Raw genomic sequence first — 143,208 nt, forward strand, 5'->3', positions numbered from 1 at the left:
CACATTTTCTATCCTCCTTTATAATATGAAACATTTTTAAAATGTATTGATAGTAATTTTCTATCCATGTAAAATCCTTTTCCAAGTAGCTAAATGCATTTCAAATAAATATGTGCTCCTCCTGGGGAGGACAGCTATACTGGTATGTTCCCTGCTATGGTTCCTCAACCTATATATAACTGTTCTTACTAATTGTTCATATAAATCCATAGTTCACTTCAATGACTTTAAGCAAACATTTTCCTTGAATACCAGCTGTGTGGAAGAAAGTGAAGATTTTTTGTTCATCCATTTTATTTCCGAACAGTGTTTTCTATATGTGTTCTAAATTCTTAGCTTACATGGTTTTGATTCTGTCTAAAGAACTCCTTTCAACAATTTGCATAATTCAGATACTGGTGACACATTCTGTGAATTTTAAAATATTTTTTGTCTTCTGACTGTATAATTTCAATCATTTTCATGTTGATTCTTTGTTCTTCTAGTCCACCATTGAGCACCTACAGTGATGGTTTGATTGAACTTGGTGTATGTTCATCTTCATAATTTCTATATAATGCTTTTGATCATTTCTTAGTGTGTACTATCTCCTTTGTACATAGTATTTTCACTTTGCTGTTTCTTCAACATGCTTGCCTAAAACACTTTGATTCTCCTTTAGACACTTCCATGAGAAGTTTTGTGAAGTGAATGCATGCCTGAGATTTTTCAGAAATCAATATTCTCCTGAAAATAGAATTTTGGACCCAAGACCCACACTCCTCAGATTCCACATTCCAGATCCAGGCAACCACCATTAAATGTCAAATGAAGAACTATGGTGAATACAGGGAAAGGAGAATTAGTAAAGGGCTAGGGATATGCTGTGGGAAGAGGCAGAGTAGGTATTCAGCTCATCTTCAGCCATCTGCAGGCTACAGACATGAGATAATGATTTAAATAGACAAAAAAGTGGGGCTGGGACAAAAGACATGCATAGTTAAATGGTTCCAGTCACAGATGTGGTCTATTTGGTATTAACTCAGCTGTTGTTTTGGGAGGGATTCTGGCATTGTTATCTGGAGGATGGTCCATCCAAAGGAGGGTTTCTGTTGGGGGCAGTTTTGGTTCCACATCATGAAGATATTATCTGTCTTGTCCTCCCTAGATTCCAAGGGGGATGCAAGATGACTGAAGAGTGAATGGCTCAGAGCAAAGACAGATTCAAAATGGAGAGATGCCATGTTTTTCCTGCATTTAGTTAATTTGTGTGCTGGGTAAGGAGACCATGCTTTTCAGCAAAAGCAGTTTGAGGAACTCTTTCATTTTTTTTCATTGACAATCCATAGTTCTCCATCTCTTCATATTTGTTCTTATTTATACCTTGTGTGTAGACAGTGGAGAAGAAATTATTTTCTTCATACATAGTTTTTCCAGTTTCCTGTTTCTTCCCCATGTTTGCTTACAACCCTTTTATTCTTCTTTAGGCTATTTCAAAAAGCTGTTGTGAAATGTGTCCACTGCCTGAGATATTTTAGAAATCCATGTTCTCATTCTTTTCTATTGACAACCCACATTTCTCATCTCTTAGGATTTATTTCATTATTGAGAGAGGACTTGTTAATACTAGAAAGACTGATATCACAACATGCAATTCTTTTTATCTAGTGTTGAGATGGTTGTACTAAAGTGTGTATGTCACCTCCTCATGTACTTTTGACTGTAGTAATTTCTAAGGTGATGTCTTTGGGGACTATATTCTTAGCCAAGACAGAACTTCTACAAAATTAGGCAATTTCCAAATGGATATATGAGTGTGGAATCCCCAGTATCAAAACAGACAGGGATTCTTCTCTGAATGTCACTGAGAAATCCTGGTAGGGTTTCCTGAAATCCTAAGGCCAGTTCCCTGGGTATTTTGTCTCTCAAACTTGATTACTTTCAGAATTTCTGCAGGGACACTTTGATTTTTGTGACCTTTCTTCTGGATTTCTTGTGAGGGAAGTTAATGCTTCTCTGGAGTGCCTCTATTCTCTTCAGTTTAAACACAATACAATGATTTTCATCTTAATTCTCTAAATGTGAAAAATTGCTAACTTTAAGTTTCTTGCCCTTTTTATATCCTCCATTTAGGAATCTGAAGTACATATATGTGCTTCTATTTTGTCATAATAATGAGCATATGTAACATTCAGTGGTCCTTTTCTGCTTGCACAATATGGAGAGAAGCCTACCAAAGGCTAGGAGCTCCCAAGAGACTCTGATCACCACCTCTGCTCCATTGCTTCCCTGCTAAGCTCCATAGGCAGCTGTTTTCCTTGCTGGCTTAAGATACTTGCTCCCTGCATGAGTAGCCTGTTCCCTGACCCTATAGTTGTGTGAAGAATATGTCTTTGAATGTCCTTTTACTTCTTATGCCCTATCACCATTAGTTTAAACTTCACATCCCAATCTCTGCAGGTGACCTGAACAATGTGCACTGTTAGCAGCATACTAGTATTCACCTTCTATATCTGTGTTTTCTTACAAAGTCTTAAAAATGTCTTCTCCTGCCTGATTGCCAGCCTATAGTTTGACTTCTGTTGAGTGGGTGTTGGGGTATGTAATACTGTGATCAGTGTTGCTTTCTTTTTCACTATCTGATCTGTGAATATGACTCACATTGCAACATACAAGTGAGAGTTAACAGAGAAACTGCTGTTTCCATCACAAGCTTATTTTTGTGCACATTGTCCATGAGGAAGTATTTTGTAAAGGAATAGATAGAACATTTTTGGTAAGACTCAGCTATAAGAAGAGAAATTCAAAGTTATGAGCAAGAAGCCACCTTTCAAGAGAAGAAAGAGAGGAAAAACATAGGGAATGAAGAAAGAGGTGACAGGAATCTAGCTGGGACAGAAACACAAAAAAATTAAAAGTTTCTCAAGTAGTAGTCTCCAGTTGGAACTCCTGTTCCCTGGTGAGAAGAGAACCTGAAACTGCAAGTACAATGGTTATCCTGGTAGAAAAGGGTGGCCCAATGCCTGTAATATCTGAATGTGCTCATACAGTGGAATAATGCATAGCTTCTTTGTACAAAACCATTTAGGGATGCCCATTTCTCTCAGAACAAACTATTCAAGTTGACTTCATGGTATGGAAAGTACTTGCCTCCTACCAGTCTGCTTTTATGTTCTAGAACTTCTTCATAAGCCTCTTTCAGCTGACTGGGGCTCACTAGACAGTCACAAAACATAGCATATCTCTGTGAGCCTGAATCTTTGCAGTTTCTATGTCTTCTACCTAGAATTCTTTCATCCACATGACTGGTTCACCTGAATCAGAATTGTATAACTTTAAATATTACTTCAGATATCACCATCCCTTGATGCTGTCTCTATGACCACCCAGTCATACCTGTATACAAAATATCTTCCCAAATTGAACCATGTGAAGCTTAGACTAGAAAATCGCATGGAACTACAACACTGCTGACTGTTAACACTTATAGTATTTCCATATCAAATAACCATAGATTCATAATTTTTGGCTGCCTGAGGAAATAAGAGGCCAAGATCATACAAGAATGTAGGAGGGAATGTTTGACAGATTGGCAAGGTTGATTGAAGGTGCAGCTTATTATCTGGGGGACACTGAAGAACAAGAAGCATTTCTCCAACCATGTTTCAACAGCAGTTCTACCAGTCAAGAGCTTGAGCAAATCTATGCAGGTGTGCTGAGGATGGAGAGAAGAAACTTTCAAAATGTGCACTGAAGGCAGGAACCGGTGGCTCACACCTGCAATCCTAGCTACTTGGAGGCAGAGATCAGGAGGTTCACAGCTGAAAGCCAGCCCAGGCAAATAGTTCCCAAGACCACATCAGCACTAACCAGGGTTGAAGCAGTGGCTCAACTGATAGAATGCCTACCTAGGAAGTATGAAGCCCTGAGCTCAAACCCCAGTACCACTAAAAACTATTAGGACTGAAGCTACACTGTAAAGGGCCTGGCAAGCCACACAGATTGATTAGTTATACACCAGAGCCAGCCAGGGAAAAGACTGGGTGTCTGGCACATAGAAAGTACTTTGTGGTTGGAATAAGTGGCCTGTGTCATTCTATGACACTAATTTCCTTGAAGGTGAATATTGGCTTTGGTATGGATTTGTGGGGGTTTGATAAAATTTACCTCCTGAATGTTCAATAGTGTGTTTCCTTTTCTCAGGAGAAATCTGGAGAAAACCTGAGAGAGGGCAGATAATCTGTCAGTCAATGAATAATAAGCTCCATTGACTTACCTTTATTGACGCTTCTGGTACTTGGAGGCCAGAGACTGGAAGGACTGAGAAATCTACTGGAGAAATGGTCTGATGGACTACATTCATCAGCTCTGCTCTTATTCAGGGAAGTACTTCTTTTTGGGTCCACCCTACAGGTGTAATTCTAGTGTCAAAGGTTGGGCGTCCAGACACCATCTTCAGAACTATGGCTGCTACTGGTTTCCCTGTCTCTTCCCCTTTCTGAGAAGAGATAATACAACATGAAGAAGAAGGAATATTGTTTTCTTGCCATTATCTAGCTTTATCAACCCGAACTTTTCTCAACAAACCCAGACTCTACTCTCTGGAAACATGATTCAAAAGAGAATCCTGCCATCACGTCACATCTCAGAGTGGTCATGTCGTGAACCTCACTCACCTTCCAGACAGAGAAAGTGAGGCTCAGAGCAAAGAAATAATCTGAGAGAATTTCCATAATAGGTCTTCACTGTCCCATTAATGACCTTGGCATCACATGTGATTTTCTAAAACATGGTTGCCTCTTTTCCTGCCTATGTGATACAGTCTGCTTTTCTGTATTTAATACTGCACGTGTGGAGACAGCTTGGTCAGTCAGACAACTATTACCATTTTATTGCTCCTCAGTGTTTGCTTTGGAAAACAATCAGTATTCAATGACATCATTTAGTGCATGTAGCACACTTGTCACATGTGATGGTCTTGGTCAGTCAAGTGACTCCTTTCCACTCCCTTGTACTTTCTGATCATCTTCTCTTTCCAGCATTCACCTGTTCATTTACTCCTTCCTTCATTCATCGACTTATTCCATATACAATTTCTTTATGAGGCTATCAGAGCAGAGGAAGGTGAAACAAGTGGGGCTGGTTCCTTTCCCTATGTACAAAAATACACAAATACATGAAGAAAATTTCTGAGGGGCTATGCATATAAAGCCACATGTAGGTAATCTCCTGGCAAAGGGACTTACAGATTTGATACTGTCCTTATGTCACTGGTTTAAAGTGACTAGTGGGAGATGGTCTTTCTGATGAATATTAAGCTCTGATTTGAGAAAGGATTCTCATAGGGAGAGGAGCTAAAAGAGATTAATGGGATCCCTGAGATAAATCCTTTGGCTTCCTTGATCATACAGTACATGGTTGTGTTCCATTGTTGGTCTGTTTTACTTCCTTGACTGAAAAATGAATAGATTGAAATTTAATGTGTGAGCAATCATTTCCCTTAATGCAAACGCCTAAGTGAGGACATTTGCTCTCCATCTACTTCCTGTGTCAGGTCCTGCCCTAGTCTCCACTCCTTTCCTGAGTTTTCACCATCCAACATTGAATCTGGAAGTTTCTGGGCACACTTGTCTCATTTCCAGGAGGATTAAGTAAGGTCCCACTAAGGATGATAAGAAGCAGGTGCCAGGTTTTTAGGGCCAGGAAAAGTATGGAAATTTTTTACCAGCCTGGACCATGTCAGTCATACTGGAAGAAGCCTGTGCTAAGAAGGGCTGTTGCTGAATTCTGTCACTTACAGTCACATAAAGGATCCTCTTCAGTCATCCAAACCTTGGGGCCAGGCCTTGTATCATTAGGCAATCCGAGAGTCTGTTTCATATCAACACAAACTGTCTAATGAGGAGGACCACTGGTACAAGTTCCAGGCTACTTACTGTGTTCTTGGGGCTGTTCATGATTTTTCTCTAGTGTCCACTGCTGAGCGAGGTCTCCATTGTGTCAGCTGTGGCACCTGAGTGATTCCAACTGATTTCAGAAACTCAGGGTGGATGCCTGGATTCACAGTAGGAGGAACTGATGAGAGGGAAGCTGGAGTCATGGGAGGAAGGCCTTTGGAACAGGAAGTTTTAGTAGCAGTACCTGGGCCCCCAATTCCATCCAGAGTCTCTACATGATTTCACAGTTGGTGGTGCTCAGCCCTTGGTCCCTTGTGGCCTGAAACTTAGGAGGAACCTAATTTGTCATAAGCATTAAGTTCAGTGTGACACTTTGGTTTGAAAGTGTACATCTGACAGGACATGCTAGTCCCAATGAAGAAAGCTGTTGCATTTGCTCCCCTACCGTGAACTGCTATGATATGTAGCCATAAAGAGATTTTTTGTTTGTTTGTTTAAGAGTGAGCTACTTTAGAGATCCTAAAACAGAACCACCACAATTCAGACTGCCTGAGCCCTAAAATCTGGGATCATGACAATAGCAAGAGAAGAATGAGGAGGAAAAATGTCAGAGATCCAAGAGATGTAAAATTATCAAGGAGCTTGCACTGTTGAGGGCAAGTGGTCAGTTAATTGGCCCTCACTGTAGAGAAGCAAGACCCACCCTTTGAGGATTATTGTGGGGGCTCCATGCTCAGTGCCTAAGGCTGGCAGAATCCTTGGTTTAGGAATCTTCTTCCCTTTAGTGTGTGGGGTGCTGTGGGCTTGAGCTGAGACCTCTGAGTGCAGGTCTGATGAATCACTGTTCCATAGCTTCCTTGTGCCTTGGTTTATTTATCAGAGGCAGGTAGATTGTTTTATTGCTGTAGTTCTCACTTCTAATGCAGAACTCACTACTCTGTTTGTTCCCCTGCCTTTCCAATGTACTCTGGGATACTTCATTGACTGGAAATTTCCTTTGGTGGAACCTGACTTTGAAATCCAGGCCTCACGTTTGCTAGGGAGGCACCCTAGCACTTGAGCCACACTCCCAGCCCTGAAGTTAAAAAAATGTTTACACTCTCTCTTACAGCATTTGAGTATTCTGAATGTGACTAAAATTTACCTTTACTCACTGGGATTAATGCTCTCACATTTTCATGCCATGTTAAGATTATTTTAATTGTAAGAATAGTTACCATTTTATTTATGGATGTTCCCACAGTGATGAGCATCTTTATCTTTTGTATGCAAGCCCTGAACCAGGAACTGAAAGAGTAGCTTATGTCATAGGTCAGGGAGTTGGAAAGAGAAAGTTGGCTTCATGGTCTAGACTTCTTGACTCTTCATTACACAGTCTACTCATTTTCAGCCAAGTGAATTAAAATGTGCCAACACAGGGAATGCATTAATTACATACATGCAGAAATAGGAGTTACATGCCAGCAATATTTTGCAAGCAATAAAGATGGACTAAAACCAGACCTTTATCTAGCTCAGAAAAACAGAGTAGTTAAAAATGCCCATTTTTAAGTCTACAATAAAATGCCCATTTGAAGGCAAAACACAGTCCATAGCTTTGCACAGCCTACTTGGATGCACCCAACTGAGGATGCACTCAACTCTCTGTGTTGAGTTAGGCTCAGGTGAGGATTTAGCTTGGGAGTTTTTCATGCCCTGGTGCCCTTCCTTCAGGAACTGAAACAATCTCTCCTTCAACACCTTAGTATTTTCCACAAGCGATCTCTCACCTGGAGTCATTTTAAGGTTCTGACCTGAACAAACTGCCAAAATCCTGAGCCCTTTGTCCAGGAAACTGCCCAAATCTTTGTCTAAGCCTGTTCTTCAGAGATTTTAATCATAGAAATGTTACAGTGTGATTCCAACATCTCTATGCATGGAAAAACAAATACTGATGAGAAAGCAGCCCGAGACAGGGCAAGTTTCAACCTCAGAGAGAGCAGCACCCCCATGTGTGTCCCTGTGTGTGTCTCCTGCTTTCCAGTGAATGCTCTGCAGCTCTTCACTGTCACAACTCCTCCTAAGCTGTTTTCAGTAATGTGAGCCCATCTGGAAAGGAGAACAACTGTGCAGAAACCAAAAGGGAACTTTTTTGCCCTCATTTTGTAGGCTCAAGTTTGACCTCAGAGCAGAGTCACTGGCCTCACCATTCTACTCTCTACTGCAGGTTACTCATGGACATCACACCACTATTGATAATGTAATCACATTTATGAGTGAAGAACCAGCAGTCTCTGATGCATCCTTCAGGTATACATACAGCACAAAAGAAAAGTAGTGAGATACTTCATATTGACTTAAGAAACTTGCAAATAATTATTCCTTCGAGAAGACAGACATGGCAGGACTGTACTATTTTCAACTTGGCATATCTTAGGGAAGACAGCAAATCAAATATTGCCCTGCTTCATTGGTTTCCTTACCTTCACTGTTCATGACTGTCACCACATGGTCTGTCCCTGGGTATTTCAATATCATCTTTATCCATTTGAAACTACTCCCATGGATGGTTCCAGTCATTTCAGTAGCTAGTACAAAGATGCATATAATGTTTTTCCTTTTAAAAGACACATAATTTTCAACTGGCGAAATCACCAAAGGCTCTCTCATGCCTCCTGGTTTAAATTCTTCATTTGAAGAAGAGTCTGGAGGCTCTTCTTATTCAGAAAGCAGATAAGCAATGGGAGAAGTTGCTATGCTGATGATTTTGAGATCCCAGAGAAAGAGAGAAAGTGATGACTCAGAGGCTGTTGAAGAACTCATGGAATGAAAAACATGTTAAAATTACTTCTAAATAGATCTTACCAAGTTTGAAACTGTGTATTTGTTGGCTTTCACTCTGTAACAAATTCACCAGTTAGTGAAGGTATAAAGGTTAAAATTGTTGTTTGGTTCCCAGTTATGGAGGTCCCCGCCCATGATCAAATGGCTGTGCTGGATTTGGACATGGGGCCTGGCAGCACATACAATGATTCACACTATGGTAGGGAACAGAAGAGCAGAAGTAGAGGAGAGTCCAGTGAGCTCCCTTGAGGTCTTGTCTCCAAAGATCTGAAAACTTCTACTTGCTACAACTCTTACATACGTGAAAATCATCCAATAGTCCCAAGCAAGGCACAGATCCCCCACACCTTGGCTGTGGGTGACATTGCCTCAAATAGGACTAGATAGGAGGGAACGGGGAGTGGTTTGTCAACAGGTAGTAAGTTACAGTAACAATCAGGGGTAGTACTTTCTGCATGTGTAGATGTGTTTGACATTCTACGCCGTCCAAGATTATAACACTGTACCTTTATCTAGGCAGCATTGGTTGGGCATGCCCAGAGTTGGTAGGGTCAGAGTGTCATTTCTGTATGTACCCAAAGTCTGTGAAAGTCAAGCTTAGAGAAAGATTCATGGAAGCAGCCTCATGAAGAATGAGTTTAAGAATATGACAGTTTACCTTTATCAGGACTTTAAAGTATCTCCATGTCACTTTCCCTCTGTTGACTATTAAGGTCAACATTGAATGACGGAGCATTATTACCATGTGAGGAAAAGGGGAAAGCAGGCAGGCTGAGTCCCCGGAGTTAAATCCTTAAGTGTCCCTGCTGCAGCACCAGGGACTATTGCTCTGTGGGGCCCATTTCAGTTTTCAGTGTGGTCTTCAAGCTTGGGAATATGCTGTAGCTTCTGAATGTGGGTTTTCATAGAGTTTATTTCATTTCCATTTTATTTATAATATTTAGTTTATTTATTTATTTATCTATTTATTTATTTATTTTGCAGTGCTGGAGATGGAAACTATAGCTTTTCTCTTGCTGGGAAATTGAACTACCAATGAGGTATTCATTTCTTTTCTCAAAGATTCACCTATTTTCATATTTGAATGTTGTTGGTGAAGGGCAAATAGTTCATGAGAGCTCATCTCCAAAAATAACCAGAGCAAAATGGACGGCAGGTGTGACCCAAAAGGTAGGGAACTTATTTTGCAAGCATGACATCCTGAATTCAAAGCCCAGTCCCACCAAAGTAAAAGAAAAATGCATAAAATAGTGATTTATAACTCAACATGCTCATCAGCCAACAGGATGCAATTGTTACCGAATTCATTAGTCAAAACCTGTGGAAAAACATTTTTGGGGGGAAGATAATGAATAAGCTGAAGATTCACTACATTCTAAGCTATAAGATTCACTTTAAATAATGAAAGTGTATAGAACTCAGCAAATTCTTGTATTCCTTGAGCAGCAGTGTTGCCTCTATGAGGCTGCATAGTACTTGAAATCAGGGGAGCCACAGGTAAACGCTGGTGGAGGTTTGCTCCTATCTGAGGGTATAACTCTGGTTGTCACGTGACCATTTTCTGTGCAGTGTTTTATTTTGGCAGGGATAGCAATCCTAGGTTCACACTTATCTATGTACACATGAAGGAAATCTGTGAAAGTCAGTCTCTGGGAAAGCCACATTTTGGTAGTTTTCTTGTGAAAGCATTTGCACTTGACAGTTTCCTTTGATTAGAACCTTAAAGTGACTGAAGGAGATGGTCTTTCTGAGGAAAAAAAGGTCTGTAAGCCTAGGGATTTCTCAGTAGGGGATGGCAATCACAGTACACAATGTTCTCCTAGAGTTATGTCACCAGGTTTCCTTGATGATCACTGGGAACTTATGCCCTGCAGGGCCCCATTTTAGTGCTGTGTGCTCTTTACCATTGGAGTTGTGTGGAAACATGGGAGTATGGGTTTTCCTCATGGTCTTGTGTATAATTTGTTTCCATTTAATGCCACCTTCTCTTGACATTAAATAGTTTAAATCTGTTTCTGGTACATTTTCATGTTCATGACTGAAAATGGACAAAAAAATAAGGTCTGAAGAAGCATTGGCCCTCTGCCTCATTCTAAATTCCTGATTTTGGACATTAGTCCTCAATCCACATGCAGTATTCTTGCCTGACTTTCAAACGCCTCCTTCTCTGATGTCATGGTATCTCTGTGGGACTCTGTACATGGAATTCCCTGAGTACACTTGTCCCACTTTCAGGAGGAATAGCATGAAGGGCACAGATGTTGATACAAAGCTTCTGACTTTTCTGGAAGCCCAGGACAAGTTTTGAGAAATGAGGACATCTGAGCATTTTCTGTTGCTGGTTACTGTCTTATACATCTCCATGGCAAGGAAAGCATCCTGTTCCTGTCACTAGTGCTGTGAGGTTCTTTGTCTGAATCACTGGCCAATCAGAGAGGCTGTTTCAACCTTTTAGGAACCAATAATGAGCAACAATGTAGGTGGTCCATGGTGCACAATGGGGCATTAAGCCATCTGCCATGTTGTCCACTGTCCACTGATTAAAGACTTCCCAGGCACATCAACTTTCACAGCTGCGTGATTTACACTGACTGCAGAATGTCACAAGACACCTGGTTTCATGACCAGTGTGAAAAGAAGACAGTGCAGCCAGGACCTGCAGTTGGGTAAGAGGGGAAGGTCACAGACATGCTCGTGGCATTACTTGGGTCACAGTTATCTTCTCAATGTGTGAATTGATCCAACTTTTCATGCCACTCATTCTTTGGTCTCCTGAAACCTTCACAATGGAGTAGGGTAGGGAATCAGGAGCTCTTTGTCCTTTCCTGCCTTGTCCATGTGAGGTGAATTCATCATGGCCCACAGTACTTGCTGGACAGCTCCACACCCAAACCTGAGGCTCCTTGTCTGTGTGGTGATGACAACATATCCATTGGGCACTCTTGGCTTATTTATGGAGTTTGTGTGGGAAAGGAGCATTGGATTGCCATGTACCCTCTCTCTCCTTTCTCTAAGATCAGTTCTGAGTCTCCTATGAGACTTTCAGATTCAGGGTAAACAGGGATTAAATCCCTGTCCTCTGAGGCCCCTCCTTCTTAGTGCTGCCAGTAACTCCCTGAATTTCCATGTATCCTCCTCCTTGCCAGAACCATTGCAAATGGGCATCCACATGCATACATGTTCCTCTTAGAGTGGAGGAACAACTTATTCCCCTCTCTCACATGCCTCTTAAGGTCCTCAGACTGTTTCTCATTGTTTAGTAGTGAAATCATGATTAACACAAGACATGATTTCAGTTCATGTAGTACACTAGAGGGTATGCCCAAAAGTAAGGTATGCAGGCATCCCGGTGGTTAGGCAGAGGAGCTTTGCTTTAAAAGGGAGGAGAAAACAACAGTTCAAAGAAATTCTGGGGCCTGGTGGAGTGGCTGAAGTGATAGAGTGCCTGCCTAGGAAGTTGAGGCTTTGAGCTCAAGCCTCAGTACCACACTGCCTCAACCCCCAGGAAAAGAAAAAACAAAACCTAAGAAATTTGAAGAGGAAAGATGACAAGGGTCACAAAATCAGCTTATACTGTAGGGAACAGTTTTTGCTTGAATCATCCTGTTCTGAAGGTGACAGTAAAGTGCACTTTGTTAGCCAGCTCAGTCTGAAGGTGGGTCAGTGTGTGAATGCACAGGACTGAAGGAAAGGGAGAAAATTTATAAATGCTTGCTTTATGGGTGGTTTGTTTGCAGTGATTAATTCATGTAACCATTGTTGAGGCAAATTTATGAGCATTTGGGAAAGTGTAGGAGCTTGTCAGAGGTTATGAAGGGTGGGTGGATGAGGTAAGTATAATATGAAGATTATTTGCTCTATTCTTTACAGAAAATGGGTTGGGAAATCAGCGTTCTTTTCCTCCATTTTCTTTTGCAATACTGGTATTTGAACTCAGGGCTTACACCTTGAACCACTCTACCAGTCATTTTTGGGAAGGGTATTTTTGAGATAGGGTCTCACAAACTATTTCCTTTGAGCCACATTTCTCCTAATCTCTGTGTCCTGATTAGCTAGGATTACAGGCATGAGCAACCAGCAGCTGGCTTTATTTTTTTTAATGAGGTCATGGTCTTCAATCACATATTTACCAGAATTTCAGGAATTGGGTAAAATAATCATTTAATTCCTGTCATTTGGCTGTCACATGGTTGTTGAAAGAAGTTGTATCTGAAAAAAATGGAGAAAGTCTGAATTGTACAATCAGACTGAAAAATATGATTGGGTTCTTCCTACAGGAGAAATGGTTTGTGTGTTTGAAAGAAGATGTGGGTGTGTAGTATCATTTTTACAATTTGGTTATTGTGTCAGTTTCTGGCACAAACCTGTGCAATAGCCTGAGTATCAGAGAGTCCACTTGTGTCTCTAAAGATCCTTTCAGACAATGTCTGAATATATGTCAACGAGCTATCTCAGGATGCCACCACTCTAGCACTTCAGAAAGGGGACTTATGCCCCCATTATGGACACAATTATCTAGCATAAGCAAAACCGTAAGTTCCATCCATAACACCAGAAAATTCAAAGAAGAAATCAGAAGATGGAAAGATCTCCCATACACATGGATCCGTAGAATCAGCATTGTGAAAATTACCAAACTACTAAAAGCAATCTACATGTTCAGTTCAATATCTATCAAAATTTTCATGACATGCTGCACAGAAATAGAAAAATCAATCCCTAAATACATATGGAAACATGAAACACCTCGAATAGCTCAAGCAATTGTGAGCAGAAAATTTCATGCTGGAGGCATCACAATACCTGACTTCAAACTATGCTATAGAGCTATACCAATAAAAACAGTATGGTATTGGCATGAAAACAGACAGGAAGACCACTGGCTCAGAATAGAAGACCCAGACATAACATGCATCTACAGCTAACTGATCTTCTTCAAAGGAACCCAAAATACACAATGGAGAAAAAGCCTCTTTAACAAATGTTGCTGGGAAAACTGGATTTCCATGTATAGATTGAAATTCTATCCCTGTGTTTGTCACCTTATACCAAAATCAACTCTAAGTGGATCAAAGACCTTGATATAAGGCCTGAAACTTTGAAACAACTCAGGTATTACAAAATACACTGGAACAAACAGGTATAGTAGAACACAAAAGGCTCAGCATCCAAGGTAAAAAATGAAGAAATGGGACTGCATGAAACAAAAGAGCATTTGAACAGCATGAGAAACAGTTACTAGACTCAAGACACAGCCCACAGAATGGTAGAAAATCTTTGCCAGATACTCTTCCAATAAGGGACTAGTATCCAGAATCTACAGGGAACTCAAAAAACTCAACCCCCAAAGAATCAACACCCCATTGAAGAAATGGACATATGAGTTAAACAGGGAATTCTCAAAGGAAGAGGTAAAAATGGCCAGTAAATACTTGAAGAAAGTTCAATTTCCCTGGTTATAAAAGCTATGCAAATTAAAACAACACTTAGATATCATCTTACTCCAGTTAGAATGGCCATAATCAAGGGCAAAAAAACCAACAAATGCTGGTGAGGATATGGAAAAAAGGGAACATTTCTATACTGTTGGTGGGACTGCAAATGAGTGCAACCAGTATGGGAAGCAGTATGGAGCTTCTGCAAAAAGCTAAAAATAGAACTGCCATATGATCCAGTGAAACCACTCCTGGGCATCTATCCAAAGGAAGGTAAGATAGGATACAATAGAGACACCCATATTCCAGTGTTCATTGCAACACTTCACTATAGCCAAGCTTTGGAAACAACCCTAGTACACTATTGTGTGGGTAAGGGGCATTGGTCTGTACTGTACACCACTTCTCCATTCTGTAATGTGGAACCCAACTTTCCTGTGAGGCTTTCAGATTCAATAGAACCAGGGTTTAAATTCAAAACCATTCCCTCAGGCAAATGCTGCTTAACATTGCCCCAAATCTCTGAATTTCTACAGATCCTCCACATTGCAAGATTCACTGGAAATGGGATGCATGGCACACGATTGTTGTAGTGGAAGGTAGACATGTTATTCTCTGTGACATAACTGTTACTGCCCTTAGACTGTTTCTACACATTGCTCTATGATGAAATGCTCATTGCTGTAGGATATAATTTTGTCTTATGGCATTATTGTACTGTGTTGGTAGCCATAGATGTGAGGAATGCAGGTGTCCCAATAGTTAGGCAGAAAAGAGCTTTGTTTTCCAAGAGAGGGAAGGACAAGAAAGAGTGGAAAGAACATGGGAGATAATGGATGATGACAGTTGGCAAAATCAGCTTTCACTGCAGGGAACTTCTTCCCTGTGATTATCCTGCTCTGAGGGTGACAGTAAAGAGGGCTTTTCTGTTGATTCAGGCTCAGGATGGGTAACAGTGAACAGTAGTGGAGGAAGAACAGAAAATTTACAAATGTTTGCTTCATAGGTGTTTTGTTTGCTCTTGACTTTTCTAGGTAGCTTTTTTTGTTACCAAAAAAATGGACATTGAGAATGTGTGTGAGGCTGTTGGAGTTTATAATGTGTAGGTGGATCATGTAGCTCTAGAAGGAAGAGATTTTGTTCTTTGTTGCTTTTCCACAATAAAAATGATTGACTGGTCAGTGTTCATTAATCACAGATATTTACCAGAATGTGGGAATGAAATTCACCCATTTCATTTTGCCTTCATGTCTTTGGTGAGACAGTAATTTATACCTTCTAAGAATGTCTGAGAGGCAGAATCTAAGAGAAAGACAACTTTGGGTTCTTTCTGCTAGAGGAAATCTTTTGTGTGTTTGAGAGATGAGGGTGTGCAGTCAAATTTTTACAGTTTGGTTATATGTCAGTTTCTGACATACAGACGAGTACAACTTTTAAGACATTTGGAACTTGATTAAGTTACGAAACATGAATTTTTCACATTAAATGTGATATACAACAACACAGAAAAGACATAGGAAACTATTTTGTGAAATAAACTCAAGATAACTCCCAAATACATGGAAAGATCTAACCATCTCAGGCACAGGAGGGATCTAGATGCCCTGATAGGCATGAATAAAGAAGGGTCTGTACGCATGTTAAAAATGTTGCATCAAAAACTGTAGAATGTATATTCATAGCGGCCTATGAAACACTCTCCAAAACAGATCACATGTTGGGATAAAGGATGGCTTAGCAAATTATAAAAAAATAAAACAAGGCCTTGTATCTTATCAGACCATAATGGAACAAAACTGGAAGTGTGTACTCAAAAAAACTACAGAAAATCAAAAAGAAAATTATATAGATTGAACAATACGGTTTTGAATGATCAGTGGGCCATTTAAGAAATAAGAAGAAATGGTGAAAATACCTAAAGTTGAATGAAAATGAGAACACAATTTACCAAACACTCTGGTAAAGATTCAAGGTGGATAAAAGTGAGAAGTTGCTAGGTAAGAGTGCTTATATTAACAATTTGAATGATCTAAATTAAATATCCTTGTAAGTAGAACATACAAACCAAAAATGAATGGAAGGAGAGACATATATCAAGGGGGCTGTGCACTGGTGTGTCCCACCCATATCCCTACCTCCTTGGGATACTGACATCATAAGGATGGCATTTCCCATTCTGTCCATAGCAAAAAAAAAAAAGAGAGAGAGAGGGACCTCATCATTACCAGAAAAAACAAAAACAAACAAACAAAACTAAATGGAGCAACATGTCTGTCATTCCAGGGAGACTCTGTCACGCAAATAACCAGAGCAAAAAGGGCTGAAGGGGAGGCTTAAGTGGTAGAGCACCTTAGAAGCATGCTTGAATGTATGAGTTCAAACCCAGTATCACCAAATCATTAAAATAATAAAAATGTACCCATAGAAATCAGAGGTGAAATGAATGAAATGGTGACCAAAAATTTTGAAAAGGTAGAAAAGCTTTGCAGTATTTTCATAACACTCTGAGAATGTTCAAGTTTCCTAAGTGGAACTCATGCTGTGCTTATGGTCCCCAGGTAGTCTGACTCATCCTTTTCATGTCCCATAGATGACTACTATGCTAGTCCTTTCCCTGCATTTTCCACCTTATCCAATAAATGGTGCTCATGCTTTTCTGACCATTTGGAACTTTGCCCAATGGATTACAGCCATCCATATAAAAGCCCTCTGGGTGCTGTGTTTGATGTCGTTTCAGAAAGGCTCACATGTGATACTGAACTAAATTATTTTCACATTACTTTCAGTGGTCATGTTGTTTGGGTCTTTTCAAGATGACTTCTCCAGGCTGTGAAAAATAGTTCTGGTTAACAGACATAATACATTCCGTGGGTATTAGAAATATTACATGGCTGCAGATTGCTTCACAATTAGAATTACAGAAATGTCATTGGAGACTGTATCAATTGTCACTCCATTGAAGCATTTGCTTTGCTTATATACTTGGAGTTTTGGCCCATATTTCCTTAGCTAATGGCTGCATTAGGGACATGGATCTTGATTTGTACATGGTGGTTATGTTCAATTGATATTCTCATTTTTCAATCATGTTCTCATTCATTAGTGCATTCTGGATACTAATCCTTTTGTTTGGCTTCTATTGCAGATATTTATCCTCACCATTTGTCTTTTGCTCTCTTTAATATTAATACATTAACATTCCACATTCATTTTTTATATTCTTTTGGTAATAACTTTCAAAATGCTCTACTTTTGGTGTTACTTTGAGACAGAGACTTCATACATAGGTCTTGAACTACATATGTATCCATGGGTCATCCGGAACCAAAGCATTTAGGTAATGTGAAAAAGGTTTCACTCAAGCAAATAACCTTCAGACACATAGAAGACCTCACACACAAGTGAAACCTTTGGATGTAAGCAATGTAGAAACTCCCTCATTTCAGTCACCTTCGAAGACATGGAAGAACTGGAGAGAAACCCTGTAGATGTAAACAATGTGGGAAAGAATTCATCTGGACCAGTACCCTTAAAAGGCATGACAGAACTCAACCTAGAAAGAAAGTGTTAGGAAAAACACCACTCACAAAGAAAGCTCAGGAGAAAAGTCTCACATCCACAGAGCAAAATTTAATGGCAGGCCCAAACTGCCAGGCTGGCCAGGGAAAGATGGCACAGCAGCAATTCTGGGCCAGGCATGGCTTTTTTAGAAGGGGGAGGTTAAGGAAGTTAGCGCATGTGTGGTTCTCTGGTAGGGGTGGGGCTGTCTTAGAGCACAGGAATTTCTGTTCAAGGACAGCGCTGTCCTTGGAAGTTTCTCAAATGAGGTCTGAGGATAAAATGGCTGCTGATTTACAAATGGTGACGTTATTGTTCTATCAGAAAGCCTATGTATAAGCAACTTCCAGTGACCTGAGAAACAAGGATGAACTCACACTCCAGAGAAAGTATGAGTGTCAAAATGGGGGACAACTTTCACTCTATCCAGTACCCTTCATACTCATCAAAGAATTCACACAGGAGAGAAACCAAATTGATACAAGCAATGTGAAAGCCTCCATTACTTCTAGTAACCTGCAAGCGCCTGAAAGAACTCATGGTGTAAATAAACACTGGGAATGTGACAAATGTGGTAAAGCATTCACATATCCCAGTCTTCTTGAAAAACATGAATGAACTCAGAAACCCTATCAATGTAAGCTATGTGGGAATTGCCTTCACTCTTTCTAGTGAACAGTCTTTGACATTACAGCGTTCACATTGGTGCACAACCATATGCAAGTATACAATGGGCAAAGCCTTCATACGTTCCAGTGCTCTTCAAAAACATTCATAATTCACAATGAAAAATGCCTGTATTAGGAAAGCAATGTGGAAAGTTTTTAGAGAGAAAATCTATAGGTGAAGCCTAGTGAAGCTGTCTGTATCTATTCCATTCATCTTCAAACAAATGAAATAATACAATCTGTGATAAACATTACAGATGTAAGATATATGGGAAAGTCTCTCTTTCCCATTACCAGAAAATACATGCAAGATATGCCACTGGACAGAAACTTAATGTCTTGAAGTAATGAGGGAAAGCCTTCACTTATCCTGCTTCCTTTTAGTAATATGACAGAACTCCATTCTCAGGCAGATGAGAGGACACAGTGCATTGACCTTTTATTAGTGCAAACATGCCATGTCACATGTATGTAGCTTGGTTTCCTCCACAGATTGTATGGAGAGAAAACTTGACTTATGGATTTGTGCTCTTATAGAATATATTCTACCTCCTGAGTCACACACCCAGTCCAGTCTGTTTTGCACTAGTTATTTTGGATTCAGGGCCTGTGAACAATTTGCCAAAGCTGGCCTCTAACCCTGATCCTCCTGATCTCACCCTCCCAAGTACTAGGATTACAGGCATGAGCCACTGGCACCTGGCTTGTTTCTTACAGATCTGTGGGTAGGTATTTCTAAATTTTACTCTGAAAATAAACTTTATGCTTCTTATTCTGCTGGATGCCTATAAAGACAACTGCATGGGATCCTGCATTAATAGGCTTGCTAAAGGCCTGGGAGGAGTCGCTTAAGTGTGTCTTTGTTTGTTTGACTGGTATTTGAATTCGGGGCCTTGTACTTCCTATGCACGTATTCTACCAATTTACCTACCCTGTCAGCCCTTTGTGTGTCTTTTTTCATTGTGACTTTCAACATGTTCTACATTTTATGTTTCCTTGAGACTGCAACTTTGAACATAGCTCTTTCACTCGATATGTATCCCAGGCTGACATTGAACATAGGATGTATCAACCTCAGTCTTCCAAATGCTGGGATTAAAGGCATGTGAAATGATACCTGTGAGTGTTCAGTTTTTTCTTTCTTGTTTTCCAATGCAATTTGAATATTGTCCAACACATAGGGGAGCATAGAATGCATGTTTTCAACTACAGCCTCAATTTGTCCTTGTCATATTTGCTAACAAGATTGTGCTTTTGGCCATCTGTGTATGATGCTGTTCTGTCAAGAATTTACTTCATCTTTACATTAAACCCAGTGAATAATTATTTGCCTTCTATTGAGATCTATTCATTAATCTCTTTATTATAATATAGCATGTTTAATAATACAGTTTCAACATTGCTTATTAATACTAGAATCTAGGTTACTTTTTATTCTCTTAATTCTCTCTCCCTTTCATCCTTTCTTTTCATTCTTTCCTTTTTCAGAGAAGTTTGAAGTTCTTGCTATATAGACCCTTCCAACCATTAACCCATAATCCTTCTGGGGGAATTACAAATGTGGGCCTTATTATTATGTGACTAAAAGGATCAGTTTCTTTCCTTCTGTTTTTTTTCCTGGGCCTGAGGCCTGAACTCAGGACTTTTGCAATCTAGGAAGAATGTACCACATGAGCCACTTCAGCAGTCCTTTTTTGTCTTAGGGATTTTCAAGATAGGTTCCCTCAAACTATTTCCCCAAGCCAGCTTTGAAATGTGATCCTCCTGATTGCTGCCTCTTTAGGATTAAGATATTTGTGCCTAGGTGTGGGGATCACTTTCTTATTCCGATGATTTGAAATGCTTTAAGGCATTTATTCTATCTACTATACTTTTATTTTATCTACTATACTTTGTAAAGTGGATTTTGTTCCACAATTTAAGTGTGTTGTTGGAAGTAGAGAATTGTACACATCCAGTTAGATGTTATCATTTATTCAACCCAATCTGTTTAGGTTTATTTTGGACTTACTGTCATTTGAACTCAGAGCGTTATATTTGCTGGGCAGGCACTCTACCATTTGAGCTACTCTGCTAGGCCTGTTGTGCACTGGTGATATTTGAGATAGGGCTTAGTATTGCTTTAAACCATGATCCTAGTGATCTTTGCCTCCTGACTAGCTAGAATTACAGGTATGAGGCAGTTGCATCTGGAGGGGGAGCTGTTTCTTGCACTCCCTCCATTGTTGGAGAGAGCTTTCTCTTTTGCTTCTTTGTTATTAACTAACCTGGGGGTGACTGGAGATTCAGGAAAGACACAGGACAGACAAAAGCGGGGTCAGTTGTGTTGAGCACTCAGGTGGAGATGCACAACCCTCATTGCTTCTTTTCTCTATCTTGATTCTTTAAGTCTTTACTCCTTGCAGTTCTTTAAAACCTTGTTTCTAAAGTCTTCTTTAAAACCTTGCTTAAAACCTCTTTTCTTAGACTGTTCTTAGCTTATCTTTAGTTTAATTGCTCTTGAAGTCTTTTTCCCCTAGGCTTGCACTGTCCCATCCCTCTTTAGCTCTCTCAAATCCTTGGTGCTTAAACTTGCAAACAGCCAGGCATACAACCTGCATATGCATAACTTAACTCTTGGTCCTTAGACTCGCACTGTGCACTGTCCCATGTTCTCTTTGGCTTTTCTTTAGCTTAGCTTTCCTAAGGCCTGCATATGAAGTTCTTTCATAGCTTTTCCTTCTAAAGCCTGTGCTAAAGATCTCAGTGCAGACTTTCCATCAACCTCTCTAAGAATTCCCCTTTGGAAATCTTTTTCCCTTCAGCAATCTTTTCCCTTCCCAAAGCTTCCCACACCAAAAAGCCCAAAGCAAAAGCCAAAGCCAAAATCCCCTCTTTCTCCTTCAAGAGTCCTCTTATAACCCAGTGGCAAACAGGGTGGGGCCGTGGCCCTTATGTAGGGAATGACATCGCAACAGGAGAAACCTGGATTCCTGCTTCTCTGAATGCAAACAATTTAGGAGAAATAGCTGTTCTGCCTCTGGGGCTGTCCCAATCTCGGAAAAGCAGGAGAGCCGCATCTCGCCTTGCTTATGTCCAAGTTGTCATAGGCTTTGATCTGCTCTCCACAGGCACCCATTAAATGGATCTGTTTTTAAGGACATACACTACACTTCATGATTAAGTATGGTCTGTTATGCTAAAGAAAAACTGTAATTTTGTCTGACCTGTGTTTCATTGGTTTTATTTAGTTTCAAATTTGTGATGGTCTGATGTAACCAGGTAGAAACTTACTAATGTTTTCTCTTGGTACATTCACAGAGGAGGAGCTCTATTCATTTTCACTCAAGAAAGAACTCACACTGGAGACAAACATTCTGGATGTGGGAAATGTGGAAAAGCATCCACAGATTCCTGCTGACATTGAAAAATAAAAGGACTGATACAGGAGAGAACTCCTATAGATACAAGTAATGTGGGAAAGACTTTTTAACTGTCAGTGACCTTAAGAAATCTGAACAAACACACATTAGAGTGTAGGAAAGCTAGGTGGGAATGCCTTCACTCATTCCACTACCATCAAACCATGAAGTCCACACTGCAGATAAAACCTATAGGTGTTAGCTTAGTGAAGGTGCCTGTACCCATTTCATTCACCTTCACACAAAAGAAATGACTCACAATCACAACCTTATATATATAATCCATGTTGATATGTATTTATTCATTCCATCAGTGACAAATTCATGAAAGATATCACACTGGACAGAAACTCTTATGTTTAGAAGCAGTGAGGGAAAGCCTTCACTCATCCCACTTCCCTTTAGCAGCATGAAGAGACTCCATTCTGGTACTCATGAGAGTGCACAATTTATAGAACTTTTATTACTCAAAGCATGCATTATCACCTTGTAAGAAAAATGATCTTTTCTGTCAAAGTATATGTTACCCTCTTAGATTACTTAAAAATTCCCCAGGTCACTTGCATGTTTAAAGAGTTCTTGCTTCTTCTTCCAGATTCCTGTGTAACTCCATTGCCCACCAAACTGCATGTCCTCACCCATCCCCTAAGCCTTTTAGCCAATCAGGAAATATTGTGAACCTTCGACCTGGACAAATCCCAGGTGAGGGGCAGGTACAACTGTGTCAGGGATGTAAGGAGGAGCCACTGTCAGCCATGTTGTGCTTGCATCGTTGCTCAGCTGGAGTGAGCACATGCTCAACAACAAAACAAAAGTCTTCAATAAATTTAAAGGACTATATCACAGGAAATTGTGGCCAAAAGCAAGGAAAAGTCTCAGCTCATGGTGTGTCCTGTCTGAACTCAAGATCACAAGTCACATGCCATAACACTCAACTATTGCAAAATGATAATAATTCCAACAACCTGTATATTGCTTGTTTTACTCCACAGGTGTTGGATCTCACTTACCCCTATTTATACTGCTTTTCCCTATACATATCTATAATATATTAGAAATTACGCACTTTGAGAGATTAGATTCAACACCTAATGGTGAAAATAACTATTATACCAACAGATTGTAAGTGTTTGTGACTTGGTTCTCTCTCTGTATATCATATTATATGTACTCACCCTTATTCATCATTCACGACATAACATCATGCAACACTCAGGTGATGAACTGAAGTGAGGAAAATGATGGTATAGGATGCCAGATTTTGTGACATTACTCAGAATGGAACAGTCATAACTTGACAATTGTGAATGTTTATTTCTGGAATTTTCTATTTAATACTTTCAGGTCCATGTTAAGGTAAAACAGTAGAATGCAAACCTTTGCTTATGGGGGTTTTTGTATTTGTAAAAGAAACATGTCTCTGAATTGGGATGCTGACAACAGCCTAAAGAAGGATGTCAACATGTCCATGCTGATGTGTCATTGAGTTTATTAGGGGTTACTTAGACAGGGTTGGCCAACTCAAGGTTTCTCTGTACAGTATAGACCTTGCACATCATTTTGCAATAGTTGAGTGTTATGGCACTCCAGTCCTTTGAAATGTATGCTGACTAGCTTTCCTTCTTTCCAACAGAAAGCTTTAGACCTGGGGGCATTTTGTGATGCCTTTACACTGAGAAACTCTGTGAATTAGATTGACCTTCATTCGATGTGGGATGGCCTGCCAAGGGGACCTTTGATTTGCCTACAGCCTATCGGGTGGAACGGGTCATCATGGGACAGCCCGGTGACCCTGACCAGATTCCTTACATCCTGACCTGGATTGAAGTCTTATGTGAAAAGCCTTCTTGGCTACAGAAGTGCATAAAGAAAAGCATAGCCTGCTCAAAGGTCCTCCTATCCACTAAGCCCCCCAAACTATCATCATCTACACGTTCAGAAATAAAAAGGTTGTCCTACAGGATGCCTCACTGGATGATGATTTTCCCTCACCACCTCCATACCCCCCCCACCAACTTGCAGGACCCAAGCCAAGTTTTGAGTCTGCCACACACCAGGAATGGGTCTTCATACCAGCCCCCAGAGCCAAGACCCTTGGCAGAGGGCCCCCCATCTGATCCCTCAGCTCCTGTTCTCCCATTATGACAGACTCCCGGAGATGGGGCTCCTTTTATGATCTATGTGCTCTTTTCAACCACTGATCTCTATAACTGGAAATAACAAAATCTGTCTTTTTCTGACAAGCCCCAGGGGCTAATCTCTCTTCTTGAGACTGTGTTTTTCACTCACCAGCCTACCTGGGATGATTGCCAACAGCTCTTACAGACCTCTCTTCACAGCTGAAAAGTGAGACCACATTCAGTGGGAAGCCAGAAAAGATGTCCTGGGCCCGGATGGGACTCCTACCAGGAATCAGGACATTCTGGGGACTGTTTTTCCCTTGGTCCATCCTAACTGGGATCTAAACTCTCATGCAGGTAAGGAGGCTCTTGCCAACTATCGCCAGCTCCTTCTTATGGGAGTCCAAGCTGCAGCCTGGAAACCCACCAATTTGTCTAAGGTAAGTGAGGTTCTACAAGGCAAAGATGAGTCCCCTGCAGCCTTCCTGGAGGCATATAGGACATACATGCCTATAAACCCAGAGGCAGCAGAGACTAGAAGGGCAATAAATATTGCTTTCACTTCCCAGTTAGCCCTAGACATTAGAAAGAAATTACAAAAGCAGGAGGGACTTGAAGGAAAATTATTATCAGAACTAATAGAAATAGCACAATGTGTCTATAATAATAGAGACATGCCAGAAGATAGGCCAAAAGGCTTTCAAAGGTGATGGTGGCAGCTCTGCAAACTCCCACCTCCAGGTCCTGAAGAATTTCTGGTCCTCCTGCCAACCAGCAACTTGCAAGAAACCCAGAACCCCACTGGAAAAAGACCAATGTGCTTATAGTAAAGAACTGGGACACTGGAAAAATGAATGCCCTAAGAGAAAAGGGGGAACCAAAAGGTCCTCTAACTGGAGTGATGGGGCCGGGCTCCCTGCCATCACCCCCTCCGGAGCCCATGCTTACCCTTCAACTGGGGGGCAAATCAGTCAAATTCTTATGTCATACTGGTGCAGCCTATTCAGTTATTTAAAAACCAGAGGGCCCCTTATCTAAAGGAAAATTGTCTATTCAAGGGGCCACAGGAACTCAACAAGACTACAACTGGTCAGAAGGCCAAATTACTAACCTAGGAGGAGGGACTATAACCCATTCTTTTCTGGTGATTCCTGACTGTCCCTACCCCTTGCTGGGCTGAGACCTCCTACACAAGTTACAAGCCACCATCTCCTTCCAGGAAGAGGGAACTTATCTGGACACCCAAGGCCAACCTCCTATCAAATTGTTGACCTGTCCCTTAAGTGAGGAATATCTTCTGTCTATGACAGAACAAAAGCCTCAATGACCCCCTATCTGTCTGAACTCAGAAAAAGGATGCCCCATGTGTGGGCAGAATCTAACCCACTGGGACTAACTAATCACCATGCCCCAATAGTGGTCCAACTTACTTCATAGGCAATGCCCATTGCAGTTAAACAGCACCCTATTAATGTGGAGGCAAAAAGAGACATTGCTGTCCACATTAAGATGCTAAAGGAAGTGGGAATTTTGGTTCCATGTCACTCACCATGGAACACACCTCTCCTACATATCATAAGCCAGGTACTAATGACTATTGTCCTGTCCAAGATCTAAGAGAAATAAACAAGAGAGTAGAAACAATCCATTCCATGGTCCCCAATCCTTATACTCTCCTCAGCCTCTTGCCTCCTAGCCACCAAGTGTACACAGTCTTGGACCTAAAGGATGCCTTCTTCAGTCTCCCGCTGGCAGAGGTGAGTCAACCCATTTTTGCCCTTGAGTGGACTGATCCAGAGGAGGGACTTTCTGGCCAATTAACCTGGACAAGATTGCCACAGGGGTTCAAGAACTCCCCTACCTTGTTTGATGAAGCCCTCAGCCAGGATCTTTTAGCATTCAGAGCAGAACACCCAGGAATAGTCCTGTTACAATATGTAGATGATCTCTTACGGGCGGCTGAAACCAAAACTGACTGTAGGGAGGCCACCGAGGACCTACTTAAAGGTTTGGGAGACAAAGAGTACCGTGTCTCAGCTAAAAAGGCCCAGTTTTGTACCCCATGGCTACTTGATTTGACCCAGGAAAAATGGACTCTCAGCAAGGGACGTAGTGAAGCTATCCTCAAAATTCTGCCACCAAGAACTAAAAGACAAGTGCGGGAATTTTTGGGAGCTGTTGGATACTGCTGGCTTTGGATTCCTGGCTTCTCAGAGATAGCTAAGCCCTTATACACAAGCACTAGAGGGGAAAATGCCCCCCCTAGAATGGACAGAGACAGAACAACAAGTTTTGAAAAGCTAAAACAGGCATTGGTGTCTGGATATCTTGCTTTGCCAGATATCCAAAAACCCTTTTACCTATATGTAGCTGAAGTAAGGGGCATAGCAAAGGGCATGCTTGCTCAGACCTTAGGGCCATGGAAAAGACTGATTGCATACCTCTCAAAGAGACTGGACCTAGTCACAGCAGGATGGCCAATATGCCTGGGAGCCATCGCCACCATGGCCATACTGGTAAAAGAGGCCAATAAGCTAACTCTGGGACAAGAGCTCCACCTAGTGGCCCCCCATGCAGTGGACGCCCTTTTAAAAGCCTTGCCACACAGATGGATGACAAATGCTCCTGTAATTCAATATTAAGCTCTGTTGATAGATCAAAACAGAGTAAAGTTTTTAAAGACTGCAGCTTTTAACCCCGCTACCCTTCTTCTGGATAATGACCCCGAGGAACCAATTCATGACTGCCTAGAAACCCTCAAAAACACCCAGAGCCTTTGATCGGACCTGACTGATGTTCCCTGGGATGAGCCAGATGAGGTACTGTTCAACAATGGCTCCAGTTTTGTGACCAATGGAATAAGGTATGCAGGGACAGCAGTAGTCACCCTGGACTGGACCATCTGGGCCCAGGCACTTGGACATGGAACCTCAGCCCAAAAGGATGAACTAATTACCCTGATCCAAGGTCTAAGGTACGGGAGAGATAAAATTATCAATGTACACACAGACAGCCGAAATGCATTTGCGATGGCCCAATATGGAGCCCTATACAGGGAGAGAGGCTTCCTTACCTCTAAGGGTAAAAATATTAAAAATGCCCAGGAAATTCTAGCCCTCTTAGAGGCCCTCTGGCTTCCTAAAAATGTGGCCATTATTCACTGCTGTGGTCATCAAAGAGAGGACCACCCTGAAGCAAGGGGAAACCAGCCAGCTGATCAAGCTGCAAGAACAGTCACCACAAAAGCAGTGGGTCCTCTAGAAATCTTACTGACACACACCTCAGCTCTGACCTCACGACCAAATTACACAGAACAGGACCTACAATTAGAAGGGACCCTCCAGCTAAAAACAAGCCCCTCTGGATGGAAAACATTGCCAGATGGATGAATATTTCTCCCCTGGTCTCTGGGACACATGCTCATAAAAGACTTTCATGACACCACTCACTTGGGATCCACAAAATTAACTTAACTTTTAAGAAAATGGTTCTTTATCCAGAACTTAGAATACATGGCACAAAATTTCATTACAAAGTGCAATGTATAACAACAGGTTAACCAAAAAAGGACCACTCTTGGTTGAGCCAGGAATAAGAATGCGAGGTTCCTTCCCTGCAGAACAATGGGAGATTGATTTCACTGAAATCAGGCCAGACTTATATGGGTACAAATATTTACTGGTAATGGTTGATACGCTCTCTAGAAGGACTGAGGCTTTCTCCATGAAAACTGAAACAGCTCAGATTACTGTAAAGAAACTCCTACAAGAAATAGTTCTGTGATTTGGCCTCCCTTTAATATGGGGTCTGACAATGGCCCAGCTTTCACAGCTAAAATATCTAAATTAATAGCCAAAGCACTACAGATCAAATGGAAATTATACTGAGCTTATAGTCCCCAGAGTTCAGGACAGGTAGAAAGGATGAACTGTACTCTAAAAGAGCTGGTTACTAAGCTCTCCTTGGAGATGGGCGGTGGCTGGGTGAACATCCTTCCTGCAGCCCTATTGAGTAAGATGTACCCCTTATAGACAGGGTTTCACTCCATTTGAGATCCTCTAGGGGTGACCACCTCCCTTAATCCCCAGATTGGGGGAGGAAACCCTGACTAAAATTTCTAATCATGATCGTCTCCAGTCTCTCCAGGCTCTTCAGCAGACTCTCAAATTCACTCAGCTGTCCGGCAGGCCCAAGGAGCAGCAATACCTGACAGCCCCCTTGGGACTCCTTATGAGCTGGGAGACCTAGTGTGGGTAAAAAGACACCACCCTGACAACCTTGAGCCCCACTGGCAAGCTCCCTACACTGTGATCCTGTCCACACCCACGGCCATCAGGGTAGCTGGAAAATGCCCTTGGATTCATCATACTTGGCTTAAGAGAGCCTTCACAGAGAACTCTGACCAGCGTTGGACAGTCATCAGACCTGAGGCTAATCAGGACCCCCTCAAGATAAGACTTAAACATGTCCCCAATTGATTGTCCTTTTCTGTTCCTCAAAGATGTTATTCCTGTATCTGTTTTTAATGAGCCTGCCCTTAAACTTGCTTATTGCCTCTAACCCTCATGCACACCCCACCCCCACCAGCCCTGAAATGTCATATGGGAACTTCTAGATTCTGTCACAGGACAATACAAAGGCTCATAACCTCAGGCCAGCCCACCTTCTCCAAGGATATATGTGATCTATTTGGGAAAAGCTGAAATTCATACAGGAAAAATGGGAAATTGATATGGATGTGATCACTACAATTTAGAAGAAGGGCTACGGACTAAACAATATTATGTTTGTCCAGCCAATACCCCTGGCTGCCAGGGCTCAGGCCAATACCACTGTGCCAGTTGGAGCTGTGTAACTGAAGCCACCTGAACACATAATGACCTCTTTATCTCCTTCACAGATTCCCGAAGAAGCACTCCCAGCAAGACATGTGGAAGGGGAAATTGCAACCCTTTAAAGATAACCTTGAAGTCCTGGCAACCCTGGTCAAAGTCCATGTGGGAAACTGGAAGAACAGGGAGCTTTCGATTATACGTGACTGGTAGAGATCCGGGGACAGAGTTGACCATCTGAAAAAAGGAAAAGAGGTCCCTATCGGCCCAAATGCCTACAACCCCTACCCAGACTCTTCCTGGTTCACTTGCCCCTGGAGGCCCCCCTGCCCAAATTCCTCCCACGTCGAGACTTACTCACAGAGGCCTCTTCAGGACTACAGATGCAGTTTTTAGAGCTTTCAATGCCACTAACCCTAATCTAACACAAGATTGTTGGCTCCGCTTAAATCCTGAGCCGCCCTACTATGTAGGTATTGGGGTAGATGCCATCTTAGGCTCCGAAGAACAAGATATTCAGAATCGGACACAAACTGAAATCACCAAAAGTAAATCTGTCTGTCCATAAGGCTTTAACCCCAAACTCACCCTTGGGGATCTCCCAGGATGAGGTCTCTGTAATAGGACTCCTGGCTATAATCTTAAACTATCCCCTTATCAAAATTTGTGTGCCCAAGAAATCATCCTCTCAGATCTGGGCGATGCCCTCGCCTTCCTTGTGCCCCCTCCTGGCATTTGGTTTGTCTGCACTATGGGAGTAACTCCTTGCATTAATTCCCACACCTTTACAGGACAAAATTATGAGGAACTCTGTGTGTTAACCCATATCATTCCCCAGGTTTACCTATACGAAGGGGAAGCAGGCAGACAACACTTACAAATTCCCCCTCCTTTTCCTAATCACAGTGCTAGGCGAGCAGCCCCTACCCTGGTACCTGTCCTGACAGGACTAGGCATAGCTGGATTGGCTGCCATAGGAGCTTCTGCATTGATAACTGGAGATGTAAACTTCAAAACCCTAAGTAAACAGATAGCTCAAGATCTTCATGAGTTAGAACAACCTATCACCAATTTAGAGAGTTCATTAGATTCCCTAGCTGAAATGGTGTTACAAAACTGAAGGAGTCTAGACCTTCTATTTTTTAAAACAAGGAAGACTATGTGGGGCTCTGGGAGAAACCTGTTGTTTTTATACAAACCATTCAGGGGTGATTAAGGATAACATGACATTGGTAAGAAAGTTTATAGGACAGGGAAGAACCTCGTAAATCATCAGGAAACGTATCAAAATTTATTCTCTTGGTTCCCCTGGCTAATACTCTAATAATGGCAATCTCAGGGCCTCTAATCTTGGGACTTATCTTGGGACTAATAGTGGGGCCCAGTATTCTTAATGCCTTAATTAAATTTTTCCACCAACACATTTCTTCCATAAAACTGATGGCCTTGAGAACTAAATATGATTCTATCCAGTCAGAAGAGTATAACATTTTACTCTGTAACTAAAAGCAGAGGGGAATGAAATGGCTAATAACTTAGCCAGAGGGGAGCCATTAATCAGGTGCCATTCACTTAGCCAGAGGGAAGCCATTAATCAGGTGCCATTTTAGCTTTCAAGCTGAAGGAGGTTCATGAGGGGGTCTGGTTCCCATAAAATTAGAACAGAAGAAACCAAACTAGGATATGGCCAAATGATTGTGTTCACTTATGTTTATAGATAGCAGCTAATGTCTCACTCCTGTACCGTAGCTAACAGCCATTGTCTCACTTCTGTACCTAGGCTAGCTTGCTTCGCAAAGATTGCCAGACAGGATATAGTTTTTGCATTTATAAACCCTGCAAAAGTTTAGAGAAGGGCTGCTCTCCAGCTGGCTAATAAAGACTCTCCCTTAAAGTCTTTCTTGGGTGGTCATGCCTTGTTTTACCTTATAACAGTTTGAAGAAGGATGGCAAGTAATTTGAGTGAAATTATTTGTGTCTTATGACATGATGAAATAAAACTGCACTGTAGTGTGCTATATTTGGCAGAAAAGTATATCAAAATGAGAAAATTTGAGGGATACCTGGCTTCTCCTAACAGCTTAAGTAGTAAATACAAATAGGGAAATATATGTGTAATGAAAAGTAAACAGAATTTAAACATATGGAAAACATTCATTCTTTCCTTGGAAAGAATCAACCTTTATGTTTGGGAATAATACCGTGACGTGACTTAAAATTTGGGCTTATGTCTGACAGAGTAGATCAAGTTGCAAAGTGTCTGCCTATCAAGACTGAGGCCCTAAATTCAAATACTAATACCCAAAAAATTTTTGGTTGAAAATACAAGGAACAGAATTTCTACTCATCAGGGACTGGAGGAATGAATATGAGTACATTGTGAACATGAGTACAGAACTGAGTATCGCATTACAGACCAAAGTTTCAGTAACATGTGGTCACAAGAATTTAATTGGGGGTGGGGAGACAGCACACCCATAGTATGTTAAGGGTAAGTTATCAACTAAACTAAAGTGCACATCCTATTAGTTCTCTAGGTCCACAAAGTAGAAGAACTGGGAATTGTGGCATTCTCCCACATCCACTGCAAAAAGTATCACATGGAATTCCTTGGCCCAGGTAGAAACCTACCACAGAGTTTGAGCCATCAGACAGACCCCACTAGGGCAAAGTTCAGGGGATATGCTGGGTTGGGATTGCTGTAGGAAAGTTGTTTTGATGTCAATGGGGTCCACAGAAGTGCAACCACTGCTTAGACACCCAGATCTACCATGGGTATGTGACATCTCAAGCATATGAGGTAAGTGCATGTGATATGAAGCATAAGTCAGCCAGAAAATCTATGGCGGCAAGGATACATAGATTTGTGGGCACAAACCTTGCCTCAGTATGTCTAGGAAGGAGAGTGTTGGATCAACAATGATTGCAGCAGGGAATCCAGTCCTCTCAATCCCACCAAGAGTAATTCCATCTTTCACAAAGCCAACATGAGGCTCTCCTGCGTATTGAGGCTATGTGCCAGACTGAAGAGAATAGAAGACATCTGGGCTAAGGATGGGACTCAAGAGGAAGAGTGTCTGCCAAGCCAGTGGAAGGCCTGAATTATAATACATTCCTGCCAAATAAAGTCAGTCTTTCCACAGTGTGAAAATGTTTGCTGAGACCAGTAGCATTCACTATAACATTTCTACAGTGTAAAAATGTTTGTTGGGCAGTTTAAACTCATGGGTTCAAATTCCATGAGACTTTATGATAGGATGTTTGCATGGGTCTTCTTGACAGGTGGATTTGGTCACAAAGATTTGGCACTAAGAACATCCTTTAGAGACAACTCTCTCCTATCTTTGTGTGTCTGTTTCTTTAAGATGTGTGTTGCCATGCCCACACTTGGGTGTTATTTCAAGGTGACTCCCTTCTCTATTGTCTAAAAGATGGTTGTGCTGTGATGCCCTTTTCTGGCTAGCCTTTGATCTTTGCTTCCTCAGTCCCCACTATGATTATCCTAGGCTACCTCCTGTCACTAGGTGAGACATATCACAACATGTGGTTCTCTGTATCTAGTGTGAGGTAGTGATATTAGAGTACATTTGCCACTTTCCCTTGAAGTTTTGGTTGCAGAAATTTCAACAGTGATGACTTGGGGACGTAATTATTCTCCAAGACAATACTTGTGCAAAAACTTAAAATTTCAAAATGGATAATCCACCCCAGCAAACAACCAGTATAAAAGTTGGAATGTCATCAGGACATCCTGGTAGAGCTTTTGTAGGTAAAACTAACAAATTTGTAGATTCTGCTAAAGTCAGCCCCATGGAGATTCTGGCTTTCAAAACTGACTACTCTCTGCCTTCAGCCTTTCTTCACCGACACTTTAGTTTTCTGGCCTATGTTCTTATGGATTTCTGGTGAAGGAAGTTAGTGCATTTCTGGAGTGCCTCTTTTGCTTTGACTTCAGACACAATGTATGTCCATTCATCATGGACAATGCACTGTGGCTTGTGCATTGTGAAGGCTGGAAGTGTTGATATTAAGTTTCTTACCTTTTTTCTTCTGTTTGAGGATGTCTCCCTCTACACCCTTCTAGGCAGAAATCTGCAGAAGTATGTGACTCAATTTTGGTCACAATGATGATTATGTATTACCCTCACTGCCCCTTCCCTTAAAAAAACTGAAGAGCAGCCGCTCAAAGACTATGAACACCCTGAGAGTCAACCTGATGACACCTCTGTCCTGGAAACAAATTTTCACCATATCTTCCTCTTAAGCTCAGTATAGCACCCAGGGCAGTCTATTTTTCTTGCTGCCTTAAGATATTTGCTACCTTCATGAGTGATCTAAACTGGTCTCTAAAATGTTTTTTGGGCAGTTTAAACCCAACAAACAACAATTCATTTATAAAAGAATATGCTTTTAAGTGTCCTTTTAATTTTTTATTGCTCTATTGGTTATCAGGATATGTTAAGTGTGAAAATGATATTCAGAGAACAAAATCTAGGTCAATGTCAGATGTCATGCCTCAGTGTGCAGTTGTTTCTCTCTGTTAATCTAGTCAGAAGGGAAGGAAGGAGTCGTATGTGAGTTAAGTAAACTTAAATTGAAAATATATTCCTTCTTTTAAAGTGAATGAAAGGAAACATAATTCATTCCTATGTCACCAAATTTACATGCAACTCATTTATGATATCAAACTGTATTTAAGAAGTTAATAATTTCAAAGAATAGCACAAGTTAGCCTTCATTTGTTCAGGTCTCCCTGACTTCTGTATGCCTTTTAAAATGTTTACACACTCAGTGTAAGAGAAGGGGCAAAGCATTACCAAAGCAAATGTGCCAAAACCTTTTAAGCCCACACTAAAAATTTATTGGAGAACCTATGTAAAAAGACAGTAACTCAGTTACAGACCAAAAATGAGAGTAGTCTCACTTTGTATTTCATTGGATAGCAAAGAGGATGGAATCACGGGTGCTGTGGTGAGACTGTCTTGGCTAAGAAGCAGGAAGTCTCCAATGAAGAGCTAATACTAACAAATACCTGTGATACAGCAGGGTCTTGCTGACCTGAAACCCTGGGACCCTCAGCCTCACCATCCAAGCCAAACTGTCCTCCAACCCAGCATCTAGGACATTTTGATGACCTGAGGAAAATTTTTTTTTTTTTTTTTGCATACTGGGATTTGAACTTCTGGCCCCAGGAACTAATTGTCCTGGCTGGCTCGAAACTGCAATCATCCTGATCTCTGCTTCCTGAGTACGTATGATTAACTGGGAAAAAAGGCATGTTGGACTGAAATGCATGCAGAGATTGATGAGGAGACAGAGACACTAGCACATGCTTTATTGGGAGAAGAATCCCAATCCAGCAAGAGAGCTGGAGCCCACAGCTGCTTGCAGACTAGGGATAGACATTCTCCTTATATGTCCTTTTTCTCGTGTACATGTGTGACCACATGTGCTGTTTGCTGAAGTCATTCTTCCATATTCCTCTTAGCAGTTTTTGATATTTTAATTAAGCACTTTTATTAAAGAAAACAATATGGCTACTTTGTTGTCCTATTTCTGGTGTATGCCTATCAAGGGGAAGTAGTAGTTTGTGTGCATAACTGACTGTGTTTACTCTGAGTTGTCCCAGTTCTCATGAATATTTGCAATTCTCTAATTCCAGCAACATAGTGTAAACTATGGAGCAAAATCTACTTTACAAAGTATACTAGGTAGAATAAATACCTTAGGGCATTTGAATTCAGTAGAAAAAGAAGGCAATCCCCAGACCTGGCACCAACAGCTCACAACTTAATCCTAGCTGGTGAAGAGGAGCAATCAGGAGGATTATGTTTGAAGCTGGCTTGGGCAAATACTTTGAGGGACCCTATCTTAAAAATACTTAATGTACACAAAAAGGGTGCTGGGATGGCTCATATGGTACACTATCTGTGCAGCTAGCCAAAAGGCCTCAGTTCAAATCCCAGGGCTGGCAAAAAAACAAAAACAAAAAAACAAAAAACACCCTCAAAAACCCCAAAAGACAAAAACTGATCCTTTTGCCTCACAATAAGGCCCAAATTTGTAGTTCCTTTAGTACAAGAAAGAGGCCCAAAGGTTATGGATTAAACACAAAGGTTATGGATTAAAGTTTGCAGGGGTCTACACAGCAATAATCTTGAAAAAAACAATGAAATGAAAAGAAGAAAGGGCAAGAGAAAGAAGAGAATACAAAGTGACCTATAGTCTAATATTAATAAGCAATCTTGAAAAAACAATGAAATTAAAGGATGAGAGAAAGAAGAGAATACAAAATGACCTATAGTCTATTATTAATAAGCAATCTTGAAGCTATATTTTAAAATGTGCTATATTATAATAAAGAAATTACCAAATAGATCTCTGTGGGAAACAAATTAAGTCTTCACTGGATTTCAATGTAAAGAGAAAATTGATTCTTGACAGAAGAGTTATCATACATTGGTGGCCAAAACAACAAACACTTTAAAATGAGACAAGGACAAATCCAGGTTCTACTTGAAAACATGCTTTCTATTCTCATCTATATCTTGGACAATATGACATTTGAAATGGGAAACAGGAGAGATAAAATCTGAACACTTTCACAAGTATCATTTCACATGTTTTTCATCTCAGCATTTGGAAAACAGAGGTTGGAATATCCTAAGCTCAAAGTCAGCCTATTATACATATCCAGTTAAAGAAGTCCCTGTCTCAATATAAAATGTACAGCATTTTATATATGTTGAAAGTCACAATGAAAAAGACACACAAAGAGCTGGCAAAGTGACTGAAGTGGTAGAAAATCTGGGTAACAAGCATGGGTCCAAATTCCAGTCCCACATAAAAGAAATACTTAACTTAAGCCACCCCTTCCAGCACTTAAGCAAGTCTATTGATGTGGCTGTCAGGCACTAGAATAAGAAGCATAAAAAATGCTTCTAGAGAAAAAATTTAGACATATATATCCCACAGATCTCTAAGAATGTATAAGCCAATTGTCAGTGGATTGGGCCTAGAATCCTAGTACTTGAGAGGGTGAGACAGGAGGATCATGGCTGGAGGTCAGCCTGTGCAAATAGTTCACAGACCCTTGCTCTGAAATAAATAGGAGAAAAAGGACTGGATGCTTGGAGGTAGAGGTCCTTCCCTGCAAGCAATAAGCCATGAGTCAAGTTTTCTCTTCATACCATCTTTGATCATATCTCTGGAAGGAAGCAGGTGATATGGCATGCTTTTGCTAACAAAAGTTATATAAACTGGACAGTGTCATAAGTGCGAGAATGGAGTTCCTTCAAGTTGCTAAGTTAGCAGGATATGTGAAAGCTTTCCATTATTATTTCAATACACAGAATTCCACTCCAGTGTGATATTTCACATGTATTTTTTGGTAATGAGAATGAGAGAAGATATTCCCATACATATTGCTTCTGTAAAGTTAATAATTTGCTTGATGGTGAATGGAATGAAAACAGACAGCTTCATTGTGCTTACACCTATAGATTTTCTCTCCAGTGTGAGGACTTTCATGCTTGAGGTCATGGAAATTAGTGACCACTTTCCACATTGCTTTCCTAATACAATTATTCTCCATTTTAATTTTCTGTTTTGAAGGAGCACTGGAATGTGCGAAGGCTTAGCCACCATTACACACATGTATAGCATTATGCTACAATGTGAATTGCATCATGTCAGCATCATGTCAAAGAAAACTACTGCAAAAGGTGAAGGCATTCCTACCTTATTTACATTGATAGTGTTTGAGTTCATTCAGACTGATGAAGAAGACTAGGATATATGAATGTTTTATCCTACTTGACATGACACTCATGTTTTTTTTACTCCATGAGTTCTTTCAGGTGCATGAAGTGTACTAGAACTAAGGAAAGCTTTCCACATTGCTTAAATCCACTGGGTTTCTTTTTTGCATTTTTGATGGGTATGAAGGATAATGGATAGAAGGTAGGTTGTCTCTCATTCCTTAAATTCATACAGTTTCTGTGCAGAGTGAGTTCACATTTGCTAATGTCACTGGAAATTGCTCATATCCATAGCTTTTCTCTCTAGAGTAAGTACCTTTACGTCTTTTAAGGGTAGTAGAGCATGTGAACACTTTTGCCACATTGGTTACACCCATAAGGTTTGTCTTCAGTGTGAGTTCTTTCAGGGCATCAAAGGTAACTGGAATGACTGAAGGCTTTCTCACATTGCATATATCCATAAGGTTTCACTTTCGTGTGAGTTCTTCTATGTGCTTGAAGGTGAGCACGTTGAGTGAATGCTTTCCCACACTGCTTACATACATAGGGTTTTTCTCCAGTGTGAGTTCTTTCATGAATACGAAGGGTACTGGAATCTGCATAGGCTTTTCCACATTGGTTACATGCATAGGGTTTTTCTCCAGTGTGAGTTCTTTCATGAATACGAAGGTTATTGGAATCCGCATAGGCTTTTCCACATTGCTTACATTCATAGGGTTTCTCTCCAGTATGAGTTCTTTCATGTCTCTGAAGGTGACTGGCTCGATTAAAGACTTTCCCACACTGCTTACATCCATAAGGTTTCTCTCCAGTGTGAGTTCTTTCATGTATTTGAAGGTTACTGGAATGAGTGTAGGCTTTCCCACATTGCTTACATTCATAAGCTTTTTTTCCACTGTGAGTTCTTTCATGAATATGAAGGTTACTGGCTTTAGTGAAGGCTTTCCCACATTGCTTACATTCATAGGGTTTTTCTCCACTGTGCGTTCTTTCATGTATTTGAAGGTGAATGGCTTGATTAAAGGCTTTCCCACATTGCTTACATCCATAGGGTTTTTCTCCACTGTGAGTTCTTTCATGATATCGAAGGTAACATGCATGAGTGAAGAATTTCCCACATTTCTTACATCCATAGGGTTTCTGTCCAGTGTGAGTTCTTTCATGAATTCGAAGGTAAGTAGCTTGAGTGAAAACTTTCCCACATTGCTTACATTCATACGGTTTTTCTCCACTGTGAGTTCTTTCATGTATTTGAAGGTGAATGGCTTGATTAAAGGCTTTCCCACATTGCTTACATCCATAGGGTTTTTCTCCACTGTGAGTTCTTTCATGATATCGAAGGTAACACGCATGAGTGAAGAATTTCCCACATTTGTTACATCCATAGGGTTTCTCTCCAGTGTGAGTTCTTTCATGAGTTTGAAGGTAACTGGCTTGAGCGAAAACTTTGCCACATTGCTTACATCCATAGGGTTTTTCTCCACTGTGAGTTCTTTCATGATATAGCAGGTAGCACGCATGAGTGAAGACTTTCCCACATTTGTTACATCCATAGGGTTTCTCTCCAGTGTGAGTTCTTTCATGAATTCGAAGGTAACTGGCTCGAATAAAAACTTTCCCACATTGCTTACATCCATAGGGTTTTTCTCCACTGTGAGTTCTTTCATGATATCGAAGGTAACACGCATGAGTGAAGAATTTCCCACATTGCTTACATCCATAGGGTTTTTCTCCACTGTGAGTTCTTTCGTGATAACGAAGGTAACATGCATGAGTAAACACTTTCCCACATTGCTTACATCCATAGGGTTTTTCCCCAGTGTGAGTTCTTTCATGAATATGAAGGTTACTGGAATGAGTGTTGGCTTTCCCCCATTGTTTACATTCATAGGGTTTATCACTAATGTGAGAAGTTTCATGAATGTGAAAGGTACCAGATGGAGTAAAGGCTTTTCCACCTTGTTTCCATCCATGAGACTTCACTACATTGTGTATCCTTTCATGGATTAGAAGAGCCTTGCCATCAGTGAAGTTTTTCCCATAAGCATCATATATATTGCTTTTACATGGTGTTGTTCTAAGCAGAGTTTCCTTAATTACAATGTTCTCTGGAGTGTGTTGAAAGGATTCTCCACGTTGAATACATTGTTTATGTTCATCCAGTCTCTCTAACACTTCACAGCTGTAAAACAAACAAAGATTACCAGTGTTATCATATTAATGATTCATTAAGAGAAGTTGTGGTGTTTGTTACCATAAGGATTTATGAACATAAGTGTACTACAATGTCTGCAGCAGGGCCTAAGAACATCTGTTACCAAAACACTGGTGTTCATATATGTTTGCATAATATTATTTCTATGTAGATGTTTGACAACACTGAATGAGTTTTACTACACTGAAATACACTGAAAGTACTTATTGAGATGCCTTGAATCAGAAGCATGTTGGATTGTGAAATACAAGAATGAACATGAGGAGATAGGGTGAAAAACTTGCCAGTCTACGGAAAAGCACAGGATATTCCCACTGTGATGGAATTTGACATAATATAGTTAAGTAAGTTTGTGCCAAGAGTGGGGTTATTTTTGTATATTGAGCAATTGGACAGTGTCTCTTCTGACTTCTTGGAACAAAACATGTTATGAATAATGGCACATGTCAGATTTTTGAATTTTCTGATTCTGGATTGTTTACTTATTTTTCCAATGTTAAAGAAAATTTCCACTGATTTCAGCAATTTAGAACTGGAAGTTGGGATCTCATTTCTTTCTTTTTCAAACTTCTTGTCATGCCACATCTGATGTTCATTGTTTTGATTATGAGTAGAAATTACCTCATATTTCTTCTGGGATTGCTGAAGTCCTCTTCAATATTTACACTTTCTTCTTTTGTTTGTGAGATATAGACAGAGAAAAATCATTAGTATTTAATCAAAATTAAAAAAAAACTATTTGAGACCTCAGCTATTTTCATAGAATATGATCTTGTATGTATATGAACCATTACTGTCCCTTTTTAAACACTCGACGAGGCAACAGCAATCAGCCAGAACAGTAGTGCATATTTGAATAAGGTAATGATGCCATATTTACCTATGTAGGACAGGTTGCTGTAGGTTTCCAGCATCACTTCCATGTAGAGCTTCTTTTGGGAAGGATCCAAACAGCCCCATTCTTCTAGGGTGAAGATCACAGCAACATCCTCAAAGGTCAGGGGTTCCTAATATGTCCAACACACATTTGTGAGAAGAATTGTGAGTGTCACAGTAGTGGAAAAAGACAATCTCTGTGTAATAATTTACATGCAGATGTGGTCTCCACATATTCAATGCATTTTGTTTTTATCACACTCTCATTCTCCATCTATACTTACAGGCACTTCATGGTAATTCTGACATCTCACCAGACCTATTTCTTAAATTCAAAGCAGAACATGGTCACAAAAATAACACTTTATACACTGATATTGTAGCAATCTACTGCCAAGTTCCTTCTTATTTCCCATTACAGTAATATAAGGTGAAAACAGACTGCAGGAATAATGCTTTTAATACATGAGTGAAAGTTTCATGTCTACTGGCATTGCAGAACAGTTAATGGGATGAACCTCACCAAACCAAATATAAAGTGTAAAAATGGGAGAGTGTTCTGAAGCAATTTATTCCAATAATATCCTATTGTGTATATATACAGAAGGAGTCTGTAGTAAGAGAACCCACAATGGACTCATGGTTATGAATAGAAAGTTGGTATGACAAATAGTATTTAATATCTCTTTCCCAAAAAAATTTTTTTTTGGAATTGATCACTTCCTTTGTGCTCAAGAGAGAACATTTGGAAGCTTGGTTCTCAAGAAAGAACATTTGGAAGCTTCTACCTGATTTAGAACAGACCAGCCCAAATTTAAGGCTAAATAAGACTCATGAAGGACCAGTCAGATAAAGTTACAGTTTTTGCTTCAGCATGCAAAAACACAATATAGGCAGGAGAAATGTGGCATGTGTCCCTAGAAATAGATGGATTTTAACAAGTCATCACATCAAATTAATTGTATACAATTTTGCAATTTCTAAAGATTCACCTTTAAAAGTCATGAACAAAACTACTTTTCAAAGTATACTCAGTGTCATAAATTGCAAACAGCAATTTATGGATAAGGAATTGATCCCTTAACCCACTTATGGAGGCCTAATCTTGGAATTCCACCAGAACAATCACAGGCTAAATACTGGAGTGATCTACATAGCAAGAACCACTGTCAAAACAAGGAAGAATAATAATGAAGAAAAATGGGACAGAGCAAGGGAAAGAACACAAAGTGTGCTATTGTCTAATATTAATAAATAATGTTCAAACTACATTATCAAGGACACTATACTATAAGAAAGAGATTAACAAATAGGCCTCAGAGGAAAGGGAACCAGTCTTCACTTGACTTTAAAGTAAGAGAAAATTGATTCATGACAGAAGACACATCATACAATGGTAGCTAAAAGCACAAAATCTGGAACTGAATTTTCTCCTTGGAAACACACATTGTATTCTTCAATGTCATGGACAATGATCCAATTGCATTGGAAATAACAAAGATAAAATCTGAATACTTTTGAAGCCATGGTGTCACATGCCTGTCTTCCCAGCATTTGCAAAACTAAGGTAGGACTAGCATATGTTCAATGTGATCCTGGGATGCATCTTCAGTTCAAGAGCTATGTATGAAGTCTGTGTGTGAAAGTAACACAAGAAGAAGAGCATTTTGAAAGTCATTACCCCAGGAACATACAAAATGAATGTGGATGTTAATATATTAGAGTGGCAAAAGACAAACAATAAGGATAAATATCTGCAATGCAAGCAAAACAACTGAATTAGTGGACTGCATACACTAATGAATGAGAACATGATTGAGAAATGTAACATAAGACATCATGTATGAATCAAGATCTATGTCCCTGATTTAGAAATTAGCTGAGTAAAATAAGTGTTCAAGATCCAAATATATAAGAAAAGTTTAATGCTTGAATTGAGTGGCAGTTGACGCAAACTCCACTGACATTTCTTTAATTCTAATTAGGAAATAAGAGTCCTGAAATTGTTCCTAACACCCACTGTACATATTATGAATGTTAATCAGAACTATTTTTCACACCCTGGAGAAGACTTCTAGAAAAGATCTCAAAATAATGACCACTGAAACAAAAGTGAAAATAGTGTAGTGCAATATCACACGTGATTGAGTTTGTGAAATACACTCAAAGACAGCATCCAGAAGGCTTTTACATGGAATAGGTCTAATACTTTTTCTAATTCCAAAAGGCCAAAAGTAAAAAAACACTGTTTAATGGATAAGATGGAAAAAGTAGGGCAAGGATTAAGGTGGTAGCCATCTACTGTAGTAATGTGTGTGCAGACACTTTTTATTCACATCTACCAGGGCATCTAGATACCTTGTGTGTATGCACGTGCAGATCTTTCCATGTATTTCAGAATTACCCTGAGATTATTTCACTGAATAGTTTCTTATGTCTTTTGTCTGTTGTTGTACATCATGTTTAAGGTCAACAATTTATATGTTTGGTCATTTAATCAAGTTTCAAAGGTCTTAAAAGTTGTGGTCATCCGTATGCCAGAAACTCACACAATAACCAAATAGTAAAAATTTTACTGAATACCCACATCTCTCAAATGCACAAAAGCATTCCAGTAGCAGAAGAATGTAAAATTGTCTCTCTGTTAGACTCTGCCTCTCAGATTTTCACAGTTTGTACAAAATAGGGTAAAGAAAATGCTTATGAAGCAAATATTTTAAAGTTTACGGTTCTTCCTCCAGTCATGCTCACTGTTAACCACCCTGAATCATCAGAAAAGCCCTCTTTATTGTCAACCACAGAAAAGAATTATCACAGGGAATAATTTACCAGCACTGAAAGTTGATTTAGCCACCTCTCATCATCAGTTATCTCCCAAGTTCTTCCCCTTTCTTGGAAACCAAAGATCTTTTCTGTCTAGCAGTTGGGCCATCTGCATTCCTTAATTTTGGGACTACCCACATAATGCAATAATTCCATAAAACCTTCACAGGTGAAGAGCACACTCAGTACTGAAAAGGAGGCATGCAAGGCATAAGTTTCTATTGATCATCACAGAAACATGAGGATATAACTCTGGGAGCCCATGATGTCCTTTTACTCCCATCTCCTAGTGAGAAAACTCTAGACTTCTACACTTATATTTCTCATACAGAACATCACAGTTCAGTCACTTGTAGTTTCTACTAACATAAAAAATGTCAAATGCAAAAACTCAGTCTCTATGAGACTACCAAAATGTAGCTATCTTTGACTCTGACCCTCACAGATATTCTTCATGTGTTCACAGAGAAGTGTAAATCCAGAATAACTAGACACATCAAAGTCAAAAACTGAAGAGAAAATGGCCCCATGATAGCCACAGTTATACGTTTAGAAAGAAAAGAACACCCACCAGCATTTACCTGTGCTCACCTGACTTCAAGTACTATGTAGCTTCACAAAGGCAACACACCTTCTCAGAGAAAACCAGACTCTGTTCAGTTTTATAGTTGTACATTACTCTTTGGGAAAAATTCATTGTATTCATAAAAATATTTTTATTTGTTATTAATGAATTCTGTAACACTTGCATACAGTTGGCTGATGAGCATGCTGAGTTATCCATCATTTTCTGTATTTTTCTCCTTTTTTATTTTTTGGTTGGACAAGGCTTTGAATTTAGGTCCCTTTGTTTGCAAAGGAGATTCTCAGCTGCTTGAGCTACACTTCTAGTCTTTTTGTTCTGGTTATTTTTGGAGATGGGAGCTCATGAAATACTTGCACTTCACCAAAAATATTGAAATATGAAAATAAGTGAATCCTTGAGAAAAGAAATGAATAGCTTGGTGGTAGGAAAATTTCTGAGCATGAGCAAGGCCATAGGTTCTGTCCCAAGCACTGGAAAAAACTAAACAAAATGATAGAAACAAAAAAGAAATAACAAAAGACATTCAAGTGTTAATTAAAACTATAAAAGTAGGATTACCTGTATTATTTTTATTGGTTTCTTCCTAGTGTTATCTTCCTACTTCAAACCAACTAATCCACAACTTTCCAAAAATGGCTATTTCAATTTCCAAAGTAAAAGATTATAATACACAAAACAAAGGGAAGAATTTGTTGGACCCTGGTGGCTCACACAAGCATCCTAACTACTTGGGAGCCTGAAAGCAGTAGGATCATGGTTTGAGGTCACCCTGTTCATCTGGGATGGTACCATGTATCACCCCACTAGCATATATTCAGAAAGCACATAAGGGGCAAAGGATAACAACCAAAGTTGTTCCTATTGGTCAAGATATTTTAAGACTTCTAGTAATTCTGTGCCAGAACCTGTGATGAAGAGCAAATGCAGTTTTCTAAATATATCACCCCAAAAAAATAACCTCTCAAGTGAGTAACTCCTTTCTTTCAGCTGGAGATCCTAAAGGTCTCTGACTTACCCATGATACATCACAGCTTCCACAATTGCCACAAATTACATTGTGACCAGAAAAATTCTATGAATGAAAATGCAAACAACAGAAAACTTACCCAAGCAAAGTAATATTGGTAACACTAGTAGTTAAGACCACCACCCCACCATTCTTTATATTCCCATTACATTTAGATGTCCAACAAGGGAAGCATACACTTTTGATTCTTCCATGTTCCATCTCATATTCATCATCTTACTTGATCAGCTGAAAAAGAACCCTTACTATACAAAGTATCCTAATGAAGTTCTCTGCTCTTTCCAGCCAGCCTCTGCCTCACCCTCAGCTTGAGCCACTATATCAACCTGTCCTTTATTGTCACATGAAACACAGTCTCAAGGCTAAGGATCTCTGATGCAGGATCTAATTTGGGCCCTCAGGTTCTTTTTAGTACTTTTTGCTCCTATTTACTACTCTTGAAAAAACAGACCTTCTTTGCCTTGCCTTCAGGCACCTGCACACTCTGTTGTTGGGGTTGTCCTGCCACTGAGACCCTAACATCATGCTTTGCCTCAATCTGCATTTCATTTTTGGAAAATGCTGTCTAGACACAGGCCAAAGAGAACATCAATTATGTTCATAAACCTATGATAAGTTTTCAATCTCAACTCTCCCATTTGAAACCCAACTGCAAGGGCACCACCATTGCAGTGAGCTGTGCAATGTAAATTTAGGAATTTGTTAGAACCCTAAGTAGCACATGTCTGGGATCTGGTTGTGCATTCACGATCCTGCTTCTACATTTTTACATAATTCAAGACCATCAATTTTACTGTGAGAAGATTGGAAAGAGCAGGGACACCAAGGATCACAGCTTCTGCTGCTGGGAAGCTACTACCTCCTACCATCACCTCATCTGAGTGGAGAATCAAGGGCTCCAGGATGGGTCAGGTTACTCACAGGTAGAGACCAGCATGACAGGGTCCTGTGCCATCTTTGCAGATCCACATGCAATGGAGAGGATGGAGGGCCACAAGGCACTGCAGACAACTAAGGCCCCAGACTCCAGTGCTGTGCTGGGGAAGCCAAGGTCTCTCACCACTGCTTCAAGCAGGTCCAACTTCCTCATCCTCCTGAGACTGGGGACACTGGTCACAAACTCTACTTCTGCCTGTTATGTTGATTGTGATTCTTCCCTCTAAGCCAGCTGAGCTCACACATAACAGGGGACTGAGACTGAGTCCAACAGTGTCCATATCAGAAGAAATCTCAGTGATTCAGAAAATGATGGGAACCAGAAAGTCATTTCCCAAGGATTAGAAGGTAGTCCCTCCTCCCATCACAATCTGATTGGTGAGTCTATACAGTTCTTTCTCTCCAGCAGTTTTCATTGTGTACTGAACCTGGGACCTGGGACCTTAGATCTGTGTGACAGGAGAAGTGATACCACACCTGGTAGAGTGCCAGGGCCAATAAGTGATTCCAGGCACAGACCTTAGCAGACCAGGCCTCCTCCCTGGACCTCATATTCACTAGTGTGGGAATGCACTGTACTTGGCTTTTCCAAAAGAACTCTATTTCTTTCACATGGAAATGGAGGCAGGTGTCTGCTGAGAATACTCCAAACTCAGCATGTAAGGATATAGCCACTGATTTCACAGAAGGAGAAATTTGTAGGACAGGGCAAGTGTGACTTCAATACAATAGGACAAAAGGCCTAGTGTTGTCACAGTATGTTGGTATCAGTCACTAGTCTTTATGGACAAGGATTTCTCACACATGTTCCTTCAATGTACTCATTATCACCCCAGCAAGTAAGAACAAGCTGGGCACCAGTGGCTCACACCTGTAATCCTAGCTACTCGGGAGGCAACATGAGGAGCATCGTGTTTTGAACCAGACCAGGCAAATGGATTGTGAGATCATAACTTAAAAAAATCCTTCACAAAAAAAGGGACAGGAGAGTGACTCAAGGAGTAGAACCTTACTTTAAGCCACAGTTCTAAAGAAAAAGAAAGAAAGAATATACCAATAAATGAGCCCAATTATTAAATGGAAGAGAAGTTGTCCATACACTCAAGAAACCCTCAAGCTAATAAAAACCCGTAATTGAGCAGACAGAACCAAATGTGTCTTGTTTTTCCACTGTATTTACAGGCTTTTTCAATTGTTACAAGGTACATTCTGACAAGATCAACTCCTTTAATGAAATTGCAAACAACTTGCTGGTGCAGAGGCTCAAGTGGTACAGGGCCTACCTAGCAAATGTGAGACACTCAATTCAAACCACAGTACCACAAAGAAAGAAAATAGTAACAGTTGAAATATTACCAAGGCAAAGGAATCCTAGAAAACACACATGATTAAATAACACCATCTTTAGTGTTCCCATTACACTTACATGTCTTTCCTCAGTAAACCTAAAACAAGGTAAGGCTCACACTTCAGATATTCCCATTTTCTGCCTCAAAAACTTTACCTTAATTGGTCAGAAGAAACAGAACAGCTAATAAGCAAACTTTCCTGAACCTTGTCTCCTTTTTGACACTCCTGAATTCTATGACACACCCTCAACCTGAAGCACCTCAACAAATGATTTTTATAGTCACCTGAAGACAATCTCAGCTCAGGGGAAAGGACATCTGGTCCAGGAGCTGATCATGCTCACTCTGTTGTCCTTCCTCTCCCATAGTTGTCCACTATAGTATGCTCCTCCCTAGAAGGCACAGCACTGCAATACCTCACCCTTGAGATGCTGCAGACCTCCGAGTTGGTGCTGTCCTGCTACTGTGACTTCAATATGGTCAGACCATTCTCCATCTGAAAATAAAGTTTGAACATACTATCTAGACAACTCATGTCAGAGGTTGCAAAACCCTCAAACCTTCAACACCTTCCCAACATGTCCCCTTTGTCATGAACCTCACATGCACATGCAGAGCCATTGTCGTGAGCTGGGCAATGCAAAGACAGCTTCAGGTTAGGAATTTATGACAGCCCTAAGAAGAACTGGGCTGCAGACCTGGCTCTAGTCTGAGATCAGCTTCTAAACACTTAGCTAATTCTGGGCAATCACTGATGCCCCAAGGATAATGGAGGAAGCCCAAATCTCCCACTCACTGAAGGCTGGGGTGACCTAGAGCTCAGATGCTGAGGAGTCCTAACAGAGCTCTGGGCCAGGGCTATGTCACTGCACATAGAGGACAGGATGCCAGAGTTTCCCCATCTGAACAGGCCCACCCCAGGACAGAGAAGAAATAGTGCAAAGCTGCACAATCAGCGACTGAGGACACAAAATGCAGTGATGTACTTGGGAGGACCATGTTTGTACCAATCTTTTCAGGCCATCTTACCTCCTCATCCTCCTACGGTGTGGGATGCCAGTTACAAACAACATTTCAGGCTTCTTTGGTGAGTTAAGTTCTGCTCACTCACCTGGGACCATGCGCAGGTCACAGTAGGAAAGAGACTGAATTACATAGAATTCAGCAGCACAATGTGATCCAGAAAATGACAGAGACTGGAAGGCATTTCCTGTATTAAGCAGAGGGTCCTCCTTAGACCAGTCTGTGACTCACGAGTTCTCCAGCACTTCTCACTGGCTAGGGATCCAGAACCCACCCCTTGAGATCAGAGTAACACAAGAAGTGATCCCCTAACAAGGAGAGTGCAAAAATCAAATAATTGAATCCAGGAATACCCCTCAGCAGTTCAGGCCTCCTCCCTGGTGCCTACCCAGTCCAGCCTGGGGACTCACTGTAGTGAAGTAGAACCTGCTTTTCAGAATGGACCCTTCTTCTTCCACTGGGAAACGGGGCCTGGAATATGCCAAGAAAATTTGGCATTCATTTTCCCATAGGGACACCCTGTAATCGTGGAAAAGTTGTGGTTCTAGGTGAGGCCAGGAAAATGGAAAAACAGTGCATAAAGATAATATCATATCCACTCTTCGCACACAAGGAACAAATAACAACAAAAGTGAAGAGATGGAGAAAATGTGGATCCTCTGTCAAAAAGCATTGTAGGAGTTCCTCAAACTACTTTTGCTAAAACACATGAACTCCATGCTCAGCCCATGAATTAACCAAAAGCAGGAAAAAACATGGCATCTCTCCATTTTCAGTCTTTTCTCTGAGCCATTCCCTGCAGTCACCTTGCAACCCCCTTGGAATTTAGGAAGGAGAAGATAGATATTTTCTTCATGACTTGAAACCAAATCTACCCCCAACAGTAGATCCTTCTTGGATGGGCCAAGCTCCGGATAACAACTCCAGAACCTCTCCCAAACCTACAACTGAGTTATAACTAGACCACATCTGTGACTGGAACTGTTTAACTATGCAAATCTTTGGTCCCTGCCCCAGTTCCTTGCCTATTTAAATCTATACTCATGTCTGTACCCTGAAGATGGTGAACATGAGCTCAGTGCTTATGCTGCCTCTTCCCACAGCACATCTCCTAGCTGTGTAATAGTTCTCCTTTCCCTGCCTTCACCATGCTTCTTTATTTGAAATTGAAGGGTAATTAGCTGGATCTAGAATGTGGAATCTGAGGAGCTTTGGCACTGGTCCAAAATTCTATTTTCAGAATGAGAATGTTGACTGCTGAAAATCTCAGACAGTGGACTCATTTCACAAAGCTTTTCCTCAGATTGTCTAAAGTAGAATCAAAGGATTGTAGTCAAGCACATCGAAGAAAGAGCAAAGTGGAAATACTATGTACAAAAAAGTTAAAATCATCAAAGGACTGTATAGAAAAAGTATGAAGATGGATATACAACTTCAATGAAACCATCACTATAGGTGCTCAACAGAAAACAAGAACAAGAACAAAGAATCAACGTGAAAGTGATTGCAATCATGTAGCCAGAAGAGAAAGAAAATGCTTTAACATTCACAGAATGTGTTATCAATATCTGAATTTTGTAAATTGTTACAAGTTCTCTAGAGAGAAACAAAAACACTTAAGCTAAGAACTTAGATTACATGAAGAAAAACAGTGTTAGGAAATTAAGAAATGAGTGAAAATTCGTTACTTTCTTCCGCACTTCTGGTATTCAAGGAAAACCTTTGCTTAAAGCCATTGCAAGTGAACTATGGGCTAGGTGATACATTGTAATAGGAACAATTAGTAAGAACAGTCATATATGGGTTATATGTGGGAACAGTTATACATGGGTTGAAGAACAATAGTGGGGAACATGCCAATATGCCTGCCCTGTCCATGAAGCAGCACATCTTTAGCTGAAATGCATGTAGCTAAAATCCTTACAAAAGGATTTTACATGTTCAGGAAATTACTATCAATACATTTTACACATACTTGATATCATAAAGGGGAACAGAAAATGTGATAATATATTTAATAATGGATCTCATCTGTCAGACTGGCTGAAGTGGTGTAGTGCTTGCCTTAGTGATCACAACATCCTGAGTAAAAAATAAGTAAATAAATAGGTACATAAAGGATATCAGCAAGATTGTACTACACCAGCTAAATGCACAGCACATCATTTTGCTGTATTCATAATAACCATCCGAACTTCACATTAATAGAACACCATTTACAAGAACAAAAGAACAGCAAAAGAACATTGACAGGAAGAGAGAAAGGGGTGAGATGGGGGTGAGAGTAACATGAAGGAACAAGTAGGAAAAATGCTCAACACCACAGGTCATCAGTATATTACAAGCATCAGTATACAAAGAAGCTGTTTAATCCTAAATGGATTACTGTAATAAATTAGAACATTACACATATTGGCAAATCACAGAATAAGGAAATATCCATAAAAGTTCAGGTAAATTCATACGTTATCAAAACTCCCTAGTAAATTTAAATTATCCATACTCTACAGAGCACCAATCCCAAAACCCCCACCCTAAAGGAATATTCTGCTAACAGTGTACAACACTAGGGCAACTTTACAAAATGAAAATGAACAAAAGCTTCTGGGTCAACCTCACCACAAGGGACATGGTTTGTGGGCTTGATTCTTTGTGAAAGATCTATTGCTCCAAAAACTGTTTTCATGCACCCATTTAAGGTGAGGGAAATACTCAGAGTCATCTTCTGACATCCTATGACCTTACTGACCTCTCTTAATCTTTGTCAATGTACACTGAGATGTATTAATTGCAATGTTTATTTTCAGAAACCTTCTGATCTCTTCCACCATTTTAGGTTTGCTTAGTGTATCCACATGGTTTATGCCTAATTTCTACTTATGAAGTCTGTTCAATGTGTACTCTTTCCTTCATGAACCATGCTTCATTTATGCTCAACTCCAGTGCCTTGCTGTAATTCAACTCATATAAAACATAAGTGCCAAGATTGGACACTCAGGTAATATTGCCAAACATTCCCCCCAAAGACCCCAAATGTTATGACTTGTGCTGTATTTCTTCGCCATCACTTCTGATAACAAATATGTGGTGTTACCAACACCAACCAAATTTCAAACACCAACTAATTGTCTTTCAATTCAAATCTGACACCATCCAGACTTAGCACAGTCCCTCCAACTTCTGGGGAGTGTGAAACAGACACCAAACCATAGAACATATTTGCTATGTCTTGTCACACCAGTCACCTTTCTAAAGTCATAGAGAGGTACCACCTTGAGACAAGTCATGAGAATAAATGCAAACATTGCCTCAATGGGGCTTAGGAAAACAACCAAATACATTCTTATTGCCTCAGAAAGTTCAAGGATTTCAGAATCTCTTTGCTACAAAGTAACACAAAGATCAAAACTTTTAATTTATACTGCACACCTACACCAACTTCCAAATTCACCAACTTTTGCCCCATCAGGGAAAATATAAAGATGTCTTTCTCTAAGCCTGGGCCTCCCAGGATTGTCTTCATTGGCACAAATTACACTCTGTCTAACCATTTATCTCAACACAAAAGGAAAGTGGTGGAATGATTTATTTTGAATGTTGTAACCCTCATAAATATCTGCAAGTAACTCACACTTCCAATCATTTCTGCACTACAAAAGCACAGAACCAACATTCTTCCCATTAGCCCCTCTGCAAACTCAGACATTCCCTCACACACTTCCCAAATGCCCTATTTTTAACATCAAAAATGACTATGAAGTAATCATTGCAAATATCTTCAAAATGATTTGTAAATTGTTGTAAGGTGAATTTGGCAAATCTGATCCTGAGTCATCAAACAAATCACACATTTGTGTCACCATAAGTTCATGAAGAACCCTGGTCCCTGTAGATCCTGCCTGTAATCCTAGCTCCTCAGGAGACAGAGACCAGGAGGATCTTGGTTCAAAGCCCTTGCTAGCAAAAAGTTCTTAAGCCCCTATCTTGAAAACACCCATCAGAAGAAAAGGCTAGTGGAGTCACTCAAGTGGTAAGAGCACATGCTTAGCAATTATGAAGACCAAACTCAAATCCCAGTGCAATCAAAAAAACAAAAAAAGACCACAAAGATCCTAGCATTGGTAGCTCCTCCCTGTAAACCTACATACTGGGGAGACTGACTTCAGGATGACAGTCAAAATCAGCTTAGAAAAATTGCTTACCAGACCCCATTTCCAAAATAACCAAAGCAAAATAGACTGGAGATATGGTTCAAGTGGTTGACCTCTGCTCTGTAAATGCTAAGCTATGAGTTCAAACTTCAGTCCCCAAAATAAAACAGGACCAAGACAATTACAGAAGAAAACTGATTTTGCCAATCTCCATGTCTGTCCACTCCCAATTTAATTCATCTACTGTTTTCTCCTCTCTTTGAGAGCAATTTGCCTTTCTGCCTTGACATGCCTACATGCCTTACTTTTGGGGCTTTCCACCTAGAGTAATTCTCTTAAAGTCGGGGTATAAGTTAATCAGCATTCCATTATAAAACCATATTCTAGATACCACCTGTGGAAAAAGAAGAGTTAAGTCAGGAAGAGCACAGTGTCCCCTCCACTCAGAAGCCACCACGTGCACAAGGGATTCACATTTCCAATAATCTGGCAATGTGTGGGAACCGTGCAAATTTAGGGACTTGTTGCCAGCACTAGAGGCATTGCATCCAGGGGACAGGACATACAGTTTAGCCTAGGCTTCCCTTGAATCTGATGGACTCAAAGGGAAGCCAGGTCCCAGTGAGGAGTTAGGAGGACACTGCACAGGAGGGCATTGGCCCAGCACAAACTGCATAAGTACACGGTGGTATCCCCAGCCACTTCAGTTGGCCAGATAGGGATTTGCAGGCAGAAACTCCCAGCAGGGCTGTGAGCTGGGATGAAGTTGCCTTATAGGGACATAGGACTGGGTTCAAGGAAACCAGACCACTGCCACCCACCAGGTGGCAGCAGACCTACGCCCCAACAGTGTGATCAAGGTCCCATCTCCAGAACCCACCAGACAGGGCCCAGTCAAAACCACCAGTGCTTCTGGTTCTCACAGTCCCTCCACCCAGCATGGCATATCTCCAGCCACCCTCTCACCATTTCCCTCTTCTGACTCTTCCAGGTGACCTCCCTATGGTCCTGCAGTCACAAGATTTTACGGCTGTGTAGCCTGACAACATGGCAACTATGGGGATAATGTGGTAGGCAACATAGACCTCCTACCATTGTCTCCAGAATAGCTAAGATTACAGGTGGGAACCTCCAGCCCCTGGGTTAAGTTTTTCTTTAATTGCGCTTTCCCTGTATTCCATTTTGTTTTCACTATTAGGATATCAAATATATATTTTTTACTATTTATTAATTTGTTTTATGTTTTCAACTTTGCAATGTATATTTGCAGTTTATGTTAATGCAGTTTGTTTCTTTGTGTGTGTGTGTGTGTGTGTGTCTATTACTATGGGTTTAGACCAAAACCTTTTAATTGCTAGGCAGGCTTTCTAGTGGAGAGCTACATCCCTATGTATTTTTATTTTAGGACACAATCTCACTAAATAACTGTGACTGGCATCCAACAGATAATCTTTGTGCAATATCCTCCCCGGGGGATCAGATTTTAACTGTGCTGCAACACAACTGAGACTTTCATCCACATTTTTGTGATTCTGACATTTGAACTTTGGCCTAGCACTTCCTCAGCAGGCACATCAAAGGCCTGCACTACACTGTCCAATAACATTACACAGTTTCAGGGTCAATGCAGGTATCATGGAATGCTCCAGGGTCTTCCCTTCCATGCCCATACTAATTTCTCAAATCTTCTCAGCAACTGTAATTACCCAATACTTACATTTATATATGATAACAACTGTGAATAATGATTTTGCAGACTGGAGGCATGGCTCAAGTGTTAGATCCTGTGCCTAGCAAATGTGAATCCCTAACTTTAAACCCCAGTATGCCCAAGGGAGAGAAAGGATTTAGTGTATCTACATTTAACTGTTTTCAGTACAATTTCTTTCTGAAATCTTTATTTCTAACCACATTTTCCTTCTCACCAAAAACACATTGCAACTTTTGCAATACTAGAGTACATGGGATATACTCTGTAAGTATTAGTCAATTTTCATTCTCTCATTCAGAATGAATAATTTCAATTGCTTTAGAAAGAGGTAAGCGACCATAGAGAACTGCTGAAAGAGAAGATTCTCAAAATCCAAGTCATCTCCTAAATTCGAGGAGGAGGAGGTGTGGCTTATGAAGTAGAACACCTGCTTTACAAGTGCAAAGCCTTGAGTTCAAAACACAATTCCACCAAAAAATGTGAAATACATCTTTGTTGATAGCATTAAAGAAGATAATGAAAATTATCAATAATGAGATAATTTTGTAAATAATGGTGAAAATGAAGTGCCTGAAATCACAGTATCAGATGCAATGATAAAAAGGGGGGAAGTTTGTTTTTGTGAACTTTGATGATTGTGACACCAAGGATAAAACTGTAATTCAGAAATATCCTAGTGAAGAGTGTAGTCAGAGAGGAGGTCTAAGAGATGGAGATGGGGCCAGCTGGGAACTGGGATGCTGTGGAGCTTATGGATCGTTGTGGAGACTCTAAAAGAGATGAAAAAATGAGAGGACGTTGCACAGTGGAAAAGCATGATCATGAAACACCCCACACTGAAATCCAGCCTCCCTGCCCTTCTTTCTCCATTCCATCCCAAACTTCCCACTCAGATAAGCAAGGACCTCTAAATCTGGGAGATACTTCATTTATAAAATCTTAGTTAATTCTCAATTGACTGAACACTGATGACTGCTCCCATCTTTCTGACATTCTCCTTTTTCAATGTTTCTCTGGTTTTCCTCCAATGCCTGGAAAGTATTCTCTGGTCTATGAAGTTTCCTGTGGACTATGCCACCTGTATTTTTTAGCTAGTCCCTGTAGGTGACTACCACTAACTACCACTTATGTTTCAGGGGCTCACAGAGCTTTTTCCAGCTCGTCTCTCCTATAGCAGACCAGTATTTTCAACCATCCACTGGAGAATCCTCAAGTCTTTTCATGCCCCAAACTGAAAGCAACATGTCACTAAATGCCCCAGTCATAAATAAAGTGAGGCCTTTAGTCCTAAAAACTACTCCCATAACTTTTGATTTATTGTAAAATAATTTCATGCAGCATTTTATTATTATACAGATTTAAAAATTCTAAAAAAAAAAAAATATCCTAGTGTGTGCTGGTTTGTGGTGGCTGATACCTGGCAACTCATCTACTCAGGAGACAAAGACTGGTAGGATCATGATTTGAGACCAACCTGGGCAAAAAGTTAATGCAACATCATCTCAGATAATAACTCTGTAAGGTGGTATATGCAAATAATTCCACCGACATTATCAGTGGAAGGATTATAGTATGAGGCAACCTTAGTCAAAATGGGAGACCCTACAGGAAAAATAACTAAAATAGTACTAAAGAACTTGGGAGCCTGGCTTGATATCCAAATGCCCATGTCCATGGTCAAATATGTGTGACAGAGCCTGTCAGGAAAGAGCAAAATAGGGAAGGATGCTGTCCTTGGGACCTTGTCACAGACTTCAGCTACTGGTGGGCAGTTGGGTGGGTGCAGTGGAGCGGACATATGGGGAGGAGTAGAGGTTTGCCTGGAAGAACCTCAGGGGTTTTTGTGCTTGTCACAGTGCTCCAGGTCAGTCAGTGAGCAAGGGGTGCAATCAGCTATGTTTCTGAGCACTCCCCTCCTTGACTAAGGAGAAATCAAAGGAACATGGATTCTACCTGCTCTGTCATCAACAATGATCAAACTGCATTGGGAAATAGAAAAGACAACAAAAACAATAACAAGAAAATAACCATACCTTAAAATGTTCATCATCAGGGCTAATGAACACAAACAAGATATAATCAAAACATAAATCCTGTTAAATACTAGACAAATTAAATGATGTTTGTCACAGCAACATTTGACAAACAACTCAATAAATGAGCACATATCCATGACATACCAAGTGATAAATTCATATACCATTAAATTTTCTGAACTAAATTTTATTTCATCCAAGTATCCATAAAAGAATTTTCCCCAATTCTGTACAAAATTTATGAAACTTTCATGCTAAGGCATCATTTCATCATTAAAATTTTACATGAAAATGCAGAAAAAATTTCTAACTGCTTAAGTAAACATCAATTTCACAGAAAAAGAAAAGATTCTAAACAGGAAAAAGTGAAGTCACTCAAGAATGCAGCCTGTTTATCCTACACTACATGAGGAGAAGGTTGTAAACATTTTTAAACGTAGAGACCACTGTCTCTGTGCAGATGCAGCCCATGGTGTTTCACTTCAAGGAAGGGAATGAGGAACCTAGAAAACCAAGAAATGTCACTCTATGACCTCCACACACACTATTTTTCCCATTTCCATGATGAAATGGCTCACTCTGACACAGGCTCAAAGGGAAAGGTGTCAAATTCTCATCCAGAGCCAATTCATTGTCCAGAGCTGTGCTGTCTTTTCCTGGCATTGCAAAACTCAAATGAATTCCCAACACCAATGGACATCCCATATTGTAATTCTGAGGACAGTCTGCAATGCAGAGTGGTAGATATGTGATAAATTTAGCACTGAATCCCACCACACTGGCACCACTGTAGTTTCCAATGCCATATGTATTTGCTCTGTATCATCACCATTCACCATCGTTTTTTTGTGGTACTGTGGTTTGAATCCAGGTCCTCACACTTGCTAGGTAGGTGCTCTATCATGTGAGCCAATACAGGTCCTCACATTTGCTAGGTAGGTGCTCTATCATGTGAACCACTCCACCAGCCCTTTCTTGTGTTCAGTATTTTTGAGATAGGTTCTTGCAAATGATTTGCTCTGGGCTGGCTTCAAACCATGATCTTCCTGATCTCTGCTTTCAAGAAGATAGGATTGTAGGTGTGAGTCACTGGTGCAGAGCACCATTTCCTATCTTGAAGTTATCTGGTTGATGGTACTGTGCACCAGCTTACTAGTACCATACAGACATCATGTAAAAAGACCAAGAATAAACTACCAAAGATACTCGTATTGCTCAGGACATTCTGAGTTTACTAACTCCATAGCAGAATCTGGGACCAAGAGCAACACAAGTAAACTCTGAACTTGATAAGCCATTTTATCCAGCAGGCACATCCCAAAGGTATCTCATTTTCCACTGTCCGTGACATGCATTCTCAGCTGTCACAAACTACATTGTGAGAACAGCTAGAATACCCAAGTAATCCTGCTGAACACTAGTGATTAAAGACCACCACCCCACCACATTTCCTATTCTCATTTAAGGAAGGACATCTAAGTGTCCTTCCTTTTAAAATCTATAAAAAGGTAAGCACAAACTTTTAATTTCCACACTTTATGCATCAAAATCACTAGCTTAATTGATGACAAGAAACAGAACACTTACTAAGCAAACTGCCCTGCATGTTCTCTGCTTCCTCCAGGTCTGTGATCTCTGACCATGTCCAATAAGAACCAGCAAATGACACCTCCTTTACTGACACTCTAAGGACTGGCTGGCCTCAGAGAAAGATGTTCTGCTATAGGAGCAGATGGTGTCCTTCCATCACCTTCATCTCCAACTTTATTTCTGCTCCTGTTTGCTCCTCCCTGTAAAACACAGACCTGCTCTGGTTCATTCTTAAGACCTTGTGGGTCTTTGTAAGAAAAACGATCTTTACTATCAAAGTGTTTGTTCCCCTCTGAGATTACTTAAAAATTCCTCAGGTTGCCAGCTTAGGTGACTTGCACAGTTAAAGGGTCCTTCCTTCTTCCAGATTCCTTTATGACACTATTGCCTGCCAAACAAATCCCCCAAGCCTTTTAGCCAATCGGGAAAGACTGTGAACCTTTGACCTGGACAAATCTCAGGTGAGGGGCAGGTACAACTGTGTCAGGGATATAAAGAGGAATCACTGTTAGTCATTTTGTGCTTCCGTGTTTGCTTAGCTGGAGTGAGCACATGCTTGCACACTCTTGATCAAGAGAAATTGCCTTGCCAAGATTTTCTGTCTCTTGCATGTCTGTTTTCGGCACCTGGGGGTCATCCAACACTCTTGCAGTTGGTCTTATTCCAACACTGTGACCTCCTTTCACTATGTTCATATCCTACTTCAATCTGCATCTTATTTGTGAAAATACTGTGTAGACATAGGCCAAGGTCAACATAATTATATCAGAGACGGCAACAATCTCAGACTCTACACACATCCCTAAATCTAGTCTTCACCTTGAATACCAAATGCATATGCAGTCCCTTTTTAGTGAGTTGGGCAAGAGAGGAGTAACTGTAAGTTTAGGGATTTATTATATCCATAAAAAGTACTTCGTTGTGGGAATGACCCTGGATTTGAGACTTGAAACATTTATATTACTCAAGTTTTGAAACATTTATACTAGTCAGGTCAATAATATGTACCTAGAGATTGGCAGGAGCAGGGAACCCAAGGGCCACAGATCATCCTGCACAGGAACCCATGACCTTCTGCCATTTCCACAGTCTGGAGAGGCATGAGTTCTAATGCAGAGCTCCCTGACAGTGTTCTGGGTCTCTGGAACCTCTCACAGAGAGGTGGCTAACAGCTACCAGCCCTAGAAAAGAGAAGACCAAGTGACAAGCGAAATGAGCAGTGCCTTGATCTACAGGTTTCAGGGCTGTGATGGAGAGGCCCAATTCCATCTCTGCCACTAAGGCCAGTGTCAATCCCCAGATCCTGCTCAGTTTGTAATGGAAGTCAGAAACTCACCATTGAGTTCTTGCACATCACCAGTCACAAAAGCAATGCACAGTGAGAAATTGAGTCACAGAAGTCAATCTCAGAGGCACAGAGTGACCTGGAAAATCAGGCACCAGGAAATGCATTTTTTGTTAAGCAGTGGGGCCTCTTTCTGCTGGCCTCTGATTGGTCTTTCCCTACAGTTTGATCCTTGCAGCACTTCTCCTTGGCTTCTGATTCAGAACCACTAAGGGGAGAAGGGATCTTTTCTTGGCAGTGGGCCAGGGTCAAATACCTGTTTCCAGCTATAGCCCTTAGCAGGCTAAGACTGGTCCCTACACAGCCCAGCATGGGATTCGTTATAAAAGACAAAACTTTCTCCTGAATTTTCAGTGTGGAAACCGCTTCTTCCACTTAGCAATTGGGCCAGGAGTCTGTAGAGGGAATTCCACCATTAGTGTCTAAGGATCTAGCACCTGATCTCACAGAAAGAGCACTAGGTACACCAGAGCAAACACTCTTCCTATTAGAACTGTATGATCCACCCACCCTTTACGACTTAACGTGCCCCACATCTTCCCAGTGTCGTGATATTGCTTCAGTAATGGTTACCTACCTGAATTAACCAGTGCAAACAAAACAACTCTAAAGCAAGTGGATTTATTGGAAGTGGTGGTACTAGGGCACCTAGCAGGTACACCTGCTAGGCTGGCACTCTACCACTGAAGCCACTCCACAAGCCCTCCCAACTTCTTTGGACTATTTTCTCCTCCCTTCAAAAGCAAAGCTCTTCTGTGTAACAACTGGGATGCCTGCATACTTTACTTTTGGGGAAATCCTCTAGTGTAATACTTAAACCAAAATCATGCCCTGCATTAGTCATGATGTCATTATAAAATGAGAAACAGTCTGAGGACAGTAACAGGTATGTGAGAGAGGGGAATGAGTCTCCACTGCAAGGGCAACAACGTTTACATGTGGTTGCTTGTTTCCAATGGGTCTGGCAATGTGGGGGATACACAGACATTCAGGGATTAGTGGCGGCACTAAGAATCCTGGGCCTCAGAGGACAGTCTGATTTTAAGTCCTGTTTACCCTAAACCTGGAAGTCTCATACAAACTCAGAAACTCAACCTAGAGAATGAGCAGAGAGTATTCACTGCATCGCAGTGCTCCTTCCCCACCCAAACTAAACAAGCCCAGAGTGCCCAATGAATACCCTGCCAACACCACACAGAATGGGAACCTCATGTTTGGTGCGGAGGGGTCCAGTGAGGACTGTGAGCAAGGAAGAATCAGCCCACAGGAACAGTTCATAGAGTTCATGACTCCCTGCCTGGCCCTGCCCTGCAGGCTTCTAGGCCCAAAGACTGAGTGGCATCAAAAGTGGGATCATTCCATCCATTAACATGACTGTGGCCCTCTTTGCCCAAATGCAGAGTGTGGCCAGGCTGTCACCATTTGCAGCTGCTGTTGCACTCAAGTGTCCTCTAAGGTTCTGCACTCAGTGTAAATCACTCAGCTGCCAAACTGATGGTTCTGAGAAGACTCTCATCAGTGGACACTGGGCAACATGGCACATAGCTTGCTGCTCCATTGTGCATCATGGATCATTTACATTGGTGCTCACTACTGGTACACAAAGGGTAGAAACAGCCTCTCTGATTGGCTAATGATTTAGGGCAAGAACCTCAAGGCACTAGAGACAGGATCAGTGTGCTATTCCTGGCTGTGCTGATCTATATGACAGTAACCTCCAACAGCCAATGCTCAAGCTTCATCATTTCTAGAAAGTTGTCATGGCTCCACAGAACAGTCACCTTCTTTATATTATACATCTGTGCCCTTCATGCTTATTCCTCCTGAAAATGGGACATGTGTACCCAGGGAATTCCATGTACAGAGTCCCATGGAGATATCATAACATCAGAGAAGGAGGGGTAAGAATGTCAGGCAAGGATACTGCAAGATAAAAGGCATATAGGAAGAGTGTTGGAGATTTCTGGTGCCACATCTTGGTAAAAGAATTCACCAAGAAAAGAAAATAGGGTAAGCAAGAAGTTTATTTGGGAAGCAGTGGGCAAGTCAACACAGGGTGGTCCTGCTGCTGCTCTGATATGAGAGTTGGGCAGGTTTGTTTATGTGATGCAAAGCAAAAGAAAATCAAAGGCGCACCTTATAGCAGGAGGGTGGGAAGACTCAATTAGGTATATTGCACTGGGGGTCCTGAGAACTCAAGCTTTTCTTGTAGTCTGTACAGATGGAGATGGTCATTCCTGGAAAACTGGTTGATGTGTCATTAACTCTCTCAGTGTGAGCTAGATGCTGGGGGCTCAAGCCTGTAATCCTAACTGTTAGGGTGAGTATAGGGCAGCCACACTTCATCACAGGTGGCTTACTGAAAACTCTACACCCAGCTCTAAAAAATAACAAACATTTACCTTTAGCCATTTACTAGAAGTCTCCCATCCAGCCTCAAAGAAAGACCCCATTATCTCTGGAGTGGCAGAGGGCTGATGGAGGATATTCCTGTCCAGTGACCTTCCAGGGAGTTCTCTCTGGGACTTCCTTGTTCCATGGACTTCTACCACTAACTTCCTATATCTATCCATAGTCAGCAAGCAGCTGTGGACTCCAGCTCTCTTGCTGGGGATGGCCTCCAAAGAATTCTTCTCCCAATAAAGCATGTGCTGACGTATTGAGCTGTCCCCGTGCTGCTTACAGTCTAACATCGCTGTCTCCTCATTGATCTCTGCAAGCGTTTCAGTCCAACATACTTTTTTTCCAGTTAAAAATAGGTACTCAGGAAGCAGAGATCAGGATGACTACAGATTGAAGCCTGCCTGGGCAATTAATACATGAGACACCCATCATGAAACACCAAACACAAAACAGGGCTGGTGGACTGGCTCAATTTGAACAGCACCTGCCTAAGCATAATGCCCAAATTCAAATCCCATTAGGCCAAAAAAACCTCTCATAAAATTGCTTCATGTCATCAACTTATCCTAGATCCTGGGTTGGGGGAGATTTTCACCTTGGGTGGTCAGGCAGAGGCTGTTGCTTTTGGTGGGCTCCCAGGGATTCAAGTCAATAAAACACTGCTGTATGTCACAGGGTAGTATTATTTGTGAGTATTAACTGTTTAGTCTAGGACATAATTCCTTAGCAACAGACAAGACATGGTTCTCAGCCATCAGGTTTCCCAAATCCTTGATTAGTCCTCATCAAAGACTTCCTGCTTTTTAGCCAAGAAAGTCTCACCACATCAGCCATGATTCATTCCATCCTCTTTGCTATGCAATGAAATGCAAGGTGAGACTTCTCTCATTTTTAGTAACTGAGTTGCTGCTTTTTCACATGGGTTCTCCAATTTTAAAGGGCACACATAAATAAGTCAGGGAGACTGAGGAAATGAGGAGAAAAGCTAACTCATGCAGGTACTTGAAATTATTAACTTCTTAAAAATGTTTATGGTATCATAAATGAGTTGGGTATAAATTTGGTGACATAGTAATGAATTACATGTTTCCATTTATTCAACAGGAACAGAAGGAATATGTTTTCAACTTATGTTTATTTAACTCACATACTTCTTCCTTCTCTTCTGACTTGATTAATATAAGAGAAATAACTGTGTACATTAAAACAAGACATCTAACATTGACTTTGATTTCATTTGTTCTCTGAATACCATATTCACACCTAAGGTATCCTGATACCAACAGAGCAATAAAAAATGAAAAGGGCACTGAAAGGCATATTCTTTATATAACTGAAGGGTCACAGAGACTCATGAAGGTAGCAATTATCTTAAGGCAGCAAGGGACATAGACTGCCCAGGAAGCTATATGAAGGTTCATGGGGAAGCTATGGTGAAAATTTTCTCCCAGGGCAGAGGTGTGGTCAGGCTGACTCTCTGGGCTCCTCATAGCCTTTGATAGGCTGCTTTCCACATTGTTCATGAAGGGAAGGGGCAGTGAGGGGAACACATGTTCATTATGACCAAGATTGAGTCACATACTTCTTCAGATTTCTCCATAGAAGGACACAGAGGGAGATATCCCAAACTTAAAATCAACAGTTCCTGACTCCAAGAATTATGATGAATGGACAGTGCATTGTGTCTGAACTCAAGGCACTCTATATAAGCATTAATGTCCTTCACCAGAAATCCATAAAAACAAAGGTCAGAAAACTAAAGTGTCAGTGAAGAAAGGTTGAAGGCAGAGTGTAGTTAAATTTGAAAGCCAAAATGGCTTTGGGGCTGGCTTTAGCAGAATTTACAAATTTGTTAATTTCACCTACAAAAATCCTACCAGTATGTTCCAATGACATTCAGAGACAAGTCGTTCCAACTTTTGATACTGGTTGTTTGGTGGGGTGGATTATCCATTTTGAAATCTTAAATTTTCGCTCAGGTACTGTCTTGGAAAAAAAATCTACTGCCCCAATCCATCACTGTGGACCTTTTTACAACCAAAACTTCCAGGGGAAGTGGGAAATGTTCTCTATTATCACTACCACAACTCTAGGTAAAGAGAACCACATGTTGTGATATGTCTCACCTAGTGACAGAAGTTAGCCTGGGATACCCAGGGAGGGGACTGAAAAAGCACAGATCAAAGCTAGCCAGAACAGGGCATCACAACACAAACATATTTTAGAGATAATAAAGAAGGGAGTCACCTTGAAAAAACACCCAAGGGCAGGTAGGGCAACACACATCTTTAAGAAACAGATACAGAGAGGTAGGAGAGAGTTGCCTCTAAAGGATGTCCTCAGTGCCAAATCTCTGTGACCAAACCCACCTAAGAGATTTTTTTCCAAAATCAACCTGTCAAGAACACTGATGCAAACATTCAACTATCAGAAAGACTCATGGAACTTCAATTCCTCAAAGTGCCCAAGTAGCATAAATTCCCCTAACCAGCTCACCAGCTATGTCTTGGATCACTTTATTCTGTTCCCTCCCTTGTAGAGTCTTGACCCTTTCATTCCTTAATACAGACCTGTGAGTTTGCATCTACTCACTGTTGAGGCAGTCATTCTTTAATTTTGAACAAGAACTCAGTTCATACCTGACACAAGTATCACTAGGGTTGACAGGTCCATTCTTCCCAAACAATGATAAGAAATCACAAGAAATAGGGAGAGACTGAGAAACATGGCTCTTCAATAGAGAATATCAATTTGTGAAAAATCTCAGGCAGTGCATTCATTTTACAAAGACCTTCTGGAAAATGTCTACGGTAGAATCAAAAAGTTGCAGGAAACTATGACATACAAACAGGGAAAATGTGAAAACAATGCGTGAAGAAGATAGTATCTATAAAGACTTAGCAATCATCAAAAGGAATATATAGATTTTATGAAGATGTGCCTGGCGCTAGTGGCTCATGCCTCCAATTATAGCTACTCAGGAAGCAGCGATCAGGAGGACATGGTTTGAACCCATCCAGGGCAGACAGTTCAGCAGACCCGATCTCTAAAGTACCTAACATAAAAATGGCTAATGGAGTGGCTGAAGATGTACACCCTGAGTACCACAAAAAGAAAAAGAAATTATAAACATGTATGTAAAACAAGTTCAATGAAACCATCACTATAGGTACTCAATTGTGGACTGGAGAAAGAAGACAAAGAATCAACATGAAGAAAAGTTGATTAAAATTATGCACCATGAAGAGAAAGAAAACAGTGTAAAATTTACCAAATATGTCACCAGTGTATAAACTGTTAACCAGAGTTCTGTAGTGAAGAGAAAAAAGAAGCTATGAACTTAGATTACATAAAGAAAACAGTGGTAGATAATTGCAAAATGGATGTGGTAGAAATGAAAGAATGACATGGAATGGATAGGCAGGGATATTTCTCTAATACTAGCACAAGGTTTATGGTGGACAAAAGCCTGGATCCTCTGGAAAACAAAAGTGAGAAAGTGTTCAAAGAGGGCAAGGTCCCAATAGGGTAGCAGCAGAAGAGGTGGGGGAGAAGAGAACAGAAGCCTTTCACTTCTTGGCATTAACCTTATAATGAGATTTATCCTTAAGATGTATAAACACATACATATGCAGGAAAGTTTTAAATTAGGCATGCCATAAATGTTAATTTAACCATGCCTAGAGCTCAAGAACATGTGAAAATTAACTAAGTGGCCACAAGTACAATGATCAGTTATTTTTAAATTTTTAGGAGCAAATTGAGAGGTGTCCCATGATCTTCTTTTAGGATTCATTTTGGGCACCTTGATAGCTAAAGCAAGAGTCAATTCTAGGAAAGTGTTTTGAGTCAGACTCCAATAAGACTGTTGCCATAGCTATCACATTTTTGTATCTAATAGGTTAATCATACAACAAACATACAGAAAATTCACCCAATGGCACACAAAACAATTACATTATTTCTGAGTATACTCAAAGCTATTGAAGGCTTTACATTTATGACTTCAGGATGTTTTAATAATCTCTAATAGTAGTTTACCTTGGGCTACAGTAACTTTGTTAGTAGGCAAATCTTTAAAGTAAATTTAGGGAGCCTAGTCTTGTCTAGGGTTGGCATCTCATATACTTGCAAGGACAAAGGATATAGGATGCATAAATCCACCTCCTTATTTCATAGTAAAATTTTTTAAATTAGAATTTGTATGACAGGCTGAAAAAGGGGCAGACAGTTGTGGTAAAAAGGATTACATCTGCATTGAAACTGGTGCTAGGAAGCATGGAAAAGGTAGAATGAATTAAGTCCTGAAGAGTTAATCTTAGGTAAGGGGCCCGGTAAAAAAAATCCCAATGCCTTATTGAATCTATAGCAGAACTCAGGAAAGTTGTCCTTTTGCCTTTTAGCAAATGCCATAACCTAGAAAACTGAGATTTTAAATTCAAATACACGGGGCATTTTTAAGACATAGAATTGAAATTCTGTCTTTGGTCCCTCCAGCCTGTGTGCAAGTGAGGCTGAGGGCGTGGGTCCATAATCCAGACCACATGGTACCTTGGCAAGGAGAATGAACAGACCACCCCAGGTCACCACCTGCAGCAACCTGCATATGGCCTGTTACCACTTCTGGTCTTGACACATCTGCAGTGGTAAATCAGCCCTTCTCCAAAGCAAGGCTTACAGGAGAAAAACTGTTAAAGTGTTTAGGCACATTCAGAGGCTTAGGGTTAGTTGGAAGACCTGGAGATCAGGACAGAAAAGTAGCTCCAATCATCAGCCATATATCATTTAGATTTGCAATTGTTTTCACGTTGCAGTGCTGGGATCATGTGAGTCACTCATGAGGCCAGAGAAATGACAGTGTGACTTGACCAGGATTTTCTTTCCATTTCTCCTTGGCATTTCTTTCTGTTGTCCTCACACAGATGGCCAGTCTGGGAGAGGAGACAGGAGCAGGCTATAGAGTAGGAGAGGTAAAAATAACCTCCATCATTTCTTTGACAGATTTAGAGAGAAGAGTTTCAAAGTTAAACACTTTTAATATCTTGTGAGATGAGGAAAGAGAAAAGGATGACATAGGGTCCACTGAAGTCAGAGAAGGTGGTTTTCAATGGAAGATAAACGTGGGGAGAAAAATATGGGGAGGGGGGAGTATTTTTCTTTAGGAGGAGAACAAGAGGAAGGGGAGACTGGAGCATAGATAAACAGAGACCTTGATATAGGGAAACCTCAGACCATGTCACATAGCATCTGAAGTTTTTAAGATTGTGATGAATTTGGAATTAGAAAGGGGCCTGTTTGGGCCCATGGTTATTATTGTCTAATTTATATAGGGGCCAAATCATCTTACAATATAAAATTAGCCTTTGGGTTTAATGGTCTTCGTGTACTCCAGAGTCTGAAGGTTTTGAGGACACATGCCAATGGACTGCCCCTTAGGGCCTTGGATGATTTTGAGCCATTTTGTGGATTGGAAATTGAGGAATGGAAATTGAGACAGTTCCAGTGGGTCCAAAGATCTAAATTGAGACAATTTCCATGGGACTTAAGGTCCAACATGGAGATAATTCCTGTGGGACACAGACTGATATCGAAAGGTGGTGGGTTGAAATGACCCAAGCATTGTATGCATGTATGAATAATAAAACAATAAAAATTAATTAAAAAAAAAAAAAAAAGGTGGTGGGTAAACCCACAGTGGCCCTACTTGGTAGGATAGATGTACCAGAGATCAGGAGCATCCCCACTGCCAACTGCTAGCCTATCTGGGCATGCACATAGATATTTTCTAGGTGTCCCCAGAAAACAGCAAGTGAATCCATCCAGTTGGTGGATGGAGGGAGTCTCTCCCCCTGCTAGAGCTTTGTCATGGTCCACAACAGGATGTCCAGGGTACAACAGGATGTCCAGGGTAGGACAGCAGAGACACCTGAATGGGGGGGACAACTCACCAAAATTGAAGTTTGGTGTTGGGCAGAGGTTCATCAACTTGGGAGATGGCCTGTGGAGGAGACATGAAAGAGAGAAAGGGTGGGAGAGCAGCGAAAGAAAAGGGGGAGAGACAGCCGGGATGAGGAAGACTTGAACCTCTACTGAGGATCCAAGAGTGAACCTGGAAAAAGCTGCTGCTCGCCACTACTTTCCAAGTTGTGAGAGTGGAGACATGGGAGTTGAACCCACACAACTGCCTCAGGTTTCAACACCATATGTTAGAAACGAAAGAACAGTATGGAATGGATAGGTGGGAGATGACTCAAATGCCAGCACAGGGTTTATTGTGGAGAAGTGGCCCTGTGGAGAGGGATCCCAGCAAGAGAGCTGAAGCCCACTGCAGCTTACAGACTGAGGGCAGATAAAGGAGGTGGGTAGAGAAGACTCAAGAAGGTCACTGGATGATCCTCAATGACCCCTGACCCTCCTGACATAATGGCTTATGGGCAGGTCATGGCTTAAGGTGGATGTCTTTTTTTCTTTAGGGCTGGGTAGAGAGTTTTGCATAGTCATCTGCAAGGGGGAATGGGTCCAGTTACAACCTGACTTCCTTTGTTCATCTTAACAGGATGTACAGAAAATCTTTACTTTCTTCATCCCTATTGGCATCCACAGAAAACATTGACTCAAGTCATTGTAATGTCAGCTATACACCAGATGATCATAGCTTATGAAAAATTTTAAAGACTTACATATGGGGTGTGGATAAAGAGAAGGGAACATACATAATGTACCTGCACTGCCATGAGCAGCACATTGTTATTTGAAATGCATTTAGCTTACTTGTGAAAGGATTTTAGTATGTTCAAGAAATAACCATACATTTGAAAAACACTTGCTATCCTGTGTGGAGAGAAAATGTGATAACATAATGAACTACTTGAATAAAGGACTGCACGTGGCAGAGTGTCTCAAATGGTATAATGCTTGCCTAGTAACCACAAGGCTGTGTTCACTCCCACTGTACCAACAAAAATAAATGAATACGTAAGTAAAGAAAGGATTTCAGCATGACTGTAGAAACACAGCTTAATATACAATACTTCATTTTGCTAAATTTATTATGAGCAAGTGGTCTTCAAATGAAAAAGAGAACACTAGTTATATAGAACAATGAAACACTAAAGAAGGAAGACAGGCAGGGCAGGAGGGGTGAGTTAGGGTGTGAGAGAAGGATGGAGGTCCAATTTAAATAACATGAAGAAACAAGTAGGAAAAACAACACCAGATGTCATCAGTAAGGGCATGTGACAGAACACAAAGAAGCTGTTTAATGCTAAAAGGACAAGTGTAATAAATTAGAACATTCCAAGTATTGGCAAAAAACACAATAAGCAAACACTTATGAAACTTCAGATGACAAATCCATACACCATCAAAACTTCCTACTAAATTTAAACTATCCATAATTTACAGAGCAGCAATCCTCCATTACCCCCTTAAAAGAAAATTCTGCTGAGAGTGGAACAAAGATAGTGTAACTTTATATAATTAAAATGTACAAAAGATTTTCTGTCCTCCCCATCATTAGGGATATGGTTTATGGGCTTGAGCATTTTTTGTTTCTTTCTTTCTTTCTTTTTGGTGGTACTGGGGCTTGAAATCAGGGCCATCACCTTAAGCCACTTCATCAGACCTACTGTTGTGAAGGACTATTGGAGAAAGGGTCTCATGAACTATTTGCCTGGGCTGGCTTCAAAGCGCAATCCTCCTGACCTCTGCCTCTTGAATAGCAAGGATTACCAGCATGAGCCACTGGTGCCAGGCTCTTGAGCATTTTTAAAGTATATATCTGTTGCTCCAGAAACAGTTGTCATACACCGTTGTCATCCCCCCATCTTAAAGTGAGGGGGATACTCAAAATCATCTGGTGACATCTTGGGACCTTGGTAGAGTACTTCAATCTTTGTTCAATGTGAGTTGGGAAGTTTTAATTACACTGTGTGTTTTCAGAAACCTTGTGATCTCTTCCTCCATGTTAGGTTTGCTTTGTATATTCAGTGGTTACTGCCTAACTGTTACCTAGGAAATCTATCCAAAATGTATTCTTTCCTTGATGAACTTTGCCTCACTCTCACTCTACTTCTGTGTCTTCCCTGAGCTCATCTTACACAAGACCTAGGCACCAAGAATGGACACTCTGGTAACACTGCCAAACATTCAACAAAGAACCTCAATGTTATAACCAGTGTTGTATTTCTTTGCTATCACTTCTGACAACAAATATATGGTGTTGTTAATAACAACCAGCATTCAAATACCAACTGGGTTTCATAAAATTCAATTCTGATACCACTAATTCTTAGTTCACTCCCTACAACTTCTGAGCATTTGTTCAAAAAAGATAACAGGCCATACCATATGGTTGCTCTCTGGTCACCAGTCACCTTCCTGAAGTCATACAGAGGTAGCACCCTCATTAGACTAAATTAAACAGAGCCTGAATGGGGTTTATCAAACACAACTACATATACTCAGAATTCCCTACATGGTGTCCTATGGAAAACTCTTGACAGAAAAGAAGGAGGAGTGAAAAAGAATGGCAAATCTACCAGAAGTGGATTGATATCCAAAATTAGGAGTTTGGTAGGAGGCAGACGACCAAAGTAGGATTGCAGATCATGTTGCAATACAACAGGAAATCAACAGCAAAGGCGTAGTTGGAAAACCTCCAAGAGAGGTTAAATCTCCAACAGAGATTAAAATACACATTTTTAAGTCGCAGATGCATCTCAACAGACATTTAAATACTTCAAAATACATGAAAACTGCTACTACAACCCGTTTCCATACGGTCAGGTCCTACCTACATCTGCAATTAAGTTTTGAACATATGGTCTACACACAGGCCAGGACACCAAAATTATGTCAGAGAGGACAAAAACCTCAAACCCTCCATACATTCCCAATATTTCACCTTCTTCATAAACTTCAAATGCATTTGCATTGCCTTTCCCATGAGTTGGGCAATGTGAAGATAGCTGTAAATTTAGGGATTTATAATAGCCCTAAAAGACAAGGTGTAGGAGCCCTTGATTTGAGAGCCCATTTTCAAACATTTAGGCAATTCAGGGCAATCACCTCTCCCCTGTGGATATTAGAGGAAGTGAGAACCTCAAAGGACCATAGGTCCTCCCATGCAGGAACTCACAACCTCTGCCTACTGTCTGTTGGGAAATCATGGCACTTGTGTGCAGGGTGCCCTGACAGGGCTCTGGGTCTGGAGCAAGTCACCTGCACACAGAGGACAGGATGCCAGAGTTCACCCATCTGCCATTCCCCCTCTCTATAGGAGTGCAAAGCTGCAGCAATGCTCACAGACTCCAGAGGTGCAGAGGGGAGGCCTGTGGTCTATAGCAACTATTTCTGGATGGTTGTAACCTTCTCATCTTCCCAGGGCTGGGGACACCATTCAAAAACTCACCATTTCAGGCTTCTGTGGTGTTCACCACTCTCCTGGTGCCACCTACAAGTCACAATAGGAGACTGAGTCATGTAGAATTGCTCTCAACAACACAGCATGATTTAGAAAATGGCAGAGCCAGGAAGGCATTTCCTGTGTTAATTAACTTATAAAGTCTCTGATTCATCAGTTCTTACAGTTCCTTCCATCCAATCTGACATGGGCTCCATACCATGAGATCTGAGTTATAGGAAAAGTGCTCCCCTATTTGGCATAGGGCCAGGACCAAATACCAGATTCCAGCCACAGCCCTCAGTAGTCCAGGCCTCCTCCATGGTCCTTACCCAGCCCGGTCTTGATATTCATTATAGTTAAGTAGAACCTGCTCTTCAGACTGGACACTGCTTCTTTCACTGGGAGCTGGGGCCAGGAATATCCTGAGATAATTCCATGCTCATATTTCCAAAGGGATAGACTGTGATCTCAGAGGAGTGGTTCCTAGGCCAGGTTAGGGGAGGACTAGGAGGAAAGTCCTGGTGTTGCAATCTTGTATGTTCCCTGGTAGTAAGACAACCAGATTCTTTGAGTCATGTGAAACATTCCAGACAGAACACATGGATGTATTAAAGAATTTTATATGTGAGTGAGGGAACCCCAGTGTGTACTGTAATCTCTGCCACATGCAGTTGAATAGTAGTGAGCAGGGGACAATTAGATTGAGCTTTGTGTTTCAAGACTTTTCCGGCTATGGTGGGGAAGGGGGTCAGTAATAGAGTTTGAACTCAGAGCCTCATGCTTTCCAGGTAGTTGATCTACCACTGCAATCATTCCATCAGCCCTTTCCTCCATCAGATATTTCAGAGATTTTGTCCCATGAACTAACCACATCCTCCCAATCTCTTCCTCCTGAGTAGCAAGGATAACAGGAGTGATCCACTGGTATGAGGCAAAGACTTTTAAGCACTTGGTAACCTGTGGGAGGGGAAAGACTTGGCTAGTTTCTGATGGCCAATGGTGCATGAGGAGGGATTAGTGTGGTCTCCAGGTCTAGGGTGGTGGCTCAGGCTCAGGCAAGAACAATCTGTGCACACTTGCCATCAAAAGGAGCCTTGCTCTTGAAGTCATGGCCAAAGTTAATCAGCATTTAATTCTAAACAGTGTCTAGAAACAACCTGTGGAAAACTGACAGTTAAGTCAGGAAGGGCAAAATTATCCCCTTCACTCAAAACCCAACCACATGCAGATGTGAATCCATACTTCCAATGTTCTGACAATGTGCTGGATTCATGGAAATTCAAGGATTTATAGACAGTGCAGAGAAGCATTTCCTGAGGGGACAGGTCATAGACTATAGCCCATGCTTCCCTTGAACCTCAAGGATCCCAAGGGAAACAAGGTCCAAGTAAAGAGAAAGGAGACATGAGGACAGATTGGCAGCACCCCAAACTCTAAAACTGTACAGTCAGGAGCTTCCCACGGCCACCACACTATCAACTCAGTCTGGGAGACATGGGTTTGGGGAAGAACCTCCCAGCAAGGACTGCAAGGTAGAATGAAGCCACATCACAGGACCGAGGGCTCTAACAGGGTTCCCAGCTCATGGCCCAGGCCCATCCTGCAAGCAACAGGAGAGCACAGACCCCAATAGTGAATTCAGGTCACAGACTCTAGAGCAAAAGGGACCACACAGCTACTGGAGCTCAGTAGTCTAAGAACTCTCTACGTAGCAGACAAGAGACAAATATGGCCAGACTGTGATGCAACCATGATAGAAAGTGGACCTCATACCACTAGCCCTCTCACTGGAGGGCTGCTCCAGACAAGCAACAGCCACGCTGAATGGCTCATGGATATAGGGCTGGATCCCCAAGGCCTGAGTGACAGGAAGAGGATCTTCCATTTGACTAAGTGAATTCAAAAATGACAGAATCCAGGGGTAGCCTTTGCCAGAATCAGACTTCCTTCCCTGGAGATCTGTGTCAATCTGTGGGATAACTGCATTCAGCTTATTTTGTCCTGGTCCTCCAGTCCTGGCACCTGCATCTGATCATACTCCTGGGATCTTCTTGCATATTCCTCCTGAAAATGGTAGACAGGTATACTCAAAGAATGCCACACACAATGTCTCATGGAGAAAATTCCTCATGTCAGTTAAGGAGGGGAAACTCAGAAAGGCTAAGACAGAGGAAGTCAATGTAGGGTCAATGTTCATACATTAGATTTTGGAATGAGGTAGATGGTCAGGTATTTCTCACAGCTCATGTTTCAATCTAGTATTTTAAATCAAGGAAATAAAAATACAATACCAAAAACATAAGAGTTATGTCTTGTAGGGGTAAAATGGATTTATATGGCAATTATGTTCCAGAAAAGATTCAGGCGAATGAAAAGGAATATTTACTCCAGCAGTAATAGCATGTTTGTTTTGAAAGAAGGAAAGAGTTAAAACCTCACCCCAAGCCACCTCCCCCCAAAAAAAACCAAAAGTGTGGGTGGAGTGACTCAAGTAGTAGAAAGCCTGCCTATCAAGCATGTGCCCTTGAGTTGAATCCACAGTACTGCCAGTTAAAAAAAGAAAGAAAAAGAATGAAAAGTTACAAGTGGCCACCCTTGAGACCTTGTAGACCTCTTGAGTTGGTGCTGTTCTGATAACTGTGACTTCAATAAGCTCAGGTCCTGTCTCCATCTGAAATTAAATTTTGAACATACTATCCAGACAACTCCAATTATGTCAGAGATTGCAAAAACCTCAAACCTTCAACACCTTCCCAACATCTCCCCTTTGAACCTCATATGCATACGCACAGCCTATGCAGTGAGCTGGGCAATGTGAAGAAAGCTTCAGTTTAGGAATTTATGACAGCCCTATGAAGAATTGGACTGTGGAGTGGGCACTCATGTGACACTGGCCTCTAAACACTTGCTTTAATTCAGGGCAGTCACCAATGCCCCAAGAATAAGGAATGAAGCCACAACCTCCCACCAACTGAAGTCTTGGGGAGGCCTAGAGCTCAGTGCTGAGAAGTCCTAATAGGGCCTGGGCCTGGGCCAGGTCACTGCACATAATGGGTGGGATGCAAGAGTTCACCCATCTGAACAGTCCACCTCAGGGCGAGGAAGGAAAAGTGCAAAGCTGCACAAGCAGAGACTCAGACCACACACTGAGGTGCTGTACTTGGGAGGCCCGGGTCTGTATCAACCTTTTCAGGCCCTTTCTAACATCCTCATCCTCCTAGGGTACAGGATGGTATTTGCAAAAAGCATTTCAGGCTTCTTTGGTGAGTTAAGTTCTGCTCACTACCATGGCACACTCATTTTCCCATTGGGACACCCTGCGATCTCATAAAAGTTGTAGTTCTAGGCCAGGCCAGGTAAATATTCACTTGACCAGGAGGAAAGGCCTGATGTTGTCACATTTCAGGAACTGGGATCATACACTTCTCTTCATGGACAAGCATTTCTTACACCTGAAATCTCAACCTAAACTGTACTACCCAAAGTAAGAACATGTGAACAAAGGACCACAGCTAATAAGTACAAGGAGAAAGTGAAGCTTTCTCACCAGAACTGTACAAAGAATACAAGAGTGAAGACTAAAAAAAAAAAACAATTAAAACAAATAAAAACACTCTGGAGGTAGAGGGTGTTCAGTCTCTGGCCTGATAAGAGTATTCTAGCTTTTCGGACCACAGACCTTTGCTGCAAACATGCTCCGCCAGATCGTCAGCCAGGCTAAGAAATCCCCCTCTTCGTGTTTATTGGCGCTGGAGGTACAGGAGCAGCACAGTATATGATGCGTCTGGCATTGTTCAATCCAGATGTCAGTTGGGACAGGAAGAATAACCCAGAACCCTGGAACAAAGTGGGTCCCAATGATCAATACAAGTTCTACTCAGTGAATGTGGACTACAGCAAACTGAAGAAAGAAGGCCCAGACTTCTAAGTCAAATGCCTCACTATAAAGCTGCTTAAAATGAAGGTCTTTCAGAAGCCATCGCACAATTTTCCACAGAAACAGGAAATATTTCTCCTCTGAATGCATGATATCATGTTCATTTGTTGGATTTATTACACTGAATAATAAATCTCTGAAACTTGAAAAAAAAAAAGACCACTCTGGAGTAGTTAGACAAGAGGTCTGTTTGACCCCAAGTTGCCATGAAGACCCACATTCAGAAGGTACAGCATATTCCCAAGCTTCAATACCAGGTTGAGCACTGGACTGGTTCCTCACAGTGCAACAATACCAGGTGCTGCAGCAGGCACACCTAAGGATTTAAGTCTGGGAGCTTCAACATGCCTGCTATCCCCTCTTCCTTACATGGTAATGATGCCCCCTCCTTCAATGATGACCTTAAACAGAGGAGAAAAATCACAGGGAGATACTTTAGCATTCTGATAAAAAGAAACTGACATATTCATAAACTCATTCATGCGCCTGCTTCCACAAGTTTCTTTAAGCTTAATTTCATAGACTCTGTAAAATGATAGTCTGACCCCACCACTTCTATGCATTCCTGCATAAAGGTCCAATCTTGGAATGAATATATTGTCAAACACACCTGCATGTACAGAAAGCATGACACCTTATTGTTGTTGTAACTTACTACTTATTGACAAATCATTCCCCATTGCCTCCTACCTGGTGTTGTTTGAACCAATATCATCCAAAGGCAAATAAGTGAGGGGTTTGTCCCTTGCTTGGGACTACTGGAAGGTTTTCAAGCCTATAAGAGTTGGGGCCAAGTATGGTCTTCAGATCATTGGGACAAGCCATCAAGGAAGTTCAAAAGACACTACTCTACTTCTGCTCTTCTGCTCACTGCCATGGTGTTCATGGTTTTGTTCCATCACATGCTCCTCATCCTATGTGCTGCCAGGCTCCATGTCTAAATCCCACAGAAACAGTTCATCATGGATGGGACCTCCATAACTAGGAACCAAAAAACATTAACCCTTATAGCTTCACTACCACAAGAATTTGTTACAGGGTGAAAGCTGACTAATATACTCTCCCAGAACCTGGAATCTGCCTTTTCAAACTTGGTAAGATCAACTTAGAAGTAATTTTCAACACCTTTTTCATTTCATGTGTTATTCACAGCCTCTGAGACATCATCTTGCCTCTTTCCCTGAAGATCTCAAAATTGTCAGCAGTAGCACCTTCTCCTTTGGCTTTTCTATTTTCTGAATAAAAGCCTCCAGGCCCATCAGGTGTAGCCACCATTTTTTCCATTTTCTGGGTCCTGGTAATACCTTGCAAAATCTATTATTCATGTGGAGTTATCATTATCTTCATTTTCCTATATGTCCCTGTCTAGCAAGGTACTTGCTAATAAATGTCCTCCTTCAAATCCAGGAAGACTAAATACCAAGGCTTTTTTTTTTTTTTTTTTTTCTACCACAAACCCTTTTTTTTAAATAGATTCTGGATAGGACTGAATATACAACCTGCTTGTGTTAGGCCAATTTCTCTTGCTAATAGTAAAATACACCAGTCTCAGAAAGGTATAGAGTTCATATTTTAGTTTTTGTCTTGTTTGGGTTGTGGAATTTTGGTTTGAGCTAATGGCTTGGTGCTTCTAAACCAGGTGCTGTCTTACAGCCCATTTTGTTCTGATTAATTTGAAGATGGGGGCACTTCTTCACCAAGACTACCCTTCAACACAATCTTCACAATCTCAGCTTTGTAAGTAACTAGCCTTTACATATGATCCACAGGTGCCAAGCAAAATTAGTACTTTTGTGAGTATCAAGATCAAGGGCCAATGAGATGTACCAGGTCAAGGGCTTTCTGCTCACCATTTTTTCTTATGTAGTATGGTACAAAGATATTTATTCTGTGAATTTTTCAAATAGGAACATTTATTTATCTTATACATTTATATGGAGTATTCGTGTTTATACAAAAAAATTCTATATTTTTATGTATTTTTCAAAAATTTTTTACATGTATCTATAAAGTTTACATTAATATCTTTCAAAGTGTATGTTATCAGAATAGTTTTATATTTGAAGTATCTATATATAAAGACATGTGCAAACAATTCTATGTAGGAAGAGTTTTTCTGTGACATATGAGTATTTTAAAAGACATGAAAGTAGAAGGGACTATTTGAGGAAAGGAAGAGGATAAGCAGGAGGTGTGTAGAAGAGTGTTTCTGATCAAAGTACACCACATAGATGTATGAAAAGGCCATACTGAACCAGGCACCAATGGCCATTGCCTGTAATCTGAGGTACTTGGGAGGATGAGATGAGGAAAATTGGATCCAGGCCAGTCCAGCTCAAAAAAAAAAAAAAACAAAAACAAAAAATGGGAAACACCTGCTCTCAAAAAATAGCCAAACAAACAAGGTCTAGAGGTGTTACTCAAGTAGTACAGTACCTTCCATGTAAGTGCAAAGCCCTGAGATACATTAATTTGCATAATTAATATGTGCTAATAAGATCTCACTGATTTTCATTCCTTTTCTAACAGTACATGAAGAGTTCAATCATTGAATAAGAAAATAAATTGAACAGGTAAATACTTCTTCTATGAGGTGGTATTGCTAGGCAATAAAATCAACCAAAACTGTGCTTTGAGCAATTATGCACAAACAGAAAGACCATGAAACTCTGCCTTTAGGTGAGGATAGCACTAAAACCCACTCGTCCTTATTCAAGTATGGATTCCTCAGGCTTGTACTGTCACCCTGCATTTATCAAAGCTGATGATCTGGTTAGAATATTCTGTGTGTGTGTCCTCCTTAAGGAGGTAGTGAAACAGCTTACAGACGACAAAAGCAAAAATTATACAAAGTAACCCTAAAATGGCATGAAAATGTTATTAATCTTACCAGATAAAAGTAAATCTTAGTCATATTTAGAATACTCTAGTGCTGTAAGGCAGCATTAATTTTTTAACTTCAGGGCTGGTAGAGTGGCTCAAGTCGTAGAATGCCTGCCTAGCAAGTGTGAGGTCCTGTTTTCAAACCAGAGTACTACCAAAATTTTTTTTAACTTCAGTAAGAAACAAACATTAAAACCAAATGAATGCATACTATTTCTTAATGAATATTAAGTATACAGAGATGTAAAGTGTGACCATAATAATATCAAATGTGGAGTGGGAAGGAAAAAAAAGTAAATTATCTTTTATTCAACAAAGCTAAGTTTTGTTTGCTAAATTTTGAATAGCCATAATATATTTTATGTAACTGTTTTGTTAACTAGGGAGAAAATATATATATATATATATATATATATATATATATATATTGGCAGTACTGGGGTTTAAACTCCTAGCTGCATGCTTGCTAGGCAGGTGTCTATCATGTCAGCAATTCCACCAGGGAAAAAATGATTTCTAACAGAGACACAACAAGAAAAACAAGTGAAACTATGTATCAATAACACATAAAACACAGAGCATGTAAATATGACTGAAGGGAACGATTAGTATCTGTACAAGTCATTAATAAATGTGAAGATGGTGGACTGGACTAGTGCATCAGTGAATTATTAGCACCTCTGAGGCATACAGACAGAAAGATGGTGAAACATAATCTTTCAAATTGGGCAATGAGGGGAAGGCACTATAGGTTCAGTAGTGGACAGCACCCTATACAAAGTATACAATTGAGGATTAGGAGAGAGGGAGAGAAAAAAAAAATAGCCAAAGCTTGTGGCATCTACAGGCTCAGGGAGCAGACTGAAGTAACAGAAAGCAAGAGCCTCACAACATATGCAGTGCAGTTCCATGGAAAATAGACAGAAATACAGGAACCTCATAATATGAACATAATGCACACTGGGAGAAAAAGAGAGCCTCAATGTGTCGCAAAGAGCACAAGCTGAAATGAAAGAAAAATAAGAATCAAGAACCACAATGAACACTGTCAGTATAGAGTCTAAAGACATCTGGACTCCTCATCACATGCTGGCACAAGGAAAGTTCTCTCTTCTTCTAGGCATTCAGCCAAGGTGCAGTGGTGGCAGGCTATATTGATAAGCTCCTGAATCTGGAACTTAGGTCCCTGCGTTGTCCTATCTCTGGGAACTCCCAACAAGGGTCAGTTGCTGATCCAGTGACTGCTGCCATTAGTGGTGATCTAGCTATATGGGAAAGGCCTTAAGTGAGATCAGGGCAGAGCTCCATGTGGTGGGAAACTGGTCAGATAAGCAGGAGACAGAGGAAATCTCTTTCCATTTGGGTCATTGGTGGGGAAACATATTAAGGAAAAATTCTCAAATGTTGCATCAAATTAATGCCTGGTGGAAAATTTTGAAAAACGTATTTGAATTCACTCATAAATCCAACACAGATTTAAATCAAAGAAGAAACACCTTACTGAAGCGGGTGCTGTTTCTCACAAGGTTTTCTCTCTCCTTCTTGGTTATTACTGGAGCTAACTGGGCTTAACTGGGGGAGACTGGAGATTTCAGAAAAGATACAGGATAGACAGACAGACAGTGGGGCCAGGTGTGTTGAGTGCTCAGGTGGAGATGCAAAGCCCTCATTGCTTCTTTTCTGTATCTTGATTCTTTAAGGCTTTACTCCTTGCAGTTCTTTGAAACCTTGCTTAATACCTCTTTCCTAAGGCTTGCACTGTCCCATGTTTGTTCTTAGCTTATATTTAGCTTAATTGCTCCTGAAGTCTTTTTCCCCCATGCTTGCACTGTCCCATCCCTCTTCAGCTCTCTCAAAGCTTTAGTGCTCAAACTCACAAACAGCCAGGCCCAGAACCTGCATGTGAATAACTTAAGTCTTGGTCCTTAGACTCGCACTCTGCACTGTCCCATGTTCTCTTTGGCTTTTCTTTAGCTTAGCTTTCCTAAGGCCTATATATGAAGTTCTTTCTTAGCTTTGCTTTCTAAGGCCTATATTAAAGATCTCACTGCACACTTTCTATCAATTCCTCTTTTTCCATTCTTTTACCTTCAGCAATTTCCCTTGTGTAACTCTTTTCCCTTCAATAATTCTTTCCTCTTCCAAAAGCTTCCCATACCAAAAAGCCCAAAGTAAAAGCCTCTTCCTCAAAGCAAAAACAAAAAGCCAAGCAAAAGCCCCTCTTCCTCCTTCAGGTCTCTTTTATAAACAGCAGTAAACAGGGCTGAGCAGGGAGGGGTGTGACATTGCAACAGGAGAAACCTGCCTTCTTGCTTCTCTGAATGCAGCTTAGGAGACACAGGTGTTCTGCCTTTCCCTGTTTCATGGCAGGGTTCTGAGACTGTCGGCTTACAGATAAAAGCAATTAATTGCATCTCACCTTGCTTGCATCTCACTAGGCTTTAATCTGCTCCCCACACCTTCTCAAATGATCTGATCTGAACAAAACAGTATCATGTTCTCTTAAGCAGCACATAGACTGAAAATGGAATGGAACAGACAAGATTAACATGGTCACGCACAAAGATGACATGCAAATTCCTGAAGTGTTACATATTTTCTTAAAAAGACAGTATCCATGAAACTCAAATATAATTAACAGAGTTATATCTAAACCAAGCCAAAGACAAGTGGCAACACATTCGAAAAAGTCATTGGCTCCTACCCCATCCCACACCATCTACAAGAATTGTGAAAATTGTACCAGTTGACAAAGAGACTGTGCAAGAAAGTCACATGATGATGAGATCCAACAAATTCTTCAGTTCAGAGTTATCACGATCTCATTCTCCATCTACATTCACAAATCACACAGTACTTCTGACACCTCACTGGAACTATTTTTAAATCTAGAGTAGAACATAAACACCTATTTGGTAGCTGGTCCCAACAACTGCATGTTGTACACTGGGATTCTAGCACTTCCCATTATAAATTCCTACTACTTGTTCCCATAAAACTAACACCAAGTGTCCTAAGACTGAATAGTGTTATAAAGTCAAGAGAAAAGGTCCATGTCTACTGGTATATAGGAACCATTATTGGGATGAACTTCAGTAATTTAATTGTAAAAAGAAGAGACTGTTCTGAAGCAATTTACACCAACAACATCCTACTATAGGTAATGAATTTGCTTCCATTACAAAAATTATTATTTACCATTTCTACAATGTTCATGACAGGAAGCCTACAGGATGGTAAACTAAAATACACCCCCTGTGAAAACTATGATTATTTCCTTGTTTCTGCTATGATCTTCAGAGGGATCCTATGGTATGAGAGCCCAAAAACATGGCAATGCTCACATGGTAAAAACAGCACATAATATGCTGAACTTTTGTAATAAAATAAAAATATACAATTTGTGGAGAGCTAGCATTTCTTTAACATAAGTTGGGCAGAGTCATGGGGGAAATGAGACAAGTACACTCAAATTTAAGATACAGAGCACAAAATATTAAGATCTAGTTTTTTATTACTGTTAATGTTTACAAGAACATTATTTTGGAGACAGTAATGTAGCATATTGTATGTGATTTCATGTTCTGGATGCTGGGACCTAATATACATATGGAAGAAGTAAACTGGAGTAACTTTAGAATACAGAACACTATGAATCCTAAGCATTCATGCTTTTTCCTGAATGAGGTCTTGTGTGAGCTATATAAAGTCTATAGATATGTATATCAAATGCCTATAAATACAATGAAATGGGAAAGATAAAACTTGAACATTTTAGAAATCAAAGGGCTGGTAGAGGGCCTCAAGTGAGAAAGTGCCTCCCTATCAAGCGTGGGGCCCTGAGTTCAAACCCCAGTACTAACTAAAAACAATAAACCAGAAATCATGATGAAATACCTGTTGCATATAATAGTACAAATTTTCCTCATGAGAAAAAGGGAAAGATGGTGAAGAAACAGGAAAATGGAAAAACTGTGCATGAAGAAAATATCATATCCACTCTTCACACGCAAGGAACAAACAACAACAAATATGAAGAGACAGAGAAATGTGGATCATAGTTAAAAAGCATTGTAAGGAGTTCCTCAGAAAACTTTTGCTAAAAAGCATGGACTCCATACTCAGCCCATGAATCAACTAAAAGCAGGGAAAAACACGGCATCTCTCCATTTTCAATCAGTCTTTTCTCTGAGCCATTCTCTGCAGTCACCTTGCAACCCACTCAGAATCTAGGAAGGAGAAGATAGATATTTTCTTCCTGACCTGAAACCAAATCTACCCCCAACAGTAGACCCTTCTTGGATGGACCATGCTCTGTATAACAACTCCAGAACCTCTCCCAAACCTACAACTGAGTTATAACTAGACCACACTTGTGACTGGAACTGTTTAAATTTGCATATATTTGGTCCCTGCCCCCAATTCTTTGCCTATTTAAATTTATATCTCATGTCTGTACCCTGCAGATGGTGAACATGAGCTCAGGGCTTAAGCTGCCTCATCCCACAGCATATCCCCTAGCTGTGTAATAATTTTCCTTTCCCTGCCTTCACCATGCTTCTTTATTTCAACTTCAAAGGTAATTAACTGGACCTAGAATTTGGATTCTGAGGAACCTGGGCCCTGGGTCCAAAGTTCTATTTTCAGAATGAGAATATTGACTGCTGAAAAATCTCAGGCAGTGGACTCATTTCACAAAGCTTTTCTTGGGACTGTCTATAGTAGAATCAAAGGACTGTAGGCAAGCATGTTGAAGAAACAGCAAAGTGGAAATACTATGTACAAAGAAGTTAATATCAGTACACTTAGAAATCAAAGGATGCTATAGAAATTATGAAGATGGATACACAAGAAGTTCAATTAAACCATCACTACAGGTGCTTAACGGAGGACAAGAACAAGAACAAAGAATCAAAGTGAAAGTGATTGAAATCATGCAGCCAGAAGAGAAACACTTTAAAATTCACAGAATGTGTCACCAGTATCTGAATTTTGTAAATTGTTGAAAGTTACATATAAGCTAAGAACATATAGTCTAAGAACTTACATCACATAAAGAAAAAGTGTTAGAAACTTAAGAAAAGAACAAAAATTCTTTATTGTCTTCCTCACTACTGGTATTCAAGAAAAAACTTTGCTTAAAGAAAGTCATTGAACATGAACTATGCACTAGCTGATATCTTGTAATAGGAAAAATTAGTAAGAACGGTTATATATGATTTGAAGAACAATAGTGGGGAACACACCAATATGCCTGTCCTGTCCATGAAGCAGCAGCACATCTTTAATTGAAATGCATGTAGCTCTCTTAGAAAAGGATTTTGCATGTTCAGGAAATTACTAACAACACATTTTACACATACTTGGTATCATAAAGGGGAACAGAAAATGTGATAAAATAATTAATAAATTATTCCACCTGTTGGACTGGCTCAAGTGGTGTAGCGCTTGACTTAGCAATCATAGACCCTGAGTAATAAATAAGTAAATAAATAAGTATATAAATAATTTCAGCAAGATTGTACTACACCAGCTAGACTCACAGCACATCACTTTGCTGAATTTATAATAACCATCCGAACTTCACATTAATAGAAGAGCACCATTTACCCAGAACAAAGGAATAGCAAAAGAAGAATGACAGGCAGAGAGGAAGGGGTGAGATGGGGGGTGAGAGTAACATGAAGGAACAAGTAGGAAAAATGCTCAACACCACAGGTCATCAGTATAGTACAAGCATCAGCATATAAAGAAGCTGTTTAATGCTAAATGGACAAGTGTAATATATTAGAACATTCCACCTGTGGGCAAATCACAGAATAAGAAAACATCCATAAAAGTTCAGGTAAATTCATACATTATCAAAACTCCCTAATAAATTTAAATTACCCATACTCTACAGAGCACCAATCCCAAAACCCCCACCCTAAAGGAATATTCTGCTAACAGTGTAGAACACTAGGGCAACTTTACATAGGATAATAAGCAAAATCTTTTGGGTCAACCTCACCACATGGATATGGTTTGTGGGACTGAGTCTTTGTGAAAGATCTATTTCTCCCGAAACTGTTGTCATGCACCCACTTTAAGTTGAGGGAAATACTCAGAGTCATCTTCTAACATCCTGTGACCTTAGTGGGCAATCTTAATCTTTGTCAATGTACACTGAGATGTGTTAATTGCAATGCTTCTTTTCAGAAACCTTCTGATCACTTCCACCATTTTAGGTTTGCTTATCTACATGGTTTATGCCTAACTGCTACCTATGAAATCTATTCAGTGTGTACTCTTTCCTTCATGAACCATGCTTCACTTTTGCTCAACTCCACTGCCTTGCCTGAATTCATCTCACACAGGACATAAGTACCAAGAATGGACACTCGGGTAACAGTACCAAACATTCCCCAAAGATCCCAAATGTTATGTCCTGAACTTGCCATCACGTCTGATAACAAATATGTGGTGTTGTCAACATCAACCAACTTTCAAATACCAACTGAGTGTCCTACCACTCAACTCTGACACCATCCAGACTTAGCACAGTCCCTGCAGCTTCTGGGCAGTGAGAAACAGACAACAAGCCCTTGACCATGTTTGCTATGTCTTGTCACACCAGTCACCTTCCTAAAGTCATAGAGAGCTACCACCCTGAGACAAGTCATGAAAATGCAAACATTGCCTCAACGGGGCTTAGGAAAACAAATAATACACTCCTATTGCCTCAGAAATTTCAAGGATTTCAGAATCTCTTTGCTAGATACTGACACAAGGACCAAAATGTTTAATTTATACTACACACCCACATCACCTTCCAAATGCACCAACTTTTGCCCGACCTGGAGAAATATAAAGGGTCTTTCTATGAGCCTGGGCTTCCCAGACTTGTCTATATTGATACAAATTACACTCTGTCTAACCACGTACCTCAACACAAAAGGAAAGAGGTGGAATGATATATTCTGAAGTTGTAACACTCACAAATATCAGCAATTAACTCACACTTCCAATCATTTCTGCACTACAAAAGCACAGAACCAACATTCTTCCCATTACCCCCTTTGCAAACTCAGACATTCCCCCGAACATTTCCCAAATGCCCTATTTTGCATAAAAAGTGATTATGAAATAATCATTGCAAATATCTTCAAAATGATTTGTAAATAGTTGTAAGGTGAATTTGGCAAATCTGAGCCTGAGTCATCAAACAAATCACACATTCATGTCACCATAAGTTCATGAAGAACCCAGGTCCCTGTGGTTCTTGCCTGTAATTCTAGCTGCTCAGGGGGACAGAGATCGGGAGTCTCTTGGTTCAAAGCCCATGCTAGCAGAAAGTTCTTGAGACCCTATCTTGGAAAAAACCTATCACAAAAAAAGGCTAGTGGAGTCACTCAAGTGGTAGTGCACTTGCCTAGCAAGCATGAGGCCCTCAGTTCAAAATCCAGAGACGGCAAAAAAAGACCACAAAGATCCTACCAGTACTAGCTCCTTCCTGTAAACCTAGGTATTTGGGAGATCATGATGAAAAAGTCAGGTAAGAAAAATAATTAAGGAGACCCCCATCTCCAAAATATCCAGAGCAAAATTGACTAGAAATATGGGTCAAGCGGTTGAGCGCTGCTCTGTAAATGTAAAACTATGATTTTTAAACTTAGGTTCCCCAAAATAAAACAAGTAACAAAGAAACAAAACCAAGATGATCACAGGAGAAAACTGATGTCGCAATCTCCATGTCTGTCCACTCCCTATTTATTTCTTTACATGTTTTCCCTTCTCTTTGAGAGCAAATAGCCTTTCTGCCTTGAGATGCCTCCATACCTTACTTTTGGGGCTTTCCACCTAGTGTAAATCTCTTAAAGTCATGGTCTAAGTTAATCAGCATCTCATTATTAAACCATATTCGAAAAACAGCCTGTGTCAGGAAGGGCAAAAAGTGTCCCCTCCACTCAGAAGCCAACCACGTGCACGTGTGGATTCGCATTTTCAATGAATCTGACAATGTGCGGGATTCGTGGAAATTTAAAGACAGATTAGCAGCACCAAGAAGCACTGCATTGAGGGGACAGGGCATAGAGTTTAGCCCAGGATTTCCTTCAACCTGAAGGACTGAAAGGGAAGCCAGGTCCCATAAGGAGTTTGGGGACTCTGCACAGGAGCGCCCTGTCCCGGACCAAAGTCCGTAAGTACTCGGGAGACTCCAAGCCACCTCAGTCTGCGGGACAGGAATTTGCAGAATCTCCCAGCAGGGCTGGGGGCTGGGATTAAGTCACCTCACAGGGACACAGGACGGGGCTCCCGGTTCATCGCCACCATCCAGTCGCCCGCGGACCTAATGTCCTGACAGAACGATCAGGGCGCAGACTCCGGAAGGGACAAGGCCCAGTCAAAATCACCGCAGCTTCGGGATCCAACAGTCCCTCCAACCGGACTGCAGGTGCCCAGCCCCTCTCACCATTTCCCGCTCTGACGCGACCAGGTGACCTCACTATGGTCCTGCAGTCAGAAGATTTCACACGGCTGCTGAGCTGTGTAGCCTGAGCAATGTCCCTCCAGCAGGCGCATGGCAAATATGGCGATGATGAGGAAGGCAACGTGAATCGCCTAACACCGTCGCTCCTCATTGGACGGGAGGTGCAGGCGATTGAACAGCGACTCTGATTGGCTACTGGACACAGGGCCCACCCCCAAGCCCTTGAGTGATGGGAAGTGGAGTGGGGAGGGGATGCTAAACTGGTGAGTTGAAAATGGAAGAACCAAAAAAAAAAAAAAAAAGGAAGCCTGACCCTTGCTAGTCAGGCTTCCTTTGTCGGAGTTATATTTTAGTTTGTCAGATAATTACATTCAGCAGAACTTGTCCTTGCCCTCTGGAACCAGCGCCTGACTCTTACCATACTCACTGTGACCTTCTTGCATACTTTTCCTGAAAATGGGACAACAGGTTTACTCAGAGAATTGTAGAGTCAATATTCCTTGGAGAAAATTCATCATGTCTGTTAAGGTGGGAAGACTCAGGTATCTAGGACACAGGAAGTCGATGTAGGGCTGATGGTCAAACTCTGGAAACTGGAGTAAAGCAGATGTCCAAGGATTTCTCACACCTCATGTTTCAACCTAATCATTTGCACCCAAGAAAATAAAAATACATTGCCAAAGAAAGTAATTTACTTATCTCACTTATGGACCCCACCTCCAAAAGAACCAGATAAAATAGACTGGAGATGTGGGTCAGCCAGTTGAGCACCTGCTCTGTGAATGCTAAGCTATGAGTTCAAACTTCAGTCACCAAAAATAAAACAAGGAGAAAAACAAGACCAAGATGATCACAGGAGAAAACTCATTTTGCCAGTCTCCATGTCTGTCTACACCCAAATTTTTTCTTCTGTTTTTTCCTCTATTTGAGAGCAAATCACCTTTCTTGTGTGCCTTTCCATCTAGAGTAATACTCTTAAAATCAGTCTAAGTTAATCAGCATTTCATTATAGAAAAATATTCTAGAAACTACCTGTGGAAAATTAACTGTTGAGTCAGGAAGGGTAAAAAGTGTCTCGGCCACTCAGAAGCCAACCATGGGCACATGTGGATCTGAATTTCCAAAGAATCTGACAATGTGCAGAATTTGTGGAAATTTAGGGACTTATTGGCAGCACTAAGTAGCACTAGATTTAGGACACAGCATAGAGTTTAGCCTATACTTCCCTTGAACCTGAAAGAATGAAAAGGAAGCCAGGTTACAGTAAGGAGTTATAGGGACACTGCAAAGGAGGGCCTCTGCCCAGCACAAACTGCATAAATATGTGGTGGTATTCCTAGCCACCTAAGTTGGCCAGATAGGGATTTTCAGGCAGAAATTCCCAACAGGGCTGTGGTTGGGATGAAGTCACCTCACAGAGACATAGGACTGGTTAAAGACCCCCAGTCCATCACCACCCTAAGGTGGCAGAGGACCTAAGACCCAACAGTGTGATCTGGGCTCAGTTTGTGGAACCCACAAGACAAGGCCCAGCCAAAACCACCACTACTTTTGGTTTCAACAGTCCCTCCACCCAGCATGGCAGATGCCCTGCCACACTCTCACCATTTCCCTCTTCTGATGCTTCCAGGTGACCTCCCTATGGTCATGCAGTCAGAAGGTTTCACACAGCTACTGGAGCTGGGTAACCTGACAACTCTCCAGCAGACACATGGCAAATATGGCGATACTGTGGTAGGTAGTGGAGACCTCCTACCACTGTCTCCAAAACAACTAAGATTACAGGTGGGAGCCTCCAGTCCCTGGCTTAAGTTCCCATTAAATTGTGCTTTCCCTGTATCCATTTTGGTTTTACTGTTAGGATATCAAATATATTTTTTTACTATTTTTTTATTTGTTATGTACTTTCACTTCGCAATGTATATTTGCAGTTTATGTTAATTCACTTTGTTTCTTGTGTGTGTGTGTGTGTGTGTGTGTGTGTATTGCTATGGGTTTAGCCCAAGACCTTGTAATTGCTGGGAAACCTGTCCAGTGGTGAGCAATATCCCAACATACTTTTATTATGAGACAGAATTTCACTAAATAACCCTGACTGGCATCCAGTTGATAATCATTAAGCCAACCTATAATTAAGAGTTATTTATAGGGCTAGTGGAGTGGCTCAAGTGTTAGAGCACCTTCCTAGCAAGCATGAGGTCCTGAGTTCAAATCCCAGTATCACCCAAACAAACAAACATGAGTCTTTTAAAGGTAACCACCCTACACATAGTTTGGGATTTATCTACGGAAACGAATGGATTTATCCTATAAGGGTAGGATTGGGATTTTTAAAAAATAAAATTTCTAATGGACACAAAATGTAATTTCCCTGGGACAAATCATCTGGTGACAACCATAATGAAGATCAGGGATCCAATGAACCAGTAGGGATGAGAAGACTAAACTTTTGATTATCTCATTCAAGAGTTGGTTAAGGTGACAAAAATGCTGGTATGTCAGCCATGCCCTCTATGCCATTTCTCAGTGCTATGGGGAAGGGAAAGAGGGGCAAGCACAATGTCACTGTGAAACATATTGGCTGATGCTGGCATGCATCTCCTAAATGGACCAGTAGTACAAAGACACAGGCAGTTTTCCTTCAACTAGGAAATAAAACTTCTTATAGAAACCACTACTAAATGAATCTCATGAGCTCTGCCTTTCTGAGATCCCTCCCATGTATACAGGAGATTTTCTACTCTTTTCCTCTCTTCTTATATAAAACTCTTCTCTTTTGCTTACCCTGTTGTCTGTGACTATGATTCTTTGACTGCATGAGACAATGTTCCAGGCAACTATTCTAGCACACCTGAGTCCAGACCACAGCAACAATTGTGACTTTTGTCTGTATTAAATGATCAATGTTGAGCTGGTGGCTGGTGGCTCATATCAATAATTCTTGTAACTTGGGAGGCTGAGATCAGGAGGATTGCAGCCAAAAGTCAAGCTAAGCAAATAAGTGATGGAGACCCCAGAGGAAAATGGACTGGGAGTGTGGCCGAATCAGTAAATCACTTGCTTTGGATGCAAGAATACCGTAGTTCACACTCCAGTACCACCAAAAAAAAACCCATCAGCATTGGTGTAATGACCATGAATAAGGTGCAATAGAGAGTACATGGCTGAGGTCAATGACTGTAAACTGAAGTCAGCCTTGGACCTGTGAGTAGAGGACAAGAAATTCCTTGTGGCAATTTCTTCCCAGTTGCCCTCCTGCAGCTGCTGAGAACAGCTACAGAAGGAGTGCTGACAGTGGGAATCAGTTGAGAACTGGAAAGAAGGAGACACACACATTGACATGAAGGGACATTCCTATCATTTCTGAGGTTTTAACTCTCTGTACCATGGGGATGATTTCTGGAAAGTGTTCATCTTGGCATGCATAGATTCCAGGAATCAGACCATATATCTATAGGATTGCAAATCTCTGAAGGTCAGGCGTAAAGACAGAGATTTAGACAGTTTCATGTAAGAAGGACTTCTGAATATGACAGTTTCTTCAGTTCAGAACCTTACGTATAACATGAATAGTATTAAATGTGGAGTGTGAAGGAAGTCAGTATAGAGACTTTGTTTGCAATTATAACTAAGTTTTCTTTGCTAAAATTATAAGAAGATAACTATAAAATGTTATGAAAACTTGTGAATACAAAAAAAATTTAATACAGGCACAAATGACAAGAAAAAGCAATCAAAACATACCAGTAGGGAAAAAAAAAAGGAACAAGACCACAATACTGAAAGGAAGGTATAGCTACATAACAGTCATTAATAAATGTGAAGATGGTAGATTAATGGCATCAGCCTTTCCCCAGGATCTCTGAGACATAGAGGCCAAATGTAGTGAGCAGCAAACTTTTATGATGTGTGAGGTTGGGAAGGCACTGAAGATTCAGTAGTCAACAAAAACATCTACAAATTTAAAAAATGTGATCAGGAGAGAGGGAGAGAAAGAGAGCTTAAGCATGTGGAACTTACAGTGACAGAAGAGAGGCTTAGATAAAAGAAAGAAAGAACCTGAGAAAACAGGCATTGCAGTTTCATAGAAAACAGACAAAAATATTCTTAAAATACACATATATTTGATAATGCACACTGAGATACAAAGAGAGCTTTCCTGTATGGCATAGGGTAGGGCTTGAGAGGAAAGAAAAAAGAACCTCAGGAATGACAACAAACACTGGTATTAATTTGCAAAAAAAAAAAAAAAAAAAAAAAGGTCTAAGGACACCTGCAGTCTGTGTAACTAATTGGCTCAGAGAAATTTTGCTCTTCTTGGCATTCATTTGAAGTACAGTAGTGGGAGAATATTTTAAAAGTGAAAGATCACTGTCCTAACTTAAGTGACTCCAGCAATGTCAGGTGCGAGCTTAGTGAGTTCTGGCCTGGAGGTCTGGTCTGGCTGTAGGGTGAAGAATTGCAGTAACATTAAACACAGAGCTCCATGTGGTGGGAAAGTGGTAAGATGCACAAGGGATAGAGAAAATCTCTTCCCACTTGAGCCATCAGAAGGGAAGTTCACTGAGATGTGGGGAGGTGAAATAAACAGCTGAAAGTGACTATGTGTGGAAGTGAAGTTGTAGAAAGTAGTAAGTCTTCAGAGTTAAGGATACCATGCCTTGGAATGTTTCTCATTGCATCTCCCCATAGGGCTTCCTGGTGCCACAAGCAAACATTTCTAGGTGCTCAAAGCTAGAACAAGCAAATGGAGAGCTGGGTTATGCCTTACCTGTTCTGAAAACCAGGACAACTCAGAGAAAACACAATCAGTATGCACACAAGCCACACCTTCTGGTTGATAGGCAAACACTACAAATGGGACAGAAAAGGTAGCCAAATTATTTTCTTAAGAGAAATGCTTAAACAAAATGCTAACAGAAACTGCTAACAGGAATATGGAGGAATGTCATCAGCAAACAGCACATGTGGTCAAACTTGTGCTACACAAGATAAAGGAGATTATTGGGGTTTTTGCTGCCACTTCCTGGTAAAAGAATTCATCAAGAAAAGAAAATAGGGTAAACAAGAGGTTTATTTGGGAAGCAGTGTGCAAGTCAACACACGGTAGTCCTGCTGCTGCTCTGATATGAGAGTTGGGCAGGTTTGTTTATGTGATGCAAAGCAACAGAAAATCAAAGCTGCAACCTCTAGCAGGAGGGTGGGAAGACTCAAGGAGGTATATTGCACTGTGGGTCCTGAGAACTCAACTTTTGTTGTGGTCTATACAGATGGGGATGATTATTCTTGGAAAACAGTTTATGTGTCATTAACTCATAGTGTGAGCTAGATGTTGGTGGCTCAGCCTGTAATCCTAATCATTAGGTTAAGTATGGGACAACCACATGAGGACTGGAACCTTCCTCATCATGGTTGGCTTACTGAAAACTCTACACCCAGCCCTAAAGAATAACAAATGTTCACCTTTAGCCAATTCCTAGAAATTTCCCATCCAGCCTAATAGAAAGATCCCATTATCTCAGGAATATCAGAGGACTGATGAAAGATATTCCTGTCCAGTGATCTTCCTGGGAGTTCTCTCTGGGACACCATTCTTCCTAGGACTTCTCCCACTAACTTCCTATATCTACCCCTACTCTGCAGGCAGCTGTGGGCTCCAGCTGTCTTGCTGGGGACCTCCTCCAAAGATTTCTTCCCCCCCCAATTTAGCATGTGGTGATGTTTTCAGCCATCCCCATGCTGCTTTCTGTCTAACAGCTCTGTCTCCTCATCTAGCTCTGCATGCATTTCAGTCCAATATGACTTTTTTCTGGTTAACAATAGGGACTCAGGAGGCAGAGATCAGGATGATTACAGATTGAAGCCAGCCTGGACAATTAGTTCATGATATCCCCGTCATGAGAACACTGAACACAAAAAAGGGCCAGTGGATTGACTCCACTAGTAGAGCACATGCCTAAGCGTGAGGCCCTGAGTTTGAATCCTATTATGCAAAAAAAAAAACCTCTCATAAATTTGCCTCATGTCATCAACTTGTTGTAGATGCTGGTTTGGGGGAGATTTTGGCCTTGGATGGTCAGACTGAGGCTGTTGTTTGGTGTGCTCCCATGGTTTCAGGTCACAGCTGTATGTCACAGGTATTTGTTAGTATTAGCTGTCCAGTCTAGAATGTGATTCCTTATGAACAGACAAGCCATGGTTCTCAGCCATCAGGTTTCCTAAATCCCTCATTAGTCCTCATCAGATACTTCCTGCTTCTTAGCCAAGATAGCCTCACCACAGCAGCCATGATTCCACCCTCTTTGCTATCTAATGAAATACAAGGTGAGACTACTCTCACTTTTGGTCTGTAACTGAGTTGTTGCCTTTTTGCATAGGTTCTCCAATAAATTTTTTAGTGTGGGATTTTACAAGGTTTAGTACATATTGTTTTGGCAATGCTTTGCCCATTCTCTTACACAGAGTGTGTAAACACTTTTAAAGGCATACAGAAGTCAGGGAGACCTGAGGAAATGAAGAGAAAGGCTAATTTATGGTATTACCTGAAATTATTAACTTTTTAAAAATGGTTCGTAATATCAAAAATGAGTTGCATATAAACTTGGTGAAATAGGAATGAATCACGTTTCCTTTATTCAAGAGGAAAAGAAGCGATACATTTTCAACTTAAGTTTATTTAACTCACATACTACTCCATCCTTCTCTTCTGACTTGATTAACATAAGAGAGAAATAACTGTGCACACTGAAACAAGACATCTAACATTGACTTATTTCATCTGTTGTCTTAATATCATATTCACACCTAAGGTATTCTGATGCCAATAGAGCAATAAAAAATGAAAAGGACTCTTAAAGGCATGTTCTTTATATAAGTGAATGGGCACAGAGATCATGAAGGCCACCCATGAAGGTCGCAATTATCTTAAGGCAGTAAGGAAAGTAGACTGCCCAGGGAGCTGCACTGAGGTTAATGGGGAGCTATGGTGGAAATTTACTCCCAGAGCAGACGTATGGTGAGGATGGCTCTCTGGGCTGCTTATAGCCTTTGATAGGCTGTGCTCCAATTTGTGCATGAAGGGAAGGGGAAGTGAGGGTAATGCATGACATAAAACTTTGAAAAACTGGTTTTTCTTTAAAGTAGCAGCAGAAGGGGTGGGGGAGGGAAGAGAACAGAAGACTTTCAATTCTTGACATTAACCAATAATAAGAATCACCCTAAAGTTGTACAAACACATGCAGGAAAGGTTGAAATCAGGCATGTCATAAATGTCAATTTATGCATAGAGCTGAAGAACATGTAAAAATTAACTGAGTGGCCATAAGTACAATGATCAGTGATTTTTAAATTTTTAGGAGCAAATTGAGAGGTGTCCCATGATCTTCTTTTAGGATTCATTTTGGGCAGCTTGATAGCTAAAGCAAGAGTCAATTCTAGGAAAGTGTTTTGAGTCAATCTCAGTCTCTAATAAGACTGTTACCATAGCTGTCAGATTTTTCTATCTAATAGTTAATCATGCAACAGACATACACAAAATTCACCCAATGGCACACAAAACAATTACATTAATTCTGAGTGCACTCAAAGATATTGAAGGCTTTACATTTACCACTTGAGAGTGTTTTTAATAATCTCTAATTAGTTTATCTCGGCTACAGTAGCTTTGTTATTAGGCAAACCTTTAAAGTAAATTTGAGGAGCCCAGTCTTGTGTCTAGGGTTGGCATCCCATATACTTGCAAAAACAAAGGATAGAGGATGCACAAATCCACCTCCTTATTTCATAGTAAAATTTTTTAAATTAGAATTTGTATGACAGGCTAAGAACATGGAAGACTGTTGTGGTAAAAAGGGTTACATCTGCATTGAAACTGGGGCTAGAAAGCATGGAAAAGGTAGAATGAATTAAGTCCTGAAGAGTTAATTTTAGGTAAGGAGCCTGGTGAAAAAAAATTCCAATGCCTTATTGTATCCATAGCAGAACTCAGGAAGGCTGTCCTTTTGCCTTTTAGCTAATGCCATAACCTAGAAATCTTGAGATTTTAAATTTGAATACATGAAGAATTATTAGACATAGAATTAAAATTCTGTCTTTGGTCACTCCAGTCTGTGTGCAAGTGAGGCTGAGGGCATGGGTCCATAATCCCTAAAGTATGGTGCCTTGGTCAAGAGAATGAATGGGCCAGGAAAATGTCACCACCTGCAGGAACCTGGATATAGAATGATCCCTCTTCTGGTCTTCCCATATCTGCAATGGGAAAACAGCCCTTCTCAAAGCAAGACTTAAAGGAGAAAAACTGTTAAAGTGATTAGGCACAATTAGAGGCTTAGTTTTAGGTGGAAGACCAGTAGGTCTAGACTGAAAAGTAGCTCCAATCATCAGCCACATGTTATTTAGAATTGCAACTGATTTCATGTTTGCAGTCCTGGGACCATGTCAGTCACTGAGGAGGCTGAGAGAACTGACAGTGTGACTTGAGCAAGACTTTTCTTTCCATTTCTCCTTGTCAATTTCTGTCTCTGTTGTCCTCACCCAGATGGCCAGTCTGCATAGGAAACAGAAGTCTGTAGAGTAGAAGGGGTAAAAGTAACCTCCATCATGGCTGAGACAGATTTAGAGAGCACAGTTTCAAAGTTAAACACTACTGTATCTTGTGAAATGAGGAAAGTGGAAAGGATGGATATAAAGAGGAGTTGAAGTCAGAGAAGGCAGTTTTCAATGGAAGACAGAAAAACCTGGGGAAGGGGGCAATCTTTTGTTTAGGAGGAAAACATGGAAAGGGAGAGCCTGGAGTGTAGATGAACAGAGGCTGGGATATAGGGAAACCTCAAACCATGTCCCATAGCATCAGAAGTTTTTGAGATTATGATGAATTTGGAATTAGAAAGTGGCCTGTTTTGACCCATGGTTATTATTGCCTAACTTATATAGGGGCCAAATCCTTTTACAGTATAAAATTAGCCATTTGGGTTTAATGATCTTTGTGAACTCAGGATCTTAAGGTTTTGAGGAGACATACCAATGGACTGCCCCTCAGGGCCTTGGATGATTTTGAACCATTTTTGTGGGTTGGAAATACAGGGACAGAAATTGAGACAGTTCCAGTGGGTCCAAAGGTCTGAAATTGAGACAATTTTCATGGGATGTAGTGTTTAAATCTGGGATAAATCCTGTGGGATCTAGACTGAGATTAAGAGGTGGTGAATAATCCTTGCAGTGGCCTTACTTGGTAGGATAGATGTATCAGAGGTCAGGTTCATCCCCACTGCCAACAGCTAGCCTATTTGTGCAAGTACATGGATATTTTCTAGGTGTCCCCAGAAAACAGCAGGTGAATCAACCCAGTTGGTGGATGAAGGGAGTCTCTCCCTACTCGAGCTTTGTTGTGGTGAACATGTTAGAATTATTAACCCTCCAGTGCCAAACACACATACACACAGGAGACAAAAAATCTTGACAGGGCAATTTCTCTTGATCCAGAGTATGCAAGCATGTGATCACTCCAGCTAAGCAGGCAGGCAAGCACAAAATGGCTCCTCCTTACATCCCTGACACAATTGTACCTGCCCCTCACCAGGGATTTGTCCAGGTCAAAGGTTCACAAACTTTCCCGATTGGCTAAAGGCTTGGGGGATGGGTTAGGGCATGCAGTTTGGTGGGCAATGGAGTCATACAGGAGTCCAGAAGAAGAAGAAGCAAGGACCCTTTAAACATGCAAGTCACCTAAGATAGCGACCTGAGGGATTTTTATGTAATCTAAGAGGGTAACAAATACTTTGATAGAAAAGATCATTTTTCTTACACACAGTAGGATGTCTAGGATACGACTGCAAAGACACCTAAATGGAGGGGCAAACTTGGCAAAATTTGAAGGTCAGTGTTGGATGGAAGTCTTTCATGGCTCAGAGCCATGAAAGAAAGGAAAGGGTGGGAGATCAGTGAAAAAAAGGGTGGGAGGAGAGAAACAGCAGTGATGAGGGAGGAAGACTTCAGCCTCTGTTTAGGGTCCAAGAGTGAACCTGAGAAGAGCTGCTGCTGTCCACTGCTTTCCAAGTTGCAAGAGTGGAGAGCTGGGAATGAGAATCAAACTACACAGCTGCCTGGGGTTTCAGCAGCATATGTCAGACATGAAAGAACAGCATGGAACATATGCCAGCACAGGATTTATTGTGGAGACATGGCCCTGCAGTTGGGGACCACAGCAAGAGAGCTGAAGCCCACTGCAGCTTACAGACTGGGGGTAGATAAAGGAGGTGGGTAGAGAAGACCCAAGAAAGTCACTGGATGGGATAATCCTCAATGACCCTCGGACCCTCCTGACATAATGGCTTATGGGTGGGTCATGGCTTAAGGCATATGTCTATTTTTTATTTAGGACTGTGTGGAGAGTTTTTAATAAGTCACCTGCAAGTGAGTAGGGGTCTAGTTACAACATGACTTCCTTTTGTCCACCCTAACAAGATGCACAAAAAATATTTAATTTCTTCTTCGCTACTTGCATTCACAGAAAACATTGACTCAAAGTCATTGCAATGTCAGCTATAGACCAGATGATCATAGCTCATGATATGAAAAATTTTAAAGACTTACATATGGGGTGTGGATAAAGAGAGGGGAACATAATAATGTACCTGCACTGCCATGAGGCTGCACATTGTTATTTGAAATGCATTTAGTTTACTTGTGTTGGAAGTAATAGCCTTCTGGTGCCAAAAACAGACACACAAGACACAGATAATCTTGACAAGGCAATTTCTCTTGATCAAGAGGGAGCAAGCACATACTCACTCCAGCTGAGCAAACATGCAAGCACAAAATGCCTGACAGTTGCACCTCCTTATATGCCTAATACAATTGTACCTGCTCCTCACCTGGGATTTGTCCAGGTCGAAGGTTCACAATCTCCCTTGATTAGCCAAAGGCTTAGGGGATGGGTTAGGGCATGCAGTTTGGCAGGCAAGGGAGTTGTATAGGAATCCAGAAGAAGAAGAAGAACCAAGGACCCTTTAAACATGCAAATCACCTAAGATGGTGAACTGAGGAATTTTTAAGTAATCCAAGAGGGTAACAAATACTTTGATAGAAAAGATCATTTTTCTTACAGTTGTAAAAGGATTTTGATATGTTCAGGAAATGACCATACATTTGAAAAATACTTGATATCCTTTGTACAGAAAAAAGGTGTTAATATAATTAGTTACTGTAATAAAGGACTGCAGCTGGTAGAGTGTGTCAAATGGTATAATGTTTGCCTGGTAATTACAAGGCTTTTAGTTCACCCCCACTCTACCAACAAAAGTAAATGAATAAATAAATAAATAAAGGATTTCAGCATGACTGTAGAAACACAGCTTAACACACAATACATCATTTTCTAAATTTATTATTGTTGGAATTACAGCCCCACCAGTGTTGAAAACAGACAGGTGAGAGACAGAAAATCTTGCCAAGGCAATTTCTCTTGATCAAAAGTGTGCAATCACATATTCACTCCAGCTGAGGTGACACGTGAATACAAAATGGCTGACAGTGGCTTCTCAATACATTCCTGATGCAGTTGTACCTGCCTCTTACCAGGGATTTATCCAGGTCAAATGTTCACAATCTTTCTTGACTGGCTAAAAGGCTTGGAGGATGGGTTAGGGTACATGGTTTCATGGGCAATTTTCACAGACAATGGGGCTGTACAAGAATCTAGAAGAAACAGGAACCCTTTAAACAATGCAAGTCACCTAAGATGGCAACCTGAGGAATTTTAAGTAATCTAAGATGGTGACATATGCTTTGATAGAAAAAATTATTTTTCTTACATTATGAGGAAGTGGGCTTCAAATGAAAGGCAGAGCAGCAGTTATACAGAACAATGAAACAGCTAAAGAAAGACAACATTTAGGGTAGGAGAGATGAATTGGGGTGTAAGAGAAAGAGGGAGGTCCAATTTTAAATACCATGAAGAAATAAGTAGGAAAAAACTTCAACACCAGAAGTCATCAGTACTATGCAAGTGAGAGTATACAAAGAAGCTGATTAGTGCTAAAAGGTCAAGTGTAATAAATTAGAACATCCCAAGTATTGGCAAAGGACACAATAAGCAAACATCCATAAAAGATCAGATGACAAATCCATACACAATCAAAACTTCCTACTAAATTTAAACTATCCATAACTTACAGGGCAGGGATCACTTAGTACCCCCTTAAAAGGAAATTCTATTGAGAATGGAATAAGGATAGGGTAACTTTATATAATTAAAATGTACAAAATATTTTGGGTCCACCTCATCATGAGGGATATGGTTTATGGCCTTGAGTATTTTTTAAGTAAAGATCTATTGCTCCAGGAATTGTTACCATACACCCACCTTAACATGAGTGGGATGCTCAGAATCATTTGGTGACATCTTGGCACCTTGTTAGGATATTTCAATCTTTGATGAATGTGAGTTGGGCAGTTTTAATTACAATGTGCATTCTCAGAAGTCCATTATAGGTTTGTTCTGTATAACCACATGGTTACTGCTTAACTGCTACCCATGAAATCTCTCCAAAATGATTCTTTCCTTAGTGAACTTTACTTCGCTCTCACTCTACTTCCGTGTCTTTCCTGAGCTCATCTCACACAAGACATAGGTCCAGGCTTTCTCCCTGGACACTACCCATACCAGCCTGGGGATTCATTGTATTTAAGAAGATCTTGCTCCTGGCTTTTCCAAGTGAACATTGTTTCTTTCACTTGGAAATGGCACCAGAGGTCTGCTGAGAGAATTCCACACTCAGTGTCCAAGGAGATGACCCATGATCTCACAGAAGGTGCAGTGTTTATGGTAGGCCAGTTGAGGCCTCAATGGAGCAGTAAAAAGGCCTGGAGTTGTCACACTTCAGTAAGTTGGTATCAGTCACTTAACTTCATGATTCTTTGAACTGTTTGCTCCTTCCTAGAAAGCACAGCCCTGTCATGCCTCACCCTTGAGGCACCTGCAGACCTTGGAGTTGGTGCTGAACTGCTAATATAACTCCTCGTTGAATAAGGTCAGATCCTTCATACATCTGCAATTAATTTTTGAACATATGGTCTAGGCAAAGGTCAGGACAACAAAAATTATGTTAGAAAGAGCAAAAACATCAAACCCTCAACACCTTCCCAATATCTCACCTTCTGCATAAACTCAAATGCACATGCATTGCCTTTCCCATGAATTGGGCAATGCAATGAAAGCTGTAAATTTAGGGATTTATAGTAGCCTTAGATTGAAGAGCTTGTTTTCAAACTTTTAGCAGTTTCAGGCAATCAGCTCTGCCCTGAGGACAGTAAAGTAGTGGGGACCCCAACAGACCACAGCTCCTCCCATGCAGGAACACACAATCTCTGCCTAGTTCCTGTTGGGAAGTTGTGGTGCTTAGGTGCTTGTGGTGCTTAGGTGCTCTGGACCTTGGGAAAGCATGCTGCACATAGAGGACAGGTTGCCAGAATTTGCCCATCTGCCATCCCCCCTTCCTGGCAAAGATGGAGTGCAAAGCTGCACCAATGGTAATAGATCCCAGAGGTGCAGAGGGGAGTCCTGGGGTCTTTATTAGCCATTTCTGGATGGTTGTGGCCTTCTCATCCTCCCAGAGCTGGGGGCACTAGCCATCAACTCACCATTTCAGGTTTCTGCGTTGATTTGAGTTCTGCCCACTTTCCTGGTGCCACCTACAGGACTCTGCTTCTTCCACTGGGAAATGAGGCCAGGAATATTGCTGAGAGAATTCCATGCTCATTTTCCCAATAGGACAGATCTCCTCAGAGAAGGACATGCTAGGTGAGGACTCACTGGACCAGCAGGAAAGGCCTGGTTTTGCAATCTTGCATGTTCCCTGATCAAAAGGCAACCAGATTCCTCATGTCAGATGTGACAGATTCCGGGCAGAACACATGGATGCACTGAAGAACTTTAGAACTTTATCATAAGTGAGGGAGGGAATCCCCATGGGTGCTGTGACCTCTGACACATGCAGTAGCAGTGAGCAGGCGGCAAATAAGGTGGCCTTTGTGTTTGAAGACTTTTGGGGCTTGAGGGACAGTGCTAGAGTTTGACCTCAGGACCTCATGCATGGTAGGCAGATGCTCTAAACTGAGGTCATTCCATCAGTCCTTTCCTCTGTTAGATATATTTGGATATTGTCCCATGAACTAACCACAGTCCTCCTGGTCTCTGCATCCTGAGTAGCAAGGACACAGGTGTGAGTCACTGGCATGAGGCAAAGAATTTTAAACGCATGATAATCTGTGGGACAGGAGAGTCATTGCCAGTTTGTAATGGCCAATGGTGAGCGAGGAGGGATTAGTGTGGTCTCCATGCTAGGGTGGTGGCTCAGACTAAAGTGTGAAGAATCAGTGCATATTTGCAATTGAAAGGAGCCTTGGCAGCTATTCAAATTTATTTTGTAGGCTGGGGTGCTGGTATGTCATGCCTGTATTCCTAAGTACTCAGGAGGCAAAGATCAGGAGGATCTGGGTTCAAATCAAGATGTGGAGAAATTGTTCTAGAGATCCTATCTCAGATAAACTCACCACAAAATAAAAGGGCTGGTATAGTGGCTCATGTGGTAAGGTACCCTGAGTTCAAACCCCAATGCCACAATTTTTTTTTCTTGCATTTGAGAGGTTCACAGAGAAAGAAAAAAAAATGTTCACTCTAAAATTTAATGTTACATTATCAAAGGCTCAGACTCTCCCTATCTTAGCCTGCCTCATTGTCATGCTTCAGGAAGTTGGGATCAGGCACTTGGCTTGATGGAAGAGGATTTATCACACCTGCTCTCTCAATCAACAATTAATTACCCAAGAAAGTAAGACCATACCAACAAGGGAACACAATCATTAACTGCAAGGAGAAACTGTAACTTTCATATCAATAATGATTCAAGAGTAAAGAATAAACAAACACTTATAACAATATTTTAAAAATGCTTTGAAACAGTTCAGACAAGCACACTATTTGACACAAAGTTACAATGACAATCAACATTCCCAAGCTTGAGAGCCACACTGAACACTGAAACGGTGCCCCACAGAGCAACAGTGTCTGATGCTGAGGAAGGGACACTTAAGGATTTAACTCTGGGGCCTCAACATGCCTGCTGTTCCCTCTTCCTTGTTGGTACTAATGCTCCCTCCTTCAACACCTTAATAGTTAACAGAGGGACTCTCACATGGAGTCACTTTAAAGTTCCAAAACAAAGAAAGTATCATATTCATAAACTCATTTGATCATGAGCCTGCTTCTATGAGTCTTTTTCTAAACCTGACTTTCACAGACTTTATTCACATTCAGAAATTCAATTTTACCCTACCAAATCTATGCATGCCAAACAAATACTGCCTAGATAAAGGTCCAAATGCAAACACCAACCACATCTGCATGTACACAAGTTACTACTCCTTATTGTCACTGTAACTTACTAGCTATTGACAATCCTCTCTCTGTTCCTTCTTATGTGGTATGCTTGGGACCAGTATTCACAAAAGGCTAGGCTAATATGTGAGGAATTTTTGCCTCTTACTTGAGACTATTGGAAGTTGTTGGCACATGTAAGAGATAGGAATCAGTATGAGTCTCCAGATTTTTGGAGACAGGCTTTCAAGGGAGTTCATTGGATCCTAGGTTTCTCTGCTTCTACTCTTTATTTCTCTGCCATGATGTGAATTGTTTTACTCCATGAAATGCTTCCCACACTAAGTGCTGCCTGGCTCCCTGATTAAAACTAACATAGCTATTTGATCAGATATGGTGCTCGAAAACTGCCTGAAACAACTTTAATCTTGTAGCTTCATCACTTCGTGAGTTGGTCATAGTGTGGACAGTTGTTGATATGTTCCTTCCTCATCCCCCAACATCTGGTAAAAGACATTATGAACTTGAGAAGATCAATGTGCAGGTCATTTTCAACACCACTTTTCTTTCTGTGGACTTCATTTCTAGTCTTTCAGTCATCACATTCCATCTTCTCCTGAACATCTCAACATTGTCAGCAGTAGGGTCATCTTCTCTCACAGGCTTTTCAGCTTTCTGCCTAAGCAGAGTCCCCAACCCCATCATGTGTAGCCACCACTTCTTCCATTTATGGCTCCTTGTATAACCTTCCTATAATTTACTCATGGGAATATTCATGATCTTCCTTTCATATAAATCCTTCCTACAACTTACCCTACTTTTATACACATTTCTCTCATTTCAGAAACTGGTCTTTTCTTAGGATATATCATCTTTAATGCCAGAATTTATGAATACCAAAGCATTTTTTTGCAGGCACAGGTAGTTTTCTTTGTAGTTTCTGGATAACACTGATATAATACCCTGTTTGTGTTGCATCATTTTTTCTTGCTAGTATCCAAATGTAACTGATTGGGAAAATTTTAAAGAAAGTTATTTTTCCTCATACTTTTCAAGGTCCACAGTGAAAGAGATGCTTCAGGTGAAGGAATTATCTGGACAGTTTCTTATACATATGACTGCACACATAAATTTTTTTTCTATTTACATTACATCCTATTACATTAATTTGCTTTCTATATTTACATGTGTAGTCTGTGATTATACAAATATTTTTATGTGTTCATAGGTATTACTTTCCTTTTATGTGTATCTATACTACATAAATTTACATTAGTGTCTTTGAATGTAATATTATCAGAATACTTTTACTTCCAGGTATCTGTATATAGTGTGTACATAAATCTACATAGGATGAGTTTTTGTCTATTTTTTGATGACTGTATTTTTAAAAGACATGAAAGTGGTATGAACTATTTATGAAAAGGATGGGGAGAAGCAGGAATAAAGTGTAGTAGCAGAGTGCATATGACTAAATTACATTATATACTTGCAGGAAAATGTTATACTGAAACTAATTAATTTCAATAATTAGTACATGCTCATCAAATCTCACTGGTTTGCTTACCTCTTTAGGTTTGCTTTGTATATCCACATGGTCACTGCCTAACTGCTACCTATGAAGTCTATTTCAAAGTATACTCTTTCCTTAAAGAACACTGCTTCACTGTCACTCTACTTTTGTGTCATGCCTGATTTCCTCTCACATAAGACATAGGTAACAAAAATCCCGAGAGACATAAGTACCAAGAATGGATACTCTTGAAACATTACCAAACATTCCTCCCATTAGAATGAATTCAAACATTGCCTGAATGGCGCTTCTGAAGTACAACCATATACACTCCTAAAGCCTCAGAAATTCCAAAGATTTCAGAACGTCTGTGCTAGAAACTGACACAAAGAATGAAAACTTTAAACTGAACTACATACCCACAACATATCTCAAATATGGAAACTCTTTGCCCCATGAGAAAGAATATGAAAGTCTCTTTCTTAAAAGTAGAGGGAGTAAATAACATTTTTTGTAGATATCGTTTTGTTAAAATTCATAGTACTCTACCTTGGGAATAGAATAATGAAACTACTTCTTGGAGCAGTACACATTATATTTGTGCTGGCTCAGGGAGGGAGAGAGAAAAAGTACAAAAGCATTTATACCAATGCGTGTTTGGTGAAGCAAGATTGATTATCCTTTCCATTTATGTATTTTGTTTAGTGTAAATACAGGACAGATGTAGCCTACTATACAACATCTAGTCTGATTTCTAGATGTTAAAGAGGTTGTCAGTGATGACAAAAGTAGAATTAGTACACTATGTGTTAAGAGTCATAAGAAAAACTTTCTTAAAACCACATAGGAAGTGAAATTATTAAAACTCCTGGAACATTACAGATACCTAAAGCTGATCACTGGGTTGGTAGAGATGGGAAGAGTTCTAGGGTAGATTTTTCCTTTCAAATTATATGCTACTGTGTGTATAGTGGGAAATGTGAGTCCTTTTGAGGAACATCTAGTTTTTCTAGATGTGTAAAAGTGCATAATGTAAAAAGAGAGAGTTCTCAGTGCCCATTAAGTATTTTTGATGACTTCATAGGACTGGGTGCATTTGGGGAATGAAATTGTTAAACTTGATGTCTTGGAGAGCATGCTGATGGTTCACTGTGTGGTGGGAGGTTGGGGTGGGGAAAAAGAAGTATGTGAAGAATTTGCTCTGTGCCTGTTATGTCGGTTCAGGTTGTCTACCCATGATTTTATATGCATTTCAGTTAATATTGATGGTTATTAAAGGATAATCCTAATGTCCAAATATATCAAAAGTAGGGAATAATTTCTACATAAATGCTCCTTTGTTAGGTTTTAGGAGGAATGGCCCTTATTAATCCACCCCTTGGAGCCAGTGTCTTTCTTAAGTCAGCCACTCATGAGGGATGGCCAATTCCTAGTGTCTCCAAATCTAGATGAATCTTCATTATACCCAAATCCATAGGTACATTTTTATTAAATACTTGTATTTATTGTGCACAAAGTTCATTGTTGCAACAATTGTAATCTTTACCCATGCTCTGAAGTGAAAAGGTATGATAAAAAGTAGAGTTGATAAATTAGCCAACTTGTAAATACAGAAAAGATGTATCTTGAACATGGGATTGTCAATGCCTCCAGGCAATGTGTGTAGTACTTGTTCATTACAGTAGCAGCAGTGGGGCAGAAAGAAGTCTCCAGGGAGAGTTATGTGCAGGTGTGCTCAGATTTACAGTTTGGTGAGAGCCATTGATTAAATTCTGGCTGTACTACAGAGATGCAGTAAGTCACAGGAACATGCTTTCTTGATAATATTTGAATAGTATAGTTATGATAATGAGCTGTCTTGGAAACTATGCTTAGGGTAGTCTGTTGCTTTATGTTTCACAGTAAATGGAGCATTATGGGAATGCAATATTATAGCTCCTGCCAATACTTATGTCTAGAGAGAGGTCTGTTGCCATTTATGTCTTCAGTAAAATTTTTGCCCAAGGAAGGAAGGATTATAATTTGTTTCAAATAGATTGCATTGGTGTTGTATATATTTGGTTATCAAAATATTCATGTAGCTTTGGGATTTTGAGTTGGTGAGCATTCAGAATGTGTAGGACAAGCATGTCAGACCATAGGATCTCAGTTACCTAAAATGGATCATGTGTGTACTTGTAGGATTTAGGACATTCCACCTGTACTGCTTGTGGCTATGGGTGATAATGTTCTCTTCATGTGTTTGTTTCCTGTAATGCACATGTCAACTAAAAAACAAACATTATTTTAAAACCTGAAAATATAAAAAATATTAGTGCTTTTCTCTCAGCCTGGGTTTCTCAGGCTTGCCTTCATTGACACAAATTATTCTGTTTACCCAACTACCTGATGGCAAAAGGAAACTGGTGAAATGATTTATCCTAAATATTGTAATGCTCATAAGTAGCTGTGATTAACCCTGACTTCCCAATCTTTTCTGTGGTCAAAAGAAGCATAGAACCAACCCTCTTTCCCTTATCCCCTTAAAAACATCAGACATTCCATACACACATTCTAAATGTCCACTTCTTTATTCAAAACTGATTATGTGGAAAGGTCAGTGCATATATCTTTAACATGATATGAAAATATTTTTGAAGTGAAGTTTGACTAATCTCAAACTGAGTCAGCAGAAAAACCCTTCTTTAGTGTCACCATATACAAAAATGACACCGGGGACCAGTGGTACAGGCCTGTATTCCTAGTTAATCTGGAGGCAGCCAGTCTGTGCAAATAGTTCATGAGACCCTATCTAAAAAATCCAAAATGAAACCAAGATAGGCAGAATGGCTTAATTTGTAGAGCACCTGCCAAACTAGTGTGACTTCCTGAGTTCAAACCCCAGCACTGCCAGAAACAAACACACAAACAAACAAGAATCCCAAAGAGACCATGATGAGCCAAGCTCCAGTGGCTCATGCCAATAACACCAGGTACTTGGTAGACTGTGTTCAGGAGGATTGCAGTCAAGGTCAGTATAGGAAAATATTTTTTGAGACCCCCCTATCTCCAAAATTACCAGAGGGAAAGTGACTAGAGAAGTGGTTCAAGCAGTTGAGTGAATACTTTGCAAGTGCAAAGCTCTGGGTTCAAACCCCAGTCTCCAAAGTAAAACAAGCAAAGAAGGAACAAACAAGATCAAGGTGATTACAGGAGAACACTGATTATGCCAAACTCCATAGCTGTGCTCTCCTAATTTCTTTCTACTGCTGTCTTCTCCTCTCTTTCTGCTTTAAGACATCTGCATATCTTACCTTTGGGGCTTTCCCCCTAATGTAATAGTCTTGAAGTCATGGCCTAAGCTAATCAGCATTTCATTCTAAACAATGTCTAGAAACAACCTGTGGAAAATTGACAGTTAAGTCAGAAGGGCAAAAAGTGTCCCCTCCACTCAGAAGCCAACCACATATGGATGTGAATCCATACTTCCAATGTTTTGACAATATGCTGGATTTGAGGAAATCCAGGGATTTATAGACAGTGCTGAGAAGCATTGCCTGAAGGGACAGGTAATAGAATTTAGCCCATGTTTCCCTTGAACCTCAAGGATCCCAAAAGTGACAAGGTCCAAGTAAAGGAAAAGGAGACATAAGGACAGCATGGCAGCACCCAAACCCTCTAAAATGGGAAAAATAGTCAGGAGTTTCCCATGACCACCCTACTGTCAACTCAATCTGGGAGACATGGGTTATGGGGAAGAACCTCACAGCAAGGGCTACAGGGTGCAGTGAAGTCCCTCACAGGGCAGAGGGCCATAATGTGGTTTCCAGCTCACAGCCCAGCCCCATCCTGCAGGCAACTGGAGACCAAAGAGTCCAATAGTGAAATCAGGTCACAGACTCTAGAACAAAAGGGAACACACAGCTACAGTAGCTCAGTAGACTAAGAACTGCCTCAGCAGTAGACGAGAGGTAAATATGGGCAGACTGTGATGTAACCATAATAGAAAGTGGACCTCCTATTACTGGCACTAGCATTGGATGGTTGCTACAGACAAATAACAGGTGTTCTTATTGGATAACAGATACAGGGCTGGATTTCCCAAAGCATGAGTGACAGGAAGAGGATCTATATTTGACTAAGTGAATTCAAAATGACAGAATCCAGGGCAACCCTTGCTAAATCAGGCTTCATTCCCTGTAAACTTGGGTCAGTTTGTGAGATAACTGCATTCAGCTGAGCTTGTCCTGGCTCTCCAGAACTGGGACCTACTTCTCATCATACTCACTGGGATCTTCCTGCATATTCCTCTTGAAAATGGTACAACAGGTACACTCAGAATTCCAGACTCAATGACCTATTGAGAAAACTCATCATGTCAGGTAAGTAGGGGAGAATCAGAAAGGCTAGGACATATGAAGTCAATGTAGGGTCAATGTTCAAACACTTCTGATTGGAATGAAGCTGATGGCCAGATTTTTCTCACAGCTCATGTTTCAATCTAACCATGTTAAGCCAAGGATATAAATACACAATACCTGATAAGAATTGCCCCTTGACACCATTCTGCACCCTGAGCCACAGCTGGTTTCATCCCTTGCAGAACAAAGGCCACTGTTCCTTATCTCCCACCACTTTCCTTTGCCCACCCCTAGACCTTGCTTCAGAAGCTGTTCTCATCCCTTGTAGAACAAAGCCCCATTGTCCCTTATCTCCTGCCACCTCTCTTTGTCTGTCCCTAGCCCTTGCTTTCTCCCAAATGCTACTTAAGGCCAGACTCTCTGAGAAAACTGCTGTGCCATTTTTTTCTCAGCCAGACAGCCTGCTTATTAAACTTTGGACATGAGATACCTCTCATGAGCCTCCTTTGTGTGCAGTGTGCAGCATTTTCCTAACATTTTGGTGCCATGACTCAGATCCAGGTGAGCTTCTGACTTTGATCTTGCTCTCCCAATCAGTAAATTCAGGCCCTCCCAATATACACTGCACTCCCAAGCCTACTTTGGCCACAAGGTAGACATCCCCTATATAGGGGGGGCCGATCCGGGGGATTATACCAGCCTGCCAAAGCCATGTAGGTGGGAGCTGCCTTCCTTAAGCCTGGATAAACTTAATGGGATTTGAGCTGCTTTGCCAGGTCCCCTGACCCCAGACTAGTGCTGCCATCACCACTCTCGCTCACAGGGAATCTCCTCAAGGCCAGTGTGCTCCCATTACTTGCCCACTACCAGTTGATTTCCTTAGTCCTCCCTTGGTGAGTTCCCTTGCACCATGAATCATGGCTATCTCTCTCTCTTTCTCTCTCTTGATTGGGCAAAATCCTAGTACTAGGTCCTGACTCACATGAACTCAGGAACCGGGTTCCTGAGGTGTGGACGATCCTCTCAGTGAAGACATTCCCTTGAGGTCCTCCACTTCTCTGTTTCATCCAGGAAAGCAATATCTCAGGGACACTCACCATATTCTTCCTTGGACCAGGTCTCATCATGGGGACTGGGCCTTCCAAAATTCCCTCAGACACTCCTCTGGGCTGCCTACTGGCCAACCTCGAGCCCTTATGGCTCTCACCTGATCTCAAAGCCCCAAAACTCATTTTTCTTTCCAATCAGGCTTAGCCACAATAGCAATTGGAAAATGGAGGTTTCACGTTGCTAAAAGTGTTCCAGTACTAGTCTATGGGAGCAACCTAGAGACACAGGTGATGGCTAATCCCTCAGTCATGTGTCATGCCTCCAGGCTCTGCCTTCCCCTCCCTTACCTAAGATGTCAGGACACCTTTTCTGCTTCATCCATGGTCTCACCACATGTCCTTTGTCTCTGTCTGCCTTCCCCTCCCTGGGCTTACTGGGACCCTGCCTCCCATAAAAAACTTGTAACATGGTACCTTATGACTTAAGTTATTCCAAGTAGTTTTCCAGGCTTCTCAATCAAAAGTAACTTTAAATCAGCTGCTTTACAAAAGCACTTACAAAGCTGCAGCTGCCATGCTCACGCCCTAACTCTGCCCCCACAAGGAGAGGAGGGAAAACAAGCAGGCACACTCGTGCACAGGATGCCAGCTCCTGGACACAGCAAAGACACCTGCCATAGCTAAGAAAATCCATAGAGAGGACCCAGCACATCTTGGGCCACCAGCCACATGTGGCGATGGCTGTGGCCCACTGCCACTTCCCCTAAAATAAACGTGCACAGAGTACACAGGAAGGGAGGAGGGGTGACAGGCCATAGGATTAGGCCTAGGAAGACAGGCTCGCTTGTCCCGGGTATGTATGGAGGGAGTGGCGCCTTGCACAAGCCCTGCTGCTAACCCCACCTCACACCTAGCACCAGACCCAGCCCTTATAAGCCAATTGTTAACTCAAAGTTATAGTCCCAAAAATAACACATTACTGTGGTCTCTAAACTTCTCATTTAAAATTTCCTATACTTTCAGCCTCAACATAAATTTTTCCCTCCAAATATTAACACTAGTTGTCCCATATGGTACTGTTATTGGCCCAAAATGCCCTTCTCTAACTTTACAGACAATTTATTCCTTTGTTAAAAAGATAACCTTTATTCAAGAGGGTGCCTGCTGTTAGCTAAAAGGCAGGATCCTAACATTTTGTTCTATCCAGATGAGAACTGCACCTTCCAGTCTTCTGGCTTGTAGATGTTAAAAGCTTTGTACTGAGGCCTGGCTTCAATACGCCTTGGGTGACTAAGAGAAGTGACCTTCACAGGGTTCCTTAAATTACAATACCATACTCCAATTAGACCTTTTCTATAAAAGAAAAAAAAGTAAATTGAAGTCCCCATACAAATGTTCTTTCATCTCAGATTGGCTCCACAATTACTATTTAGATACTCAAACACTGGCCATTCTTTGTAAGCCACAGTATAAACATGGAAAGGAGGACCAGAAAAGCCCCTTATCAATGACAAGCCCACACCTACTGCTCCACCCTCTGCCCTACCTTCTAAGCCACCCCAATATTCAAAACATCATGGAGTTCACCAAGATGGTGGCTAGAGGGAGGAAGCAAAAAGCGTGACTCCTATAGTGAAATCTTAGAGAGACATTGGAGACACACCTGGCAGGCAAAACCACCGAGAAGAGGCAAAACTTTGACCCCTCCACACCTCCAGCAGGCACAGAGAATCTCCACTTCACATTAAACAGAGAAACCAGGAGGGCCCCGGGCCATCAGTTGCCCGTGACCAGATGGCTTGGGAAGACGCAGACAAGGGGAGCTTAGCGGTACCGCGGTACTCCCACAGACAAGCCTGGGCCAGAACAACATAGCCCCCTGGACAGACCGACCTCCACCCAGGGAAATAAGAGAAACTGAGTAATAAGCAATAAGAACAATAAAGACACGTGGGAAAGAGGGTGGGGCACACTGAGTGCCCAAGATTGGGGGAAGGGAATCCTTCCTGGAACTGTAAATAAACAAGCCGGGCCAGAGCGGGCGGGAGCTGGGGCCCGCACCCAGCAACCAGGAGCAGGAAAGCTTGTGAGAGTGCTGGAGGGATGAAAACTCCACAGGAGAGTGAGGAAGACCCACTTCCCACATGAACTGTACACAAACATGCAGGCCAGAGAAAGCGGGTGCAGTGTCACCTTCCCCAGTGTGCTTGGAAAGGGGAAAGCTTGTAGCAGAGGATCACGCACAGGAGAACTCTGAGTAAAAAAAGCCTGCGGGGCCAGGTGAGTGTTAAGCTCACCCCAGAGATCTGCATAAATAACGCCTCCAGCAACAGCAGGCCAACAGCAGTGGGCAGGCAAGCCACAGCCACAGATACTATTCACAGAACTGTCTCCAGACTCTTTTTTTTTTTCTCTCTCCCTACTTTTGATGAGAAAACAACCGAACTACACCTGCATGCTGAAAAACTTACTGAAACTGTATTGCATTTGAATTTCGGACACTTTGTGGGGTTTGTTTCTTTTTTTTGTTTTGTGCAGTTTTTTTCTATTTTATGTTACCCCTTTGATGAAACAGGAATCACCAAATACCTATCACTACTAACGCTTAATGTTAACAGACTTAATTCACCCATCAAAAGACACCGCTTGATGAAATGGATTAAAAGGGAAGATCCAACAATTTCTTCCTTCCAGGAGACCCATCTCACTGACAGAAATAAGCATAGGCTTAGGATGAAAGGCTGGAAGAAGATTTACCAAGCCAATGGCCCCCAAAAACAGGCAGGAGTAGCAATACTTATCTCTGACAAAGTAGACTTCAAACTTACATTGATCAAACGAGATAAAGAAGGACATTCCATACTAATAAAAGGGGAAATAGACCAAAAGGAAATAATAATCATCAATCTGTATGCACCCAATTTCATCAAACATACCCTGAAAGACCTAAAAGCATATATTAATGCCAACACAGTGGTGTGGGAGACTTTAACACCCCATTATCATCAATAGATAGGTCATCCAAACAAAAAATCAATAAAGATCCTAGATCTAAAATATACAATAGATCAAATGGACCTAGTTGATGTCTACAGAACATTTCATCCAACTTCTACACAATATACATTCTTCTCAGCAGCCCATGGAATCTTCTCCAAAATACATCATATCCTAGGGCAGAAAGCAAGTCTCAGCAAATATAAGAAAATAGAAATTAAACCATGCATACTATCTGATCACAATGCAGTAAAGGTAGAACTCAACAACAAAAGTAAAGACAAAAAACATGCAAACAGCTGGAAACTAAATAACTCATTACTTAATGAACAATGGATCATCAATGAAATAAAAGAGGAAATTAAAAAGTTCCTGGAAGTCAATGAAAATGAAAACACAACCTACAGGGACCTGTGGGACACAGCTAAGGCAGTCCTGAGAGGAAAGTTTATAGCCATGAGTGCATATATTAAAAAGACTGAAAGATCCCAAATCAATGACCTAATGATACATCTCAAACTACTAGAAAAAAAAGAAAAAGCAAATCCCAAAACAAATGGAAGGAGAGAAATAATAAAAATAAGAGCTGAAATCAATGAAATAGAAACCAAAAAAACCATACAAAGAATTAATGAAAGAAAAAGTTGGTTCTTTGAAAAAATAAACAATATTGACAGACCCCTGGCAAATCTGACTAAAATGAGGAGAGAAAAAACCCAAATTAGTAGAATCAGGAATGCAAAAGGGGAGAGAACAACAAACACCATGGAAGTTCAGGAAATCATCAGAGACTACTTCGAGAACCTATAGTCAAATAATTTAGAAAATCTTAAAGAAATGGACAGATTTCTAGATGCATATGATCATCCAAAACTGAACCAAGAGGAAATTAATCACCTGACTAGATCTATAACACAAAATGAAATTGAAGTACCAATCAAGAGTCTCCTCAAAAAGATAAGTCCAGGACCTGATGAAATCTATCAGACCTTTAAAGAAGAACTGACACCAACCCTTCTTAAACTGTTCCACAAAATAGAAAGAGAAGGAAAACTCCCAAATACATTTTATGAAGTCAGTATTACACTTATCCCAAAACCAGGCAAAGACACCTCCAAAAAGGAGAACTATAGGCCAATCTCCTTAATGAACATTAATGCAAAAATCCTCAATAAAATAATGGCAAACCAAATTCAACAAAACATCAAAAAGATTATTCACCATGAACAAGTAGGCTTCATCCCAGGAATGCAGGGGTGGTTCAACATACGAAAATCAATAAACGTCATAAACCACATTAACAGAAGCAAAGACAAAAACCACGTGATCATCTCAATAGATGCAGAAAAAGCCTTTGATAAGGTCCAACACCACTTCATGATAAAAGCTCAAAGAAAACTAGGAATAGAAGGAAAGTTCCTCAACATTATAAAAGCTATATATGACAAACCTACAGCCAGCATTATACTTAACAGAGAAAAACTGAAACCATTCCCTCTAAAATCAGGAACCAGACAAGGATGCCCACTATCTCCACTCCTATTCAACATAGTACTGGAATTCCTAGCCAGAGCAATTAGGCAAGAAGAAGGAATAAAAGGAACACAAATAGGTAAAGAAACTGTCAAAATATCCCTATTTTCAGTCGACATGATACTATACCTAAAAGACCCAAAAAACTCAACTCAGAAGCTTCTAGACATCATCAATAGCTATAGCAAGGTAGCAGGATATAAAATCAACATAGAAAAATCATTAGCATTTCTATACACTAACAATGAGCGAACTGAAAAAGAATCTATGAAAACAATTCCATTTACAATAGCCTCAAAAAAAATCAAATACCTAGGTGTAAACCTAACAAAAGATGTGATGACCTCTACAAGGAAAACTATACACTTCTGAAGAAAGAGATTGAGGAAGACTATAGAAAGTGGAGAGATCTCCCATGCTCATGGATTGGTAGAATCAACATAGTAAAAATGTCGATACTCCCCAAAGTAATCTACATGTTTAATGCAATTCCCATCAAAATTCCAATGACATTCATTAAAGAGATTGAAAAATCTACTGTGAAATTTATATGGAAACACAAGAGGCCACGAATAGCCAAGGCAATACTCAGTCAAAAGAACAATGCTGGAGGTATCACGATACCCGACTTCAAACTATATTACAAAGCAATAATGATTAAAACAGCATGGTACCGGCACAAAAAACAGACATGAAGACCAGTGGAACAGAATAGAGGACCCAGATATGAAGCCACACAACTATAACCAACTTGTCTTTGACAAAGGAGCTAAAAATATATGATGGAGAAATAGCAGCCTCTTCAACAAAAACTGCTGGGAAAACTGGTTAGCAGTCTGCAAAAATCTGAAACTAGATCCGTGTATATCACCCTATACCAATATTAACTCACAATGGATCAAGGATCTTAATATCAGACCCCAAACTCTAAAGTTGATACAGGAAAAGTAGGAAATACTCTGGAGTTAGTAGGTATAGGTAAGAACTTTCTCAACAAAACCCCAGCAGCACAGCAACTAAGAAATAGCATAGATAAATAGGACCTCTTAAAACTAAAAAGCTTCTGTTCATCAAAAGAAATGGTCTCTAAACTGAAGAGAACACCCACAGAGTGGGAGAAAATATTTGCCAGCTACACATCAGACAAAGGACTGATAACCAGAATATATAGGGAACTGAAAAAACTAAATTCTCCCAAAACTAATGAACCAATAAAGAAATGGGCAAGTGAACTAAACAGAACTTTCTCAAAAGAAGAAATTCAAATGGCCAAAAAGCACATGAAAAAATGCTCACCATCTCTAGCAATAAAGGAAATGCAAATTAAAACCACACTAAGATTCCACCTCACCCCTGTTAGAATAGCCATCATCAGCAACACCACCAACAACAGGTGTTGGCGAGGATGCGGGGAAAAAGGAACCCTCTTACACTGTTGGTGGGAATGTAAACTAGTACAACCACTCTGGAAAAAAATTTGGAGGCTACTTAAAAAGCTGGACATCGATCTACCATTTGATCCAGCAATACCACTCTTGGGGATATACCCAAAAGACTGTGACACAGGTTACTCAGAGGCACCTGTACACCCATGTTTATTGTGGCAGTATTCGCAATAGCCAAGTTATGAAAACAGCCAAGATGCCCCACTACTGATGAATGGATTAAGAAAATGTGGTATCTATACACAATGGAATTTTATGCAGCCATGAAGAAGAATGAAATGTTATTATTTGCTGGTAAATGGATGGAATTGGAGAACATCATTCCGAGTGAGGTCAGCCTGGCCCAAAGACCAAAAATCATATGTTTCCCCTCATATGTGGACATTAGATCAAGGGCAAACACAACAAGGGGATTGGACTTTGAGCACATGATAAAAGCGAGAGCACACAAGGTAGGGGTGAAGATAGGTAAGACACCTAAAAACATTAGCTAGCATTTGTTGCCCTTAACGCAGAGAAACTAAAGCAGATACCTTAAAGCAACTGAGGCCAATAGGAAAAGGGGAACAGGTACTAGAGAAAAGGTTAGATCAAAAAGAATTAACCTAGAAGGTAACACCCACGCACAGGAAATCAATGTGAGTCAATGCCCTGTATAGCTATCCTTATCTCAACCAGCAAAACCCCTTGTTCCTTCCTATTATTGCTTATATTCTCTCTTCAACAAAATTAGAGATAAGGGAAAAATAGTTTCTGCTGGGTATTGAGGGGGTGGGGGGGAGAGGGAGGGAGTGGAGTGGGTGGTAAGGGAGGGGGTGGGGGCAGGGAGTAGAAATGACCCAAGCCTTGTATGCACATATGAATAGTAAAACAATAAAAAAAAAGTAAAAAAAAAAAAGAAAAGAAAGAAAAAAACATGGTAATGCATGCTTCGCCCTTCAAGAGCTAATGGTAGGAAGAGGGCCAATCTATGTCCTCTTCCAGCTATCAGAGCTAAGAAAAATTTAAAAACATCTGGACAGCTGATGCCCAGACAAATACATTCAAGCCTTTATATCTGTGATCCAAACCTTTCAATTAACATGAAAAGATACTATGCTTCTACTAGAGCAGACTCTTGTCTCACTAAAAATACAATGGCTTCTGGCCTAGGCCACTCAGGTTAAAAAATGATTACCATTTACAATAAGCTCCAATACTAGTGACACCTAGAAATAAGGAAATAAATACATCTACCTACAAGGGCACAGATAGTCCCCTAACTGATCCACACGAAAAGGGACTAATTATATAACTCAAGCAGTAGAGTTCCACTTTGTAGGCATAAAGCCCTGAGTTCAAATCCAGCACAGCCAAAGAAAAAAATATTTTTAGCTAAAGAAGTAGCTGAATGGAAAAATGTCCGCCCAGCACGTGCAAAGCCCTGGGTTCAATTCCCCAACATTACTAAATCAAAAAAAGATAATAAAGAGGATAAATGATATTAATGCCACTTCAGCAATCTCAGTGAAAAAAAGTGGTTTAACCTAGACCAGATCCCTCATTGTTCAAATGAGGAAACTGAGGCCCAGAATAGTTCAGAGACCTGCTCTCCAGAGTGTCAGGTGTCAATGTAAAATATCAACTCTGCTTTACAGCACTGCCCTAAAATTAAATCCCCTTACCTTTCTACAACATCTTAAGGATGCTATCAGAAAACATACCATGATGGACCCAGAGTCATAGGTGAGAGAGGTTCTCCTCAAAGATAAATTTCTAACAGTCAGCCCCTGATACTTGTAGAAAACTCAGTCTATAGCTGAAGGAGAAAAGTCACTGAATCAACTAATACAACTAGCCATATCTGTATATTATAACTGGGACATTACTAACAGAGAGAAGTAAAAAAGACATGACCTCATTGCTGCCCCCCACCAGACTGGGGCCTACATCTCGAGTTTGCTACCATGATGGACAAGATGGACATTTCTGCGAGAATGCTTAAGGGGGACAGCCCAGGAGACAGCCCTGTACCCAACCAGGACCCTGCCCTCTCTGCAAACGTAACCACTGGAGGTCTAAGTGCCTCCATCTCCAGATGGAAGGCGAAGTCCACCTCCTATGGATTGATGGGTCCTGGCCTCCTGTCCATGCTCCACTTCTTGGCATTGATGTTGAGGAGCCTCATGGTAGCCAATATGGCAAAAAAAAAAAAAAAGATCATTTTCCAGCTAGACAGTGGAGCTCATTTCTCTGCTTATCTTTCTCTCCTGGTCCCCAGTCCAATTACAAGGTTATCGTTCAGGGCAAACCTAGCAAGCCAGTAAAGTGCTAACTTACCCTGCTTCTGGCCTGCTCTTGGGGAGACCTCCTGTTCTGTCACTCTTTCCTCATAGTACCTAAAACTCCAATGTCCCTGCTGGGACAAGATTTACTATCACAACTAAAAAATCAAATTCTCCTCCCCCCAGGCAGCTGTTTCTGCTGTCCCCTCCTTCAGGAACAAATATATTCCACAATGTGGACTGATGAGATGAATGTAGGGTGAGCCTGAAAGGCCCTCCTTATTCAAATAAAACTCCAAAATCCCTCACAGTTTCCACACCCAAAACAATATCCCTTCAAGCCTGAGGGACGATCAGGCTTTATGCCTATCATAAATTCCTTAAAACACCAAGGGCTACTGATTAGTTATTCCAGTCCATATAATAAATTCAAAATTCTTATAAAAGTTAATTTTAAAATACAAGGTACAAAGTAAACAACTAAAAAGGATATAGATAGATAATAAATGTATTTTTTGAGAAGTTAAAGAAAAAATGTTTTTGGATGAGAAAGGATGTTATAAAGAAGGGTTTGTCCTAAAGATTGTTTCAAATAGGAGGGTTAAAGACAAGCCATCAAAGGGTTTAGTATGTTATATAAAGGTCTGAGTAAGTTTTAAAAGTGTATAATAAAATGTTTCAACATATAATAAAGTTAAAGTTGAGTACAATCTAAGAGTTGCCTAAAAGATTTTTAGGGTCATGTCAAATTAAAATCAAATCCTCTGTGTCTATAAAATAACAAGGTTATCTTAATATTGTTCTGCTCTGAGTAACATCTACAAAAAACTGTTACAGAAAAAGACTTTATCAAAGAAATTATTTGTGTTTTCTGTTGATCTTGTCAAAGTTTAAGTACTACTAAATCAGAGTTCATTTATATATTTGCTCTTGCAATGGTCTCTTGAATGACCACCTTATAACTGTCTTCAGTATCTAAATATGGTAGAAACATTTACAGAGTTAAAAGTGTCAATTTATGTAAAATGATGAGCTAAATCTCTCTTTTGTCCAAAAGTGTTACATTTAACCTGCATCCTGACAGTCAGCCTCTATTTGCCTTTAAAGGTCCCACAAATGCTTCATAAAAACTAATCTGGTCAGTCTTGCCACAAAGATTTAAAGACAGCCCTCATCTTTGTGGACAGGCCCTAACCAGAGACTTATTAGATTGGCACTACCCAGAGGCCACCCTTCTTCAATGCAGAGCCACAGAGTCCCTTATCTGCAGGGCAACTGAGTCCCTTTTAAAACTTTCTGGCCTCCGGGAATACAAAGTCTCTAAGGAGAAGGCTCAGTTATGTCTCCCTCAGGTCATCTACCTAGGTGTGTTCTTAAAGGGACAGACTCACTCCCTGAGTCATGAGTGCATCAACCCAATCTTCCATTTCCCTCCCCCCATACCATAAGAAAGCTTACAGCAAGCTTAGAAGTTACAGGATTTTGCAGAATTTAGACCCCTAGGTATGCAGTCCCTTAGCAAGACACCTTTTATTCTCCTCCTAATATTCCTATTTGATTCTTAAATAATGTATGGCCACCCATTTCTCTTAGAAAACGTGCCTCCAACAGACTCTGCTCCTCTGGCCAACTACTACCTTATCTTAACCTTCTCAGGGAACTTCTCAGAGAGCATACAGACCAGATCCTGCCCCACCCTATAACAATTTCTGTTAAACCAGGGGATCTTTTCCTCTTAAATGATCTTCTACTCTCTCCATTGGGACTGCAGTGGACCAACCTTCATCTGGTCATTCTCACGACACCCACTGCTGTCAGGCTCCATGGGATCCCTCAGTGGCAACACCTCTTAAGGAATGGACACTTAAGAATCCTCTAAGGAACAACATTTTACAGTGGTTCTCCTGGCCAATGCCCATCCTAAGGCCTATGTTTCTTGCTCTCCTATTCTTAAGCTTCCTCCCTTGTGTCATACTACACGTCTGCTACTGCTAATCAAAAATTTAACCAGTTGTACCTCCAGGGATATCAACATCTCCAAAACCACCTGGAAAAACTACTGTGAAGGCCCCATCCAGGATGCCACAGGAGCCTGAGGATCCTGTCCCATACAACTCCTCCTGACAGCAGGAATCAGCTAAAGAGACTGATGCTTCACCCCAATTCCTGATCCTCAGCCCCTACCTTCATCATTATTAAACAAAAAATGGGGGAATGATAAGAACTGCCCCTTGCCACCATTCTGCAGCCTGAGCCACAGCTGGTTTCATCTCTTGCAGAACAAAGCCCACTGTTTTTTATCTCCCACCACATTCCTTTGCCTGCCCCTAGCCCTTGCTCCTGCAGCTGGTCTCATTCCTTACAGATCAAAGCCCCACTGTCCCTTATCTCCTGCCACCTCTCTTTGTCCATCCCTAGCCCTTGTTTTCTCCCAAATGCTACTTAAGGCCAGACTCGCTGAGAAAAGCTGCTGTGCCATTTTTTCTCAGCCAGCCACCCTGCTTATTAAACTTTTGGACATGAGATAACTCTTGTGAGCCTCCTTTGTGTGTGATGTGTGGTGTTTTCCTAACAATACCAAAAGCATAATAGATTTTTCATGCAGGGGGAAAATGGATTGATATGACAGTTATATTCCACTAAAGATTCAAGAGAATGAAATGAAAGATTGACTCAAGCAGTAGTGTGCCTGTTTTGTAAGAAGAGTTAAAATCCCACTCCTACCCACCTCCCCACAAACAAACAGGGCTACTGGAGTGGCTCAAGTAGTAGAAGGCCTGCCTAACAAGCACAAGGCCTTGAGATGAAGCTGCAGTGCCTCCAGTAAAAAAAAAAACAAACAAAAAAATCAATAAATAAGTAAAAAGAAGACTGAAAAGTAACAAGTATACAACCTCAGGCAAAGAGTCTGTGTCACCCAAGATCATAAGTAAAACCCAGTTTCATGAGTTTAAACAGATTTCCCAGCCTGATGACTACAGTGATTCCTGAAAGGGAGACCTAAAGGGGATCAGTGCTTAGTGATGGTCACAGAAAACTAAGGATTTATCTCATGTAATTCAGCAAGCCCTTCTAATCCCTCCTCCTATTGAAAATATCTTCCTCCTTATATACAAAAATGATGATCAGGGAAAAAATTTCACTGCAGACAATTTAAGATGGTAGCATTAAGTAACTATAAATGCATAAATCCACTTAATGTTGCTTTGCAAATCCCTGACACTCTTTGATTTTTTTTCCCCATGTGTATGTAGTTTGGTCTTCCTCCAGAATATCTATCCACCTCAAACACTATGGAGAAAACAGGTCCCTGACAACCAGACTTACAACCTCAGAAAGCAGAGAACTCTCAACCTCATGCACATGTCGTCCATCTGTTTTCAATGACTCTGCAGCTTCATGGTGTCAACACTCAGTTCATTCCAGCCATTGCTTTCTATAAATTTACATTAGTTAAGGTGCATGCAATATATAGCTCTGAACATGGTGTATCTTTGTGAGTATTCCATTCACTCATGACAGGATTCTTATTCTGCAGTTTGGGGCTGGAAAATTCTATGACAATATTTGAATCCAGTTGGTTGACAAGGTTTTTGTGTTAAACTTTATCATTGCTGATCTTCTGCCTCCTTGATCTGTCATGTAGTGCTATGTTAAAGGGTTCAAATGAAACTTGTTTTGGGAGGATTGGGATTTGAAGTGAGAGTTCATGCTCTGTCATCATTTCCCTTATCAGTTATTGTACATTACCAGCCTGTGAATAGCACAACATGTCAGTGACATTTGCTATACTAAGAAATGTGAAGAATTGGTAATACTAGAGGTCTAAATAATGCTCCAACATTATGGTGGAACACTAAATGGTAGGCGATAAGAAATTGCATTTGCACACTGTATACAATGACATACATGTTTGTGAGGAAGTACATAAATGAATAAGTCAAATGGCAATTGTTTCAACAATGCCAGTGGAGAAGATTACAGAAACATGAAGGAGATTACAGGAAGGCAAGTATGATGTGGTAAAAGCAAACACTGGATGCCCTAACAGGAATTAAATGTCCACAACCAAAATTTCATCAATATTGAAAACAATTTTAGTAAGTAAAACAAAAATTTGGCCAGGTGGGAATGGCTTCTCTTTCCCACCTCCTGATAGCAGTAGATACTAATACCACCTGCTCAGGAGGCAGAGAACAGCAGGATCAGCAGTTCAAGTCACTCCCAGGTGAATTATTCCTGAGCTCTGATCTCAAAAATACCCAACATAGTAACAGGGCTGACAGTGTGGCTCAAGTTGTACAGTGCCTGCATACCAAGCATGAGGCCCTCAGTTCAAACCCCAGGACCACCAAAAAAACCCTGAATGAACACTCATATAATTCCTTTTGGCTACATTGAAAATATATGTACATGAGGATGGGGGAAGGAGATACCATACACATACCCTGAATTTCATGCATGATTTAAAAATTTTTCTTTTGCTTTGCATATTGATCCCTGGCTGTCCTTCAGAAATGGAGGCAAGAGGATTATGAGTTCAAGGACAACAGGATTACATAGTGAATCCCTATCTTAATTATACATGAACATGAGGCTGAGAATATAGCTCAGTGATACAGTGCTTGCTTACCCTGCCAAAGACCCTGAATTCTATTTCAGTATCAAAAAATACACATGCATCCCTACTGTGTGGTCTAGGATGAGCAGAGTCACAGCAGCACAGGCAGGATGGACCTAGGAGGGTTCTCAACTTCAGCACTAGTAACATTTGAGGCTGGGTATTTCCTTGTTGTGGTGATGTCCTCAGCACTGCATGATGTTTAGCAGTACCCTTGGCATCCATGCACTGAGTGTTACTAAATCTACTGCCTACTTCATGCCATGACATCAGAAGATCTCTCTAAATGCATCCTAATATTCCCTAAACTCTAGGATCACCTCCAGGAGAAAAATCACTGGGAGAGCAGCTGCAGTCAGACATAGGCAGACCAAATTAGAAGGCACAGAGAATGGGCAAAGGGCCCAAGGAGCCTCCCAAGCTGGAGGACTGTCTTCTCATCAGTGCTCCACCCTCACTCCAGGCTGTGTGACTCTACACACTATGACCTTGCACCTTCTCTTCCATGGTCACTCTCCAGTTTTCTGCCTTCCAAGAAGTGGTCAAAAATGGCAGTCTCTGCTACTTGATACTGCCTGATGTTACCTGAAGAAAGGTGGAGGGATCAGACCAAGGGTCACCTTGAACTTTAGCTGTGTGATTTGTCTTTATTGTGCTCTTCTGCACAGGGCATCACCATGAACTCTACAAGCACACCCTGGAAGAGAAATGATTGGCTCCAGAGTCTGCAGAGGTCAGCAGAGACTCTGAGTCATTCAGGAATGTGGACTCCACTGCCTCCTCCTGTACACAACAAAAGCTGTCTGCCACTCACTTTCCCCAGGGAGACTTTAGCCACTGGCCCTGCTGAGAAGCCCTCATTTCCAGAAGACTGGGCTGAGAAGGGATGTCTTTAGTGCATGGACTTCAAGGTAGGGGACGGGGAGTGTAGAACCTGGGGGAAACATCAGAAAGTTTCCCTGAATTAGCACAATGTACTTTTGGAGTGGAAGATGGTGTCTCTTGAGCAATGTACATTTTCCATACCTTCATCACCAATGGTACATTGCTGGCTGTCTCCTCGGTCAAATTCTACCCTATCACCCTGTCCCGGTCAGTAAGGCAGATAGTCTGACATGAATGATGTGCCTTTATGTATTCAAATAACAAAGGCTACAAAACCTTCTTATCCAAGGGTGATGTACTCCAAGGTCTTGCTAGTGAATTCCTGAAAGAGTAGGTAATATTTAACAGTGTATACACTCTGTTTTCACTTATACACATCTATGATAATATTTTTAAAAATCATGTGCATTAAGAGATTAGAACCAACACGTAATGATGAAACATAACTATTGTACTAAACACTTTAAAAGTTTGAGAATGGACTCTGTGTCTCTCAATATATATATAAAACTGTATTCACCCTCCATCCTTTTTTTGTATGGTACTAGTGCTTGGTGTCAGGGCCTACACCTTGAGTCACTCCATCATCCTGTTTTTGTGGTGAGTTTTTTCAAGATAGGGTCTTGTAAACTATTTGCTTTGGCTGGATTTCAACTGTGATCCTCCTGATCTCTGCCTCTGGAATAGCTAGGATTACAGGAGTTGAGTCAACACTGCCCATCAACTAAAGATCAAATATAACTATTATGTGATAAAAAGTTATACCAAAAAAAGTTTGTGCTCTCTTTCTATATATCACATTTTATTGTATTCACTCTTCTTCATCTTTGATGATACAATGACGAAGGGAGGAGAGCCAGAAAAGAAGCAGGCAAGTCTGTGTTCTGATAATGTAACAGGGAGGGGAGGGCATAGCTGGGAGATAAAACATAGAGAATCTGAAAGTGAAGGTCACTTAGCACTGAGAAAATGCTAGCCAATGGGATAGTATGTAACCACATATGGATTAAACTTCATTTCTTGCTTCTCTAACCTGCCTAGAATGGTGTATAAGGCAAGGCCCCTTTATTCTCAAGGCTCAGTCTTTGGATGTGAATCTACTGAGTTGCTGCCGGCATGTTAATAAACATTGCTTCCTAAAAAAAGCCCAGGGTACCATTTCCCTGTTACTCAGTATCCCAAAATAGTACCATCAGGCAGCATTTAAGTGATGCAATGAAATGAGGTTAATGATGGAGTTGATGCCACATTTTGTGACATTATCAGCATGGAACATTCAAAATTTTATATGCAGGAACTTTCCATTTATATTCAGACCATTGTAAACTAAAACAGCAGAATATAAACCTTTGGATAACAGGTGTTATAATTTCCAGGGAGAGGTAAAAGAAATGTATGCTTCTGAATTGTGATAGCACCAACAGTCTAAGGAAGGACTCCACCAAGGAAAGTCTGATGAGTAATTGGGTTTATCAGGTGTTACAGAGAGAGTGGTGAACAACTTACAGATAACAATGACACCCCACAGCATAAATGTTATATGGCTCTATGTCTACTGCAGAATTAATGCAACCCTGACCTTACACAGACACACTGCAGCAGAATAAGTGATTATAGACTCAGAGAACTCAGGCACACATAAAACCATTTTCTGGCAAATGTATATGCATATATGCAGTCTTTGCACTTATAGGGGACGCTCCTGTCCTCAGCAAATAATGTTACATTTTGGAAAGGATGGCTTTATTTATTTATTTATTGGTTGGTACTGGGTTTGATCTCAGGGCTTCTCAGTAGCTGGATAAGCATTCTCTCACTTGAGTCCCACTTGGCTTGTTGGCTTCAGCCTCATTACAAAGAAGAACTAAATGTTGCATTTCTGAAAGAAGGAATTGCTCTGACTAGGATTCATTGTACTGGCTTCTTATGCAATCTTTCTTACCCAGCAATCTTTGAAACACTGGCGCATGGTTTGTTCCCACAAAGTCCAAGTAGCTTTAAGTTAACATATTTTCTGGGTGAAGTTTGTGATTCAGATCTAATAAGCTTCAGGCCATCTCATGTCCATCATGGCCATACAGCTATTAGGGTCTCAGGTGTTGTCACCCTGTTTTGGACACACAATAGGAATTTTCAAATTTAGAAAGTAGTTTGTAAAACTTCAGGGCAAATAATTTTAAAATGAGGTACACAAAGATTTATACCATAAGTCATCATTGTCTGTAATACTTTATGACTGCAGCATTACATTTTTATATGCCAACTTTCTATATATATATATGTTAAAATAATACATACATGACAAAGGTACAACAGAATGTGTAAACTCAACTTAACCTAAATATATTACGTATCAACAGGTCTATGACAATTCTCTAAATATTGACATGTAGAATCAGTGTCAAAATTATTAAGAGACATTAAGACAAAAATAATCATTGTTAAAAACAAAAAATATACAATAGTTCTTCCTAAGTAAAAAATAAGGCAGGTTGCTGGTCCTAACAAAAATTTTAACCAAACAATCTACTTAGCTGTTAGTAACACATTTTACAGATAAAATAAAATAAATCTGGTTTTTAGTGGCACTTAGCTCTTCCAGGATAGTTTGAATTGTCTTTTAGTTCCCTAAATCATGTCCATTCAGAAGGTGGGTTCCTTGGTACTTTCATTTTCTACAATAAATATAAAACCATATTTTTCACGTACCAAGATTAACAAACTTAAACTGACTTTCTTCAGGCCTCCTGATGTTGACATCCATTCCATTTGGATGTAGTAGGTATATTGTGTTCAGGTGATGTTGCATAGTTTTCTAATGAATGTTCTATACACTGTGCACTAACATGAGAGTCAGAATGAAGCTCTTTCATGTAACAAAAGAAGTGGGATGAGTGAAGACTTTCCCTCACTGCTTCCAAAGAGATTTTCTGTCCATTCACAACATGGCATCTATTTATTTATTTATTTGTTTATTTTTGGCAGTAATGTGGTTGAACACTGGGACTTGTACTTCCTTAGCCAGATCTCTAACATTCGAGTCAGGCTCCATGACCCTTACTGCTATCTTAGTCATTTTCCAGGTAGGGTCTCCCCTGTAGGTGGAATTATAAGCATATACCACCATACAGAGTTGTTGACTGACATGAGATTTCATTAACTTTTTGCCCGGGTTGGTCTCAAACCAGGATCCTTCCAATCCTTGTCTCCTGAGTGGATGAGATGTCAGGAAGAGCCATCGATAACCAGCACACAATATTTTTCTGAATGATAATCTTATCCTTGGTGCACTATCATCAAAGTTTACACAAATAAACACCCTTTTCTTAGTATTGCATCAAGGATTTTGATTTCAGGCACTTCATTTTTTGCCATCCTTTCCTAAATCATGTTATAATTGATGCTTTTCAGTATTTCTTTAATGCTACCAACAAAGACATATTTCACACTTTTTGGTGGGATTGGGGTTTGAACTCAGGGCTTTCCATTTGCAAACATTGTGCTCTACCTCTTAAGCCATACCTCCAGCACACACCTCCTCCTCACATTTAAGAGATGACTTGGATTTTGAGACTCATCTCTTTAGGCAGCTCTCTGTGGTTTCACACCTCTTCCTAAAGCAATTGAAATTATTCATTCTGAATAAGAGCATGAAAATTGAATAATATTTACAGAATATTAAATACATGGACACCAGCATTGCAAAAATTGCAATGAGTGTTTGGAGAGAAGGAAAAGGTGGTTAGAAATAAAGACCACACAAAGAAAGAGTAGTAAAATGAAGATAAACTAAATCCTTTCTCTCCTTTGAGCATACTGGTGTTTGGAGTTAGGGATTCACATTTGCTAATCTCATGATCTAACACTTAAGCCATGCCTCCTGACTCCAAAATCAATTATTCACATTTGTTATCACATATAAATGTCCAAAATGAAAAATTTCAACATTATACTGGGTCCTTACAGTTGCTGAAAAGGAAATGATGAATGAGAGCAACTAAATACGAAATGGGAGAGAGAACTCGAGCATTCCAAGATACCTGCATTGACTCTGAACCTGTGAAATGATATTTGAAAGTGGCTATCAGGACTTTGATGTGCCTGCCTAGGAAGTGGTAGGCCTAAATTCAAATGTCAGAATCGCCGAAAAGTAGATGAAAGACTCAGTTGTGGCACTTAGCTATTGGGGAGGATGCTGCACAGAGAATATCAATGGGATTACAGCCAGGGCCATTTAGTGAGATTCTGCCTCAAAATAAGAAATCTTATGGATGTAGCACACTACTAGGAAGCTTGGCTAGCAATTACAAGGCCTTGAACTAAACCCATAGTAATACACACACACACACACACACACACACACACACGCACACACACACACACACACACACACAGAGGAAACAAAAGAAGGAAAGTGCATCAACACAAACTACAAATATACATTACAAAGGGAAGGAAAGAAAAAATAAAAAGAAGGAAAAAAGCATATTGATATCCTAACAGTGAAAACAGAATGGAACACAGGGAGAGCACAATTGAAACAAGAAGTTAGAGCCAGGGACTGGTGGCTCCCTCCTGTAATCCTAGCTATTTTTGAGGCAGTGTTAAGGAAGATACATTTCAAACTTATTCTTGGTAATTTCAGTTTCCCAGACATTTTTCAACAATACCCAATACATAAAAGGGCTGGTGTAGAGTCTTAATTGATAGTCTACCTAGAAAGTGTGAAACCCTGAGTTCACACCCCAGTACTGCAAAATTAACCTACTCAAAAATATAAATTGGGGCACATGTTAAGTAAAGACAAGTCAGCATTTAGGTTAAGGGATATTACAAGAGACATTGGGAGTACATGATGACAAAGCAGTCAGCTGCCATCAAAGACATAAAAGTCCTTAATAGGTATGAAGATTAGTGTTTCAAACTACAAGAAAGCAAAATCTTATCAGACTGCAAGGAAATCATCAATCAACAATGTCCTCTGAGCTTTCTACCTCTGTCTCCTACCTGTAATTCTACTTCTTGGGAGGCTGAGCTCAGGAGGTTTGACATTTCAGGCCCACCTGGACAAATAGTCCTCAAGACCTCATCTCCAAAGTAACCAAAGCAAAATGGACTGGAGGTGTGGCTCAAGTGGTACAGTGCCTGCTTTACACTGTACCTGAGTTCAAACTCCAGTCCCACAGATAAATTATTTGGACATTTCAACACACCAGTTAGTGACAGATTAAAAAGGCAGAAATCGGTAATGAAAAGATTAACTCAAAAACGTTATCAGCCAACCAGATTCAATTATTTTCATAGGATTTATCAGCCCAAAGCTACAGAGTAACTGTCTCCTCATAATAAAATGGAATATTCACAAAGCTATGCCATGTTCTGACCTGTAGCTGAAAACTTAACTAATGTAAATCTATAGAAATCAACATTTGGGATTCGCAGAGGAGCGTTGACAGTATGAACCTGCCAAATAATTGAAAACAGATGATCCACATGTAAATGAGGTTGAGAGTTCTCTCCTTCCTGAGGTTATAAGTCTGTTTGTCCTGGGACTGTTTTCTCCCAGGTGTTTTGGCTTGAAATGGATCAATATCCTTGAGAAAGACCACACAGTTTACATATGGAGAAAATCAGTGAATGTCAGGCTTTTGGAAAGCAACACGTAAGCTGAGTTATGCATAACAGCTTCTTTACAGTTACCACCTTCAAGAATCTGAAGTGAGGTTTTCTCTCTCTTCAATATTTAACTGTAGAAGGCAGATATTTTTCCATAGAAAGAGGGTAGAAAAGCTTGATGGACTACAACAGTTAAATCCTGAGGTTTCTCTGATCATCAATAGGGACTTACCCAATTTAGGGTTCCCTTTCAGGAATCACGGATGTCCTCATGCTGGGAAATCTGCTTAAAGTCATGAAAGTGGGTTTTACTTGTGATCTTGGGCAACACAGCATCCTTGTCAGAGGTTGTACACAGCATGCTTTCCATTCTTTCCTGCTTCCCAATCAGGCACTCTACTTCTTGAGCCTAGCCTCCTTTTTATTCATCTTGCATCTTTGTGGAACATAATTGCCATATAACTCCTTTTTCTCCATCCATGAAATATAACATTTTGATAATGTGGTTTTATTTTCTTATGTGAAAATGGTTAGATCGAAACATGAGGTGTAAGAAAGCCCTGGCCATCTGCTTCTTTACAATTTGCAGAGTTTGAGCATCTTGTTAGGAAAAGGCTGCACACCACACACAAAGGAGGCTCACGAGAGATATCTCATGTCCAAAAGTTTAATAAGCAGGGTGGCTGGCCGAGAAAATATGGCACAGCAGCCTCTCTCTGCTGGTCTGTCCTTAAGTAGCAGTTGGGAGAAAGCAAGGGCTAGGGACAGGCAAAGGGAGGTGGCAGGAGATAAGGGACAATGGGCTTTGTTCTGCAAGGGATGAAACCAGCTGCAGCTCAGGCTGCAGAATGGTGGCAAGGGGCAGTTCTTATCACATCTTCCCTGCATTAACTTCTTGTGTCCTAGCCTTCCTGAGTCTCCCCTCCTTAACTGACATGATGAGTTTTTTCCATGGGATACTGAGTCTGGGATTTTTGAGAGTAAGTTGTCCCATTTTCAGGAGGACTATGCAAGAAGGCTTCAGTGAGTATAAGCGGCAGGTGCCAGATTCAGAGGGCCAGGACAAGTTCTGCCGAGTGTAATCATCCCACAAACTAAAACAGATCTCCAACAAAGGAAGACTTATTTGGCCAGGGCTGCTGAATTGTGTCATTTTGAACTCACTCATTCCACACACCACAACCTCCCAAACCCCCTGTCACTCAAGGGCTTGGGGGTGGGCCCTGTGTCCAGTAGCCAATCAGAGCGGCTGTTCAATCGCCTGCACCTCCCGTCCAATGAGGAGCGACGGTGTTAGGCGATTCACGATGCCTTCCTCATCATCGCCATATTTGCCATGCGCCTGCTGGAGGGACATTGTTCGGGCTGCACAGCTCAGGCAGCCGTGTGAAATCTTCTGACTGCAGGACCATAGGGACGTCACGTGGACGCGTCAGAAGTGGGAAATGGTGAGAGGGGCCTGGGCATCTGCAGTCCGGGAGGAGGGACTTTTGGATCCAGATTCCCGAAGCTGCGGTGGTTTTGACTGGGCCCTGTCCTGGAGTCTGCGCCCTGATCTCGTGGTTGGGGTCTTATTTCTACTGTAGCCTGGAGGGTGGCCGTGGACCAGGAGCCTTGAGCCCCGTCCTGTGTCCCTGTGAGACGACTTGCACCCAACCACAGCCCTGATGGGAGACTCTGTAATTCCCTGTCCCGCAGTCTGAGGTGGCTGGGGAGCCTCCCGAGTTCTTATGGAGTTTGTGCCGGGACAGGGCGCTTCTGTGCAGTGTCCCTATGACTCCTCACTGGGACCTGGCTTCCCTTTGAGTCCACCGGTTCAAGGGAAGCCTGGGCTAAACTCTATGCCCTGTCCTCTCAATGCAGTGCTTCTTAGTGCTGCCAATAAGTCCCAAAATTTCCACGAATCCGCACATTGTCAGATTCATTGGAAATGCGAGTCCACGTGGTTGCCTTCTCAGCCGAGGGGACACCTTTTGCCCTTCCTAACTTAAATGGTTATTGTCCACAGGTGGTTTCTAGAATATTGTGTTTTAATGAAATGTTGATTAACTTAGACCATGAGTTTAAGAGAATTACTCTAGATGGAAAGCCCCAAAAGTAAGGTATGTAGGCATCTAAGACAAAAAGGCTATTTGTTCTCAAAGAGAGGAAAAAACAGGAGAAGAAATAAACTGGGAGTCTGCAGACATGCAGATTGGCAAGATCAGTTTTCTCCTGTGATCATCTTGGTTTCCTTGTTACATGTTTAATTTTGTGGACTGAGGTTTGAAATCATAGTTTTGCATTTACAGAGTAGTGCTCAACCGCTTGAACCATATCTCTGGTCTATTTTTCTCTGGTTATTTTGGAAATGGGGTCTGGTAAACAATTTTTCTAAGGTGATTTTGACTATCATCCTGGTGTTAGTCACCCCTGTACCTAGGTTTACAGGGAGGAGCGACCAGTGGTAGGATCTTTCTGGTCTTTTTCTGACTGCACTGGGATTTGAACTCAGGTCCACACACTTGCTAGGCATGCGCTCTTACCACTTGAGTGACTCCACTAGCCCTTTTTTGTGATGGGTTTTTTTCGAGATAGGGTTTCAAGAACTCTTTGCTAGCACAGGCTTTGAACCAAGACACTTCTAATCTCTTTCTCCTGAGAAGCTAGGATTACAGGCGTGAACCACAGGGACCTGGGTTCTTTGTGATCTTATGGTGACTCTAAAGTGTGATTTGTTGATGACCCAGGCTCAGATTTGTCAAATTCACCTTACAACTATTTATAAATCATTTTGAAATTATTTGCACTGATTACTTCATAATCATTTTTGATGCAATAAAAGGGCATTTGGAAAGTGTGTGGTGGAGTCTCTGAGATTACAAAAGGGGGTAATGGGAAGAATGTTGGTTCTGTGCTCCTTTTCTACCACAGAGATGATTGGAAGTGAGGGTTAATTGCAACTATTTATGAATGTTACAACTTCACAATATATCATTTCACCACTTTCCTTTGTGGGGAGGTACATGGTTAGACAGAGTGTAATTTGTGCCAGTGAAGACAAGTCCTGGAGGCCCAGGTTTACAGAAAGACACCTTTATATTTTTCCTGATGGGGCAAAAAGTTAGTGCATTTGGAAGGTGATGTGGGCATGTAGTATAAATTAAAAGTTTTGGTCCTTGTGTCAGTTTCTAGCAAAGAGATTCTGAAATCCTTGAACTTTCTGAGGCAATAGGAATGTATTTGGTTGTTTTCCTAAGCCCCATTGAGGGAATGTTTGCATTTATTCTAATGACTTGTCTCAGGGTGTAGGTCTGTGACTTTAGAAAGGTGACTGGTGTGAGAAGACATAGCAAACATGTTCTAAGGCTTGTTGTCTGTTTCACACTGCCCAGAAGTTGGAGGGACTGTGCTAAGTTTGGATGGTATCAGATTTGAATTGAAAGACAAATAGTTGGTATTTGAAATTGGTTGGTTTTGGTAACACCACATATTTGTAATTAGAAGTGATGACAAAGAAATACAGCACAAATAATAACATTTGAGGTCTTTTGAGGAATGTTGGTAACATTACCTGAGTGCATTCTTGGTACTTATGTCTTGTGTGAGATGAATTCAGGCAAGGCACTGGAGTTGAGCAAAAGTGAAGCATACTTCATGAACAAAAAGAGTACACATTGAACAGATTTCATAGGTAGCAGTTAGGCATAAACCACGTGGATATACTAAGTAAACCTAAAATGGTGGAAGAGATCAGAAGGTTTCTGAAAATAAACTTTGCAATTAGTACATCTCAGTCTACGTTGGCAAAAATTAACATAGCTCAGTAAGGTCACAGGATGTTAGAAGATGACTATTTCCCTCACCTTAAAGTGGGCACATGACAACAGTTTCAGGAGCAATAGATCTTTCACAAAGACTCAAGCCCATAAACCATATCCCTTGTGGTGAGGTTGACCCAGAAGCTTTTGTTCATTTTCATTTTGTAAAGTTGCCCTAGTGTTGTACACTGTTAGCAGAATATTCCTTTAGGATGGGGGTTTTAGGATTGATGCTCTGTAGAGTATGGATGATTTAAATTTACTAGGGAGTTTTGATAGTGTATGAATTTACCTGAACTTTTCTGGATGTTTCTTATTCTGTGATTCTCCAATACATGTAATGTTCTAATTTATTACGCCTGTCCATTTCGCATTAAACAGCTTCTTTATATGGTGATGCTTGTACTATACTGATGACCTGTGGTGTTGAGCATTTTCCTACTTGTTCCTTCATGTTACTCTTACCACCATCTTACCCCTTCCTTTCTGCCTGTCGTTCTTCTTTTGTTGTTCCTTTGTTCTGTGTAAATAGTGCTCTTCTATTAATGTGAAGTTTGGATGGTTATTATGAATACAGCAAAATGATGTGCTGTGCATTTATCTGGTATAGTACAATCTTGCTGAAATCCTTTATGTACCTATTTATTTACTTATTTTTTACTCAGCGTCTTGTGATCGCTAAGGCAAGCACTACACCACTTGAGGTAGTCTTATAGGTGTGGTCCTTTATTAATTATCACATTTTCTGTTTCCCTTTATGATACCAAGTATGTGTAAAATGTGTTGTTAGAATTTCCTGAACATGTAAAATCCTTTTCTAAGTAAGCTACATGCATTTCAACTAAAGATGTGCTGCTTCATGGACAGGGCAGGCATATTGGTATGACCCCCACTATTGTTCTTCAATCCATATATGACTGTTCTTACTAATTGTTCCTATTTCAAGGTATCACCTGTCCATAGTTCACTTGCAATGACTTTAAGCAAAGGTTTTCCTTGAATACCAGTAGTGAGGAAGAAAGTAAAGAATTTTTGTTCATTTGTTAATTTTCTAACACTGTTTTTCTTTATGTGATTAATTTCTTAGCTTATATGTTTTTATTTCTCTTTAGAGAACTTTCAACAGTTTACAAAATTCAGAGTATTGTGACACATTCTGTGAATTTTAAAGTGTTTTCTTTCTTTTCTGGCTGCATAATTTCAATCATTTTTATGTTGATTGTTTGTTCTTGTTCTAGTCCACTGTTGAGCACCTATAATGATGGTTTCATTGAACTTGTTGTGTATCCATCTTCATAATTTCTATGTAATCCTTTGATGATTTCCAAGTCTGTACTGACATTTTCTTCATTGTACATAGAATTTCCATGTTGCTGTTTCTTCAACATGCTTGCCTTTGATTCTACTTTAGACAGTCCCAAGAACGGCTTTGTGAAATGAGTCCACTGCCTGAGATTTTCAGCAGTCAATATTCTCATTCTGAAAATAGAATTTTGGACCAGTGCCAAAGCTCCTCAGAGTCCATATTCTAGGTCAAGCTAATTACCCTTCAGTTTCAAATAAAGAAGCATGGTGAAGGCAGGGAAAGGAGAATTACTACACAGCTAGGAGATGTGCTGTGGGATGAGGCAGCATAAGCACTGAGCTCATGTTCACCATCTGCAGGGTACACACATGAAATATAGATTTAAATAGGCAAAGAACTGGGAGCAGAGACCAAATATCTGCATAGTTAAACAGTTCCAGTCACAGGTGTGGTTGTAGTTATAACTGACTTGTCGGTTTGGGAGAGGTTCTGGATTTGTTACACAGAGCATGGTTCTTCAAAAGGAGAGTCTACTGTTGGGGGTAAATTTGGTTTCAGGTCATGAAGAAAATATCTATTCTCTCCTTCCTAGATTCTGAGGGGGTTGCAAGGTGACTGCAGAGAATTGCTCAGTGAAAAGACTGAAAATGGAGAGGTGCCGTCTTTTTTCCTGCTTTTAGTTAATTCATGGACTGAGTATGGAGTCCATGCTTTTTAGCAAAAGCAGTCTGAGGAACTGCTACAATGCTTTTTGACTGATGATCCACATTTCTCTGTCTCTTCATATTTGTTGTTGTTTGTTCCTTGTGTGTGAAGAGAGGACATGATATGATCTTCATGCACAGCTTTGCCACTATCCTGTTTCTTCACCGTCTTTCCCTTTTTCTCATGAGGAAAATTTGCACTATCATATGCAACAGGTATTTCATTGTGATTCTGGTTTATTGTTTTTAGTGGTCGTGTGGTTTGAACTCAGGGCCCCATGCTTGATAGGGAGGCACTTTCTCAATTGAGCCACTCCACCAGCCCTTTGATTTCTGAAATGTTCAAGTTTTATCTTCCCCTTTTCAGTGTATACATAGGCATTTGAAACCCATAGCTATAGATTTTATGTGGCTCCCACAAGTCCTCATTCAGGAAACAACATGAATGCTCAGACTTCGTAGTGTTCTGTGTTCTAAAGTTACTCCAGTTTACTTCTTCCATATGTATATTAGATCTCAGCATCCAGAACATGAAATCACATGCAGTAGGCTGTATTACTGTCTCCAAAATAATGTTCTTGTAAACATTAACAGTAATTAAAAACTAGATCTTAATATTTTGTGCTCTGTATCTTGAATTTGAGTATATTTGTCTCATTTCCCCCATGACTCTGCCCAACTTATGTTAAAGAAATGCTAGCTCTCCACAAATTGCATATTTTTAATTTATCACAAAAATTCAGCATATTATGTGCTGTTTTTACCAAGTAAGAAATGCCATGTATTTTGGGCTCTCATCCTATTGGATCCCTCTGAAGAACATAGCAGAAACATGCAAACAATCATAGTTATAACTTGGTGTGTATTTTAGTTTACTGTCCTATAATCTCCCTGTCATGAACATTGTAGAAATGAGGAAATAGTTACATTTATAATAGAAGCAAATTCATTACCTACCACAGGAGGATGTTAGTGTAAATTGCTTCAGAACACTCTCTCCTTTTTACAGTTAAGTTATTCAAGTTCATCTCAATAACAGTTCCCAGATACCAAGAGACACGGAATTTTTCTCATGGATTCATAACATTATTCTGTCTTAGGACACTTGGTGTTACTTTTATGGGAACAAGTAGTAGGAATTTGTAATGGGAAGTGCTAGAATCCCAGTGTACAACATGCAATTGTTGGGACCAGTTACCAAACAGGTGTTTGTGTTCTACTCCCAATTTAAAAAGTAGTTCCAATGAGGTGTCAGAAGTACTGTGTGATTTGTGATTGTAGATGGTGAATGAGATCGTGATGACCCTGAACTAAAATAAGTATTTGGTGGACCCATTGTCATGTGACTTTCCTAAAAAGACAGTCCCTACCTCAACTGTTAGGACTTTCACAGTTCTTATAGATGGTGTGGGATGTGGTAGGAGCCACTGACCTTTGAACATATGCCAACTACAGATATGATACGTGATATGATAGATGATGTTATGAAGAGAATGTTTGATGGAGAAATATGTGTAAAAAAGGTTCATCTTTCCCACAAATGGAAATGCAGAATGGAATAAAACCTGTCATTATATTTGCTGTCATTTTACCAGTATCCTCAGTAAAGGCAGACAGATGACAGGTTTGAGGTCCATGAAGCAATACACCAAGTTCAGAGCAGCCTGGACTAAATAGGGAGACCCTGTTTTAATGAATAACACATAAAATCTTTTTAAAACAAGTAAAAGTCCACTGAAAATTCTTCATGTATTTGAATGCTGTATATGTAATATGAGCAAATTATAAATTTGTGCAGAATGTTCCATGTAACATGACCAAGGTACAAAAGCATTGTTTGAACATCAGCTTTATGTTTACCATTCTGGTGCCTACTTGTAAACCCAGCTGCAAAGGAACCTGAGGCAGGAGGACTGCTAAAGCACATAGTTGGACATTGGCAGCACCCTACTTCAAATAATAATGGCTGCATAAATGAAAGTACATGGGTTAATGTAACATAAGTTTGTTAGTTATTTTTGAGTTTCATGGATACTGTCTCTTTAAAAAAATATGTAATGCTTCAGGAATTTGCATGTCATTCTTGTGCATGGCCTTGTTAATCTTCTCTGTACCATTCCAATTTCAGTATATGTGCTGCTTAAGTGAACATGATACTGACTGTGATAATCAGATCAGTTAATAAGGTGTTTCTTCTTTGATTTAAATCTGTGTTGGATTTATGTGTGGATTCAAGCACATTTTTCAAATTTTTCCCCTAGGCTTTAATTTTATGTAGCTAGACAAGTACTCAAGTCCAGCACTCACTGGATCAGCAAGTGACCCTTGCTGAGAGTTCCCAGACATAGGAGAATGCAGAGACCTTTGAATGCTGAAGTTCCAGACTCAGTAGCTTATCAATATGGCCTGCCACCACTGCACCTTGACTGAATGCCTAGAAGAAGAGGAACATTCCTAGTGCCAGCATGTGAAGAAGAGTCCATGTGTCTTTAGACTCTATACTGACAGTAGTGTTCATTTTGGTTCTTGAGTCTCTTTTTTCTTTCATTTCAGCCCCTGCTCTTTGCTACACACTGAGGCTCTCTTTTTCTCCCAATGTGCACTATGTTCATATTGTGAGGTTCATATATTCTATTTTCAATGGAACTACACTGCATGTTTTGTGAGGCTCTTACTTTCTGTAGGTTAAGTCTGCTCCCTGAGCCTGTGGCATCCACAGGCTTTTGCTTTTTTTTTTCTCCCTCTCTCCTGATCCTCAGTTGTCTACTTTGTATAGGGTGCTGTCCACTACTGAAACTGCAGTGCCTTTCCATCCTTGCCCAATTTGAAAGATAATGCTTCACCATCTTTCTGGCTCTGTGCCTGAGAGGTAACAATAATTCATTGATGTACTAGTCCAGTCCACCATCTTCACGTTTATTAATGACTTGTGCAGATATGGATCCCTCCCTTCAATCACATTTACATGCTCTGTGTTTTGTGTGTTATTGATGTGATGTGGTGTCATTTGTTTTTCTTTGTTGTTGTGTCTCTATTCAAAATCATTTCTTCACTGGTGGAATTGCTGAAGTGGTAAAGCATCTGCCTAGCAAGCATGCATCCAGGAGTTCAAACCCCAGTACTGCCAAAAAAAAAAAAAAAAGTTTTCTTCATAGTTACCACAAGGGTTACATGAAGTATGTTATGACTATTCAAAATTTAGCAAACAAAACTTACCTTTAGTTGAATATAAAGACAATTTCTTTTATTTCCTTTCCACTGCACGTTCGATATTATTATGGCCACACTTTACATCTCACTATACTTAATATTCATTAAGAAATAGTATATGTTCATTTGTTTTTAAAATAAGTTATAAAATAAGTTTGGTAGTATTCTGGTTTGAACACAGGGCCGCACATTTGCTAGGCAGGCACCCTACCACTTGAGCCACTCTGCCAGCCCTGAACTTAAAAAATTTAATTCTGCCTTACAGCATTAGAGTATTCTAAATGTGACTAAGATTTACTTTTTTCCTGCTGGGATTAATACCATTTTCATGCTGTTTTAAGGTCACTTTGTATAATTTTTGCTTTTATCATCTGTAAGCTGTGTCACCACCTCCTTATGGAGAACACACAGAATATTCCAAATGGATCATCAACTGTGATAAATGCAGGGTTTACAGCAGAAGCCTGAGGAATCTGTTCTTCAATAAGGATGAGTGGGTTTTAGTGCTGTATTCACCTAAAGTCAGAGTTTTATGGTCTTTCTGTTTGTGCATAATTGCTCAAAGCATAATTTTTGTTGATTTTATTACCTAGCAATACCACCTCATAGATGTGTTTACCTGTTCGATTTATTTTCTTATTCAATGATTGAACTCTTCATGTACTGTTAGAAAAGGAATAAAATCAGTGGGATTTTATTAGCATATATTAATTATGCAAATTAATGTATTTCAGGGCTTTGCACTTGCTTGGCAGGTACTGTACTACTTGAGTCACACCTCTAGCCCTTTTTTAGCTCATCTCTAGCAGGTGTTTCCCATTTTTTGTTTTTTGTTTTTGACCTCGACTGACGGGGATATATTTGTCCTTATCTCAGCCTCCCAAGTACCTCAGATTACAGGCAATGGTCATTGGTATCTGGTTCAGTATGACCTTTTCATACATCCATGTGGTGTACTTGGATCAGAAACATTCTTCTACCCACCTCCTGCTTATCCTCTTCCTTTCCTCAAATAGTCCCTACTACTTTCATGTCTTTTAAAATAGTCACATGTCACAGAAAAACTCTTCCTACATAGAGTTATTTACACATGTCTTTATATATAGATCTTGAAATATAAAACTATTCTGATAACATATACATTGAAAGATATTTATGTAAACTACAGATACATGTAAAAAACTTTTGAAAGATGCATAAAAATACAGAATTTTTTTTGTATAAACACGAAGACCCCATATACTATACAAAATAAATAAATGTCCTTTTTTCTTTTTGCTGAAGAGGTATTGTTTATTGAATTTAATAACACAGTTAAAAATATTGTATATCTGATTTAAAAAATGTTTGCATCAGCTCAACACAAAGCATATTTACAAGCAACCATCAACTGCAGAAAACAGAAGAAAATAAGTTTCTATGTGATCCTTTTGTTTACTATAAGAAAATGAAGTATTTTTACAAATGTTAAAATTGTTAAGTTTACAGTGGTGCTAAACAGCAACCATTTAAGCAAAACCTCAATTTTTAAGAAAAAAATGTTTTTTGTTTTCTATTCTTGGCCTGAATTTTAATTATTTACTGTGGAACCAAAACCTCCTGAACCCCTTTCAGTGTCGTCCAACACTTGAACTTCTTCTGTTTCTTGATAAAAAATCCATTCACAAATTAGCTGAGCAATTTGATCACCCGTTTTTTTTTTTTTTTACTTCAAATTATTCTTTGCCAAAGTCAAACAGCATAACACCAACATTTCCTATGTAATCTTCACTTATACACCAGCTCCTACATCTATGAAGTGTTTTGCAGCCAAACCAGAATGTGGAGCTACTCCTCCATAGCACCCAGAAAGAAGAGCTGAATGTCTGTTTTCACAAGTGCTTTCTCCATAGATGGTACTGTATAATCATAGGCACTGTACAGCTCATAGCCTACGGCCAGTGAAGACCCTCGGTGGGGGCCGTGGTGTGCTTCAAAAGATGCACAAAGTGGAACCACATGTTTCCCTCCTCTGCAGGCCAGGCCTGTTTACTGGGGAGGACAGAGGGTATCTCTTCAGAGGAAGGCATGCTGGAGCAAAAGACAGAGCAAAAAACATAAGAGAGCCAGGTGAGTTTGGCTGGAAGCTCACCAGACTCCTAAATAAATGTTCCTATTTGAAAAATTCACAGAATAAAAACCTTTGTACCATACTACATAAGAAAAAATGGTGAGCAGAAAGCCCTTCACCTGGTACATCTCATTGGACCTCGATCTTGATACTCACAAAAATACTAATTTTGCTTGGCACCTGTGGATCATACCTAAAGGCTAATTACTAGGAAAGCTGAGATTGGGAAGATTGTGTTGAAGGGTAGCCTGGGTGAAGAAGTGACCCCCATCTTCAAAATAATCAGAGCAAAATGGGCTGTAATGGAGCACCTGGTTTAGAAGCACTAAGCCATGAGTTGAAACTGAAATCCCACAACCCAAACAAGCCAAAAACTAAAGTATGAACTCTACTTTATACCTTTTTCAGACTGGTGTGTTTTACTATTAGCAAGAGAAGTTGGTCTAACACAGGCAGGTTTCTATATTCAGTCCTGTCCAGAACATATTAATAAAAAGGGCTTGTGGTTTTGTGGTAGCCAAAAAAAAAAAATCCTTGGTATTTAGTCTTCCTGGATTTGAAGGATGACATTTACTAGGAAGTGCCTTGCTAGTGAACTGAGCAATGAGTATATATCTAGGGAAAGGACTAGACAGGGACATATAGGAAAAGGAAGATAATGATAATGCTACATAAGCAATGGATTTTGGAAGGTATTACCAGGACCCAGAAAATGGAAGGAATGGTGGCTACACCTGATGGGCCTGGAGGCTCTTTTTATACAGAAAATAGAAAAGCCAAGGGATAATCTGCTACTAATGATAACTTTGAGATCATCGGAAAAGAGGTAAGATGATGTCCCAGAGGCTGGTGAAGAACTCATGGAGTGAAAAAGATGTTGACAATTACTTCTGAATTGATCTTACCAAGTTTGAAATGTCAGATTCCAGGTTCTGGGAGAGTAGGAAACAATATATTAGTCAGCTTTCACCCTGTAACAAACTCTTGAGGTAGTGAAGCTATAAGGGTTAATGTTTTTTGGTTCCTAGTTATGGAGGTCCCATCCATGATGAAATAGCTCTGTTGGATTTGGACATGGGGCCTGGCAGCACATAGGATGAGGAGCATGTGATGGAGCAAAACCATAAACACCACAGCAGGGAGTAGAAGAGCAGAAGTAGAGTAGGGTCCTTTGAACTCCCTTGATGGCTTGTCTCCAAAGATGTGAAGACCTATACTTGGCTCCAACTCTTATAGTCTTGAAAATCTTCCAGTAATTCTAAGCAAAGAACAAATCCCTCACTCATTTGCCTTTGGATGACAGTGGTTCAAACAACACCAGGTAGGATGGAATGGAGAGTGGTTTGCCAATAAGTAGTAATCTTATTCTGTACATGCAGATGTGTTTGACAATCTATTCATTCCAAGATTGGACCTTTATCCAGGCATGCATAGAAATGGTGGGGTCACACTGTCATTTCTCAAAGTTTATGAAAGTAAGCTTAGAGAAAGACTTAAGGAAGCAGGCACATGAATGAGTTTATGATTATGTCAGTTTCTTTTTATCAGAACATTAAAGTATCTCTGTGATTTTTCTCTCTGTTTAAGGTCAACAATGAAGGAGGGAACATAATTACCATGTAAGGAAGAGGGGACAGCAGTCATGCTGAGGCCCCAGATTGAAATCCTTAGGTGTGCCTGCTGCAGCACCTGGTATTGTTGCACTGTGAGGAACCAGTCCAGTGCTCAGTTTGGTATTGAAGCTTGGGAATATGCTGTACCTTCTGAATGTGGGTCTTCATGGCAACTTGGGGTCAAACAGACCCCTTGTCTGACTACTCCAGAGTGTTTTTATTCTTTTTAATTATTTTTAAAAAAATCTTCACTCTTGCATCCTTTGTATAGTTCTGGTGAGAAAGCTTTGCTTTCTCCTTGTACTTATTAACTGTGGTCCCTTGTTCACATGTTCTTATTTTGTTTGGGTAATACAGTTTAGGTTGAGATTTCAGGTGTAAGAAATGCTTTTCCGTGAAGAGAAGTGCATGATCCCAATTCCTGAAATGTGACAACATCAGGCCTTTCCTCCTGGTCAAGTAAGTCCTTACCTGGCCTGGCCTAGAACCACAACTTTTCTGAGGTCACAGGCTGTCCCCATGGGAAAATGAGTGTGAAATTCTCTCAGCATATTCCTGGCCCCATTTCCCAGTTGAAGAAGGGTCCATTCGGAAAAGCAGGTTCTGCTTAACTACAATGAGTCCCCAGGCTGGACTGGGTAGGCACCAGAAAGGAGACCTGGACCGCTGCAGGCTGTTCCTGGATTCAGTTATTTGGTTTTTGCACTCTCCCTGGTAGGGGATCACTTCTGGTGTTATTCAGATCTCAAGGGGTGGGTTCTGGCTCCCTAGCCAGTGAGACGTGCTTGAGAACTGGTGAGTCACAGGCTGGTCTAAGGAGGACCCTCTGCTTAATTCAGGAAATGCCTTCCTGTCTCTGCCATTTTCTGGATCACATTTTGCTGCTGAGAGAAATTTACATAATTCAGTCTCTCTGCTGTGAGCGGTGCAGTGTGCCAGGGTAGTGAGCAGAACTTAACTCACCAAAGGAGCCTGAAATGCTTTTTGCAAATGCCATCCTGTACCCTAGGAGGATGTTAGAAAGGGCCTGTCAAGGTTGGTACAGACCTGGGCCTCCCAAGTACAGCACCTCAGTGTGTGGCCTGAGTCTCTGCTTGTGCAGCTTTGCACTTTTCCTTCCTCGCCCTGAGGTGGACTGTTCAGATGGGTGAACTCTTGCATCCCACCTGTTATGTGCAGTGACCTGGCTCAGGCCCAGGCCCTATTAGGACTCCTCAGCACTGAGCTCTAGGTCTCCTCAGACTTCAGTTGGTGGGAGGTTCTTGCTTCCTTCCTTATTCTTGGGGCATTGATGATTTCCCTGAATTAAGTAAGTGTTTAGAAGCTGGTATCAGATGAGGGCCAGGTCCGTAGCCCAGTTCTTCATAGGGCTGTCATAAATTCCTAAACTGAAGCTTTCTTCACATTGCCCAGCTCACTGCATAGGTTTTACATGTGTACATGATGTTCATAGTGAAAGGGAAATGTTGGGAAGGTGTTGAAGGTTTGAGGTTTTTGCAGTCTCTGACATAACTGGAATTGTCTAGATAATATGTTCAAAATTTAATTTCAGATGGAGGCAGGACCTGAATTATTGAAGTCACAGTTATCAGAACAGCACCAACTCTGAGGTCTGCAAGGTCTCAAGGGTGGCCACTTGTAACTTTTCATTCTTTTTCTTTTATTTTTAATGGCAGTACTGTGGATTCAACTCAAGGCCACATGCTTGTTAGGCAGCCTTTCTACTACTGGAGTCACTCCACCAGCCCCCTTGCTTTTTTTTTTTTGGATGGGCGTGAGAAGTGAGGTTTTAACTCTGTTTCCTTCTTGCAAAACAGACATGCTACTACTGCTGGAGTCAATCTTTTTCATTCTCCTGAATCTTTTCTGGAACATAATTGCCATGTAAATCCATTTTACCCCACAACATAACTCTATTATGTTTTTGTTATTTGTTTTTATTTCCTTGATTTAAAATATTAGATTGAAACATGAGCTGTGAGAAATACCTGACCATCTACCTCATTCCAATATCGAGTGTATGAACATTGACCCTACATTGACTTCCTGTGTACTAGCCTTTCTGAGTTTCCCCTCCTTAACTGACATGAGAAATTTTCTCCATGGGACATTGTGTCTGGCATTCTTTGAGTATATCTGTTGTACCGTTTTCAGGAGGAATATGCAGGAAGATCCCAGGAGTATGACCAGATGCAGGTGCCAGGACTGGAAGATCAGGACAAAATAAGCTGAAGGCAGTTATCCCACAAACTGACATAGGTCTCCAGGGAAGGCCTGCCCCCAGATTCTGTCATTTTGAATTCATTTAGTCAATTGGAAGATCCTTTTCCTGTCACTCAGGCCTTGGAGATCCAGCCCTATATCCATGAGCCATTCAGCGCGGCTGTTGTTAGTCTGGAGCAGCCCTCCAGTGAGAGGGCTGGTGGTATGAGGTACACTCTCAGCAGAATTTTCTTTTAAGAGGGTAAAGGAGGATTGCTGCTCTGTAAATCATGGGTAGTTTAAATTTAGTAGGAAGATTAGCTGGTGTATGGATTTGTCACCTGAACTTTTATAGATGTTTGCTTAGTGATTTTTCCCGCTACTTGGAATGTTCTAATTTATTACACTGGACCATTTAGCATTAAACAGCTTCTTTGTACACTGTCACATGCCCTGTACTGATGACCCCTCCTGCCCTGCCTTTCGTCTTTCTTTGGCTGTTTCATTGTTCTGTGTAACTGGTGTTCTGCTTTATTTGAAGCCCACTTGCTTATAATAAATTTTTCAAAAAAGTATTGTGTATTAAGCTGTGTTTCTCCAGTCATACTCATCCTTTATTTACTTATGTATTCATTTATTTTTGTTGGTACAGTAGAGGTGAACACAGAGCCTTGTGGTTAGTAACAAGCATTATACCGTTTGAGACACTCTGCCACCTTCACTCCTTTATTAATGTAATTAATTGTGTTGTCACATTTTCTCTCCACACAGGATATCAAGTGTTTTTCAAATGTATGGTTATTTCCTGAACATATAAAATCTTTCTAGAAGTAAGCTAAATGCATTTCAAATAACAGTGTGTTGCCTCATGGCAGTGCAGGTACATTATTATGTTCCCCTCTCTTTATCCACACCCCATATGTAACTTTAAAAAATTTTTCATATCATGAGCTATGATCATCTGGTCTATAGCTGACATTGCAATGACTTGAGTCAATGTTTTCTGTGGATGCAAGTAGGGAAGAAGAAAGCAAAGATTTTCTGTACATCCTGTTAGGATGAACAAAGGCAGTCAGGTTGTAACTGGACCCATTCCCCCTTGCAGGTGACTTATTAAAAATTCTCCACCCAGCCCTAAAGAAAAACAGACATCTGCCTTTTGCCATGACCCACCCATAAGCCATTATCTCAGGAGGGTCCGAGGGTCATTGAGGATTATCCCATCCAGTGACTTTCTTGGGTCTTCTCTACCCACCTCCTTTATCTACCCCCAGTCTGTAAGCTGCAGTGGGCTTCAGCTGTCTTGCTGGGGTCCCCCTCCATGGGCCACTTCTCCATAGTAAACCTTGTGCTGTCATATGAGTCGTCATCTGCCTGTCCTTTCCAT

At 40.6% G+C, this 143,208-nt stretch overlaps 1 protein-coding gene, 2 non-coding genes and 2 pseudogenes across 3 annotated transcripts; 2 read left to right on the top strand and 3 right to left on the bottom strand.

Moving 5' to 3' along the window:
• Positions 1-22,030: 22,030 nt before the first annotated feature.
• On the bottom strand, positions 22,031-85,361 carry LOC109697186 (uncharacterized). Its single transcript, XM_074053663.1, has 4 exons — positions 85,223-85,361; positions 39,569-39,695; positions 39,310-39,361; positions 22,031-38,655 (listed from the first exon to the last, which is right to left on the bottom strand). Exons 1-4 carry the CDS (start codon positions 85,223-85,225, stop codon positions 36,885-36,887), a joined length of 1,953 nt encoding a protein of 650 aa, XP_073909764.1. The 5' UTR covers positions 85,226-85,361; the 3' UTR covers positions 22,031-36,884.
• LOC109697188 (cytochrome c oxidase subunit NDUFA4 pseudogene) lies at positions 73,628-74,045 on the top strand (annotated as a pseudogene).
• On the top strand, positions 79,267-79,370 carry LOC141417055 (U6 spliceosomal RNA). Its single transcript, XR_012441684.1, has one exon. It is a non-coding gene; the product is annotated as a U6 spliceosomal RNA (small nuclear RNA).
• Positions 85,362-134,732: 49,371 nt separating the features above from the next.
• Positions 134,733-134,836, bottom strand: LOC141417027 (U6 spliceosomal RNA). The gene has a single exon (XR_012441661.1). It is a non-coding gene; the product is annotated as a U6 spliceosomal RNA (small nuclear RNA).
• A 2,630-nt stretch (positions 134,837-137,466) lies between these two features.
• Positions 137,467-137,965, bottom strand: LOC109697190 (deoxyuridine 5'-triphosphate nucleotidohydrolase, mitochondrial-like; annotated as a pseudogene).
• Positions 137,966-143,208: the final 5,243 nt, after the last annotated feature.

The sequence above is a fragment of the Castor canadensis genome, chromosome 14, assembly GCF_047511655.1.
Source record: "Castor canadensis chromosome 14, mCasCan1.hap1v2, whole genome shotgun sequence".
Classification (NCBI taxonomy): domain Eukaryota; kingdom Metazoa; phylum Chordata; class Mammalia; order Rodentia; family Castoridae; genus Castor; species Castor canadensis.

Bases quoted from the DNA above. Each gene is read 5' to 3' on its own strand.
- LOC109697186 (XM_074053663.1), bottom strand. The intron at 39,362-39,568 runs GTAAATATGGCA...CACAAACAAAAG, and splicing joins CAGCAACCTGTCCTACATAG to AAGAAAGTGTAAATATTGAA. The intron at 38,656-39,309 runs GTAATTTCTACT...TTTGTTTTACAG, and splicing joins AATCCCAGAAGAAATATGAG to CTGTGAAGTGTTAGAGAGAC.